Here is a 144,179-nt window from a genome sequence, read left to right as displayed (position 1 = left end):
CCTATAAAGTAACCAAACCTCACCACCATCATTGCCCAACGAGAAGTCCATCTGAGAAGTGGGCAAAGGATAAAAGATTCATCGAGTTAGAAATCCAAATGGCTAAAATGAACGTGAAGAGATACTCCGTATCACTGATAATCAGAGACATTCAAATTACAATATGAATCCGAGATGCCCCTTATCCCAATCAGATTTGGCAAATTCAGAAATGTGGACAAGGCAAAGTGTTGGTGAGGGGTGGAGGAAATGGACCTGCCATGTATCCACTGCTGGTGAGAATATATCCTGGTGCAGCCCTTCAGGGGTGCCACCTGGTGGGATTTCATGGAATTAAGGATGCATAGACTCCTTGACCAGTGACCCTGTTGTGACTCTGACGTGGGACTGGGAAGGGGCCATGATGCCGTTGTTAGTGGCAGCAGAGAGCTGCCGTGGCCCAGCTCCCCCTGACAGGGGATTAAATATGCAACACAGAAGCAGTAAACCAAAAAGCAGCATTGAGTGAAACATACCAAGAAACCGAATGGGCTACACAGCACCACACCATCTACATAAACCGAAGATTACTACACACACTGAACAGCACCCCCTACCCCGCCCCCCCCAACACACTCTTGTATCCAAGGATCTAATAAACCCATCAGAATGGGTGTTTCTGGTTGGCGGCTGGAGGCTGGGAGGGGCCAGGTGACGAGGGGCCCTGCGTGTGCATCAGGACAACTGAGGAGTATGAGGGGAATGCTAAGATTAGCTCAATTTTCTCACCCAATCTCCAAACGGGGGGGAAAAAACCTCAGAGGAAGTATTATCTGCAGAGCCTGACCCCTGTCACCTACCTGATCCTTCACCCAATGCTGCTAAGTAGAGAGTTCATTTCATCCTTCCGACTTAGGGATTCAGTAGAGATTTCGACAATCAAAGCGTAACTAACTGCTATTTAACTGAAGTCACCTCCACCGTCATGGTGTTTGCGTGCAGGACAGTTCTGCTTGGCCTCCAGCGCTACAAGGCCCAGCTTCCAACTCAGCCACTAACAGCCCCGAGTCAGGGTAGTCAGATGAGTCTTCATTCAGGCTGTAGGGGGTTTACCGCTAGAATCGGGGTCCTTGACCTCCAGAGGGACAGACTGCAGGGGAGGAAGGAGGCGTAGAGATTTCACAGAGAAGGGGATCCCACAGATTGGGCAGTATTTGGGGTCAGGGAACAGGACTCATGTGGAGGTGAAGGTGACAAGTGCAGTGACCAGCCAGCTGCCTTTCCTGAGATGTCTCTCGATGGAAAGTGTTTCTTTTCCTTACTCATGTTCCAAAGCTAAGACAGTCCACTTGGTAAAATCTGCCTCCAGACCAGTACTGATTTCAATCCCAGTTTGGGAATCAGCCCAGGGGGAAGGCAAGGAAGGAAATGTTTATAGCTCCAGCATGGCAGGTCGTCTGAAATGAATCTAACACAGGGAGGTACTTGGAGATGAATTTGTCAAATAGGCTGGGGCCAGATTAGGCAGCATCTTGGGCTTTTTCCTAGCAGTGGAGAGCCAAGCTACTGGACTCTCTTTAAGACAAGGTCAACATTAGCTAACAGATATTTTGGAGGACTTCCCTGGTGGTCCAGGGGTTAAGATTCCGTGCTTCCACTGCAGGGGGCACCGGTTTGATCCCTGGTTGGGAAAGTTCCGCATACTGTGCAGTGCGGCCAAAAAAAGGAGAGCATAGTAGATGTTTTCAGAGGACAACTGACCATCTAATCCTAGCCTCACTCTGCTGTCAGAGACTGCAAACAGGAACTCTAATTACGGGCCATGGCAGACAGCATTTTCCAAAAGTGGCGGCCACAATGTTTCCATCCCACATACTTTTCTTACAGTGTGACTTTGACATTCCTCCCATCAACAGTTGGGGTCTATGCATACAGATGGCCAACAGGTACATGAAAAGATGTTCAACATCGCTAATTATTAGAGAAATGCAAGTCAAAACTACAATGAGGGATCACCTCACATCAGCCGGAATAGCCATCATGAAGAAGTCTACAAATAACAAATGCTGGAGAGCGTGTGGAGAAAAAGGACACCTACACTGTTGTCAGGAATATAAGTTGGTGCAGCCACTATGGAAAACAGTATAAAAGTTCCTCAAAAAACTGAAAATAGAGTTGCCATACGATCCTGCAATCCCACTTCTGAGCATATAACCAAACAAAACTATAATTCAAAAGGATACATGCACCCCTATGTTCATAGCAGCATTACTCACAATAGCCAAGACATGGAAGCAACCTAAATGTCCATCGACAGATGAATGGATGGAAAAGATGTGGTACATGTATACAATGGACTATTGCTCTGCCATGAAAAAGAATGAAATCATGCCATGTGCAGTAACACGGATGGACCTAGAGATGATCATACTAAGTGAATTAAGTCAGACAGAGAAAGACAAGCACTATATGATCCCACTTACATGTGCAATCTAAAATATGACACAGGGGCTTCCCTGGTGGCGCAGTGGTTAAGAATCCGCCTGCCAATGCAGGGGACCACAGGTTTGAGCCCTGGTCTGGGAAGATCCCACATGCTGCAGAGCAACTAAGCCCATGTGCCACAACTACTGAGTCTGCGCTCTACAGCCTTCGAGCCACAACTCCTGAAGCCCACGTACCTAGAGCCCGTGCTCCTCAACAAGAGAAGCCACCGCAATGAGAAGCCAGCGCACCGCAACGAAGAGTAGCCCCTGCTCATTGCTACTAGAGAAAGCCCGCGTGCAGCAACGAAGACCCAATGCAGCCAAAACTAAATAAAATAAATTTTATAAAAACTAAAATATGACACAAATGAACTTATCTACACAGACATAGAGAACAGACTTGTGGTTGCTGAGACAGGTGGGGGAGGGATGGAGTGGGAGTTTGGGATTAGCAGATGCACACTATTATACATAGGATGGATAAACAACAAGGTCCTACTGGATAGCACAGGGAACTATATTCAATATCCTGTGATAAACCATAATGGAAAAGACTATGAAAAAGAATGTATATATATACGTATAACCGAATCACTTTGCTATACAGCTGAAACTAACACAACATTGTAAATCAACTATACTTGAATAAAATAAATTAAAAAAAAGAGTTGGGGTCTATGTTCCCTCCCCCTGAATCTGGGTACACTTACGACTGTGGCAGACGTGACCCTATGTGACTTTTGAGGTGAGGTTATTAAAGGTGGTAGAATTTCTGCCCAGCTCACTTGGGATGTTTGCTCCTAGCTCCCAGCTGCCATGCTCTGAGGAAACTCAAACACAAGGAGGAACCACATATAGTTGTTCTGCCTGATAGTCCAGCTGAGGTCCCAGCCAACCGCCGGCGTCCAATGCTAGCCCTGGGGGTGCACAAGCCCTCAGATGATCTAGTCTTCCACCACTGGGTCATGCCTAGTCTTTGAGTCTTCCTGCAGAAGACCCAGGTGTCATGGAGCAGAGACAAGCCAGTCCCACTGTTTCCTGTCAGAATTCCTGACCCATAGAGTCCGGAAGCCTAGCAAAATGGTTCTTGTTTAATGCCACTAAATTTGGAATTGATTGTTACACAGGATGAGATAACCGGAAAAGAAGGAGGCTATGGGAGCAGCACAAGAGAGACCTAAAGACAGATGCTCACACACTGTAGGGGTAGATCTGACTAATTGGAAGAGGGGCTTGAAGATGAATGAATGGCCGACAGGATGATGTGCCGTTGACTGAAATAAGAACCTCAGAATGGGGAACAGAAAAGATGGTCCTTTTGACTTTGTGCACGTGGATTGCGAGGTGGCGGCTAGATATGTCCATGGGCAGACCGGCAGGTTTGGGAGTCTTCAGCCTAGAGGGATATTTAGAGCCCTGGGAAGGAGGAGCTCACCCAGGAGAGGAACTTCGAAGTCTGGAAGAAGAGAAGAGAATTCGGAACCTGTCTTTGGGGAGAGTGCTCATACCAAGGGAGCATGGAGAAAAGAAGGTGGATGGAAACCAAGACAGAGGGGTCTCCAGTGTCTGTGGTACAGAGAGAGCTGGGAGGCCAGGAGCAACAGGGAGAAACTGGCCTTGGAGTTGACAACGTGGAACATCCTTTTGGTTTCGAGTTATTTACCATAATCTCAGAGCTGAATCACTAAAAATGGATTTCTTGTGATTACCATTGTCTAATACCAGCTGGATGCCAGAGACCAGACTAGGTGTGCTACGTGTGTTATTTTGCACTTTTAATTTTTCTAACATTTTGGCACATTTTATTTTATCCTCACAACAGTCCTATGAAGTTAGGTGCTCTTCCTGGTGAGGAATAAAAGGCCCCGAGGAGACACTACTGTCCGTGGCAGAGCCAGGATTTAACCCAGCTCTTCCTGGCACCAAAGCTCTCCCATTCCCCCTCTCTGCCTCATCTCTCCTCTCCTCTCCTCTCTTAAACTTGCAGTCTCTGGCACACACACATTACCCAGAACACTGGGTACAAACGGGAGTAAATGGATTCTGTCGTGAAATGCAAGGAAAGAGAAGATCCTGCTTCTTGAGGCTGGAGAGAGGAGCAATGGACGTTGGTTTTAGAAGGTGGATTTTGCAGCCCTGGCTTGTGGTCTTGCTTACACATGATGGCTGGAGGGGAGGGAGCATCACTGCAGTGGTTCCCCTCACGGCTGTGCTGGGAAAGAGATGTAGATGGTGTGTTCAGGCTGTAACATCACAAAACCCCCAAAGGGAGGGAGAAAACCCTGAGCACACCTCCCAGAGGGCAGCAGATGGGAAGCTGAGTAGCCAGCAGCTGCCTGAGAATCCCTTTTTTTTTTTTTTTTGAAGTATGCGGGCCTCACACTGTTGTGGCCTCTCCCGTTGCGGAGCACAGGCTCCGGACACGCAAGCTCAGCGGCCATGGCTCACGGGCCCAGCCGCTCTGCGGCATGAGGGATCCTCCCAGACCGGGGCACGAACCCGTGTCCCCTGCATCGGCAGGCGGACTCGCAACCACTGCACCACCAGGGAAGCCCTGCATGAACACTTTTAATCCTCACATCCATCTTATGACAGTGGTGTATCATCCCTACTGTACAGATGGGTAAACTGAGGGGCAGAATGGTTAAATAACTGGCCTGAGGTCAGTTAGTCATTGACAGAGACTGCATTAAGTCAGAGGGATTGGGTCCAATACCGGGGTATCTAGCTTCATAACACGCCTCTTTAAATGTGGACCTGTGGGTAAGAGTGCGAAGATCCTGTTACCCTAGGACCACGGAAGGGACGGCGGCAGCTCCACCCCATGAGGCTCGGCACGTTGGGACGGCCAGTCTCCCTGCAGCGACAGGGCTGAGAACTGGCTGCAGCCTGACCCCTGGGGCCTATGGCTGGGGACGTGGATCCACCAGAAAGGTCTGCTGCCAGCTCTGCCCAAGGACCACTCTGTGGCCCAAGGGATGAGAGGACGAAGTGGCCGAAGCCTGGCTTGGGGCTGCTGAGGAGGCCCAGAGCCCCGCAGAGCAACCCCCAAATGTGGGGACTTCAGCACGGAGATGCTCCCCTGTGACAAGGGGGACACACGGGGAACAAGGTCCATTTAGAGCCATGGGGGCATCAAATAAATACACCTGAGAGTCTGGAGACAAGACCTGGGCTGTGGCCTGGGCAGGGGGGGCCCGGCTCGGGCAGAGGCCGCCCTGGCTTTGCTGCCCCATCAGGCTGCTTCAGGGCTGTCGCCAGGATACAGGAGAAGGGCAAGTTGTCCAGGTCACCCTCACATGCACCAACAATGGTCATGTCGGGCTCCCTCCTTTCGTCATCAGTCACCATCTGAGAAGCCGCCACCTGCCCGTGGGCTGGATGCTACCAGGAAGCCCATCCCCCAGAAACCGGGCTCCTGGTGTGGCTTTGGGCCCCAGGGCAGCTGGAGGCCAGTTTGGGGGAGTCACGCTCACCTGGCAGGACAGTTGACCCTTCATCCTTGATGCTGCCCTAGATACCAGCCAGGGTCCTTCCAGCTGTAATCTACCAAGCACAAAGGCAGGGGATCCCGGGAGCCTCAACCCTCCTTGTGGAAAGCTCAGTGTGGTGGATTCCCTGGAATGCTCGGCCCTGGGCCCCTGCTCCACCACTTACTAGCTTTGTGACCATCTTTAGGCCTCCGTTTAGTTTCCTCATCTGCAAAACGGGGAGAATGATAGCATGTCCCAGATAGGGCTGCTGTTGGGATTAAGTTAGGAATGCATGGGATGCCCTGGACACAGTGGGGAAGGTGTTCAACACACGTTGACTATTATTACTCCTGTTATAACACTAGGCTTTCTGTCCCAGGTGTGAAGGGCTCTGAAGACCGCCAGCTCAGCATTCCCGCTGCTAACCTCAGGTCTCTCCACCCACCTGCGTCCCTGGAGCGCCCAGCAATCTACCCTCCTGCAGCAGTTGTGCTGTTTTCCAAATTCGTCCGTAAGGTTCTTTCACGGATGGGTTCCTGGATCCACTGGCTTCATTCATGAGGCACCACACTGTGGCTGCCCAGGAAATCCCACGGGCTTGGGGCCGGAGCAGGTTGGTGGCGGAAGTGGGTATCAGAGCCCAGCCCAGGGAGTGGGTCACTCCTGTGGTCCCGTGTCTGTGGCTTTGACAGACAGGAGTTTACATGAAGATGCACTGTCCAGTCCTCCAGACTGTGCACAAAGCAGCCTGTTGGTCCCTGGAGGTCTCCAAAATGCCCCTGTCCAGCCCACACCCAGCCCCACTGGAGGCCCCCGGGCAGGGCAGCCCTGGGGCCCGCCCACTTCTTTCCTTCCCAGAGGAGTTCCAATGAGAATCAGTGCTTTAAAATTTCCACCTGTTTGGGGTTGATTTTGCTAATCACACCTGCTTAGGGTGGACTTTTCTAGCTTTCTTGTATTGTCATAAGGACCCTGCATCACTGTTTGTAAAAATGGGTCAAGATTGTCACTGAGAAACCATCCCGTCATCTGGGTCATCCCCACAGTACTTCCCGATCACCACGGCTGCCCATCACCCTTCTCTCTATCCCTCAGTCCCTTCAGGAGCTCAGGTGGATTGAGGAGTGCGATAGGCATGAAGATGGCCCACCGGGAGGCAGGACTGAGCTTCCTTGTTGGAAAACCCTGGGTGCAAATCCTGGGTCGGCCTCCGCTGGCTGTGCAAGTCTGGGCAATTCTCCCCACTTCTCTGCACCTGTTTTCCTCCATCTGTATAACGATCATCGTCCTGGCCTTGAAGGCTCATGCAGGAGTGCCACACCATGGGGCTGGCACAGTGTCTGGCATATAGCTGCCAGGTAACGTGACACTGTCGTTCGTTTGTGAAAAAGAAATAATAATTAAAAACAACAGAGTGGAAAACCTGCAGTTCCTCAAAAAATTAAAGATAGAATTACCACCTGATCCAGCAACTGCTCTCCTGGGTGTATACCCCAAGGAAGTGAAAACACATGTTCACACAAAATCTCTTACACAAACATTTATAGTAGAACTATCTGCAAGAGTCAAAGAGTGGAAATAGCTCAAACGCCCATCACCTAATGACTGGATAAGCGAAATGTAGTGTATCCTTACACAGGAATGTTATTTGGCCATAAAAAGGGTAAAGTACTGACACACTACAACATGGATGAACCTAGGAAACATGATGCTAGTAAAAGAAGCTGAGGGAGTTCCCTGGGGGTCCTGAGGTTAGGACTCTGTGCTCTTACTGCCGAGGGCCTGGCTTTGATCCCTGGTCAGGGAACTAAGATCACGCATGCCATGAGATGTGGCCAAAAAAAAAGTAAAAGAAGCTGACATAGGGACTTCCCCGGTGGCGCAGTGGTTAAGAACCCTCCTGTCAATGCAGGGGACACGGGTTCGAGCCCTGGGCTGGGAAGATCCCACATGCTGCGGAGCAATTAAGCCCACACGCCACAACTACTGAGCCCACGCACCTTGAGCCCGTGCTCCGCAACAAGAGAAGCCCGCGCACCACAACAGAGAGTAGCCCCCGCTCGCCACGACTAGAGAAAGCCCGCATGCAGCAACGATGACCCAACGCAGCCCAAAATAAATTAATTAATTAAAAAAAAAAAGCTGACAGTAAAGGCCACATGTTGTGTGATGCTATTTGTAGGAAACATCCAGATTAGTTTCATCTGCAAAGCAGATTAGTGGGGCCAGGGCTGGGGGGAGGCGGAACTGGAGGAGGTAATGGGTATGGGGCTTCCTTTTGGAGGGATGGGCAGTGCTCTGGAGCCAGATGGCTGTGTGATGGCCACACAACATCGGGAATGTACCGAATGTCACTAATGACAGATTTTACCTTACGTGTATTTTACCACAATTAAAAAGAAAAAGAAACAAGGAAGAGACTTTGCCAATCAATGCCATCTATTCCTCATGGCTGTCTTCTCTCTGCTACCTTTGGGCCACCCTCGGGGCTGGGGGAAGGGCAGGGGCTGAACCTTGAGGAAAAGCAGAGATGGCGGCTCAGAACAGGTCTTTTCAAAGCACGGTCCTCCCAGGGAGCTGCCCCTCTGTTCTGTCCCCGTTGCCCCCCAGCCTCCTCCTCTGGGTGGGGGCAGTGACACCTCCTCTGCCAGTCCCTGCAACACCCCATCCCTGGTTCTCGCACATCAGAGCACTTTCTTGAGAAAATATTTGCCAATGGTATGACCAGTAAGGGGTTAATACTCATAAAGTATATAAACAGCTCATACAACTCAACATCAAAAAACAACCCGATTAAAAAATGGTCAGAAAACCTGAATAGACATTTTTCTAAAGACATACAGATGGTCAACAGGCACATGAAAAGATGCTTAACCTTGCTAATCATCAGAGAAATGCAGCTCAAAACCACAATGAGATAACACCTCACACCTGTCAGAATGGCTGTTATCAAAAAGACCACAAGTAACAAATGTTGGCAAGGACGGGGAGAAAAGGGAACCCTCCTATGCTGTTGGTAGGAATGTAAAGTGGTGCGGCCACTATGGAAAACTGTATGGAGGTTCCTTAACAAACTAAAAACAGAGCTACCATTTGACCCAGCAGTTCCACTCGTGGGTATATATCCTAAAGAAACAAAAACACTAATTCAAAAAAATACATGCACCCCAATGTTCCTAGCAGCATTATTTACAATAGCCAAGCTATGGAAACAACCTAAGCGTCTATCAACAGATGAACAGATAAAGATGTGGTATATATACACATCAGAATATTACTCAACCGTAAGAAAGAATGAAATTTTGCCCTTTGCAGCAACATGGATGGATCTGGAGGACATTATGCTTAGTGAAATAAGTCAGACAGAGAAAAACAAATACTGTATGATATCACTCATATGTGTAATCTAAAAAATATGACAAACTAGTGAATAAAACAAAAAAGAAACAGACTCACAGATATAGAGAACAAACTAGTGGTTACTAGCGGGGAGAGGGGCAAGATGGGGTAGGAGATTGAGATGTAAAAACCACTATGCATGAAATCAGTAAGCTACAAGGATATCTCGTACACCACAGGGAATACAGCCACTATTTTATCATAAATGTAACAAGAGTATAACCTTTAAAAATTGCGAATCACTACGTTGTACACTGGTAACTAATTTTATATTGTTAATCAACTACACCTCAATGGAAAAAAAGAGCACTTTCTTTTCATTTGGCGGGGCCTCACCTCTGAAACTCCACGAGTTCTGGCGGAGAGCGGGCAGGAAGCTGCAACTTCACACGAAGCTGTGGAGGCCAGTCCTCAGGCGGCTGGAGAGACAGAAATGCAACAGGGTGGCAGCTGGCGGGGCCACTAGAGGGTTGGCTGATTCCTGGATGCTGTTCAAATCCGCTTTTTTACCCAACAGGAGGATACACGTGGTTCTGGGCTCTTGATCCAAGTCTTTCTTAACATCTCAGATTTGGGGAAGTAGCTCAGTCCTTCTGACTGCGGCCACCTCCCTGCCCACGTGGAGCCTTTTGCGGGGGCAGGGCGGGGAGCAGAAAGGACTGAAAGGGGACAATCTCTGGAGAAGCGTCCTGGTCCACGGGAGCACCCCGACTCGGGAGGCACACTGTCCCTTCCCCGAAGCTCCTGCTGCCCCTGAGCAATGTCATCTCTGAGGTTGCTGCCAGCAGGTCCTTGTTTCTCTTTGTTTCAGCCACACCAGGACCCGAAGGGCCATGCCAGCAACACCACTGACTTCACAAGTGTTCTTTGAACTTTCTATCCAGTAACACAGGCTAGAGTGACGGGTACTACACGAGCCAAGAGCTGGCGCGGGCGCTCGTTTCCCGGCCTGCACGCCTGCATGTCCCTCCAGCCCACGCAGACTGCCGAGGCCCAGACCCCGCCCTGCCGCTGGAACCCTGGGTAATCATTAGTCAAATCCATTCCACCTGCCCTCACTCATCAAGGGCATCTTAATTGTTGATACAAAACACTTGCATGTCTTCCAAGTAGCACGGAGCCTAAGCGGTAAGATGTTTGCCCTAGCCGTTGTCTAGGAACTTGGAGTCCACCGCATCTAGTTCCAGATGAACTGGTTAAGACTGGCCAGGACCACTGATCCTCCAACTGGGCGTGTGCGAATGTCCAGAATGCGCGGAACACTTCATGTAAATTAATTTAACCCTCTAACAACCCTCTGACATCGGAACTATTTTTAACGCCCATTTTATAGATGATAAAAGAGGCCCAGGGCATTGCAGTGACTTTACTGGGTTCACACAGGTCGTAAGTGGTACACCCGTAGTCAGCTCTGTGATCTCAACCATTGTGTTAGACCATCTCCCCAAAGAACATTTCTAGCCCTTTCCAGGGGACCAAATGGGACTCAGGTATCAGCCTCACAGCCCTCATTTCCTCAGACAATACTTGGGGACATCTACCAACATTCTTTCAGGAATGCCCTTGGTGTTCACTTACTAGTTCCCAAGAGTCTTTCTATCTCCGTGGGGTGAAGACACACAACGGGGTTTCTGAGAAGAAACCAAATTACTACGTCATCTCACACCTTGCAGCTACCTCAGCTTGGTTTTCACGTCATTGTGAAATCTTGGAAGATGTGTATTGATTTGAGAAAGCTGGCGAAGGACTCTAACAATTTGGTGAGCCCAAATGACCACGTGCGTCCACTTGTTGGGGAAGCCACCGTACCTTCTACATTATGATAGCCTCCTTGGGGTCTACGTTTGGATCCTGGGATGGGGATAGTGACCCACATTCTTGGGAATTCAGCAAGTATCTGATGACCGCTCTGGGTGTCTCTGTTTGACACAGCCAGCTTGGTGTCCTTTATACCATCCCTCCAACAATCTGAAACACTCAGAAACTTAGCTGCGAAAACGCACCTGCTAATTGCTGCCACTTCTGACTCCCAGGAGTTTTACACGTCGAAGTGCTTTGAAAACTAGATTGTTCGAGGCTGAGAGAGCTTGTGAAAGTCATTAGTGACATCACACAACTGCATTTGCTCTCCATTAATCACAGTTTTCACCTTTCAAAGCCCCAAACTAGACTCAAGATGTGCGAACACTGGTTAGGAAGTGAGGAGATACAAACTAGAAATAGCAAGTCATCTTGGGTAGAGTTGGAATGGTTTTGGACAACATTCCTTGCTGGGTCAACCTGACGCATTCAGAATGCCCAGGGGAAAATTTTTTCTAACTCTAAAATGGGAGATTAAATGATATCTAAAATTATTGTATTTTTTCAGGGAAAAAGTTCCCAGGGTTCTTTTATGATAAGACAACTTTGGGAGATCCTGGACATCTTTCTGAAGTTTATACTGGGGGGAGGCAGGGCATACAATCTCATGCCCCAGGCCACCCCTGAAGGGTAGTGGAAGAATCCCATGACAGTCATTAGTAGAAGCTGCCTTGGGGAGCTTTCTCCTGAAGTTGCACAAGGTTAGCGCTTCTCAAAATTTAAGGTGCATATGAATCTCCTGAGGAGGCTGTTAAAATACAGATTCTGACTGTATAGCTCTGGGGTGGGGCCTGGGATTCTGCATTTCTAACAAATTCCCAGGTGATGCTGCTGCAACAATATAAATTGCTTGTGCTAGAAAATGAAAAGTATTGTTCACTACTGTGGAAACTGTACCGTGCGTGTGCTGAGGTTGGGATCGGCCAAAATGTTAAAGAAAGCAATTCCTCCAATTGAGTTAGATTCAAGAGATACATTCAAGGAAGAGCCACAGTAAGATCAGGAAGTCCAGTGGAAAACGAAGACGACTTACCAGCTGACATCTGTTCAGGTATGTGCACAGCTGAAATGCAATCCCGCCTAGGAACTGGGCATACAGGTGGACACACCAGGACTGCATGGTGGGCAGGGGCAGGGCTGGCTTCATTAGGAAGGGCAGACAACCTGTGTGTGGGGTGGCATGTCCCCAGTACCATACTCAGACCCTCCCCTCTCCACCGTATCACCCTTTGAGCCTTTGTATAATTCTGCCACTCCCACCCCCGGCCCCGAACTGAGACTGTCCTTTGATGTTCTGCCTTCAACGTCAAATGATGGAATCAACGATCCTGTACTTGCTGTCCTCTTCCTCAAACCATCCATCACTTAGGCATTTGTCAGGGACAGAAGATGGGGCTGGCTGGATGCTGGATCCACTGAAGTTATTGGAAAACTATGCTTCTTGATTTAAATATTTATTTGGTTGCACCGGGTCTTAGTTGCAGCAGGCAGGCTCCTTAGTTGCGGTTCGCCAGCTCCTTAATTGTGGCACGTGGGCTCCTTAGTTGTGGCATGCAAACTCTTAGTTGCAGCATGCACGTGGGATCTAGTTCCCTGACCAGGATTGATCCCAGACCCCTGCATTGGGAACATGGAGTCTTATCCACTGCACCACCAGGGAAGTCCGTATGCTTGTTGATTTAAAAAATTCTTGTAAACGAGCAGGACCCCATGGGGTCTTCCTAGGACAGGTCTTCCCCCATATCCTCTGCTTTAGCTCCTCTCTGAAGTACCTAGATGATAGTATTTGATGCACATTTCCTGAGTTGTTTTGCAGATGTAACCCCCCACCCCCCTCCCGGCAAATGGAAGATGTTAACTACTTGAAGACCAAAAGCACATAGCCCCAGGCCTAAGGACTGATAACATTAACCCCAGAGACAGGGCCCTGCTACCTCACCATCAGCCAATCAGAGAACTACGCACAAGCTGATCACATACCCTGCGACTCCCCTCCCTCACTTGGCTTTTAAAAGTGCTTTTGCCCTTTTACCCTTTGGGGAGTTTGGGGCTTTTAGGGCATGAGCCACCCATCTCCTTGCATGGACCTTGCAATAAACCTTTCTCTGCTCCAGACCCCGGCGTTTGTTTGTTTGGCCTAACTTGGGTTATTCTGTTTCTGTTTTTGGTTCTATCTAACCCAAATGTTGCTGAGATAGACTCTCTGGCTTCTTTGAACAGGTATGTAAGCACTGATTAGTTAATTCCAAAAAGTATTTCTTGAGCACCTACTATGTGCTAGGCACTTTGCCAGGTGCTAGAAACACAGGGAACAGAGCAGACATGCCCCCCCCAGTTTGTCGTCTAATGTGAGAGGCAGACAATAAATGAACGCTTGCAACATAAATACCTGATTATAATTATGTTAAGTGCTGTGAAGGAAAAGGACAGGGGTCTTGCAGAGTGGGGGAGGAAAGCCTCCTTATGGAAGGCCCCAGGATAAAGACACATTAACCTGGGCCTTTGGGGCAGGGTGCGGATTACCTAGGTCAGTTTGGGCCCCGCCTTTATTGCTTCACCCACAGTTATGGACTGAATTATGTCCCCCCCCCAAATTCAAAGACCGAAGCCCTAACCCTCCAGTGTGACTGCATTTAGAGACAGGGTCTTTAAAGAGGTAATTAAATGAGGTCGTACAGGTGGGACCCGGGTCCAATGGGACTGGTGTTGTAAGAAAGGGAAGAGACTTGGGGGTGTGTGTGTGCGGGGGTGGCGGTGGGCTGGGCATTGCCTGTGCATGCACAGAGCAAAGGCCGTGTGAGGACACAGGGAGAAGGCAGCTGACTGCAAGCCAAGGGGAAAGGCCTTGGGAGAAACCAACCCTGCAGACACCTTGATCTTGGACTTCCAGCCTCCAGACTGTGAGATAATAAATTCCTGTTGTTTAAACCACCCAGCGTGTGGTGCTTTGTCGTGGCAGCCTAACAGAGCCCCTAACAGCCCCAGGTTAACGTCGGACAATGTTAAGTTTCTCAGTGCAAAACGTGTTTTGGCAGAAGTGACTCCTCTGCTGGCAGCTTCCCTGCAAATCCATAAGTTTGGGCATCCGCTGTCTTCACGTGGATGGTCCACACGTTAGGAAATGGTTTAGAAACGGGTGTGTTTCATTCTGTTTTCCCTAAGAAAATGACTCCATGATGTGGTGGACGGGGGCTCCAGAAATCCCAGGTTCTTCAGAGAAGCAAATCTCTGGTCAGGGGACCCTAATCACATCACCTGAACTCTGGGCACTCTTTAATTCACTGTTACGGTTCACATGATTAATTTACTTATCAAACCAAGGTTCTTTTTTTTTTCTTTTTTGTCTTTTTGAAACTAGCATAGCAGACATCTAACATCTGAGCCCATCCAGCATCTTTTTCTTTCTTCTGTAAGAGCCCCCTGCTTGTCTTTAGGACCCGCCTTCAGACGCTATGGTTTGGGCGGTCCTGGTCCCATCCCTCAGAGCCAGCTGGAGGTGGGGCGCTTGCAGCGCATTGGTGAGACCCACTAATACATTGGATATTGTGAAATAATAAGAAATATATATTTTGGTCTTCATCCCCAGCTCCTGGCCAGAGCTCCTCAAACCCTTGTAATTTCCTAAGTGATAAGAGCAAAAGGAGCGTCTTCTGTTAGATCTGGCCTTTGTCCCTGCTCTCGAAAGGTCTGGAATGATAAAGGTGAAAGGAGCGTCTTCGGTTATGCATAACAAGCCCCTTTCAACCACACCTGGGTTTGTCTTAATGTGGTGACTTTTGGAAAGCCCCTAAGGGTGGGGGACTGATTGTCAGGGGAACCAACCATGTGATTAGAGGGTTGGAACTTTCAGTGCCCCCCACCCCACCCCTCTGAGGAAGGGAGAAGGGCTGAAGATGGACTTAATCTCCAGTGGTCAGTGGTTTAATCAATCATGCTGCCACCAAAACCCTAGCCAAAAGGGTTTGGAGAGCTTTTGGGTTGGTGAAAACGAACTCATCCATGTGCCAGGAGGGTGGTGCACCCCTAACCCATGGGGACTGAAGCTCCCGTGCTTGGGACCCTTCCAGAAATCACCCTATATATATATCATCATCTAGCTGTTCATCTGTATCCTTTAAAATGTCCTTTGTAATAAACTGGTAATAGTAAGTAAACTTGTTTTCCTGAGTTCCTGAGCCACTCTAGCGAATTATCAAACGGGGGGCGGGGTGTGTGTGTCTTCAAGAACCCCCAGTTTATAGCCAGTTGGTCCAAAGGGGCTGGGATCTGTGATTGGCCTCTAGAGTGGGGGGCAGTCTCGTGGGGCTGCTCCACGCAGCTGCTGGAGCCTGTGCTGGGGATGAGGGGGAGTGGAGAGCACATCTTTAAGGCTTTTGAATAGAATATGAAACTTCAGTCTTAAAATGAACAAGACCAAATCTTAAAAACCAAAATGAAGCTCTTCCAATAACTCAAACGCCTTATAGAATTGAACTGTCAATTAAGGGAATGAAGGGAATCCAGCGGATAAGGAGAATCTTCAGGGCACAGTTTTTGGGAAAATGAAACCTTTCCATATTCATGCCCTAGAGTTGAGACTTCTGTAAAACTGCTCACACTTGTATTGGCCGTATTACCTGGGGTCTGGTTTCTGTTGTACGATCCAAGGAGGATTCTCAGCTGGCTCCTTGCTGAAGCAGATGTGTGGTCCAGGTGAGAAGAGTCCCTTGTCCTGCAGGCTGCACTGTTAAGCCTTTAATATTCTTCCTGGCCTGGAGTCTGAGTTGGCGTATTTGGTTGTCTTGACCATGTCATTGCTTCCTTCTAGAATCCTGTCCACTTTTTTTTTTTTTTTTTTTTTTGCGGTACGCAGGCCTCTCACTGTTGTGGCCTCTCCCGCTGCGGAGCGCAGGCTCCGGACGCGCAGGCTCAGTGGCCATGGCTCACGGGCCCAGCCGCTCCGCGGCATGTGGGATCTTCCCAGACCGGGGCACGAACCCGTGTCCCCTGCATTGGCAGGCTGACTCTCAACACTGCGCCACCACGGAAGCCCAATCCTGTCCACTTTTTGCCCCAAACTCCTTAGCTTTAAAATCAATTATGCAGTAAATATTGTGTTAAAATGCAAGCACTTCAGTTTTCCTAAGAAAATGAAATTTACAGTATCCATGGGAATGATTATCATCAAATACTTAATGGCTTTAAAGAAAAGAAAATGTAACCAAATGCCTGTATTAGAAGGCACAGTATCAATTTAGGTAACGAGAGGCGAGAGGGCTGGAGCTTTGAGCATGTCCAGCAAGACTTTCATTAAACAACAGCACTAACTAGATATTTCTGCTCATCAGAAGTTATATTTCAACTTCATGGAGAAAGGGAAAATCATATGAAGGCGAGCTCTAATAAAATTTATTCCAGAAAGCCATTTCCAGGAGCTCTCTTAAAGTGCAACTCAATCTCTTTCTTGTTTTACTTCTGCAAATAAAAATTAGCAAGGGACGTTATTGTGGTGTGGTGGGAAGGACATTCCATTCGGAGACTTGAGTTCTGGTCTTCACTGTGCCTTGACACACAATTGTGACCGAAGTATACCTAACGCACCCCTTCTGCTTCAGTGTCACCCCTTCTGCCTCAGTGTCCCCATCTATACAAACAAAGGGGTAGAGTACGTGGTCTTAAGGCATCTTTCACCATGATGTTCTGCAATTTCAAGATGCCAGGTACGAGGTTAAAAATGATAACCCCTTGGAGAATAGGCTGGTTCTATGGTGCGTGAAACATACACGAGGAGCCTGGAGCATCTTCAGAAAGCAAAGTGCTGAAAACCAACAAACAAATACGAAACCTATATAATAACGGGGTATGTCAAAGGGACTAACGAAAAGAGTTCCCCAAGGCCAAAGCTAAAACCATTAGAGCAAGCAAATAAAGTAATATTGGATTATAACCCAAGTACCAAATAAATATCTGTGGGTCCATACTGATATAAATAAATGATTGAATTTTTTAAATGGGGGTGAAGGGTCCAATCTCCCATGCAGAAGAATTCCAAATAATGTATGCTCCATACTCAGGGAGGTAGAGTATCACTCCACACCTTATGTGTGGGCTTGACAGTGACTTCCTTCCAAAGAGGAGAGTGGAAAGTGAGGGGCAGGGGGTGAGAGTAACTTTCCAGTAGAGAAACTTGACAAACATTTCCTCAGCTAGGTGATCAAGGTTCACGTCAGCAGTGGTAATTCATGTTGATAGTATATACTCTTGATATGATGTGATGAGAATCACACTTCATCTCTGGGGTCTTTCAAAAAACACATTACACTAGTCAAATCATGAGAAAGGATCAGACAAATCTCAACTGAGGAACATTTGGGAAAAAGCTGACCAGTATTCTGCAGAACTTTCAAGGTCATCAAAAACAAGGAAGGTCTGAGACAGTGTCAAGAAGAGGCTAAGGAGACGTGATGTTTAAATGTAACGTGGTGTCCTGGATGCGAACCTGGGACAGAAAAAGGACATTAGGTATAAACTAAGGAAATCTGAATAAAGTATGAACTTTAATAATAATATATATTGGTTCCTTAATTGTAACAAATGTACCATACTACAGTAAGAGTTAATAAGAAAGGAAACTGGTTGTGAGAGTGTTTGCGAAGTCTCCGTACTATCTTGGCAATTTTTGTTAAATCTAAACTCTTCTAAAATAGATTTTGTTTTTTTAAAAAATTATATCCCTGAGGGCTAGCAAGCCTTGCAAAAATGATTCAGTACGGCCAACTGACTGGTGTGTATAGGGAGACAGAACTGACAGAGGATTTCCAATAAACATGATAAAAATAGGGTTTAATTAATCAGAAATCTTTTCCCGTGAGCTTTCCAGCAGATGGAGCAGTTATGGCACGGGTGCAGAAAAGGTTAACCCAGGAGGCCTAGGTTGTCCAAACCCTATCTGTTCTAGGTCTTCAAGACTGACCCTTGACCAGCTCCTGGGAGATAAGCTCTGAGCCACTGGAATATCCAGCCTGATGAGAGTGTCTCTGCATGCCAAGGGCCTGGGGCCATCTTGGATTGTTGATACTAACAGTGCAATTTATGGTGAATGCTTGCTTTTGTTTACCTGGGGCCCTGGGCCATACTGACTGAGTTTGACTTCTTGTGGGGAAGGGGACTGGAGACTGAATAGCTGAGGTTAGTCATGTGGGTGCATCATGCCTACATGACCCTCAATAAAACTCCTCAACACCAGGTCTCAAGGGAACCTTGCTGGTTGGCAATACTTCATACGTGTTGTCACACGTTGTTGCTGGGACCATGAAGGGCTATTCCCTGTGATTCCCCTGGGAGAGGACACTGGAGGCTCATGCTTGGTTTCTCCTGGACTCTGCCCTATGTCCCATATTCCTTTGCTGATTTTAATTTGCATCCTTTCACTGTATGAACTGTAACCAAAGTACAACAGCTATTCTGAGTTCTATGAGTCCTTCTAGAGCATCGTCAGACGTGACGGTGGTCTTGGGGACCTGACACCACATGGCATACAGACTGGGGTCTCCAACCTTCGACATCCTGGCATATCTAACAAGGGACTAGGCCATATCCAGCTGGGGGCACCCTTAACGTGGCGATTGTTTGAGAATATAAACTACCTGATCAATTAGCCAGTTCTCCATTTCCCTCCATTAGTCCTCAATCAATACTTTGGAACTTAGAAAAGCACATATTCAATTTCCTCTTCCCTCCAGCTCCTGAAAGCCCTCATAATTTGGAGGTGTTTTCACCCATTTTTTTTTTTTTTTTCTTTCTCTGTGTGGTTTTTTTTTGCGGTACATGGGCCTCTTACCGCTGCGGCCTCTCCCGCTGCGGGGCACAGGCTCCGGACGCGCAGGCCCAGCGGCCATGGCTCACGGGCCCAGCCGCTCCGCGGCATGTGGGATCCTCCTGGACCGGGGCACGAACCCGCGTCCCCTACATCGGCAGGCAGACTCTCAACCGCTGCACCACCAGGGAAGCCCCTCGCCCAGTTTTAAAAGGCACACACAAAAGAATGCAATCACATTTCTGCCTGATAAATCTCTACTCTCCCTGAGGACAGGAATGCAGCTTGCCCTCATTGCAACACTCCCTGCTCACGGCTCACAGCTCCTCCCTGAAGCTGAGACAGCGCTTGGATCAGCAGGGTGCTCTGGGCTTGCCAAGGTCTGGCTCCGGTCTGGGGAGCAGGAGGGGTGGAGAGAGGATTGAAACGCTGAGGACAGAAAACAGCTGCAGAGACTGAGAGAAAAAGGCCAGGCTGGGAGGATCTGCGGCAGCTGAGACATTCATTGGTGGGCAGGGTCAGTAGTAGATGTTTTGGTCAGCGCCTCGCACGCTTCTGTGACGGGGAGGCTGCCGAGTCGGCCTCAGTTCCAGCTCATAGAGCCCCTAAGTGGCTGCGAAGTGTGGGGTCCTACAAGGAAGCAAAGTTTGGGTGTTGGAAGGAGTGTCTGGGCTGCATCCCCTTCCTCTGGCCAGGGCAACTTCTCCACCCCAGCCCTGGGCCCTTCTCCACCAGCTGGAGGACTTAGCAGATACACACGTTGGCCTGGTGTGGTTCCTGCCGCCAGCTTCAGGGCCAGGCAGCCCCCAGCTCCCAATAGCCAACTGGAGTCTTGTTGGGCTGCATCTCACAGGCCTACAAGGCCTGTACCCACCCACCTTTAAGACAGGAGAAAGAGTCCGGAGTCTGCGACAGAGACATCCACGGTTTAATGGATGGGGAAGTTTACACATCTAGAGCAAGGTCCTGGAGCAACGCTCCACCATGTGCGCCAGACGACGGGCAGGACATGGTGGCAGTCTTCGCTCCTGGAGGGAAGGAGAGATTGCTAGTTACAGGGGGAATTGAGGTCAGGTTGGTTCATGGGTTACCAGGGAAACCAGCAGAGGGACACGCCCCTCACCGCTCCTTTGATAAGAACAATCACTAGCTGGGGCCCCGGGGCAAGTATGTAGGAAGGTCAGTCATGTGAGTAGTTGCAGGTGAAGCAGGCACTGGTGAGCAGGGGGATGGACAGACAGCAAGAGGACAGCCACCGCGAGTGGCCTGACCGTACAGGTCTCTACTTGAAAGGACTTGAGCCTGAAGGCCTGGACATGTCTTGGAGATAAAAACCTGGTGCCAACAGCCATGGTGGCCACTGGTCCATGGGGAGTCAGAGAGGGTTTTTTTCTATACGCAGTACCTCTGAGGCCTTGTTCCCGTAAATTTGGGGGTCACAGTTGGCTTTCTCTTTGATTTGATCCAGTGGTCCAGAGGTGATTGATGGGTGGAAGTTGATTGGTGAGAAGGGCTCTAGGGCCCAGGACCTTCGGGAAGGAAGACCTTTAGGGCAAGCCCAGAAGGTGGTCTTGCTGGAACCTGACTGTCGCGGAAACCATGGAGATTTCTGGTTTTTTCTCAGGCCCAAGCCTATAGAAGCTGGGGCTAGTTGAGGATGTCCAATTCCCGTTTCTGCCTTGGGAATGAAGAGGCATGTTTCCAGCTGGGTTTAAACGCATTAATTTCCAAATTGAGTTGGGCTCTCTTGCTATTTAAAAACCCTGTTTGGTAAACACTTCACCGAGCAATGGCTCTGAGAGAGAAAGATTACTTTCCCATTAGCCCGGCTTAGTAGAATGCATTTGATTCAAACGACCGTCAAAGGGGATTTAAGTGGAATGTGGGTTTCAAAGTCCACCTGAGAACCAGTCTGCAGGGACTGCAGGCTCCCCCACAACTAGGGAAATGAGGGCGCGGTGGGCACCAGCAGACCTCCTTGGACCCTTCCCACCCTCGAGGCCTGTTGGGCCGCAGAGCAAGCAGGGAACTGACGATGCTAGGAAGCTACGCACAGGCTGCCCGCTCCTGCCTTGGGACCAGAACAAGCAGGAAAGACAAACAGAAGGGCAGCAGCCTTTACACCCTGACCGCGGCGGGTTGGGACCAGGAGAGGCCGATCCACCAGAGGGTCCTAGCTGTGCTCAGATCCCAGGCCTTGGAGTCCGCTGTGGGGTGTTGTGCCCCTAGCCCATAGGGCCAGCTTGTCCCCCTGCCTCACGTCTAGGACCATTTAAGAATTTTCTGGACACTTCCCTGGTGGTCCAGTGGCTAAGACCCCGCACTCCCAATTCAGGGGGCCTGGGTTCGATCCCTGGTCAGGGAACTAGATTCCACATGCTGCAACTAAGAGCCCGCATGCCACAACTAAAAGATCCCACGTGCCACAACGAAGATCCTGCCTGCTGCAACTAAGATCCGGCACAGCCAAATAAATAAATAAATATTAAAAAAAGAAAAATCTTCTGGATGACTCAGCTCTGCAACTGGCCCATTGCTGCAACTTCTGAAGAAGTACCCCCGACTGCGCCCTCCCAGGCTCTTGGCCAAATTTGCTGCAGTTAAACTTGGATGGGACCTGAGCTTTCATGTACAATGGGAGGGGGTTTTGTTTTGTTCGTGGTGGGGGGATGATGGAGGGTGACAAGAAAAGAGTAGCTGGACACTCTAGTGACAAGTTTTAATATTCCATCTTTTGAAAAATTGAGATTTTTTTTACACTGACATAGAGCAAAGAGAACCGTGATGTGTTTCAGAATTTATGTGGATGATACATCATGGGCTTTTGACCGTTCTAGCATATTTACAGTGATTACAGGCTTTTCTGTCTGGGAGAAGCCTCCTTTCTCGCCAGCACCCGAGTGTTGCTGGCTTCTGACCATGAGACGCACCCACGTCTAGCACGTCCCCGGGCTTCCGGGTTGTCCATTTACCCCGTCTTCTTCTTGCCCCGCCCTGCTTTGCTCCCAGTACTCTGCTCACCTCTTTTTGGGAACTGTGACCCTGACTGGCAGAAGGACCCTTCTCTCCCTTCCTTCCCCTTTGATCTTTATTGAGCTTTGGCTTCTGTGCAAATAGGATTTCTGTCCTCAAGACTCAGAGCCTAGCAGAGCTGACGTGATACAAACCCAACATATGGAAACACAAGGAAAAGGAACCAAACCCAAACGGGGGGGAGAACGGGTCAGGGAAGCCTTTCTTGAGGACATGGCCTCTAACCTGTGTCCTGAATTGAGCTGGGTGAGTGACTGTGTAAGGGTCGGGTGGCAAGGGGAAAGAGAGAGAAAAGGAGGGTATGGTGGACATTGGCCATTGTTCAAGGCCACCCAGCATCTGAACCCCTCTTTCTGCATCTGGGAAGCTCCCCATCTTGTGATTCCTGGTCAGCGGCAAGACCACCACTGTGGAAGCCAAAAATTCAGATCATCTCATTCTTAGCCTCCCTTTCAGCTCATATGGGCATGAGACCCAGGCACCACCTGTCCGCGCACTTGTACCATCTTTGACCTGGGAGCTAGTGATGCAAAGTAGCAGGTCTGTGCAAGGTCCATTCTGCAAGGCGGATGGATGCTTTGTTGTCCAGACGCAGTAGTGTCACCATTTAATCAGCATTGTCCAGGGTTTGGTCACAGTGTTGTCAGGAACTCTGGGCCCAGCAGGGGTAGCGGTGATGATTTCACAGTGGTTGTTCTGTACCTTAACTTTAGACCTCCTCCTGGCCTTGGAAGCTCTGGGTCTGGTTCTCTAATACTGGACAGCATGTGAGTTCTCCATCATCTTTTATTTTTAATTAGACTTTTTCTTTTGGAATAATTATAGATTCACATGCAGTTGTAAAAAAATAATACAAAGAAGCGCAGAGGATTTTTAGGGCAGTGAAAATACTCTGCGCGATACCATGATGTTGGATGCACGTCATTATACCTTTGTCCAAATCCATAAAATGTACAAGACCAAAAGCGAACTATGGTGTAAGCTGTGGACTTCGGATGGGGATGTATTCATGTAGGCTCATCAGTTGTATCAAATGTACTACTCTGGTGGAGGAAGCTGAAAATGGGGGAGGTTATGTATGTGTGAGGCCAAGGGGTATATGGGAAATCTCTCTACTCGCCTATCAATTTTGCTGGGAACCTAAAACTGCTCTAAAAAATAAAGTCTTAACAAATATTGTCTCTCCCTCACAAAAAAACAATTAACAATCAGTCTGAACTGCAGATCCCACTTAAGCGCGCACACACACACACACACACACACACACACACACACACACATCCCTTGAACCCTCATCTACCTGATGAGCATGGTCCAATGTAGTGTGCTATAGACCTTTGCCACTCCAAGTGTGAGCCATCACCTAGAAGCTTGTTAGAAATGCAGAACCTCAGGCCCTCTTCTAGATTTACAGCATCAGAATCTGCATTTTAACCACATTTCAGGTTTCCTCACATTGAGGACTGCGAAACACTGGTAGAGCTGACAAAAGGCCCAGTTACCAACTTTAGGAGCTCCTGAGTTGACCAGGCAGTGCATGGGGAACGGTCCTAACTGGGCCCTGGGCTTGTGACCCACCCACCATTTAAATGTTTCACAAGTGCTCAGTTTGCATTTTTCTTCAATCCAAATCCTCAATTAATTAGGAAAGCCTCCCCGGAGCTGCCAGATTAAATGGTTCTCTTTTGAGAAAGATTCAATATTTGCCCAAATTAACCCAGCTCTCGCCTTCCATCGAAACATCTGTCCAAACGTAATGCCTTCGTTACTTTTCTCACTCTAGTTTCAAAATTGACTCTAAACAGATCCCTTTTCCCTGGACATCTGAACAGGAGAATTTATCCTTCCTTACCTGAGAAAGTTTTAATTATTTGCATCTGGGATTCCAAGTCTGTCTCAGTAATGCAATTAATTTTAATCAGGAGTCTAAGTTTGTCATTCAATCCAATTATTCTCAATTAAGTGATTGTGTCTTTCACTTCATTATCAATTGACTGTGATTACTTATTATCAAGTAAACTCAATATATTTATGATGACTTTATTAATCAGACAATGCCTGCTGTTCAAAAAATCCATGGTTTTATTCAGGGGCCCATAATCCGGGCACCTTGAAGTTCTGTGAAATCAGTGTGAACCAATGATATTTATCAAACTCCTGCAAAGCTAGGCTAGCACTGTACTGGGAATGTTGGAAGGTGCAGGAAGGTGCAAAAGACAAACGCTGCTCTCAAGGCCCTTATGAGGGATGGATGATGTGTGTGTGTGACTGGGGATGATGGTGCAGACACAAAATTCTGGATGGTGGAGGACTGACTGGACCAGAAGGTTTTGTGATAGAAGCAGGGCTGGAGTCTTTGGAAGGTATAGAGCACAGAGCGCATCAGGTAAGGCCTCATAACGACCGACATTAGGAACACTTGGGGATGCCTGCTAGACAAATGCATCCCAGGGCCCTGCCCCAGACCTGCTGAGTCAGGATCTCTTGGGCATGCATCCAATAATCTGATTCTTAATAAGATGATTAATTTAATAAGGTGACTCACATGCACAGGAAGTATGAGATCCGCTGGCACAGCAGTTAAGAGAAAGGTGTCTGACTCCAACGCCTGATACTACTTCCCAGTTTCCACTCTAGCTTTATGACCTTAGAGAAATTACCTGTCTTTCTGAGTCTCAGTTTTCTCATCTTTAAAATGGGGATAAAAATGCCTGTTTCATAAGGTGGTTGTAGGAACTGAATCAGATAGTTTAGCAGGGTTCCTGAGCACAGCAGGCCTTCAAGAAAGGTAGCTGAAAGAATACAAAGGAAGGAATAATGCAGAGAAGAACATTCCACATGGGACATGGCGTGAACTCAGATTAGGAAGCAGAGGAAGTCTCAGAGGGCCAGGACCTGGCCAGGGTGATGGAAGTAGGGTGATCAACTGTCCAGTTTGCCCAGGCCTGGAGGGTTTCCTGGAGTGTGGGACTTTCCTGGGCAAACTGGGACAATTAGTATGGGAGCAGAACTTCCACCAGGAAGGAAAGTGTGAAGGTGGAGGGTGGCTGGAGCCAGGTTGTATAGGGCTGCTCTGCCAGCCCAGTGATCCCACACTTGTTATGTGTGAGACTTGACTTCACGTTTTATCTGCAAACGCAACCCTGTTCTACTGCAAGCTGATGAGAAGACACTGTTATTTACTTGGAGTGTCTAGCTGTTTCTCAGCCCTGTTCCAGGTGGGGCTTAACTCAAGCTGAAATCACATCATCTACTCAACCCAGAGCACTGGGGAAAGGGCAGAAAATGACCATTTTTAATTGTAGTGGTCACTGTTGGTGCCTATCCAACCACCATTCCCAACTCCTCGTCTTACCTGCTTCCCACCATCAAATCTCCTTTGTAGCTAAGGCGGCCACATGCTCCAGCTCTGGTCCATGTAACACAACATGAGATCTATCAGCAGGCTTCCAGGTAGGAGCTCTTCTCTCTGATAACAGGAAAGAGACATGTGAGCAAAGCTCTTTCTCTTACCTCCTTAGCTTCTCCCTTTGGATACAGTTATGCGACGATGTGATGCCTGGAGCAGTGGCAGCTATCTTGCAACCAGAGGACACGGTCTAAAGAATGACAGAGATGATGACCCAATACTCTGACATTGTGAAACTATTCAACCAAGACTTCTTATGAGGTAAACAACTGCACTATATAGCTTAAGTCTCTGTTAGTCTTGTATTCTGTTACTTGTGGCCCAAGGCATTCCTAACTGATTCATTAACTCATGCATATGGGGCCTGCCCTGCCACAGACTGTTCTAGTCTGCTGTGGTCTGCCTGACCATTCTAAAATGTGGTCACTGCTCCCATCCCAGCTCAAGCCACTATTATCTTATAGTGGGATATAATGTTGCTATAGATACTCCCGCCCCCAGTTTTTCCTCTAATCCTGTAACCCTTTCCTAGTAACACAGCTAGGCCTCCCTTGCCTCAAGGGAAGATTGTCACAGGAAACAGAATTTGGTACAAAACTCTGTGATAGGAGAAGAAAGTGCAGACAACAGTACAACTCTCACCTCCTTCATTCTGGTGTCTATGCTTCTGTTAATGTAGCCTCAGCTAGGTCAATTTTTGCCTTCTTTTATCCTTTTATGGAGCCTTATTCCATATGAAGGAATACATGGGGAACAAGAAGGAGATGGAGGAGGAAGAGGAAGAGAAGGCCGTGCCTTAAAAAGAGGAGATACCAAGGGGGAAGGCATGTCACAAATGCATCCTTTAAAGTGGGCATGAAGCAGGGTTTCTGCAGTGTTTCTAGGATCCTGACACATAGCCCTCCACAGATGATACTGTGAATGTTTTCTTCATCTGAGCCCAGATTTCCTAACACATACGGACAGGCTTCCTAATGCCAGCTCATGGTCATGAACTGGGTAACAGGAATTTAACAGCAAGCAGAAAGCCCAGACTGAGACTTGATTTCTAGTGGCAGACTGAGCATCACCGGAGAGAACCTTTAGAGAGGAAAACAAATTCAGAAAAAAGCCATCCATCTGTCTTCCAATGGGGTTCCCAGGGATTGGCCAAGCCATCTCATTGCAGGCGGCCTCCCGAGGTCCCTCTCTGCTACTTTCATGCATCTGTACCCTTTTCCCCCTTCCTCAAGCCAACCCACCATCATCCTGCAGTGAGACCTTGGTTTGCTGAAGGTATTCCCTGTTATCCTGTGACCATCTCAGGATGCTAGACAAGAGGTCCCAGAATGAAATAATGCCATGTGCAGGAACATGGATGGACCTAGAGACTATCATACTAAGTGAAGTAAGTCAGAAAGAGAAAGACAAATACCATACGATATCACTTATATGGCAATCTAAAATAGGATGCAAATGAACTTATCCATGAAACAGAAACGACTCACAGACATAGAGGAGAGAATTGTGGTTGCCAAGGGGGAGAGGGGGTGGGGGAGGGATGGATGGGAGCTCGGGATTAACAGATGCAAACTATTATGTATAGAATGGATAAACTACAAGGTCCTACTGTATAGCACAGGGAACTATACTCAATATCCTGTGATAAAGCATAATGGAAAAGAATATGAAAAAGAATGTATATATGTATAACTGAGTCACTTTACTGTACAGCAGAAATTAACACAACATTGTAAATCAACAGTACTCCAACAAAGTAAATTAAAAGAAAAAAGCTCCCCACTGCCCCAGCAGAAGAGAACAAATGAGTTAAGATCTTGGCTTAGACATACAGGTTTAGAAGAATTACATGAACACGTTTTCCTCTAGGACAGAAGGAAGCAAAAGAATGAGGGAAGAGAGGGGACTTCCCTGGTGGTGCAGTGGATAAGACTCCATGCTCCCAATGCAGAGGGCCTGGGTTCGATCCCTGGTCAGGGAACTAAATCCCACATGCATGCTGCAACTAAGAGTTCGCATGCCACAACTAAGGAGCCCACGTGCTGCAACTAAGGAGCCCGCCTACTGCAACTAAGACCCGGTGCAACCAAATAAATATTTTTTAAAAAAGAAAGAATGAGGGGAAGAGAGGGGGGCATGACAAAGGGGAAGGTGGGTCCAGAATGAGGAGACAGCATTCAGACGCAGCACCTCACCTGTGGGCAGTTGGCATAACTCTTCTTCCAGCTGGTAAACCATCTCCCTCTGTCCGGCGAGCCTGGAGGCAGAGGCTGAGCCCACAGACATTTAGAAGGATGGTAGGGGATGCATGGATAGGAAAGCAGTTCATCTCAACACAAGATCTTCTCCCTGTATGGCACAAGTAAAGCACATCACTCTCTCTTGCCTACTAGTTGTCTGATTCTAGCTACCTACACACATCTGCTGGTTTCATCTCTTATTTTTCTTTTTTAAAATTTGTATTTATTTATTTTACATAACATACAAATACAACTATCATTAGCTAAGGTCTCAGAGAAAAAGCCACTTAATGCAAGATTATTAATAACAATGAATACAAATTCAGGTTTTAAAAATCCTTCTTGATGAGAATTTCTTTTTCTGGAGAAGGAAAATGTTAGATCTGATAATATCACCATTAATTTTTTTTAACATCTTTATTGGAGTATAATTGCTTTACAGTGGTGTGTTAGTTTCTGCTTTATAACAAAGTGAATCAGTTATACATATACATATGTTCCCATATCTCCTCCCTCTTGCGTCTCCCTCCCTCCCTCCCTATCCCACCCCTCTAGGTGGTCACAAAGCACCGAGTTGATCTCCCTGTGCTATGCGGCTGCTTCCCACTAGCTATCTGTTTTACGTTTGGTAGTGTATGTATGTCCACGCCACTCTCTCACTTCGTCCCAGCTTACCCTTCCCCATCCCTGTGTCCTCATGGTTTCATCTCTTCTTCATCCGTTCACCAGGCTACCACGCGAGTGACCTTTGAAAAGCATGATTCTGATTGTATCAAGACCGTGCTAAATCTCTTCAGTTGTCTTCACTTCCTGGAGGCCACAGTCCCAACTCTTGGACAGGGCAGAGCTGCTGCATACCTCTGTAGCCCATGCTCTCACCACTCTCCTGCTTTTCAGCCAGACTCAATGAGAGTGACTTTGACCCTGGACTCTGGATATTTGCACATGCTTCTCTTGATGCCTGGAGCCAATTATCTATCACTACATAGCAAACAGCCCAGAGCAAAGTGGCTTACAACAGCAGTCCTTCACTTCGCTTAAGAACCTGGGATTTGGGCAGAGCTCACCTCTGCTCTGTGTGGTGTCCGCTGGGGCAGCTCAACTGTGGCTGGGGAATAATTTTCAAGGTGGTGCGCTCACATGGCTGGCTGTCGGTGGGCGCTCAGCCTGGGCCAATGACTGAGGCCTCAGCTCTCCACCAGCTGCTCAGCTTTCCTCACCGCGTGGTGGCTGGGTTCTGAAAAGTGATAGTCCCAAGAGCACCAGAACGAAGCTGAACTGTGTTTCGTGACCTAGCCTCAGAAGTCACATAGTATCACTTTAACTATAGTTACAAGCCTACCAGATTCAAGAGGACGGGACAGAGACCCCCATCCCCAGAAGGGGGGAGTGCCAAAGCTGCATTGCAAGAAATGCGTGGACCAGTGGGGAGAGGGAAGAGGGGAGGGGCAAGATAGGGTAGGGGATTAACAGGTACAGACCACTACGTATAAAATAAATACGCTACAAGGATATTCTGTACAACACAGGGAGTACAGCCAATATTTTACAATAACTGTAAATGAAGTATAACCTTTAAAAATTGTGACTCGTGACGTTGTACACCTAAAAGTTACATAATATTGTCCATCAACTATATCTCAGTTTAAAAAAATAACCTAAAAAAAAAAAAGAAATGCTTGGGATGGGAGATAATGTCACCGTCTTCGGAAAATAAACTCTCCTATCCACTCACTCTATTCTGTTACTTACACTTGCCCTTAGACTTCAGTTTAAACATCTGTTTCTCAAGAAGCCCTTTGATCACCTAAGCTGGGTTGGGTCACCTTTTTATCTGCTATCTCAACACCCTGTACTTCCCCTATTGAGATACTCATCACACACTTGGAATGATTATTTCCCACTAGACTGTCGGTTCGTGCTGGCTCCATTCTCTCTCCATCCCCTCGTTGTTTGAAGAAGGAAACCCATTAGTTAGACATCTGTACATGCCAAGCCTTGTGCATTATTGAATGCGCTATTTCTAATTCCTGGAACAACGCTGCAAGGTATTAATTATTTCCTTTATTTTATACATGAGCAGAGATTCAGAAAGCTTAAGAATAACTGTCAAAGGATAAACAGCTAGTAAACTGGCAGAGCGAGAGTTCAAATCCAGGTTATCTCGTTGTGAAGGCCTGTGACGGTTCCACCATATCTCCTTGCCTCTCTTGAGGTTTATTGTACATCTTTGGAGGGATTACTAACTGAGGTTGAATATTTTCCCATATATATATTTTTAAACGGTTAAGTTTTTTAAAAAATGTATTTATTTTTGGCTGTATTGGGTCTTCGTTGCTGCGTGTGAGCTTTCTCTAGTTGCGGCGAGCAGGGGCTGCTCTTCAGTGCGGTGCACGGACTTCTCACTGCGGTGGCTTCTCTAGTTGCGGAGCACGGGCTCCAGGTGCGCGGGCTGCAGTAGTTGTGGCGCGCAGGCTGCAGTAGTTGTGGCGCGCAGGCTCAGCAGCTGTGGCTCGCGGGCTTAATTGCTCTGTGGCATGTAGGATCTTCCCAGACCAGTGCTTGAACCCGTGTCCCCTGCAATGGCAGACGGATTCTTAACCACTGTGCCACCAGGGAAGTCCATCCCATATGGTTTTAGACAATTATATTTCCTTTTATATGAATTCTTGGCTTATGTTTTTTTTTTAATCCACATAGCTTTTTCTGATTGATCGGTAAGAGTTCCATATAGAATAAATTATTTTCACTGATGTATTTACCTTTTGATTTTATTCCGTTTTAGACATGTGAAAGTTCTATATTTTCATGTGGTCAAACCCAGATCTCTTCTTTTATGCTTTCTTTCATAACTTCTCAAAGTTTTTTTTTCTTTTCGCACGATAAAAGTGATACATGCTTATCGTAGAAGATTCAAACAATGCAGAAAAGTATAATGATGAAAATACAATCACCCATACGCTTTTCACTCACCCAGAGACCCCTCTCAAAATGCTGTATCTCCTTCCTTCCTTTCATGAAAAACAATATATGAGTATGTATGAAAGGTATGATACAGTTTAAAGAATCTTCACAAAACCCGCACCCATGCGTTATAAACAATGCTGCTAGCTTTCTTATAGACATTGCCTGATGCAAGCATATAAAAGTATCCCTTAGGTGTATCTATGCTTCACCCAGGTTAAGCACTAGAACATTAACAACACCTTAGAAGCCCCAGCTATGAATATCTGCTCTTCCAGAGAAATAAAGTTAATTTCTGTTCTATGTTGACATTTTTTTATTATTATTGCCTTCTCTGATAATACCTCTCGTCCCTACCCCTTTTTTCTAGAGGCAACCATGACTCTACATTTGTGTTAATCATTCCCTTGGTTTTCTTTATAGTTTAGCCATTTAGCTATTAAACAATATATTGCTTAAGCTTTAGCTATATTTGAATTTTATTTCTGACATTTGTTTCTTTGACATTTTATTTTTGAGATTGGCTTGTGTACTCTAAGAAAGAGACGGCAGTTCACTCGTTTTGGTGTCGTAGAGCATTGCAGTGCATGACTACTCCATTGTTTATCCTTCATGGCATGTGGGATCTTAGTTCCTCGACCAGGGATCGAACCCACGCCCCCTGCAGTGGAAGCGTGGAGTCTTAACCCCTGGACCACCAGGGAAGCCCCATGGTTTATCCATTTTATGGCTGATGGACGTTTGGGTTGCTTCAAAATCTTGGCTGTTATGAATAGTGCTGCTACGAACTCTCTTACACACGTCCCCTGATGCACGTGTATGGAAGCGCCTTTAAGGTGTGTCTATCTAGGAGCGGCACTGCTGGGTCACCCAGAGTACGTGCACACTCAGCCTCCTAACTGATGCCCAGCTCTTTTCCAAAGTGGTTGCAGCGATTTACACTCCCGCCTACAGTAAATAGTTCACCACCACTGTTCACCGTTACCAGAACTTGGTATTGTTCTAGTTAAACTTTTTTTGGCAGTCTGGTTGGTAAGAAATGTGTTAATCTTGTCAATACGTTAAAATTGTTCACATTTTCTGTGTATTACTGGTGTTTTATCAGTGACTGACAGAATTGTGTTAAAATATTCCCCTAGGGTACATATGTCAATTTCTCCTTTTAGAGCTTTTTATTTCCTGAAGTATTCTGAGGTTATTAGGAACATACAAGTTTAAAATTAAAGTTACCGTTCTCTCTTTGGTGAACTGATCCATTTGTCATGATGTAATAACACTTTCATTTCTATTAATGTATTTTGCTTTAAATCTTGTTTTAAATATTAGTATGGCTACTTTAGCTTTCCTTTGGTTAGCATTTGTCTGATATTATCTTTTCATTTAAACTTTTGGGATCTTCTTCTGTGTCTTTAAGTGGTGTGCTTCTTGTAATCAGAATCGTCATAGCCCACCTCCACTCTCCAGTTCACACCCTGGCTATTCCCCTCCCCCATCATCAATGACAGAAGACACCTTTATTTCTGCATCCCTCACACCTGACATGCAGTCAGGGCTCGAAGGTGTTTGACGAATGAGTGAGTGAATGTGCAATGCCTATTACACACTATAGAAAACCTGCAAGACGGAAGTGTTCCCTTTCTGACAAAGGTGTTCTGTTGTAACCAAAGTCATTTTTTTACCAAAGCAAATTGATGTGCAGGATTTTCTTCAAAATATATTGCTATTTATCATACCTCCAGCTTCAAAGAGATGAAACAGGGCATCTGCTTTTCTGTGATGGCAGCTCATGACAGATGGGCGCTGGCCCTTACGGGGGCGACGGTACCCAGCCGCACCTCTCCTCCTCTGGCAGCCCGTGTCTGTTCTTACAAGGGCTCCAACTCTTTGGTCTGCTTGCATTTGAGCTTAGGGAATTTGGTGCATTTGAGGCGGAGAGAGAGCACCAGGGCTACTGCAGAGTGGCCGCTTGGCGTTCACTTACACCAGCCTCACCAGTCACCCCGGAGAGCCAGGGAGACCTGGGGACGGCTCAGGCCCCCAGACCCTGACATCCACTCTAGCACCAGCCTTTACCTTTCGCTGTGCCCCAGGGAAAATCGCTGACCTTCTCTGGGCCTCTGGCTCATGAGAAGGTGGGACTCGGAACTTCGCACCTTCTGGTTCTGAACGGCCACGCTTTCTAGGTACTTGTATTTTCAGAGTGAGGCTGGGTTGACAAGGGTAGAGAAAGCATTGCTAGTGCCAGCCTGGCCTCCGCTGACAGTTTCCTACAGCAGAAGTGACAAAGCCTTCTGCAGAGAGGCCTGGCCACCAGCCCACTAGGGCTTCCTCCGTAATCCTGAGTCATCGGCGGCACTGGCCCTGGCTCATCATTTCTCCTCTGCCCCCGCGGGAAGGTCGAGGACTCCCGCGACAGCTGGAGTTTTCACAAGAGTTATGTCTTCCAAAGGCCACGGGCTCTGCATCCTCCCGAGGTCCAGTTCAGCTACTGAATGTCACAGACAGAAAGGAAATAGGCTCCCTCTTCTCGGTTTCTCGAATGCTAAAGCACTTTTTATCTTCAATTTTAAGATTAAGCTACCAGAAAAACTCTGAGGGCCGGCCAAGACAAAATGCTATTACTTGGCCCTAATTTCCTGTTAAATGCCCTAAGCAGTTTGGCTGCTGAGATCACAGTATTCCTTGAGCCAAAGACCATCTGGACTTTCTCTTCTTAGGGCGGCAGAGCCGGCCAGGGCCCGGGTGTCATGCGCGTGCTCAGTGCAGTCAGGAGGCCCCGCTGTGCTGGAGGACGGGAGCGGAGTGGGAGGAGCTCAAGGAGGGGAGTGGGGGGAGCTCGAGGAGGGGAGTGGGGGGAGCTGAAGGAGGAGAGTGGGGGGAGCTCGAGGAGGGGAGTGGGGGGAGCTCAAGGAGGGGAGTGGGGGGAGCTCAAGGAGGGGAGTGGGGGGAGCTCAAGGAGGGGAGTGGGGGAGCTCAAGGAGGGGAGTGGGGGGAGCTCAAGGAGGGGAGTGGGGGGAGCTCAAGGAGGAGAGTGGAGGGAGCTCAAGGAGGGGAGGTAATTGCAAAGCCAGCTTAACAGTCGAGCCTCAAACTCCTCTTTCTTTGCTCAGTTGCTAAAAAATTATAACGAATCCTTGGAGCGAAGTGGATAGGGTAGGTATAGGCTGGGAAGGTTGGAGGCTCTTTCTTCAGTGGCCTTCTGAGGTTTTACTCCTTCCCCACTGAGACGCTGGGTGGATGGGAAGAGGCCAGCAGTAGGTGCAAGTGAGGTGTCTGTTCTCCAGAGGGGCTGATGTGGGTTGCCAATGGCTGCATAGGAGTTTTGCATGCAGAAGCACAGTATCAAACCCCCGAGGACCCCTGAAATCCCAGCAGAATTGGTGGAAATGAAGCTGCCCTCCTCCTGGCTTCCAGCACCCCACACTCTCGTTTCCCTTCTCCCTCCGGGGCAGCTTCTCCTGCAGGAACGGAGCCCTCAGTGCTCACCCTGGGTGCTCTTGTCCTCCTGTTCTCGTCTCTCTCCCCAGTGATTACATCCTTTCCCTGGGCTAAGTACTGTTGACTCCCAAATAGACATTTCTGGGCTGGACCTGGAGCTCTGGGCTTTCCACTTGACATCACCTGGGACAGGCCTCTTAATCTAATATGTGTGGAGATCTCAGCATTCACCCAAACGCACTGCCTCTGTCCCCTGCTTACAGTTCTCCGTGGACGGCAATATTTACCTCCGCAGGTGCTCACACCAGAACTCAGTTCCCTTTCCCGTGCTCACCCTGACCATCCATCAGAAATGGAAGCCATTCCTTCTCTGCAAACTCACTACCATCTTCCTCTCTTCCCCGCTCCCTCTGTCCATCTCCCAGCTGGTCTCCCTGGACCTCCTCGTGACTATCCATTCCTGCACAGCAGTCAGGGTGATTTCAAAGTCTACATTAGACCCTATGCAGTCCCCTGTTGAACCCCCCGATGGCTTTCCCATTGCAGGCCCATCTGGTGCCAATGGGTTGCCTCCATCTGGAGCAGGGATAAGATGTGGGGACAAAGCCCAGCCCTTTGGGTCCAGGTTCTTCCATGGGCTAATGAGGATACAGTCAAGTGGTCCTAGAGTCGCAGCCATGACCACCGTCTTAAGAAGGCAATGTTATGGCAGCTCTGGCTTTTCTTTGCAGCATGTCCTCCTCCATGCTTTCCTAAAGGCAGACCCCACTCCCTGGGGTCTTGTGGTCCATCCCTGATTATAGCGGTAGGCTGTGAGTGAGGCTTGACCGATAAACCCTCTCTGCTACTGGCCACGCTGAATTTTCTAAGAGGTGAGTACCGGACCAAGTTTCAGCCACTGGATTCTCTCTCCCGGGAGTCTGAACCTCGAACTGAGACGCAAAGTGACGGAAAGAGGTAGCAGGAGTCATTTTAAGGCAGCATCCTAGAGAGAAGGTCTGTGGACTCGCGCTGCCGAGGTTCCCGAAGCTCTGCTTCCTGTGTCTGCTGGGAACTTGTGCACATCCTTTCATGGTATGTGCTGCCCTGGTATTGTTCCAAACAAGCTCTATTTTTGCTCAGCTTAGGCAGGGCTGAGTTCTATTGCAACAGGGGTTGCAAAGATGCAAACCTACAGACTGCTCAGGATTGCACTCACACAGCACAGAAAGGCTGGGAGTGAACAGTACCACCCCCCCGGAGTACCCAGCGCTCAATCCTGGAGCACCCAGCAGAGGAGATGAGAGTCTTCCCAGGCACCCTGAATTCTCATCTGGTGCAGCTTATGAGGGGCCGAAGAAAGGAGTAACCCTGTTTCTGTATCAGTTGGGACACCTTCACCCCAAAGTAACAGAGGACTGGACTAATAGTGATTAAAGAACAAAGGCATTTGAAATGACCTCTCACAACATAAGTCTGGAAGCAGGCAGTTGTGGTGCTAGGTCATCATCTCAAACAGGTCAGGGTGTTGAATCTGAATCTCTGTGACTCTCATATAGATTCTCATGATTGCATGATGGTGGCTGCAGTTCTGAGCATCACTTACCAAAGGCAGGGAATAATGGGTAGTAGCCAAGGTGCTAAAAGAAAGAATATTCTCATGAACTTCCACCTTTCTATCAGAGAGGAGGAATCTTCTCCAGAACCCCTCTGGCTTCGTATTGCATTGGCTAGGATTGTGTTTACCTGGCTACCATGAGCTACCAGGGCAGGTGCGGATATTGTATTCCAGTCTGTAGCTTGTCATTGAATTCTCTTAACCGTGTCTTTTTTTTTTTTTTTTTTTTTCGGTACGCGGGCCTCTCACTGTTGTGGCCTCTCCCATTGTGGAGCACAGGCTCCGGACGCGCAGGCTCAGCGGCCATGGCTCACGGGCCCAGCCGCTCCGCGGCATGTGGGATCTTCCCGGACCGGGGCACGAACCCGCGTCCCCTGCATCGGCAGGCGGACTCTCAACCACTGCGCCACCAGGGAAGCCCCTTAACTGTGTCTTTTGCAGAGCAAAAATTGTAAATTTTGATGTGTTTCCAATTTATCACTTTGTTTCTTATGTGGATCAGACTTTTGGTTATCATGTCTAAGAACTCATTCTCCAACCCCAGATCATGCAAATTCTCTCTTGTGTCTAAAAGTTTTCCATTTTATATTTAGATCTGTGAGCCATTCTGAGTTCATTTCTACATAAGGTGGGAGGTCTCCCTGGTCCCGCCTCTGTGTTACAAAGCAGAAGGGCAGATGGAGGGCAGAGACCTCTGTCAGCTGCAGACACTGGCCACACCTCTCAGAAGACGCACATGTTTTGGGAGGTGGAGGAAGCCCTCTGTCCCCAGGCTCCCCAGGGAAGGCGGCACACGCCGGGAGGCTGCCCTGGTCATCGCCGGCCCCTCCTGGCCACCAAAGCCATTTCGTTGCCCCTTCTAAGAGGGCCGAGACAGCAGCCTTACAAATCACCACGATCCGCCTTGCCCTGCCCAGGGTGGGCTCTGTGCTCAGGACCATAAATATTTCAGGCCGTGCCGCTTAGTTATTAATGGAGTGAAATGAAAAGGAATTCTTTAGCCTTTCCCCTTCTCCACAAATTGAAAATGAGAGCCAGTATTTGAGAGGCTGGAGGGACTGGCGTCTGGGGACTTTGGATGTTGGTGGGGGGCTGCGGGTGGACTTTCCCTGTCCTGTCCTTGTTATGAAAAGGGAGACACTGACATCCTCGTTCCTAAAAGCCCCAGAGCTTCCTTCTTTCCTCTGCTCCTTTCAGACTCTGCACCCCTGGTGTGGGGGTGCACGTGCTGTCCCGCGACGTCTGTCTTCACTCCTCTACGGAGCAGATGTTCAGCACGCACGTGGAGAACGGGGTCGCGTCCACGGCGACGCCTGCCTTCTGCGGAGTGAGCCTGGGGAGACCCTGGAGAGCCTCCCTTGGGTTGGGGCAGGGGACCCATCAGACACTCTCAGACCGCATCACTGACCCTGATAGGCCAGCTGCCCTGCAGGCGTTTGGCTTCCCACCCTGTCCCCGCTTCCTATCTCAGACCTAAAGAAGAGGCCTTTTGCAGAGTGTTCCAGGGCCGTGGCTTCTGCATCACTGCCACCTCCAGCGGGTTGGCAGAAGCCAGGAAGAGCTGGCTTTCTCTGAGAGAGGAAGCGGGGGGCAACGGTTTATCTTGCTGCTCCTTTTCATTTGGAACATAATACACCCTAGAAAGCTCAGACCCCAAGCTGGAGAAACCAATTACACTGCACGGCGTTTTTAGTGCTCCGAGTCTCCGAGCAAAGGAAATAGGTGAGACATTGTCGTCATGGTAGCCAGTTGCAAATTGTCTCTTAAAATAGTATCCACGCTTCCTAAGAAGGGGCTTAATGCTTCCAGACTGGTAGTAAAGTCTGCAATCACCAGGCGCGCTCTCACGGGACCGCTGCTCCCACCGGCTCTGGGAGGACATCCTTTGGGTACTGAGAGGCCCAGGAGCCCCCCCACCCTCGCCCCAGCCCCCGACTCCAGGCCACCACGACTAAATGGATTTAGGCTCAGGGATTCCTGCTCTTGTCTCTTCAATTCATTAAAAAATCACTGTTGAGCACCTACTATGTGCCAGGTCCTATCCTAAGCACTGAGGTTGCGGGGGTGAGCGGGACAACAGGCCACAGACCCCACAGGGCTATGTTCTTGTGGTGATGACTGGTCATCCATGGGATGCAAAGGAATAACTAAAGCGAGAAAAGACGGAGCAGAGGCTGAGTGCGTGTTGGGCGTGAGGGTGGGGAGCGTCTCTTTTTTTTTGTTTTTTTGTTTTTTGCGATACGCGGGCCTCTCACTGCTGTGGCCTCTCCCGTTGCGGCGCACAGGCTCCGGACGCGCAGGCTCAGCGGCCATGGCTCACGGGCCCAGCCGCTCCGCAGCATGTGGGATCTTCCCGGACCGGGGCACGAACCCGTGTCCCCTGCATCGGCAGGAGGACTCTCAACCACTGCGCCACCAGGGAAGCCCAGGGGAGAATCTCTTTATGGAGTGAAAAGCAAAGGCCTCTCTGAGACCTGAGAAACGAGGATGAGATGAGCTTTCGGAGACAGTGATTCCTGGGGGAGACACTTTCTCCACTCCTGGTGTGGCATCCCACTCCTGCTTTTTCTCTGCCTTTCCTCACCACACCCAGGGCCAGTAGAGGGGCTGATGGGATTAGTAGAGCTGGGAAGAATCAACCGGACATCCCTAGCCCTTCCTCAGCTCCCCACCCCTTATTATCTTCTCCTTCTCCATCTGGGGAGCAAGCTGCTGTGGGGTGCAGGGCTTCTCCCCTCTTCCTCCATGCTCCCAGTCTCACCTTGGCAAGACCTGTCTGTGCGGAGAGGTTGGGTCTGAGTGGAGAGATTGTGCTGGTCCTGGGGTCTGCAGGTCATCGTGTTTTCACCTGAAGCTATATCCTCCAACCTGGCCTTTATTAGTCATAAAAGGGACATTTTGATCTTCTTTTGTTATTTCTTTATCTTATTTCTCTGTTTGTTCACGTTCAAATTGGGAAGAGGAGAGCTTTTATTGGGTCCTTTTCCAAATCCCAAATTTGGGAAGGAGGCTCAGGACGAAGAAGAGAGAAAGTGCAGAAGTTCTGGGGCAGGAGGGAGCTTGGCACGTCTGGAGACCAGGAAGAGGGTGAGTGGGGCCAGACGGAGTGGTCAACTAGGAGACTGTCAAAGAAGAGTCAGAGAGACGGGGCCAGATACACAGCGTCAGAGGCCCTGGGTTTTATTTCAAGCACAATGGGAAGCCAAGGGGAGAATTTTAAGCACAGGGGTGACATGACCTGATCTCTATTAAGCAAAACAATACAAAACAAAACAAGAAAAAGAGACCAGTTTTCTGGGTAAAATATGATGGTGGCCTGCGAAAACGTATCTGCCGAGAAGAGTAGCCGTTATATTCTGGAGGTAGAGCTGAGGGGACTTGTTGAAGGGTTAGAAGCATTTGGGAAAGAAAGACGACAGAGAAAAATTAAGCAGCCGAAGTGGGCTGCCTACTCTGGCTCCGTGAGGCTGAGTGCCAAAGCTAGGACATCTAATTGAGTGGCCCTGGAGACGCACAGGACCTCGGTGGGGTGGCCACACTCCAGCGGACAAGGGGTGAATAGCCAAGAGGAAACAAGGCCAATAGCTCTAGGAAGAGGCCAACGTGTGAGCCTTGCTTTACATGAAGCCATACCATTTGTTAAATGAACACCCCCCCCAACCTTATCCCATCAATGAATTACCATCCTTCTGGTCTACCAAGCTAGCCCCTCAGGATCACTATCAACACCATCCTTCTTCCAACGTTCCCTTTCTTTCCACATTCCCAGTCATTCACCACTCTACTGACCTCCCAACCCCCAATGTCTTGGGCATTTTCCTTCCCTGTGCTTAGCGTGAAGTTTCATCTCTTCCCTAGATTCTTACAACAGCTTCACTGCCCTCACTGGTTGCTCTTTTCCATTCTCCCCTCTCATCTTTCCATTCCATCTTTCAAGCTGTCAAAATGGTCTTTCTAAGATATATAGGCTGAATCACATAACTCTCCACTCAGAAAACAGTAGCAGCGCTCAGGTTTGTAAAGACTAAAACAAACTCCTTAGCAGGACGTGCACTGTGCTCGCTAATTCTTCCAGGTGCTTCCAGTTATTATAATTCTTCCAGGTGCTTCTGCAAAGCCACCTGCTCCAACACTTAGTGGCTTAAAACAATGGCACTGATCATGTTCATGGATTATGTGAGTCACGAATTCAGACACAGCCTGGGGTCTCTCATCTTGGAGACAGATGCAAGACAGCTTGGGGTCTCTCATGCTGCAGTCAGAGGTCAGCTGCAGTCAGATGATGTTGGAATCTTCTGAAAGCTTGACCGAGCCTGGACGATCTCTTTGCAAGGTGTCTTACTCACAAGGCTGGTGAGTTGGTGCTGGCTGTTGCCCAGGGGGCTCGGTTTCTACCCCCAGGGCTGCCTGAGTGTCTTCGTGGCATGGCCATGGGCTTCCCCTAGAACGAATGATCCAAGAGACCCTACAGAAGCTTCAACGCCTTTTATGATTTAGCTTTGGAAGCTGCAGAGTACTACTTCTGCCAAAATCTACTGGTCAAGGCAGTTCCAAAGTCCACCCAGGTTTAAAAGAGGGAGCAAAGATTCTTGTCTCTTCATAGAGGAGAGTCAATGTTGTACTGTGAGAAGAGCAAGTACAGGATAGGATACACGTTGGTGCAGCCACCTTTGGAGGATGCAATCTGCCACTCTTCCTGGGCTCCATTCACTCGCTCGCCCCTGGGTTACATGTTTTCACAACCTTGTTTCTCTTCTGCTGTTCCATGGATCAGACCCTTATCCACGTCACCATCCTTCAAGGTCAGCTCCAATAACACTTCCTGGTTGAACTTTCCAGGCAGAATGAGTCGTCCTCCTTGTATGCTCCCACTGCATCCTGCTTATACATCCACTTAGCATGTTTTCCTGTATACTGTATGTGAAATCACTTATTGAAGAGTCTGGCTCTCCCATGAGACTGTTAAGTTCATCTTTCCATCTCCACTTCCTTGCAACGGTCAAGCCCAGAGGAAGTTCTGAACGATAACAACTGTCAGATTCCGTGTACGCCTGAGAGATGGCCCAGGTGAGATGGCTGTGGTGCTGAGGAGGGCAGTCAGGCCGTGGTTCTGGAAGGGGTGTCAGTTTCTGGATCCATCAGCCTTGCTCCAAGTCAAGGATCTTCCATGGAGGAGATCCCATTCTGCATATTGATGCCAAAGCTGGGGCTGGTGACCCCTGTCCCAGGATTGAAATGGGGGTGCAGAGCCTTGTCTCTGAAGCAGGATTGCCCTTGGCTGGCTCTGGAGGGCAGCAGCCAAAGGGGAAAGCGTTTGTGGTTACAGCTACACTCACCCAGCCTCTATGACAGCCCGGCACTACATATCCACCATCTCAAATGTAACACGTCCAGAAGAACTCTTGATTCCTTGTTTCCCCCACCCAGACCCTGTCTCATTCCCTCCCTCCCCTAGTCTCCCCAGCCCTGGAAAGGTCCCCCTTTGCTCAGGCTGAAAAGCCCTAGGACTGTTCCTCAGATCCCTTCTTTTGTTCACTCCCCATGCCGTCCATCCGCCGGTCCCAGCACCACTACCTTGGGAGTAAACCCTGAATCTGCCCACTTCTCATCCTCTGCCACCGGCGCTGTGGGCCAAGCCGCCAACATCTCATCTAGACAACTGCAGAGGCTCCTGACTGTGCTGTCTGCTTCCACATTTGCCTCCTCCAGGTGTCCCAGGGCCCATTCTGATGTGGTATCAAAGCGTGGCACATCCGAGCCAGGAGTCGTCTTAACAGTGGGGCTCTGAGGCTTTAAACAGATCCTAGAACTTTAAGCATTGCTCAAAAGGCGTCTTTGGGGACCTAGGGAAAAACCAGGAGTGATGGGGTTGTCCACCAGCTGACTTACATGGAGTCTTTGTACAAATTATTAAAAGCAGCCCTCTTTGGGAGGGCGCATCCCTCTGGGAACATGCCTGGCACCAGACAGGGTCTTTTTGCAAAGCAAAGGGCACAGGACTTGGCAAATGAACCAAATGATTCCAAACCAACCAAACGAACCAAAAAAGCACAAATGATTTAGCAGGCTGGATTTCTGGTGCCTTTGTGCAGTCAACAGCCTGCTCCTGCACGGCCTGTGGTAGGCGGAATGATGGCCCTCCAGAAAACAGCCACCTCTTAATCCCCGGAACCTGTAAACGTTACCTTCCTGGAAAAGGGGACTTGCATATGGGGCTAAGTTAAGGACCTTGAGATAGAGAGATGCTCCTGGATTATCTGGGGCGGGGAGGGACGTGGATGGAATCCCAGGGGTCCTTGTAAGGGGAGGCAGGGAGGTCCAAGGAGGATAGGAAGCAAGAGCTTCGACTGCTTCAAGAAAGAGGCCACGAGCCAAGGGATGCAGGCGGTCACCGGAAGTAGAAGAGGCAAGGAAAGGGGTTCTCCCTCGGGCCTCCGAAGGGGTCAGCCCTGTGACACCTCGACTTTAACCCTAGGAGACTGAGTGTGGACTCCTCACCACCAGAACTATAAAATAATAAATCTGTGTTGTTGTAAGTCACCAAGTCTGTAATTTGTTACAGAGGCAGCAGGAGATGAACACACAGCCCCTGCGCCACCTCTTCCAAGTGAGCCTTCTGGTTCCGTCTGCGATGTGCATTGGGTTCCAGGTAAGACTGCACTTGAAGAAGGAATACTGCTGCTGAATATGTTTCAGACATCTAGCACTGGATGGGAAAGTCTTGTTTTCAGTGTTAAATTCACTGAAGTTGATAAGTGCACTGTGACTGTAAGAGAATACCTTTATTCTCAGGAAATACATACAGACGCGTTTAGTATAATGTATGGAACTTATTCTGAAATGATTCAGAGAAAAATGTGTGCGTGTGTGTGTGTGTGTGTGTGTATATATATATATATATATATACACACACACACACACACGTATATATGAAAAGAGAGTACATGATAAAGCAAATGGGGAAATATTCGTAACAGGCAAATCTCAGTAAAAGTATAAAGACATGTTCTTTGTGCTCTTCTTGCAATATGGCTACAAATTTTGAAATTATTTCCAAAGAATAAGGTTAAAAAAAACAACAACCCCACTGTGAACCAACTCCTTTCAGGGTATGACTGAGAACATGGAGGTGGTCGGGAGCTCACACAAGACCTCAAGAACAGTTTGTAGCTGAGCTGGGTCTAGACTCCCTGGCTCCTGATCTAAATGGTGTTTTTTTGAGGCAAACGCCCACGGGGAGTCACAGTACATTAAACTAGTTCACGCTGTTATAAATAACTCCCTGGGCCTAGTCTCCTGACCCTGGAATCCTGGTTACTTGAAAGCATTTCGATTCCGTAGGTGGATGCAGAGAAGGATCTGGAAACTTACCAGTTTTTCTGTGAGGAGTCTTGTCCTGCAGGCGTCCCGTTATGACGTTATTTGCCACTATCCTGAGAGTGGAAAGACATACAATTAGCTGATGTCCTTCTACTAAGTCCTGGGGAAGGCTCTGTTTATCCATTCATTCAATCAGTCAGCAAATATTATTGAAATCACACTACGTGCTCAACTTATCATAAGAGCTGGTCACACAGATAACACAGCGTGAACAAGAGATGGATCTGGGATGGAGTTTCCCTTCTAGGGGAAAGAGAGAGAGAAACAACAAACAAAAGAAACATTTGTTTAGTGTTAAGTGACAAGAAGACAATAAAATAGGGAGGTAGAGTAGAATAGCAGTTCCCAACTCTTTTTTTTTTTTTTAAAGTTTTTATTTTATCTTTTTGGCCACACCACGCCACATGTGGGATCTTAGTTCACTGACCAGGGATTAAACCTGTGCCCCCTGTAGTGGAAACATGGAGTCTTAACCACTGGACTGCCAGGGAAGTCCCCCAACTCTTTTTTTTTTTTTTGCGGTACGCGGACCTCTCACTGCTGTGGCCTCTCCCGTTGCGGAGCACAGGCTCCGGACGCACAGGCTCAGCGGCCATGGCTCACGGGCCCAGCCGCTCCGCGGCACGTGGGATCTTCCCAGACCGGGGCACGAACCCGCGTCCCCTGCATCGGCAGGCGGACTCTCAATCACTGAGCCACCAGGGAAGACCCCCACCCCAACTCTTTTGATTGTACGTATCTATCAAAATTTTTTGGACATTTGCCATAAACACACATTTAGACACATATGTAGTGGTTTATAAATAACACTCATGTGCCACTGTACTAATGCATTATAAAATATACACAAAATAAAAATGTTATAAAAATAGAGTAGGGCTTCCCTGGTGGCGCAGTGGTTAAGAATCCGCCTACCAATGCAGGGGACACAGGTTCAAGCCCTGGTCCGGGAAGATCCCACATGCCACGGAGCAACTAATCCCATGTGCCGCAACTACTGAGCCCGCGTTCCACAACTACTGAAGCCTGCGTGCCTAGAGCCCGTGCTCTGCAACAAGAGAAGCCATTGCAATGAGAAGCCCACGCACTGCAACGAAGGGTAGCCCCCGCTCACTGCAACTAGAGAAAGCCCGCACACAGCAACGAAGACCCAAAGCAGCCAAAAATAAATAAAATAGATACAACGTTAAAGACATAAAAAATGTTTAAATATAAAAATGGAGTAAAAAGTAATAGAAATGGAAGTCTATCACTTTCTTCTTGTACCTCTTTGTATCATCTTTGGCACCCCAGCATGTGTGTCCTGTTCTAGGGATCACTGAGAGAGAAGAAAGGGGAAGGGGCTTGCTCTAGACAGAATGGTTGAGGAAGCTTTGAGAAGGTACTACCTGCCCTAAGACCTGACCAATGAGAAGAAGCTGCCATTCTACAGTTTTTAAACAGTTCTAGACCAGGGGATGGCAAACTACAGGCTGCAGGTCAAATCTGGTCCTTGGCCGGTTTTGTAAATAAAATTTTATTGGGAAAAAAAAAAAAAAAGAAGCTGCCAATAGACCTGTGGGAGAATCTTCTATGTAGAAGGAGCCATCAGTTACCAGGCCCAGAGGAGGGAGCAGGCTTGGTGTTTCTGAGGAAGAGACAGAGGGTCAGGGTGTCTGGAGCAGAGGGAATGGAGAGCAGAATGGCCAGAGGGTGGTCTGTGAGGACAGAGGCCAGATCCTGGAGGCCTGCAGGCCATGCTGAGAGTGTGGATTTTATTCTAACACCACAGAAAACAACTAGAGGGTTTCCAGCAAGATGGTGGTGGGATCACGTGGACATTTTAAACAATTTCACCAGCTGCTCTGTTAGAAGGGATTGTAGGTGCAGGACCAGAAGTGAGACCAGGTAGGAACTTCCTGCAATAGTCCAGGGAAGAGATGCTGATGACCTGAAGTTGGGAGGTGACTGAGGAGTGAGCAGGAAGTGGATGAATTGGGATGAATGAATGAATGTTTCGGAGGAAGAGTTGACAGGATTGGGTTGGAAATGGGGAGCGGTCTGGTGATGGTAGGAGACGCATCAAGACTGACTCCTAGGTTTCTGGCCTGAGTCGCCAGGTGAAGAGTGGGGAAGTCGGGGTGAAGAAGTACTGCTCACCTCTGCTCCAGACGGGGGAGGCAATAAGTAGGCGCTTGTGTATACACGTCTGTATATGCACGTGGGGGAGGTCAGGACTGCGGGTGTCAACTTGGCTGTCACAGGGGACAGAGGTGAGGCGTCTGAGGGCAGCCTGTGGGCAGCAGGCGGCAGCTGGAGAGCCCAAGATAGGGAAGCGCTGCAGACAGGAAGCAGGAAATCATCCAAGAGAAACTGCACCCTTGTCAAGTTCTGCCCAGATTCAGCCCAAATTGTTTCATATTGTGAAGCGATGCAGTCTGGCTGCAGCCTGGAGCTGCCGCCGCGGCCATGCCTGGAGGATCGACAGGTGGGAGGCTCGGAGCCCCTTTGCTGGGGAAGAATGTCAAGTTCAGACCCCTAGCAGCAGGCGGCCAGTTTGAAAGCCTCTCTACCCTGGCCCCTGAGGAAGGTCTGAGAAGACTCACAGCCCCCCCCCCCGACCACCTCCTTCCACTGCATTGCAGCTGCTTCCAGGGCCTGGAGCTCTTGACATCTTGACAAACGATGCAACTGGCAAAGCAAATCAATGTTCCAGCCAGAGAGCTGCAGGTTTCCCCTGGGGGCGGGGTGGGAACAGGGGGAGGTGAATGCATTTTCCCAAGTGTGCCCACAAAGTGGGTATGAATCCCAGCCACGAATCCCTCCTGTAAGAAACTGCGTTTTATTTTCTCATAACTGAATGTAATTTCTATGTCAAGTTCCCATGCCACCCAATGGCAGAAGACATCACCTCCGTCAAGTCTGAGTTTCCCGTTTCCTTGAGGTTGTGTCCAGATGCCAGGGCTCTCAGAGGCCAGGGGTGTCAGCCGGGAGGGGGGCGTCAGGCAGGAGGCCTGTGGCTCTTGGTGTCGTCATCGGCGTGGGCTGGGACATCCTTGTGTCCCTCTGGTTCTTGGTCATCCGTCCATCCCCCTCAGGTCCACCAGCTCTCACTCCCACTCTTCAGCCATCCTTGGGTCCGTGGGGGACATTCTACTGTGCCCCAGTTTCTGGGCCCTCGGACCATCTGCTTCAGGCCCCTCTTGATATGTGTGTTCATGACACTTTTGTGCTGCAACCCGGAATATGGGACCTGCTGTGATCCCATCATGGCCAGTCTGCCCAGTTACACACCTCTGGTCAATTCGGCTTCTGCCCCAACACAGAATGGGCCTGGCAGTCCCAAGTTTGGGCCACTTGCTTGGGTTCTGCCCAGGGAACAGGTTAGAGGCTGCTTCTCCTCTTGGAGGCCCGAGCTTATCTAGAAATTTTATTATCCCCTTGGGTGCAGCCCAGGGAACAGGCCGGAGGGGCCCCTTTGCTCTCTGCTTCCCCGATGCTGATGTTCTAAGAGGCTCAGGACTGCCAGCCTGCCCTGCTCTCACTCGGCACCTGCACCCCTGCCTTTTCTACACAGCTGGCTCTTGACAGAGGCAAATAAGGTAGATGGGGCAGAGATTCACTGATCAAGGCAATTGGTAGAGAAGTTGACCCCCCCACCAATGCGTTACGTCTGCCTTTTCAGTTCCACTTGGCTTTGGTTAAGACAAAATTCCCCTTCGTTTAACTGGCTGCTTGGGGTTCGATGAAGTAGCCACGTTGGTGTGGTTCACTTTGCAAGGGGTTGGAATGGAGCAATTTAAGTGTGTCTGTAGGCTGGGTCCAATGATGCCTATAGACCCGGTTTCTAGGTAAAAACTGGTCTAACAAGAGGAATTTCTCTTACAACTGTTTGTTTTTATGGCAAATGTATTTTATGCCCACAAAACCAGCAGAGCAGTGACTTTAATCCAACATAATAATTCATCACTGTACAAAGCCTTATACGTTGCAATGTATATTTCTATCTGCATCCTCACTCGGGAGCCACGAACGCCCCGAGAGACAGGCAGGATGTGTATTAGTTATCCCTGCCTTACCAACAGCGGAAAGTAACGACTGGCCTGGGATCTTGATCTCCCACCTCTGCTCCGGCGCCCTTTCAGTCTCCTGTGTTTCAAACTTCCCACTGAATTGCCTGGTTTTGCAATATGCACCCTTGTGGAAGTAGCCATCCTGACCCACTCTGACCGGCTGTAGACACTGCCCGGGATGCATGCTGACCCTCCTATGTTCTGCAGCCATAGGACAAGTCCTTGTACTCCTGCCTCCAGTTTGGAGAGATGACAGAGTGATTCTAGAACTCAAGAATGAGGGTCCACCTCACTGTGCATCAAGATCATCCGGGAACTTTAAAAAACAACGTGTCTGCTGTGGAAAACAGCATGGAGGTTCCTCACAAAACTAAAAATAGAACTACCATATGATCCAGCAATCCCACTCCTGGGCATATATCCAGACAAAACTGTAATTCAAAAAGATACATGCACCCCTATGTTCATAGCAGCATTACTCACAATAGCCAAGACATGGAAACAACCTAAATGTCCATCAACAGATGAATGGATAAAGAAGACGTGGTACATATATACAATGGAATATTAGTCATAAAAAAGGATGAAATAATGTCATTTGCAGCAACATGGATGGACCTAGAGATTACCACACTAAGTGAAGTAAGTCAGACAGAGAAAGACAAATACCATATGATATCTCTTATATGTGGAATCTAAAATATGACAGAAAAAAACCTATCTACGAAACAGAAACAGACTCTCAGACATAGAGAACAGACTTGTGGGTGCCAAGGGGGAGGGAGTTGGGGGAGGGATGGAGTGGGAGGTTGGGGTTAGCAGATGTAAGCTTTTATATATAAAAAGGATAAACAACAAGGTCCTACTGTATAGCACAGGGAACTATATTCAATATCCTATGATAAACCATAATAGAAAAGAATATTTAAAAAAACAACGTATATATATGTATAACTGAATCACTGTGCTGTACAGCGGAAATTAACACAACATTGTAAATCAACTATACTTCAATAAAACAAACAAAAAAACAGTGTGTCTGGGTCCCACCCCAGAGGTTTGTTTTGATTGGTTGTTTTTGTTGCCATATTTAAGCTCTTCCAGGTGATTGTCATGTGCAGATAGGGTTGAATACCACTGGGCTACAATATGACCCATTTTACCTTGGCCCCCTTTCTAGGCATTAGACATTAGGTGCATCATTTCTCCTCAGCAGTGGCATTGGCTGCTTCTTGTACTTAAACATCTCTTTTGTGGGCCTCCTGCAGTGCTTCTGGTCCCCCGTGTATGATACAGGAGAGGGTGCCATCTGCTGTCACCTGAGGAGAACTGAGCATCAGTCTATAGCCAGGATTGGGCCTTAGTTGGGGGAAAGTTTGAGAGGACAAGTTCTACCTGTGTCAAAGCAACAAAGAGAGACTTGGTCGATGGTTGCCACGGAAATGCCGGTAAAGCCCCACTTCCGTGTCCCACCTGCAGTCTCAGGAGTTGGCCTTGTGTGTGGGAGGCTGAAGAGGCAAGCCCAGCACTCTGCCTGGGAGGGATGACCCGCTTCCTGGGCCCATGATGGATTGCTGGCATGGTGGCCTTTCCTGGACCTGGCTCTTGGCCAATCCCTGAGGTGTGGGCCTGGCGTGACGGAGCACAGGGAAGAAGTGGTGCCTGAGGAAGGCTCAGGGAGTCTTCTTTGAGAAAGCAGCATTGGAGGTGGGCCTTGGAGGACGAGCAGGAGATCCCGGAGGTTGAGATGGGAGGAGATGAGAGCCTTCTTGGCCAAGGGCAAACCAGTATCACTTCCCACACTTAGGTATCATCAGCTCAGCGTAGGGGAAGTGGAGAATGGGTTGATTCGGGTCAATGGAAAGGTTGGGCAAGACTCTACCTTCTCAGATGCCCTGCGCAGCCGTGACTCAGGTTGCCAGGCATGTTGAGCGGCTGCAGACACCACACTTAGGACCGGGGCACCCAAAGGCAGTGGAGGCTGCACCCCGCGCCCTATGGGTTCCTTTGTCCCTCTTCATCATCCTCATTATCACATAATAAGAACATGATGCTGTTCAGCTTACAGTCAATCTTGTGAGGCAAGCAGGACCGGGAGCATTGTCCCCATCTGATAGATGCAGAAACAGAGGCTCGAAGGGGTTGAATGACACGGGTAATGCATCCCAGAACGGCACACCCGATTCCAGGCTCTGGATACGAAGGGCTCACGGCTTCCTTTTTAGGCCTCAGGCACACCTGTAATGGAGACTGAAGCAGCTTTAGGTGACATCCCCACCAAGACATCCACATCCACACCCGGCCCCATGCTCCACTGACAGTAGCACCGTAATCGAACGCTTACTGTGAACTGCTCCAAGCATCCTCTCTGTTGATCCATGTAGTCCTCACAAGATCTACATTTTACAGATGAGGAAACTGAGGCACAGGTATTAGCTGACCAGTTCAAGGAACAGCCCCAGCTCTCAACCACGAGGCCCCACCACCTTGAAAGGAGGCCGACTGGAGAAGGCAGGGACGTCCAAATCAGACAAGTGCAAGTGTGGATCTGGGGCTGTGATAACTTCTCCATCTGAGCCTCCTGCCCGTGACCAGGGGAGCGCTTACCCTGCCGGCTTGTCGTAAAGGTGAGATGAAGTTCCCTCTGCAGAGCACCCGGCACTGTGCCAGGCACCCGGTCATTTTCACTCTGCACTAGGGATTCTGACTCTGAAACCAATGTTGAGCGTATTGATCAGGTCAGCGGGGACAGGAGGGGAGGCCGGGGGAGGGACTGGCAGGCCCAGTGTGGTGACCTTGCTCTCTGGCGGGACTTGCAATGCCCCAGGCTGCGCTCCACAAAAGCTGCTCCTTGGGCCGAAGCAGAATGTCAAACTGGAACTGGAAATGTGGCATTAAAATATTGCCACGGCGGAACCACCAGCCACTGGGAATCCGGACAGCAATAAATTAAGTGATGTTCCTAGCGCATGTGGTTTCCCTGTGGCCTCCCAGGAACACATTTCTGTATCAGTAATTTACCAGATAAAGAGATACTGAACCGGCCACATGGAGCTGCAAGAATAACGATAAATTCTGGTTTTGTGAATCAGAGAGAGGCATCAGCTTGTAAAGCAAGGGCCCTGGATCTGGAGTCTGAAGTTCTGGGTCCCTGTCCTGGGTTGGCCCCCAGGATAGCAAACCCACCGGGTGGCTTCGGGCAGAGCCCCGCACATCCCTGGGCCTCTGTCCAGAAAAGCAGGTGCCTGCTCAGGCCAGAAAATCGTTCAGGTAAATACCTGTATGATTTTTCCTCAACCTTCTCTTGCTTACTCCTAGCTGCTCTCCAGACAGTGAGCCCTTTGGCTAGTCAGGCCGACTGCAGTTGTTTGAGAGGCATTTCACACACATGCACACACCCCCACACGACACTGCAGAAAGAAGAAGTCCTCTCAAGTGTTACTGTGAACAGATGAAAAATAATGCAAGTGATTTTTCATTGCAACGGAAGTTAGAAGGCAAGTGGACAGGAGGGCAAAGTGGAAATGATAACGGCCAGAGCCCGTGGCTGGAAACGTTAACTGTCTCCTTGGGATAGCACAGGAAGGGGAAGTAGCTATTACCCCAGGAAAGGAGCCAGGATGCGTCCTTTGTGGTGCCTCTCCAAAACTCCCTTCTTTTGTTTCAGTCCAGGTTGCCTCCTTGGGCCCGGAAGTCAGTTTCTCCTCTTTCATCAGGACAGCAGCACCGGCTCTGAGCAGGGATGCTCCTGCTGTACCACGTTGCCAGACCCAGCGACCTCTTTCCCGGCCTCACCCTGCCTCTGCCTCCAGCACCGGCTCACGTGTGGGTTGTCTTCTGCTCTGTAGTAGCTATTTTTACTGTCGCCACTTCCCAGAGCTGAGCCTTGGTCAGGAGCTGAGTGTTGGAGCCAACAGAGGCAGCCTGTCTGGTCCATCTCAGCCAGAAAATGAACAAGCAGACACGAGAAGCTATTCAGTTCCACATTAGAACCAAAAAGTCTTTACATTCTAATCGTACCTTGATGCCGAAAGAGAATATATTCCACAACACACTCTGTGATCAGAAACAGGTACTGGGTGCACAGAAAGTCACCTCAGGACACAAGAGTTCTCCCTCTCCTTCTCTCCCTTCTTTCGTCCCTCCTTCCTTATGGAAATATTTCTCAAGCACATATTGTGAGGAAGAAACTCAGAGAGAGACAAAGGGGGAGGGAGAGAAGACAGAGCCTCTGCTCTCCCATAGGAGATACAGAAACAATTTCAAAGCAGTGCATTAAGTGTTATAATAAAAGGAACACAGGATGCCAGGGGTGCAAAGAAGAGGCATCTTATTTGATTGTGAAATAAACGAGATTTAGCATCAGTAAAGCTTCCTAGAAGAGGAGATACTGAAACTGAGCTGCAATAACAAGGTGGGGCTCAGAGCCAGTCACCGTGGGACAGAGTAGCATTCCAGACAGCACGCACAAAGCAACCAGCCAGGGGGAGCAATGCCTGCAGCTGACTGCAGCAAGACAGTGAGGCCAGAGTTTTGCAGGTGGCCTGGACTGCATCCCAAATGAGACAGAGGCCTGGGCTCGGGCCAGGTCATCGTGGGCCCAGAGTGCCACACTAAGAGGTCGGAGCTTTGTCCCAGAGGTTCTCTGGAGCTGCACCAGTCAGGGTCTGGTCAGGAAGGCGTGAGAATCCCACTAGGTATTTCAAAGGCAGGGATTTAATACAGGGACTTAATTGCACAGGTGATGGAGGGCTCAAAGAGCAGAAAGGACTCAAGGGAACCCAAAGATAATTGAAGAAAATGGCTACCAACTGCAGGACTTGGGGACAAAGGGAGGAGGGGATTCATGAGAACCTAGAGATGCAGAGGAGGGGGTGCTGTGGAGCTGGTGCTGGGGTCTCCGAAGGGGTGTGTCAGGCAGGTCCTGGGAGTATCAAGAGAAACCAGTCTTCACCCACCTGTTGCCCAGGGCACAGGGCACTGCTTGTGGAACTGGGGGCTTCCCCACCGCCAAGCAATTCTCCAATACCAGCTGGGTGTCCCACAACCCAACTCAGTTCTGACACTGTGCCTGGAAATGCCACCCGATCCCACAGCTTAAGGGCTCAGGCCCACGAGATGCCCTCACACCCCCACCCCCTTCAGATGCTGGTCTGAAGTCACCAAACTCTGGATTCGCGACAACCCCTCCCTGGGTTCATTTAGTTGGCTCGGGTGGCTCACCGAACTCAGAGGGAAGCATTTTACTTACTGGATTACTGGTTTATTATGAAAGGATATAACTCGGGAACAGCCAGATGGAAGAGACGCATAGGGCAAGGGATGGGGAAAGGATGGGGCGACGCCATGCTTTCTCTGGGTATCGTTCTCCCGGCATCTCCACGCATTCAGCAACCCTGTCTCTGAACTCTGTCTTTTGGGGTTTCTATGGCGGCTCCATTACATAGGCATGACTGATTAAATCATTGGCCATTAGTGATGGATGAAGCCTCCAGCCCCCCTCCTCTCCCTGGAGGTCAGGTGGGAGGGACTGTAAGTTCCAACCCTCGAATCACATGGTTGGTTCTCCAGGCAACCTGCTGGCGTCCTCAGGTGCCCCCAAAAGCCACCTCATTAACATGACAAAAGACGCTTTATTCTCCCAACTCTCACCATCACAGGAAATTCCGAGGGTTTGAGGAGCTCTGTACCAGAAACAGGGACTGAGACCAAATATATATTTCCTACTATAAGTCACAGTATCACAAAATCACAATGCCACGGCTTGGGTGGGGCTGACCCATGGGAAGGAGCAAGGCCCTTCTCCTCATGCAGAACCTGACGGGGACCAGCTGGCCACATGGTTCACAGAACCTCAGCCCAAGCATCACAGAGCAGGGTGTTGAAGGGGGGTGTGGAGCTGGGAGATACGAGCCGAAGAATCCACGTAAAAAGGGACTGATGTGGGTTTGGGTTTTGGAAAGAGCAATCTGGGTACAGTGTGGAGAAGGAATAGGATAGGCTGGGCGGCCCGTGAGGAGGAAGAAGCGTCTCTCCAGGGGGGACATGGTGGGTGGCAGGAGTCAGGCCGGGAAGAAGATTCAGAGATGAGGGGAAGGGACCTGGAGATCAAGCACCCAGTGGGTTTGGGGTAGAAGGAGAGATGGAATTCAAGGCTGAACCACAGACCCCTACTTGAGCAAGGGCGTGGGTGGTACTGCTCACAGCGTAAAGCACATGGATGAAGATAAGAGGGGGTCGGGGAGTGGAGAACTGGCCGTTCTACCTCTGCTTTTCAGCTTCTAAGAACAGGAATGTCCGTCCTTGGCAGGACAGCATCCCACTGGTCCCTGTAATTGCTAACATCACCGCCTTTTCACAGAGGAAACGACTGTCTCCTACAGTCTCCATGCACAGGACCTAACATCGCCCTCCAGAGTTACACAGAACATTCCTCTTCTCCCAGACAAATATTTGAAGACAACTGTGATCAAAAAGAATGAGTAAGAGGCGTGTAAGGGGTTGTAATTCAAATTAAGACTCTCAGAGTGTTTGTTTTTTGGCCCAAAGCAGCACCAGCCAAGCATGTGTCAAGGGCAGGCTGGAGCTCGAGGCTGAGAGGAGGTGACGGATGCCTTAGCCTCCCAACAGGGGCTTTTCAGTGAGGGCGATGGGCCCCCAGACAGAATAGAAGAAATGCTGCAGGAAGGAAAGTGGGGGATGCGGAGGACGAAGAGCAGGGGATGGCGTTGGCTTGTGCAGCAGAGTCAGATGTCAGCGCCCTGGAGGCCATGCTCCAATCCCCTTGGAGGTCAGGTGATTCCCAAGCGGTCAGCCTATCAGTGTTGAGAGAGTGAGGATGTGATGGGCACAGGTGTGGTCTTGGCCTTGGAGACTGTCTGGTCAAAAATAGTGGCCTGGGGCTTCTCTGGTGGTGCAGTGATTAAGAATCTGCCTGCCAATGCAGGGGACATGGGTTCAAGCCCTGGTCCAGGATGATCCCACATGCCGCGGAGCAGCTAAGTTCATGCACCACAACTACTGAGCCCGCATGCCTAGAGCCCGTGCGCCACAACAAGAGAAGTCACTGCAATGAGAAGCCTGCACACCTCAACAAAGAGTAGCCCCTGCTCACCACAACTAGAGAAAGACTGCATGCAGCAACGAAGAGCCAAGGCAGCCAAAAATAAATAAATAAAATAAATTTAAAATATAATAATAAAGTTTAAAAACAAAACAAAATTAAAAAAACCAGAGGCCTAATAAGGCTGTAGGGACACACAGCTCCTCACTGTGGAAGTGACAGAGACCAGAGGAGAAATCCCACCTGCTGCCACCATGCAGGGACAGGTGAGGGAGCCAAAGGAGACTAGGGAGGAATCCATGGACCTGTGGCCAAAGATGATGCAATAACTGAGATTGTGGAAGGCAAGAAGACTGTGAGGGTGATAGTGATAAAAGAGAGATGATTTCTGCTCAATGCCCTACACCACTTTGCTAGGGTTGCCATAAAAAATACCACAGATGGGGTGGCTAAGAGAACAGACATTTATTTTCTTACAGTTCTAGAGGCTAGAAGTCTGAGATCAAGGGGGCAGCAGGGTTGGTTCCCTCTGAGGCCTCACTCTTTGGCTTTCAGATGGCTGTCCTCTCCCTGTGTCCTCACATGGTCTTCTCTCCATGTGTCTGTGTCTTAATGTCCTCCTTTCATAAGGACACCAGTCATACTGGATTACAGCCCATCCTAATGACTTCATGTTAATTACCTATTTAAAGACTCTATCTCCCACTGACAGAGGAATGGATAAAGAAGATGTGGTACACATATACAATGGAATATTACTCAGCCATAAAAAAGGATGAAATAATGCCATTTGCAGCAACATGGATGGACCTAGAGATTATCACACTAAGTGAAGTCACACAGCAAAAGACAAATATCATATGATATCACTTATATGTGGAATCTAAAAAGATGATACAAATAAACTTATTTACAAAACAGAAAAAAAAATAAAGACCCTATCTCAAAATACAACCATATTCTGAGGTACTAGGGGTTAGAACTTCAACGTATGAATTCGGTGGTGGGGGGACACAATTTAGCCCATAACTCCCTCTGAAACCAGGGACCATGTCTTATATTTTTAATGCTCTTTTTCTACAGCTCATTCTCATGCCACAAACATAATTGGCCCATGTTAACTGACTTGAAAACACAGTCTGTGCCCAGCCCTAAAATATCCCTCATTTGCTCTGTTGAATTCTGATCACTTTTTCAGGGCCTCGGTGGAACCCCCCCAGGTTCTGCCTAAATACATGGCCTGAGTTAACAACTTTTAGTAAACCACGAAGTATCTGTGAATGAAATCCATTAAAACCCTGAAAATGTTTATTCATGCAGTTTCCATGTAGAGAATGAGAACTTGTTGGATTTTTTCCTGGAAGCCTAGTGAGGTTTGTTTGTTTGTTTTCCAGTGGGAGGTAGATATTAATGAGCTTTAGGAGAGAAAGTTAATAATTCAATATGATGCATCATGGGCACATCTGTACAAACATATATCTGTCAATGTTTCAAGAGATTTAGAGAAGGGAGTGATATGACATGTTCTTCCACCTCTAGGCCCTCTGAAAAAGACAGAGGAAGCCTTATCCATTAAGAAAACTGCTGGAGCTCTTTCTAAACTTTTTTGAAGCATGAATACTCAAAATGGGTATCTTTCTATTTTCCTTGTTGGACGTCTCATTGGAAATAGGCATGAAGACTTGTTTCTCATTTCATTGGACGTATGAAATATGCATTGAAGCTTGCTGTTATACTCAAACATAAGATACATTTTTTATCATGTATGCCTTGAAGAACCAAATTCATCAGAAACTTATTAATTCAAACACGCCTTAGAGCTCCTGATTGCCAAGCATTTTAAAAAGATTATAGCTTTGCTCTACATGCCTACAGAAGAGCCTGTGTATTATTAATAATAATGGCTAACTTCTATAAATTTCTTACTCTGAGCCAGGTGCTCTGCTGTATATTTTACACTGCATCATTTCATTTAATTCTCCCCATAAGTCTATGCGGTAAGGGTGATAATATCTCCATTTCCCCAAAGCATAGAGAGCTCATACAACTTGCCCAAGGTCATATAGCTAGAAAGTGTTGGAGCTGAGAGTCAAACCCAAGTCTGGCTGCCAAAGCCTGACTCAATAAACCCATGCCCATGACCTGTCATGGTCCAGGAAGAGTGAGATCCAAGATGGCATTCACCTACTGTATAGCACAGGGAACTCTATTCAATATTCTGTAATAACCTATATGGGGAAAGAATCTGAAAAAGAATGGATATATGTATATATATAACTGATTCATTTTGCTGTATACGTGAAACTAACATAACATTGTAAATCAACTCTACTTCAATAAAAATTTTAAAAAATATATTCACACACACAAAAAATGGCAGTCAGGAATCCCTATTCTGTCAGCAGATATCTACTGCATGTACCAGGGCTAGACTCTGTACTAGATACTATTTTTTATTTTTATTATTAAATTTTTCGGTACGCGGGCCTCTCACTGTTGTGGCCTCTCCCGTTGCGGAGCACAGGCTCTGTATGCTCAGGCTCAGTGGCCATGGCTCACGGGCCCAGCAGCTCCGCGGCATGTGGGATCCTCCCAGACTGGGGCACAAACCCGTGTCCCCTGCATCAGCAGGCGGACTCTCAACCACTGCGCCACCAGGGAAGCCCTACATAGTATTTTTTAAAAAATGGAAGACTCCCTCTTGTGAGAGCACCAGAATCACAACTAACTGCTGAACAAGCATCAACAGGAAGACACCAGAACTCACCAAAAATGATACCCACGTCCAAAGACAAAGGAGAAGCCACAATGAGATGGCAGGAGGGGCGCAATCACAATAAAATCATATCCCATAACTGCTGGGTGGGTGACTCACGAACTAAAGAACATTTATACCACAGAAGTCTACCCACTGGAGTGAAGGTGCTGAGCCCCACGTCAGGCTTCCCAACCTGCGGGTCCGGCAACGGGAGGAGGAATTCTCAGAGAATCAGACTTTGAAGTCTAGTGGGATTTGATTGCAGGACTTCAACAGGACTGGGGGAAATAGAGACTCCACTCTTGGAGGGCACACACAAAGTAGTGTGCGCATCCCAGCATAAGGCACACGGATGAAGATAAGGGGGGTTGTGGAGTGGGGAAACAGCCAGGGGAAGGAGCAGTGACCCCACAGGAGACTGAACCAGAACTACCTGCTAGTGTTGGAGGGTCTCCTGCAGAGGTGGGGGGTGGCTGTGGCACACTGTGAGGACAAGGACACTGGCAGCAGAAGTTCTGGGAAATACTCCTTGGTGTGAGCCCTCTGAGAGTCCACCATTAGCCCCACCAAAGAGCCTGGGTAGGCTCCAGTGTTGAATCACCCCAGGCCAAACAACCAACAGGGAGGGAACCCAGCCCCAACCATCAGCAGGCAAGCAGATTAAAGTTTTACTGAGCTCTGCCCACCAGAGCAACACCCAGCTCTACCCACCACCAGTCCCTCCCATCAGGAAGCTTGGACAAGCCTCTAAGATAGCCTCACCCACCAGAGGGCAGACAGCAGAAGCAAGAAGAACTACAATCCTGCAGCCTGTGGAACAAAACCCACATTCACAGAAAGATAGACAAGAGGAAAAGGCAGAGGGCTATGTAACAGATGAAGGACAAGATAAAACCCCAGACAAACAACTAAATGAAGGGGAGATAGGCAACCTTCCAGAAAAAGAATTCAGAATAATGATAGTGAAGATGATCCAGGACCTCAAAAAAAGAATGGAGGCAAAGATGGAGAAGATGCAAGAAATGTTTAAAAAAGACCTGGAAGAAGGAAAGAACAAACACCTAGAAGAATTAAAGAACAAACAAACAGAAATGAACAATACAATAACTGAAATGAAAGATACACTAGAAGGGATCAATAGCAGAATAACTGAGGCAGAAAAACGGATAAGTGACCTGGAAGACAGAATGTTGGAATTCACTGTTGTGGGACACCATAAAGAAAAAAGAATGAAGAGAAATGAAGACAGCCTAAGAGAGCTCTGGGACAACATTAAACGTAACAACATTAGCATTATGGGGATCCCAGAAGGAGAAGAGAGAAAGGACCTGAGAAAATACCTGAAGAGATTATAGTTGAAAACTTCTCTAACATGGGAAAGGAAATAGCCACCCAAGTGCAGGAAGTGCAGAGAATCCCAGGCAGGATAAAGCCAAGGAGAAACACACCGAGACACATAGTAATCAAATTGGCAAAATTTAGAGACAAAGAAAAATTATTGAAAGCAACAAGGGAAAAACAACAAATAACATACAAGGGAACTCCCATAAGGTTAACAGCTGATTTCTCAGCAGAAACTCTACAAGTCAGAAGGGAGTGGCATGACATATTTAAAGTGATGAAAGAGAAGAACTACAACCAAGATTACTCTACCCAGCAAGGATCTCATTCAGATTCAATGGAGAAATCAAAAGCTTTCCAGACAAGCAAAAGCTAAGAGAATTTAGCACCACCAAACCAGCTCTACAACAAATGCTAAAGGAACTTCTCTAAGTGGGAAACACAAGAGAAGAAAAGGACCTACAAAAACAAACCCGTAACAATTAAGAAAATGGTAATAGGAACATATATATCGATAAATACATTAAACGTGAATGGATTAAACGCTCCAACCAAAAGACACAGGCTCACTGAATGGATACAAAAACAAGACCCATATATATGCTGTCTACAAGAGACCTACTTCAGACCTAGGGACACATACAGACTGAAAGTGAGGAGATGGAAAAAGATATTCCATGCAGATGGAAGTCAAAAGAAAGCTGGAGTAGCAATACTCATATCAGATAAAATAGACTTTAAAATAAAGAATGTTACAAGAGACAAGGAAGGACACTACATAATGATCAAGGAATCAATGCAAGAAGAAGATATAACAATTATAATTATATATGCGCCCAACATAGGAGCACCTCAATACATAAGGCAAACGCTAACAGCTATAAAAGAGGACAGTAACACAATAATAGTGGGGGACTTTAACACCTCACTTACACCAATGGACAGATCATCCAGACAGAAAATGAATAAGGAAACACAAGCTTTAAATGACACAATAGACCAGATAGATTTAATTGATATTTACAGGACATTCCATCCAAAAACAGCAGATTACACTTTCTTTTCAAGTGTGCATGGAACATTCTCCAGGATAGATCACATCCTGGGTCACAAATCATGCCATAGTAAATTTAAGAGAATTGAAATCATATCAAGCATCTTTTCTGACCACAACACTATGAGATTAGAAATCAATTATAGGGAAAAAGAACCATAAAAAACACAAACACATGGAGACTAACCTATAAGTTACTAAATAACAAAGGGATCACTGAAGAAATCAAAGAGGAAATCAAAAAATACCTAGAGACAAATGACAATGAAAACGTGACGATCCAAAACCTATGGTTTACAGCAAAAAGCAGTTCTAAGAGGGAAGTTTATAACAACACATGCCTACCTCAAGAAACAAGAAAAATCTCATTCTATAAGGCCACCATCACCCTGATACCAAACCAGACAAAGATACTACAAAAAAAGAAAATTACAGACCAATATCAATGATGAATATAGATGTAAAATTCCCCAGCAAAATACTAGCAAACAGATTCCAACAACATATTAAAAGGATCATACACCAAGATCAAGTGGGATTTATCCCAGGGATGCAAGGATTCTTCAATATACACAATTCAATCAATGTGATACACCTTATTAACAAATTGAAGAATAAAAACCACATGATCATCTTAAATTGTGTCAAAAACTAAATTCTACACCCATTTATGATAAAAAAAAAACCCTCCAGAATGTGGGCATAGAGGGAACCTACCTCAACATAATAAAGGCCATATATGACAAACCCACAGCAAAAATCATTCTCGGGCTTCCCTGGTGGCGCAGTGGTTGAGAGTCCGCCTGCCGATGCAGGGGACACGGGTTTGTGCCCCGGTCCGGGAAGATCCCACATGCCGTGGAGTGGCTGGGCCCGTGAGCCATGGCCGCTGAGCCTGCGCGTCCGGAGCCTGTGCTCCGCAATGGGAGAAGCCACAGCACTGAGAGGCCCGCATGCCGCAGAAAAAAAAAAAAGCATTCTCAATGGTGAAAAACTGAAAGCATTTCCCCTAAGATCAGGAACAAGACAAGGATGTCCATTCTCACTACTATTATTCAACATAGTTTTGGAAGCCCTAGCCATGGCAATCAGAGAAGAAAAAGAAATAAAAGGAATGCAAATCGGAAAAGAAGAAGTAAAACTGTCACTGTTTGCAGATGACATGATACTATACACAGAGAATCCTAAAGATGCCACCAGAAAGCTACTAGAGTTAATCAATGAATTTGGTAAAGTTGCAGTATACAAAATTAATGCACAGAAATCTCTTGCATTCCTATACACTAATGATGAAAAATCTGAAAGAGAAATTAAGGAAACACTCCCATTTACCACTGCAACAAAATGAATAAAATACCTAGGATAAACCTACCTAGGGAGACAAAAGACCTGTATGCTGAAAACTATAAGACACTGATGAAAGAAATTAAAGATAATACAAACAGATGGAGAGATATACCATATTCTTGGATTGGAAGAATCAATATTGTGAAAATGACTATACTACCCAAAGCAATCTACAGATTCAATGCAATCCCTAACAAATTACCAGTGGCATTTTTTACAGAACTAGAACAAAAAATCTTAAAATCTGTATGGAGACATAAAAGACCCCGAATAGCTGGGGTCTTTTGTATGAAGACATAAAAGACCCCAAAGCAGTCTTGAGGGAAAAAAATGGAGATGGAGGAATCAGACTCCCTGACTTCAGACTATACTACAAAGCTACAGTAATCAAGACAATATGGTACTGGCACAAAAGCAGAAACATAGATCAATGGAACAGGATAGAAAGCCCAGAGATAAACCCACGCACCTATGGTCAACTAGGCAAGGATATACAATGGAGAAAAGACAGTCTCTTCAATAAGTGGTGCTGGGAAAACTGGACAGCTACATGTAAAAGAATGAAATTAGAACACTCCCTAACACCACACACAAAAAAGAAACTCAAAATGGATTAGAGACCTAAATGTAAGACCGGACACTATAAAACTCTTAGAGGAAAACATAAGAAGAACACTCTTTGACATAAATCACAGCAAGATCTTTTTTGATCTACCTCCTAGAATAATGGAAATAAAAACAAAAATAAACAAATGAGACCTAATGAAACTTAAAAGCTTTTGCAAAGCAAAGGAAAGTACAAACAAGACGAAAAGACAACCCTCTGAATGGGAGAAAATATTTGCAAATGAATCAACGGACAAAGGGTTAATCTCCAAAATATATAAACAGCTCATGCAGCTCAATATTAAAAAAACAAACAACCCAATCCAAAAATGGGCACAAGACCTAAATAGACATTTCTTCAAAGAAGACATACTGATGGCCGAGAAGCACATGAAAAGCTGCTCAACATCACTAATCCTTAGAGAAATGCAAATCAAAACTACAATGAGGTATCACCTCACACCATTTAGAATGGCCATCATCAGAAAATCTACAAACAACAAATGCTGGAGAGGGTGTGGAGAAAAGGGAACCTTCTTGCACTGTTGGTAGGAATGTAAATTGATGCAGCCACTATGGAGAACAGTAGGGAAGTTCCTTAAAAAACTAAAAATAGAATTACCATATGACCCAGCAATCCCACTACTGGGCATATACCCAGAGAAAACCATCATTCAAAAAGACACATGCACCCCAATGTTCATTGCAGCACTATTTACAATAGCCAGGACATGGAAGCAACCTAAATGCCCATCAACAGACGAATGGATAAAGAAGATGTGGTACATATATACAATGGAATATTACTCAGGCATAAAAAGGAACAAAATTAGGTCATTTGTAGAGACGTGGATGGATCTAGAGACTGTCAGACAGAGTGAAGTAAGTCAGAAAGAAAAATATCGTATATTAACGCATATATGTGGAACCTAGAGAAATGGTATAGATGAACTGGTTTGCAAGGCAGAAATTGAGACACAGATGTAGAGAACAAATGTATGGACACCAAGGGGGGAAAGTGGCGGGGGGGGGGGTGGTCGGGGAGGGGGATGAATTGGGAGATTGTGAATGACATGTATACACTAAGATGTATAAAATGGATAACTAGTAAGAACCTGCTGTATAAAAATATAAATAAAATAAAATTCAAAAAATAAAACATAAAAATGGAAGAGAGGGACTTCCCTGGTGGTCCAGTGGCTAAGACTGCATCCTGCCAATGCAGTGGGCCCGGGTCCGATCCCTGGTCAGGGAACAAGATCCCACATGCTGCACTTAAAGATCCCACATGCCACAACTAAAGATCCCACACGCCGCAACTAAGACCCAGCGTAGCCTAATTAATTAATTAATTAAAAAAAAAAAAAAAAGGAAGAGAAACTACCTTCCAGCGACTGACGAGCTGGGGAGTCCAGGCGCAGAGGATCCATTTCCTGAGCCCAGAGGGGAAGGCAGCCATGTACAGGGTAAATTGGCCCATGACAGGCCATGGCCGGAAAGGCACAAAATGTTACATGAGCACAAAGGAACACGCAAGTAACCCCAGGGAAGAGGGCAGAGGCGTGCAAGAGGAGGTCGCTGACCTTTGCCCTGATTTTACAGGTAGAAGCAGGAATTTACCAGGCAGACAAGAGGCATGAAAGACAGAATGATTACAGTCGTGAAATGGCCTGGCTGGTTCCAGGAGCAGCGAGACATTCAGCAGGAGTGCTGAAGAATGACGATGGTCCCAGTTTGGGAGGCTCGGTGGCTGGCGATGTTCATTGAAATCGGTGAGGGAAGAAGACGAGTCTGGTGATGGGGTGTGGAATTCGGGGGGCCTGCAGTACTTTCCAGGGAGAAATCAAGAATAAGAGTGGATGGAGGCTTGGATTTGGGCATCATCGATAGACAAGGGATTGTTGGAGCTGAAGTCGCTGATAAGTTCACCCAGGGAGGCATGTGGAACAGAGGATGAACGCAGCAAAGGCGGAGGCCTGCGGAAGAGCAAAATCCAGGGGAAGGTAGGGATGTTGCAACTGGAAGCCTGGGAGGACCACTGTCAGAGAGGAAAGGGGGAAACCGGGAAAAACTTTGAGACTTAGGGATGGTCAACGGCATTAGATGCCTCATAGAGCATTGAGCGAGAGGGTGGTAATAGTCCACTGACTGAGTATTGGTGTCCTAAGTTTCAGCAAATGGTCCAAGTTGAAGAAGGAAGAGAGTGAGTCTGGGGAGACTTGAATACGCTGGTGAGCTGAGGGGATGCCGGTGGTGAGCACGGAGACGATGTTGTTGACGCTGAGACGGGTTAACAAGCAGAACCAGGTGAGGAAGGAAGGTGCCCGCGGAGACCTCGAGCACACACAGGGGAGAAGGTGTCTCTCCAAGGCAGGGGAGGAGGGTGGGTGAAGTGAAGTCCAGGGAATTCCTGGGTTGTGACTTCCGTTTACCCTGGGAAGCTGGGGGAAGTTCACTCGTGAAGGGTCGGATGAGGGTGGATCAGGTAGGTTGAAAGGGAAGGCTGATGGCGATAGTGAAGGTGAGTGAAAGCCAATGAGGGTGGCAGGTCAGGGCCTGATAAGCGACCAACAGGTGTGTTTGGGAGCCAGCTACATCTTTGGGGTCTCACGACCTGAATATTTATGTAATCTTCCTTAGTAGCACGCGGCCCTTTTGGAGGAAGATAAAAGAAAATAGACAGATAGACCCTGACCTGGGGTATTTGCAGGTGGGAATGGGGGATTATGGGGAGACAAGACACATGCAAGTACTGGCAGCAAAGTCTTCATATTGACCCAGAGGGTCAGGCTGGCTGGGAAAGCCAACGGAGCAAGGAGAGCTGAAGGTTGGCAAGAGTAAAGGCTAGAATCCTCCATGAGATTAAAAAAAAAAAAAAAGGCAGGCCGGAGAACAAAAGGGCTGGAGCTGGCACGCCACATTCTAAAACTTCTGAGAAAGCGCGTTCTGGGTAACGCTGGGGTCCGGGATGGGACCGAGGAGTGGGGGAGTCCGGGCATAGCGCAGCCATTTCCTGAGCTACATCCTTTCCCCGTTCACACACATTTCCCCCAAGTTTGCCTCTGGCCCAGCTTCCAGGCTTCTTTCCCCGTGGAAGACAGAGGGGGTGACTGAGAAGGACAAGAAAAGGCTGTGTGGCCTCCTGTCTCCGAAGCATGTGGCCCTGGCCCCCACCCCTACCTGACATGGGCCTCCATGCCTCGGCCCTGAGCTCAGGCCACAGAACCAGCCTGATGGACGGCAGCAGCTGCAAAACCCATCCTCTGCCATCCCCGGATTCTTGGGGGTTTCCCTAGGTAAGTGTGAGATGGGTACACTGTGTATTTACTTATTTTTTATTATTAACTAGAACAAATGAGCCAGAGCTGCAGTCTGCTGAGAGCACAGTGATGTGAATCAGCAGGACCTACTGGCCACAGGTGGGAAACCAGGTAGAAAGCCTGCCCCTCCCGCCCGCGCTGGGCCATGCCTGATCACTGAGGAGACGGGCACCCGTGACTCTCGGGGCCGCACACCTTGGGGCCTGATGGCAAGGGAGCAACCCCAGGAGCACCAGCCTCTGACAGGTGGTCAAAGGCACCTCACCTCCGCCAGGGGCAGCATGGATTAGACCCTCTCAGCCGCGCGCCTGCCAAGAGCCCGAGACACTCTCCGCAGCTGCAAATGCCCACCGCGTTCGTCTGGGGTTCCTGGAGTGTCTACGACATCATCCTGCAGTCCCAGGACTGAATTGCTGAGTATCACCTACAGAATACTGAGGACAGAGGGTCAGAGGAGACGAAGGAATTGCTTGTGTCTGAGCCAAAGCCCCGGCTGGGAGAATTAAGGGGACTTTTCTTCCCTCTCTCTCTGTGAAAGATACAGAAAACAGACTCTGGAGAAGCATTCAGTGTCTCTGCTCCATGGGGCGGTTGTCTTTGCTCCATCAGAACGGTCTGTGTGGCCAGGACTGATTAAGGGTGGAAACAAATCCCCTCCTCTCCCAGTCCTAAGTCTGTTTTTTGTTTGTTTTTTAATTTTTTTGGCCGCAGCTCGCGGAATGTGGGATCTTAGTTCCCCAACCAGGGATCGAACCCACGCCCCCTGCTTTGGAAGCGGAGTCTTAACCACTGGACCACCAGGGAAGTCCCTTCCGTCCTTAAGTCTGGATCATGGGAAGCCAGGCTGGTTTACACCCGCACTGAGGCGTCCAAGCAACCAGACCAGAACTTTCTGGTTTCTTCCTGCTCTGTGATTCTGTGTCTAAAAGGTAACATCTCAGACTCAACTGAACATGCAGTCCCGGATTTTTTTCCTTCTCTGAGCGAGTGAAAGTGTAACGGAGGTAAAAAGTGCCGTTAGCTTTCTCAACTAGAGATATAGCTCCAGAAAATGACTTTGCTTCTTGGCAAGAGGTTCCAAAAATAAAGGTGTTAAAAGTGATGCCTTCAGGGACTTTTAGGATGGCAGAGTTGTCTCCAGACTGTGACTATTCTAAACACCATTGCTCTTAAAAAAAAAAAAAAAAAATCACTTACCAAAAAAAGCAAAGGTTCTCATTTTTCTGACTTTTTTTTTAGTCTCACAAAAAATGCAAGCTTGCCAATGGAAGGGAGTAATAATGTGGCAGGTTGCCAAGGAGGTTTTCTTTCAAGAACAAACAGGCAGTCACTCCCAGTGGCTCTGGCCTCCACCCTGGCCAGTTTGACTCAGCTCAGCTGGGGCTGAGCTACTAGAGGTTTCTCCAGCTTCTGTGTTCCCCATTGCAGATAGAGTGACTGTCTCTTTTGCAAGTGAAGCTCTGTTACTTATGAAGCCTCATCGCAAGCTAACCAACTAACCAACCACGCCATTCATATCCATATAACCAACACTGGCACTTTTCTCATGCCTCTGAAGATGAACCTTTCCCCAAGTCTAAAACTACAATGAAACATTCAGGCATTTTGTTGTGTCCAAGAAGCAGCAGTTATTGGTTCAAAGCAATCTGAAGATCTCTCTAGGTGTTATTATGTCTTCACGTAAAAGTGGTCCTTTTACCAGTGTGTGTTTATTGGTAAAACAACACGATAACAACATTAAGGCCACGAAAAAGAGAAATAGTCAAATTATACCTTCATCTGTACACGATCGTTATAAATAATACTGAAAGTACATTTCAGTAATCCATCTTTGTCGACTTTTCTCGTTATTGCCTAAGAATTTATCCCGAGAGGAAGCATTATTGGCTCTAAGAGCATGGGTATTTTTCGAGATTATTGATACATTTTGCCAGACAGCTTTCCAGAAATAGCGTCTTACCACCTCACTATTATTTAATTTACATTTCTTTGGTTCTTAATGAGCTTAAGCAATACTTTATTTGCCATTTATATTTCTTCCTATGAATTATTTGTTTACTTCCTTTGTCTCTATAACTTTTTGTCAATTTGTATGAACTCTGTTTATTAAGGCTCTCATATTTATTGCCAACATTTTCCCATTTGCCCTTTAACTTTATTAATATTTTGATATATAGAATTTTAACAATTTTATGTGTTCAAATCTGTTCAACTATCCTTTACTATTTCCTGAATAATATATACCATTAATGTAACTCCTACTATGTGCTAGGCAATCTGTAAGAGGCTTTATGCTTATGTTCTGTTTGATCCTTCTGTCAAGCACAGGACACGGGTGATATTATACCCATTATACAGATGAGAATGTGATCATAATGAAATAAAACAATAACGACAATAATGATGGCTAACTTTGAGCAAGAACCATGCTCCAGGTATTGTTATTAGTACTTTAGATGTATTATTAACTCATTTAATACTCAAAACAACCCTACAAGGTCAGTATGATTATCATTCTCATTTAGTAGAGGAGAAAACTGAGGACAAAGAAGTTAAGCACATTGTTTAAGGATGCACAGCTGGAAAGTGGCAGAGGTCAGACTAGGGGAGATTTCAGAATTTGTCCCAAGTCACAGAATTATTCAATGACAGCTGCGTGAGTCAACCCTGGGTCTGATCCTGACAGCCAGGGGTCTTTCTTTTACTGTTGGGTCCTTCCTTATTCAACCATAACACTTGACCTAGTGTCTGTTGTCCTATATTAAAAACCTACATTTATACAACTCTTGTTTTCTTCCTCATGTCTTGTGTTCCATGAATCATGCTTAATTTTTCATTTGTTACATAGATGTGGAAGATAAACATCTTATATTTTCACCTGTGGCGTGAAACCTCGTAGTATCTGGCTTTTTGCTGCTTAATGCCACACAATATCCCAAACAAAGTGCAATAAAAATAACATATAAAACCATCAAGACTATTCATTAAAAGGGTATATTAGGGCTTCCCTGGTGGCGCAGTGGTTGGGAGTCCGCCTGCCGATGCAGGGGATGCGGGTTCGTGCCCCGGTCCGGGAAGATCCCACATGCGCGGAGTGGCTGGGCCCGTGAGCCATGGCCACTGAGCCCGCGCGTCCAGAGCCTGTGCTCCGCAACGGGAGAGGCCACAACAGAGAGAGGCCCGCGTACCGCAAAAAAAAAAAAAAAAAAAAAAAGGGTATATTAATGTCTCTAATGTCTGATGTCTAATGTCTGACATATACATGTCTGTTTTATTCTTTTTGTGATGAAGGCCATGGCCATTTCCAAAAGTCATGCTTCTCTGGAATTAATGTAAAATGTTGGGACATTTAAATGTCGGTGATCTTTCTTTAGCAAAAGCCCATGAGACCAGGAAGAAGGAGGAGGGCAGGAGAGCTGCCTATGTGTAAGGGAAGAAGCCGTGTATAAATCATGTTCAAAGCAAAGGGCTGCAGAACTTCCCTGGCGGTACAGTGGTTAAGATTCTGCGCTTCCACTGCAGGGGGCACAGGTTTGATCCCTGGTTGGGGAACTTGCATGCCGTGCAGTGCAGCCAAAAAAAAAAAAAAAAAGTCCCAAAGAACAGAGCAAAGGGCTGACCTTGAGTTAGGGTCTTACGCAAGGAGCAGGGCAGGGTCACATGTAGCTCACACACATTCAACTACACGCATTTCAGAGTGATGGCAGGAGTATGTTTCCCTGCTTCTTGGAATGTCTAGTCATTTTAGATTTTGTTTTCTTCCCTCAAATATTGTGCTGAGCTCTCGGCAGGCAGATAAGCTACTGGTTGATCCCTTTGATCCCTCTGAGCTTTGCTAGGGTGGATCTAGAGAAGGCTCCACTCCAGTGATAGTTGAGCCCTACCACTGAAGTGGGGGTCTCTGGGGTCTCCACTGGGTCATCAGTGAGCACTCACCATTCTGCTGACTGGAGCTCAAATGTCGCCCTGTTCTGTGTAAGCTCTGGGAATTGGTCAGCTTAAACACTCAAGGCATCCTTTGTTGGCCTAGTGGAGTTTACTCTACGCATACGTAGCCAGTGCTCAGCAAACAGTCGAGGGGACCCCTGTGCAGATTTATGAAGCACTTTTCATGCAAAGCTCCCTCCTTTCCAGAACTCTGCCCTGAATTTCCAGCTGCCTCAGCCTCCCCAAGCTTCCAGCTCTATCTCCTCAACTCAGAGAGGCCCGGCTGTATTCCCTTCCCTACTCCTGTGCTCTGCAAAGAAAGCTGGGCAATCAGAGGGTCACCTCAGTTGTTTCTCTTCCCCCCAGGGTTCACAGCCCTGTGCCACCTGTGCCCCAAAGTCTGAAAACTGTTGATTCACAGTCCAGTGCCTGGAAACAGAGTGTCCCGTTCTCTAGTTGTTTATGGTGGGAGGTTAAGTTCAATCCTTATTACTCCCAAATAGTCCAACGAGAGTGAGAACAATGTAAGTACCACGGGCTAATCTGCCTGGTGAGTGAATGCCCCAGTGAGCTGTGCGAAAGGAGGCCTGACTCTCCTGCTCTCTTGGTTTGTCTTGGGGTCCTTGGGCTACTCTGGGCTGAGGTTCATCCTGTGTTTAAAGAGATGTATTTTTCATACAATATGGCCCCACAGTGCAAGTCAATGGATTCATGTGGTACTCATTCGAAGAACAAAGATCTGTCCTCGCAGGAGGAAGAAGTGCCCGGTTGGACCTCCTGAGATATAGTATGTTATTCTCCAGTGGAGCAGACTTTCCAAGGGCCATTTTTACTCTAGGCAATTTTTACATTATGGGCTGATGTTAGGACCCAACCTCCTCCTAAGACACACTCCACGGTACTTGGATCCCCTTTTAGAGGTTGGGCGAACCTGCCTTTTTGCTTAGGAGTCTTGGGGTGAGGAGTTTTGCTCTATTCCTCAACTGGAGTTCCCAGAATGTTCTGCAACCAACACTGTACTATTCATGACCAGTAGTTCCTACTTTAACCCAGGCCCTGCTTCTACCGAATGACATTTTATACCTATTAGCTTTCTTCCATGCAAGAATCCAAGTATTGTAAATCTGGGCAGGCTTGGTATTAAATTTTCACTCTTCCTCCTACAGTATAAAAACCAAAGCACAGTCTTTACAGCTCTGAGCCTTGATCTCATTTGTGAATGACAGTAATGATTCTCACCTTGCAGGGTAGCTGGGGTGATGAAATGAGTTCATGCCTTTCTTTTTCAACTCTCTGGTGTGGCTTCCAAACTCACCTCTTCATGGAAACTGCTCCTACTAAAGTCACCAACACCTACCAGGTGTCAAATCCAAAGACCCTTCTCTGGTCCTCATTTTACCACATTGCTCAGCAATATTTGATATTGTAATCACTAGCTTTTTCCTAAAACACTTAAAAAATTTCCATGACATCCTATTCTTCTAGTTTTCCCTCTGCCTCTCTGGCCACTCCTTGGCTGGCTCATAATCTTCTATCCCAACGTCCAAATCAGTGGTCTTTCAATTTACATTAATTTTCTTTTGAATCAATCTTAATTAAAAAAATCTCATCCTCCGAAACTGTGTATGTTTTATAATGTACAGAATATGAGTACAGTGGCTCATGTACATAATTTTAAGTAAATGTGCACATTGGGAGTAGAGCTTAAACATCTTTACTGATGGAGGTGAAGTTGGAAATGATTTGGAGGGTACCACTGCTCTAAATGTTGGGAATGCTCTGTCTCCATCCTCACAGGGCCATCTTCCCTCCCTGTGCCTCTGTCTTCATAGCATTCTCCTCTCTGTGTCTCTCTCCTTTTCTTATAAGGACATCAGTCATATAGGATTAAGAGTCTATCCTGGGGCTTCCCTGGTGGCGCAGTGGTTAAGAATCTGCCTGCCAATGCAGGGCACATGGGTTCGATCCCTGGTCCAGGAAGGTTCCACATGCCACGGAGCAACTAAGCCTGTGTGCCACAACTACTGAGCCTGTGCTCTAGAGCCCGTGAGCCACAGTGACGGAGCCCGCATGCCACAATTACTGAAGCCCGCATGCCTAGAGCCCATCCTCTGCCACAAGAGAAGCCACTTCAGTAAGAAGCCCACACACCACAACAAAGAGTAGCCCCTGCTCGCCACAACTAGAGAAAGCCCGCGAGCAGCAATGAAGACACAACACAGCCAAAAATAAGTAAAGTAAAATAAATAAAACATTAAAAAAAAAGAATAAAGAGATTTCACTTGCATTAAAAAAGAAAAAAAGAGTCTACCCTGCTCCAGTATGACCCATCTGAACTCAGCCACTTACATTTACAACTACCTTTTTCCAAAGAAGTTTCTTTCTGAAGTACTGGGGGTTAGGATTTCGACACACCTTTTTTTGCAGAGGGACACATTTCAACCCATAGCAGCACCTATTTTTCTCTGGTAGCAATTTTACTGTTTACAGTTAAATATTTTTGTGTGAGGTTGCTAGTTTAAAGCTTGTCTCCTCTATTAGTCCATGAGGGTAAAAACTGCGTCCGGTTTATCACCACCGTCTACCCAGAGCCCAGCAGAGACCCTGGCATAACTATAGTGTCAATATAGAGTACCTACCTAATAACCGGCACACCCAAGAACCCAGCAAATGACAACTCCTTTTGATTCTTTAGGGAATTGTTGGAATATTTTCCATTGTAAGTATCTCACCAGAATCTATTGTATTCTGTACACGTCCAAGGACAGGGAACGAGGGTGGAGCTAAAATACCCAAGGGACATGTGTGTTCATCTTTAAATATTAAGAGTCATGCATGACTGAGGAATGGAACGGCCCCGCTTGGCCCCAGGTGTCTCTGAGGGGACCATGAGCTGCCATGTAAGAATGAGGCCCCTGCTGTGATGCCGAGGTGCACAGGCAGCCTCCGACCGTCTGGAATAGCGTCTGCGTCCCTGCCAGTGTTCATCCTTTACCTCTGTCATCCATTTGCCACTGGCAGGGCTTTCTCTGTCTGGTTCGGGGGGGACTAGGAATCAGGCTGTCCCTGGTATCCAGGATTAATTTCTCATTCGAATTGATTGTGTGCTCCCAGAGCACCGAGTTGAGCCAGAAGTTCTGGAATCTGTTTTCTAAAAAGATTTTCCAACTTGGCAAGAATGTTTCTGCTGGTGGAGGGGGAAAAGGTGAGTTAGGGAGGAGATCGTTAAAGCTTTGTAATAAGGGCAATGATCGTGGAGAGCTGTGATGAGATCTGACTGCCAGCCAATAGGAGGATGGTCAGGCAGTAGTGGGAGGGGTGGGGGAGACCAGCCGGGATCAGGAATTCGCGGTGGCATCTTTCTGGGGGGGCGGGGGTGGTTTAACTTTCTCTAGCGCCTCAGTCAGCTGAGAAGCAGAATGAGGACTTCTTTGGTAGGGGGTGCAAGAGATGGGGGCAGGGGCAAGGGATTTTAGTCTGGAATAGAAAGAATTGAAGAAAGTAAGAGCATCAGAAGGAGAAATGAAGGGGTCGAGGAGAAATATAGCAAAGGAAAGGGTATAGTGGTGAGACAGGCTGGGACCTGGGACCCTGTGCTGAGTGCCTGCACCTGGACAAACATCTCCTCAAGGAACAGAACACAAGAAACTTTTATGAGAATAGAAATAGCTGTGTGCATGCACAGTTGGGGCAAATTATGGACAAGATACAAAAAAACCAAACAGCCAACTGCCACTTCTGAAGAGCCAGGAGCAAAAGCAGGGTACTACCCATGCGCCCTGCACACAGCAGCACCAAGGGGGCGGGCAGACCACCTAAGCCACCCTCTAGCCTGACCCCTGGACACACCCCTCCCCTCCCCCCATGTAAAGAACCAGCCTGCCCCCACTTGAGAAGCGAGCAACAGAACCTGTTACAGTAGGTCCCCTACATACAAATGAGCTCCATTCCCATCATAAGTCCAACCTGTTTGTGAGTCCAACAAAGTAAGTTTGTAAGTCAAAGCTGCAATTTCACTCATGCCTGATGTTGATGCAATGCACATTCACATCTTTTTTTTTTTTTTAAGAAGACGTTGCGGGTAGGAGTTTATTAATTAATTTATTTTTGGCCGTGTTGGGTCTTCGTTTCTGTGCGAGGGCCTTCTCCAGTTGTGGCGAGTGGGGGCCACTCTTCATCGCGGTGCGCGGGCCCCTCACTATCGCGCCCTCTCTTGTCGTGGAGCACAGGCTCCAGACGTGCAGGCTCAGTAGTTGTGGCCCACGGGCCCAGCTGCTCCGTGGCATGTGGGATCCTCCCAGACCAGGGATCGAACCTGTGTCCCCTGCACTAGCAGGCAGACTCTCAACCACTGCGCCACCAGGGAAGCCCCAACACATTCACATCTTTGAAAGTTCTCAACTTGAAGGTTCGTATGTAGGGGACTTACTGTACTTGTTTTCGCTCCCTTCTGCTGCAGCAGGAACCCCTATAGAGTATTGCCTAAATTTTTTTGTCTGGCCCCTTATCAACTTCTATCGATGAAGGGAGGCCAAGAACCCAGGTCAGTAACCGTGAGATAAAGAGGGGGAGTGCTGAAAGGACTGGGGTTATAACACTTGAGTTTAAGATTTGAGAAGGGCAGGTATTCAGAGTGATGGGGAGAGAAGATCCATTAGTGCGTGGCTGAAATGGAGTGGCAGTGGACGTGACTGGAATTGAAGAGGGAAGGACAGCAGTGGTACAGCTAAGTCTCCCAGCCAATCCAGGCAGGCTTTGAGCCCACCACTCAGTGGCAACTGCTCTCATCAAGGTCCACCATGACCTCTTGTTGCCATGTGTCTCATCTCATCACACTCCACCTGTTGGCAGCCTTTGACAAGCTGACCACTCCCTCTTCCTTGAAATGCTTTCTTAACTGGGGCTTGGCCCCCCCAAGCTCTTGTGTCCTCTCCTGGCCACCCCTTATTTCCTTTACTGGCTCCTCTTTCTGACCTCCTAATGTGGACGTGCTCAGACTCTGCCCTCAGACTTCTCCTCTGCACTCTTGGCTCTAGACGTTCCCTTCCATACTTCCATTTAAGTACCAGGGCTTAAATGCTATCCACACCCTCGTGCCTTCCAATTTGCATGCCTAGTCTCTACTTTGCTTCTGAACTCCAGATATCTGGAACCAAAGGCTTCCTTGACATTTCCACTTAGGTGCCTCACTGGCACCTCAGCTTTAACCTGTCAAAAACAGAAGTCGTTGGGGCTTCCCTGGTGGCGCAGTGGTTGAGAGTCCGCCTGCCGATGCCCCGGTCTGGGAAGATCCCACATGCCCGGAGCGGCTGGGCCCGTGAGCCATGGCCGCTAAGCCTGCGCGTCCGGAGCCTGTGCTCCGCAACGGGAGAGGCCACAGCAGTGAGAGGCCCGCGTACCGCAAAAAAAAAAAAAAAAAGTCATGATTTCCCTTTGCCTAAACGTCCATCCCTCCTGGTCCTCATCTCAGGAACTGGTGACTCCATCCTTCCGGCTCCTCAGATATAGTTCAAGATGCTAAGCTTCTTTGTGTTTCCATTTTCTCATCTATAAAACAGAGTGAATGTTGGTGCTTACTATATAGGGACCCTATAAGGATTAAATCATTGCATTTAAAGCACTTAACATTGTGTCCCAACTCATAGAAAATACTCCTAGTGTTGCCTATTATTCCTATTAATATATATGTGCAAAATCCTGACTCTGCATTGCCTGCAGCTAACTGCTAATGAGCTCCTGATAATGTAACTGGTTTACAATGGAGCTGTGCTTGCTTAAGAACCATGAAGTCTGGCTTGATACGAAAGGGCTCAAGGTCAGTGTAGGTATCCAGAATCGGGGGAGGTAAGAAATTCCTTATGCTGTTCTAAATTTTGTTTTGGTAGCCAAAACATCTGGATACAAACGAGCATTTCATCTGGACCGAAAATGAGCATTTCTACTTTCAGACATTCTGAGCCTGGGAGGCCAAATGTCTGTTTTTTGGCAACCTTGGGGAAACCCATTCCCCAGGCAGCCCGTGCTGGGGCCCCAGCAAGGTCTCGTGGCCAAAGGCCCAGGCTACAGGGTAAGAGTGGGCAGTAGTTGAGCTTGATTCCAAGGTCTGGAATTTAAACAAATCCTGTTTTCAATTATCTAAATATTTCCTAGCCAACAGATGTTTAACATCACATAGCTCTTATATGAGAATAATCAGCTAAAATTCCCAGGCAGCCAGGAGAGAAGTGGAAAAGAACCGTCCCTCTGCTGGAGGTATTCTGCACCTTCTTTTTCCCCTTCTATAAACCCTTAGGCATGTTCTTCAGCTGTGAGAGGAGGTGCTATTTCAGAGCTCCTAACAGTTTCTCTTTCACTGTTGCCATCTTGGTCATCACACTCCTCTAGTACATGGATCTGAAGTTGCGGGAAGTAGTCTTCTTACCGCCATGCCTGGAGAATGCCCTTCTTGGGTGGGAAGGCCATCCTCTTCCACCAAGATGCAGCACTGCATGGGATGCCTTTAAAGGATTAAGGAGAGCTGTGAACTGTCCTCTGGACAATCCAGTCAGCCTCATCCCTAAGGGTAGATGGGATGATGGAGGTTCCAGCCAGGTCCCCTCACATCCAGGACGATATTTATAGGAACTCTAAGGAGTAGGCTTTACATTTTAAAAAGGAAATCAATAAACCAAGATTTGCTAAATTTAAACTGCTCAGAGGAAATCATACATAGAATCTTGAGAGAGAATAAAAACAAATGAAGAGATGAAGACTCTGAGGTTGGAGACTCTGTAGTTGATTTCTCTGTGTCTTCAGTGACAGGTTTTGTAGTCCTGAGTATTCTTGCCCCCAAAACCCTTTGTCATCAAAGTGGAAGGGGCATACACAGGGCTGGAGAAAAAGAAGGGGAAGGAGGCTGTGGCGATGCATGTGCCTACGAACCCCCGCCGTGAAATGAACCACGCTGTAAGCATGTGGGTATTTTGTGTACATCGCCTCTGAGGACAGACCTATTTCACCTTCAACTTACCACTACATCTATGATTAAGTACTTGGTGTTTATGCCCACACCCTGAAAGAGGACTGGGGCTTCAGTGCCTTTATTTTCCATGAATCCAGCCAAGACTCAGTGAAGTAGATGGGGGAGGTCGTCTACTGTAGAATCTGCCACAAGTCCTATCACTGGATCCTGCTGGCCAGCAGAAGACACAGGGAGATTCTGTTAAGAAAACTTAGAATAAAAAAAGAAAGAACAAAGAGATGAAGAAGAAAGGAGAAAGATGAGAAGGAATACCACGTCCCCCAAAGAATAAAAATAATACATGGTAGGCAAGGGGCTTCTGTGCCTGATGTCAGTGAAAGGCTTGAGAAATAGGAGTGAACGTGCACATTCAATAAAGAACTACCCCCCTTTCAAAGTAGTCCCCTTGAACGTGAAGTTGTTGCAGCCTTTTTTTTTTTTTAATTGGGGTACAGTTGTTTTACAATGTGTTGCACCCTTTTCTTGGAAATATTCTGGCAGTCTTTATCGTGAACCCCGAAGTGTTCCTACAATTTGAACAGTCATCCTTTTATTAGGAAGCAAGTTTAATAATCTGAAATAAGAAATTGTTTTGTATGCAAAGATGTGCATCTCAAACAGTGTTTCTCAACACTTTCCATCCTCTAGAATTACCTGGTGAGTTTTAAAATAGGACTGGTGTCTGGGCCTCAACCCAAACCCTAGGGTGGAGCCAAAGTACAGCTAGTGAAGTTTGCTGTTGTGGTTGTTTGCTTATAAGCTCCCTGGGTGACTTCACCACTGACGGAGATTTTTGCTTGACTGAAGCCCTCACCCTGGTCAGGACTAATGCAAATTCCATTCCCTTTGAAAGGTTGCCTTGACCCTCTGTCCGATCCCACACTCCATCCCAGATACTCTATTTTCCTGTTTCACTTTCTTCACTTTCTTCTCCCTGCCTTGCTTTTCCCTAAGATCTTATATCATTATTTTTATTTGGTCCCGAATTCTGCGGACCTGTACTTACGGTAGATGTATGGTAGATTGGGGGCAGGTGATGTGGTGATGGGTAGCTGGTTGCTGGTTATTTAAACTCGAGCCTGGAGAGGCCATGAGGAAAGTTCTGTTCACTTCTCCGGCCTCCCCGATTTCCTGCAGCAGCAGTCAGAGACTCCTCCTCTCCAGGCCAATGGTGTTTCCGTGACTCCTCCTAGGGTGGCCTCTTCAGCCCCTCCCGCCATCCATTTCGGGGATGCTGTGAGAATCCCCCAGGCTTTGCTGATTCACAACTCGCCACATCAGAATTCTGCTCACCAGAATCTTCCACCAGCTACCAATTTTCCAAGGGTGAGCCAGGAAGCTGTGCCCTACTGTGTTTCTGGAGAATTTGAGGACTGTTTTTCCCATTTCAGTGTTTTTCTATTTTCCTTGGCTCATTTTGTGAGCTTGGGGAAGAGGAAGAATTATAAAGCCCATTTGACTCATCATTGTTACCAGGAAGTCAGCAAAAAGGTTTTGGTAATGTAATAAAATGCTGATATTATAGTGTTCAACCCCCAAACCGGGCTGGATAGATAGTGACTATTTTTAATATAAAAAGTATGGGCAGAAATACAACAAAATGATAACAGCAATGGAATTTTTATGAAGGAATTTTGAAAGAGGTTAGTTTAAAACTTTGCAGTACTTCTCAAGTTTTCCACAACATTCTTATTTTGCTTTTATAGTGATAAAAGATACTGTAGGGCTTCCCTGGTGGTGTAGTGGTTGAGAGTCCGCCTGCCGATGCAGGGGACACGGGTTCGTGCCCCGGTCCGGGAAGATCCCACATGCTGCGGAGCAGCTGGGCCCGTGAGCCATGGCCACTGAGCCTGCGCGTCCGGAGCCTGTGCCCCGCAAGGGGAGAGGCCACAGCAGTGAGAGGCCCGCATACCACACACACACACACACACACACACACACACACACACACACACAAAAGATACTGTAAAAAAAAAGCAAAGCACAAAGCAGTCCTCTTTGGAGGCTAAACCCTTTATCTCATAATTCTGTCCTTGCTCAGATAACCCTCCTCTTTCAGAATTGTCTAGATTCTGTGGTCTCTTCTTACGACTGTTGTAACTGAGGGTCCTCTTCACCCAAAGCCTTGGGCCAGGTTTCGTGAATCAGTGAGTGATCTGGCTGGGAAATCCCATTCAACCCCACTGGTGGTTAGGGAGCGTGGCTAAGTGGTTGGCTTTGAGGTGCCCTCCCAGGGAAGAGCCCCAAGCTGCTTTGCAAACTGACAACAGCTAAAGTTTCCCAAGCGCATACCCTGTTCCAGGCAACATCCCGAGGACTTTACGTGTTCGAGTGTACTTAATACACAAGACAACCCCATGCATTTGGAATTATTTCAATCCCAATTTTGTAGATGAGAAAACCGAGGGTAAGTTACTTGTTCAAGATCCTGGAGCAAGTGGCAGAGCTTGAATCTAAACTCCTGAGCCCACACTCTCAACCACTGTTCTGTACTAACCCTTGGAGCAAGACGGTGGCATCCTTGGAAAGATCCAATGTTCCAAAGAGAGACATTAAAGAGGGCGGGCAGGACAGACCTGCTATTATTGTTTCAAGCTGGTTGGTTAACTGCAGAGCGATGGAGTATGAGTGAGTAGGGGATGGAGTGGTGGAGTGTTATCCATATTGGGTACCGATCTGTCCCCAAGCACATGGACCGCCAACTAGTGCCAGCGCCCAGCAAGGCCAATCCCTACAGCTGAAGGCGCTTCAGGACTAATTCAGTGTCTTCATAAAGACCCTCATCTGCTATTCTGCCTTGAGAGGGGAAGTTGGTTAAACAGGGCAGCATGTGGGCCATGGTGTCATTTGGTCCCCAGGACTTGTTAGCTCACGAGCATCCACCTGCACACACCCCCTTGCCCCTGAGCACTGAGCACTTGGCGTATTTTAGAAACAAGCATAGGGCTCCGTGCTTCACCTAAGGACTGCTGTGTGTGGAATGGTTCTTCTTACTTTCACTTCCCTCCCTTCTCTGTCTCTGTCCTCTTCCCTCTTCCCTTATCCTCTCTGACACTCCTGCTTTCCCCCTCTTTCTTCACTCACCTGCCTCTAAACTGTGCTTCCTAATCTTTTACGAGGTCACAGATGCCTTTGAGAGTCTATGAAAGCCACTGAACTTCTCTCCCGCTAAATGCACAGATACACACACACACACACAACTTCACATACATATGTGCATGTGCGTGTGAAGCTTTTCCATGGACCAATCATGTGCCTCTCTGTGCCTTCAGAAACCCCTGATCTCTGGGTGGAATCCTCCCTTCATCCTTTCCAGTCCCCTGCTGACGAGAGCACGCACTTGGCTCCTAACATCCTCTTCATGGACCAGAGTGTGTGCGTGGTCGCCCCGCCCCCTTCTCTCAGGCCCTTCCCATGGCGAAGTGATTGAAGGCATGGACCCTGAGGATGGGTCATCTGGGTAATAATTCTGGTTCTTTCCTTCAGTTATGTGCCCTTGAGCAAGTTTCTTCACCAACAAATTGAGAATAACTCTACCTTCCCTATAGGGATTTAGTCTAATTCCTTGCATCAGTAAATATAAAAGCCCTTAGAACAATGGCTGGCAGGGAGTAAATATCAGTATTTGCCATTTTTATCATTTGAGGGCTCAGTGAAAGAGGGGGCAGAATGTGCCTTTGTTTTGAGAGCTCATGGTAGCTTCTTCCCCTCCATCCTTGTTTCAGGAGGTAGCAGAACCGAGTAAGAACAGCCCGAATAATTTAAATATCTAGGAAACACTGAAGGCCTCTGGGGATGACTAAGATACACTTACGATCATTCGGGAGCTTAACATTTAGCCCCAGAAATAAAATAACCAAAACTACTTTAATGCAAGGCAGAACCTGACAAATGTTTCAAGAGAGGAATAAATCCAGGGCTGAGAAAGAGATTCTGTCCAGCTTTAGCGGGGTGGAGGGTGGGGTTTGGGAGGGTGGCCATGAAGAATGTGCAGGACTGGCTGGGGTGAAGAGAAGAGAATTTTGCAGCAGGAGCAGCGTGGAGAGGTTCTGAGGCTGTCAGCGTCGGAGGGGTCAGGGAAGCAGGAGAGCCTGCAGAAGACTGTCCTGGGAAGCGTCAGAAGAAATGTTCAAGAAAACTTTAACCGCACGTGTCTTAGAGATAGTTTGGTTGCAAGAGCAGAAACCCACTCAAGCGAACTTACGTAAGTAGCGATTTATTTTTAAGATACTGTAGTTTCTCACAAAGCTCATGGAGACGAAGTAGAGCCGAGTCCTTCAAGAGACTTGAACACCAGGAGAAGTACCCTCCTGGGTATCCTTCACACTCCTTCCTCATCCATCCACTGCCCCATCTCTCTGCCCTGCTGTGTCTTCATTGCTTTGGAGTCTGTCTCCCACATGTCTCTTCTATTCTCTCTGCTTCCTCTCTAGCATTCGGGATCTCGAAATGGCAGCCCTAAACCCACATCCAAGTGATTTCTGGGGTCTACGTACCCACAGACTGACTCCATCTTCTCAGCAGGGTTGCTGTGGACGGTTGGGCAGGTTGTGCCCTGCACAAAGTTTCTCTGCCAAGGGGGTGAGTGACAGCTGAAACCCAGAGAAATTCCCTCACTGATGTATATTGGCCAAAGCAAAGCTCACGAACAAATTTCAAAGGGGATGGGGATGTCTATTTCTATCACGGGTCCAGATGGACTTCGTGGGTCCAGACATATTTGGAAGGAGCTCTAAAGTGGATCACATGGTAAAAATGTTTAAACTGTAGAAAATAAGATTCAATGAAAAGAATTTTCCACATCAGCACATTCCTTTTAACTGCTGAACATCTCATTCCTATTACGATATGGTGCCTAATATTCCATTCTGTGGCTGTATCCTGCTTTGTTTATGCTTCCTTCTTAAGGGGCATTTGTGTTGTTTTCAGGCTTTCTTTATACTACAGATAATGAGGCAACACATTTCCTTGTGTGTGTGTGTATATATATATATATATATATATATATACAGATTTTTTTTTTTGAGAACATATATCTCTAGGATATGAAGAGAACACACACAGAATAAAAGATCATCCCCCACTGTTACAAAAAGATAAAAGGTGGGGGCTTCCCTGGTGGCGCAGTGGTTGAGAGTCCGCCTGGCGATGCGGGGGATGCGGGTTTGTGCCCCGGTCCAGGAGGATCCCACATGCCACGGAGCGGCTGGGCCCGTGGGCCATGGTCGCTGAGCCTGCGCTCCACAACGGGAGAGGCCACAACAGTGAGAGGCCCGCGTACCGCAAAAAAAAAAAAAAGATAAAAGGTGACCCGGCATCACATTAATGACTTTTTGTGAACCTATCAGAGAACTGAAGTCACAGGACAAACAGCCATCTTGAAGAGAGACAGGTGCCTGTAGGGAGACACAGGACCTGAGAATTTGCTTATCTGGGCACAGAAGACACTGCATACCATATAAACTGGTAGAAGCATTTTTTTAAATTAAATTATTTTATTTTATTTATTCTTGGCTGCGTTGGGTCTTCGTTGCTGTGCGCAGGTTTTTCTCTAGTTGCGGCAAGTGGAGGCCACTCCTGGCCGCAGTGCGCAGGCCCCCCACTGTGGTGGCTTCCCCTATTGCGGAGCAACTTGGGGGCCTCAGCAGTCATGGCTCGTGGGCTTCAGAGCGCAGGCTCAGCAGCTGTGGCTCATGGGCTCAGCTGCTCTGCAGCATGTGGGATCCTCCCAGACCAGGTCCAGAATCCGTGTCCCCTGCATTGGCAGGCGGATTCCCAACTACTGCGCCACCAGGGAAGCCCCTGGTAGAAGCATTAAACTAGAAGTTTTAGTGATTTGCTGGAGGCCAGATATGGACTAATATGAGAGTATGGGGCTGTAGTCATGGGGGGCAGAGATTCCCAGCCTTTTCTCCAGGAAACCTACCAGGCTCTCACAGGAAGGATGTGGAAAATTTAGAGACATTGGCTGCACAAAGGGAATGGCAGGCACAGTTGAAACTCCACAGAGGCCTTTCTTCCTCACAGAACAAAGGGTTTAAACTGCAAGGGAGTGTATATTGCCAGAGGCCACTCTACTCAGCTCCAGCCTCCAGGTCTCACTTAGGGGAAAAAAACTCAAACTTAATCTGCAGGAATGTTCTCTTCAGTGATTGAAGATGCTGGAGGCTATTCGCTGCTGCAAGGGAAAGGAATAGGGGTAGAGGGATAAAATAGGGGAGGAGGGACAGAAGCCATTGCTAAGGCTACATCCCAAGATACAGTATGCTCTGCATACTCCAAAGACTGAGACTTCAGTAGAAAATTAGAGAAGGCTCTCTGTCCTCCACACCCTACCACCATGCTAACAAGCATCTGGTAATAATGATAGTAAGTAAATAATCATCAGCATACAGATGGGGGAGCTCCAGAGGCAAAAAACCAAAGACAAAGGCCTGAAAACAGCTGCAGAGGGAGAGAAAACAAACAAACAAACAAACAAAAACCTTAGCTACAGAGGAACAAGGATACGGCCGTTTTCTCTTCAGAAACAAGCAAGAAGACAAGGGAGGAACACCTTTAAAGTACTGAAAGAAAAAAAATCCTGTCAACCTAGAATTCTATATCCAGTGAAAATATGCTAGAAAAGTGAAGGAGAAATGGAGACTTTCTCAAACAAAAACAGGGATTTCACTGCCAGCAGGCCACTATACAAAATAGGGCAAAAGAAGTTCTTCAGGCAGAAGGAATATTGTTAAGGTGAGAAATGTAGATCTACCCAAGGAAATGAAAAGTATTAGAAATGGGATAAAGGTAAACTACAATATTTTTCTTATTTGTAGTTTCTTGAAAAAAATAACTGTGTAAAGCAATAACAGCAATGATATATTGGTGTTTATGTCATATGTAAATGGGAACATATGTCCACAGTGACACAAAGGAGGAAGGAATGAGGAGCATTCTGTTATAAGTATCACTTTCACTACACGTGAAGTGATACTAGAGTATTAAGATAAAATATTGTATAGTGATAAAATATGGACTCAAATTATCTAAAAACGTATATTGTAAGCCCTAAGGAAACCACTAGAAAAGTTAGAAGTGCAAATAATAAATGGAGAAGATAAAATGGAATCATAAAAGTGTTTAATTAAAACCAAAGAAGGCAAAAAATGGAGGAAATAAGAAACAAAGAATATAAAAAAAACAGCCAGAAAAATGATAGATTTTAATCCAAATATATCAATAATCACTTTAAATCCAAATAGTATAAACATACCAGTTAAAAGACTTTATCAGACTGGATTTTAAAAAAATCAAGCTTCAACATATGCTGTCTAAAATAAACACACTCGAAATATAAAAACATGAATAGGTTAAAAAAAAAAGGGATGGAGAAAAATATACCAGGAAAATATTAATTCAAAGAAAACATGAGTATTTATATTAATTTTGGATAAAGTGGACTTTAAAGAAGATTATCAGGGATAGAGAGGGATATTACATAATAATAAAGAGGTCAGTTCTCTAAAAAGATATAACATTCCTAAACCTGTATGAACCTAACAATATAGATTCAAAATACATAAAGGAAAAACTGATAGATCTGAAAGGAGAAGCAATTATAGCTGGAGACCTTAACACTCCTCTCTCAGTGATTGCTAGGAACAGATGACATGAAGAACATTATCAATCAGCTTGACCTAACTGACATTTTCAGAACACTTTATTGAAAACACACATTCATCTCAAGTGCACGTGGACCATTCATCAAGAGAGACCATATTCCGGGCATGAACTATACCTTCACAAATTTAAAAGAACAGAAACCATACAGTATGTATTCTTGTATCGCATCAAAATTAAACTAGAAATCAATAACAGAAAGATACTGGGAAAAGCCCAAATAATTGGGGAATTAAACAATACACTTCTAAACAGCCCATGGGTCAAAAAGGAAGTCTCAAGGGAAATTAAAAAATACTTTGAAGTAAATGAAAATACAACTCAGCAAAATTTGTAGGATGCAGCAAAATTTGTAGGATCTGTAAAAAAAATGGACTGTAAAAAAAACTGTACATCCTGTTTTATCATCTGCATTTTCCAACTCACAATATATTATTTTTCTACGTGCATGTTTTCAGTTGAGTTCTGGGTTGAAAACATGCTTGTGAGGGTTGAGGAGTGAGAGGAAGGTGAAGGGTTGGAGGTGTTTGGACTAAACCTCTACCAAGCTCAGTGGTAACAGGAAGGAGAAACATGGGGCAGAAGCCTGAGGATCGGCTGGGTTGAGGAATCATATTTTAAGGATGGGTGAAACCATCCTCTTGTAGACCAAGAAACAATTGGGAAAGCGAGAGGGGACTCACGGGAGGAGGTAGGATGGAGGCAGAGGGGGAAGGGTGCTTTTCCAGGAGATGAGAGAAAAGGAAGGGAGTATGGGTGAGGACACAGAAAAACTGATGCAGAGGGGATGGAATTCAGAGAAGTTTACTTTGTGTGATTCCAGTCTCCCTGAAGCAGATGAGGTCATCAGCTGAGCGCAGTTCAGACTGATGTGTGTTTGGGGCCTCCAGGAAGTGGAAAACATTTGGACCAGAGGCTCTGGGAAATGCAGCAGGGAGTCAGCAAGAGCAGCAGCGAGAAGCCAAGCAGGTGAAGAGTCAGAGCATCCACACGGCTCTCTCCAGGACCACTCAGGACTCCGCGAGTGGGAAAGATGGCCAGGAGGCTTGGGCATGGCCAGCGTGCAGACAGCAGGGAGACATAGGTACAGCAGAGCCCTCTGGCCAGGAGGAAGCACACCTGGGTGTCCAGAACCAGAGGACAAAAGCAGGGGGGAGTTGGCTTTCATGAGCACCGAGCTCTGCCCTCTGCTCAGATAACCTGCCTGGCTACCAGCCTCATCATCCCCTACTCCTCACACCTGGGGCCTCCTGGGTCTCCAGGGGCAGACCCTCCTCATCCCCAGGTGCCAGGGAGCAGGGGCAATCAAGCAGTGATCCCCCTGCAGCCTTCAGCTCCTCAGCAAGGCACATGGCTTCCCCACTGACCCTGCCCAAGAATGTTCAGACGGCTTCCCGTCACCCCATGCCCCACCTGCATGACTGTTCGCGTCGACAATGTCTCGAGCATCCTGGTGTCAGGCCCTTTGCTGGGCACGAGGGGTGCAGAAATGGATCCGCTCAAGCTGCTGCCTGAGGAAGTTCAGAGCAGAGACAATAGGGGTAACCTCTACCTCATCCAAGCAAATGATGGCCACACAGCAGGTTCCAACATGACAGAGGTCTGCAAAGGGCAGCGCTAGAGGTGAGCCCCACAGCACAGTAGGACGGAATAGGATGAACCCCAGGAGCAAAGGCTCAGAGTCCAGACGAGCCTGCAATGTGGCGTCACCAAGATCAGAGCAACCAGAGCCCTTGGCACTGCGGGCCCCGACCCCCGACAGCGCAGGCCTGCGTGTGCTTTGCGGTGGGCTGGGCCCTTGTCCTGCCATGGCTAAGGTGTAACCCAGTGAGGTTTCCACGTGGTCTTGGACGCTGGCTGGGCTCTCGGGGCTGCTCAGCCACGCAGGCCCCAAGCCTTCAGAGTGGGCGGTTTGCTCTATGTCCCCTCGCTTGGATTCCTGCCCGTGGAAACGTCTCTCCTCCTTTTCCCAATGCTGTCATTCCTGCCAAGGCCTACTGAACGTAGTGGGACACTAGAGCCCCTTGATCTGTGATTAATGGAGTGCATTTCCCAGCTGAGTCGCTCCCTCTCCCTGGGTGTCAGTTTCTTCACCCTCGCAGATGGGGGTGCCCAGAAGACATCGAAGACCTCCTCCAGCGCCCCAGTCCAGGTGCCTGCACCCCCAGTTTGCCCTGCCTCGCCTCTCTCCACTTCCTTCTGCTGAAGCTGCGCTGTACCCTCATCCTCGCCAGCAGGACACATTGTGTACTGTGGTTCATCCTATGCTAATAACGTAATTATGTGCTTACAGGATCAGGTCAGCGGAATACCAGCCAGGACAGGAAATAAATCAAAGCTGGGCGTTGCAGGGAGAAGGTCCAAAATGTCTCTTCAGCAAAAGCCCCCACTGGGCTCCCAGCCCAGGGCATGAGGCCTCCTAGCCAGACCAGGGAAGGAATGTGATGCAGCTGCCCGGCTGTTAATTCAAGGGCAAGTGCGGACAGGCCCAGCCCTCCCAGACCAGCTGCCCCTGGGCCTGGTCACCAACCAGTGGGGAAAAATGGGGTCCGCCACTAAGGGGCACTTCCCAGGTTTCTGGGGCTTCCTCCTGTCCAAAGGGAGCCCGGATCTTAGTCTGGTGTGATTCTCATACCCATGTTGAAGAGCAGAGAAGCACCAAAGAGTTCATGACCTTGCTAGTCAGGCATGCTAACTAGCTCCTTAGTGCTTGACTAAGAGACGAGAACTGGTCTTCTGACCCCAGAGAGAAGTGATTTTCACTCCACTCACTGTCTCCTCCAGTAATTGCCCATCACTCTGGTTCCTTCGGAGCTGAGGGATCGGGGCGGTGGGTGGAGGCATGGACGCTGTCGCTGGGGTGAGCACAGGTCACTCCTTCAGATGGTGCTTTTGATATGGCGAGTAATTGAATTCCCATGACAACACTTTTCAGTAGATATCATTCTTCCGATCTCTTACTCTTGAGCAAACTGAAGCCTGTGTAAGTAATATGGTTGAATAAGAAATAGTTGGCCCCCTACACGGGGCCCTGATCTTGCGTCCTACCTGCTGGAGCCCACTTCCCATCCATCCTGGTGTCTCTCGAATTGCAGTGGCCTGAACAGGTCCATCTCCACACTGCCAGCAAGGGAAGGCTTTGGTAGAAGTGGGTGGGTTATTGCAGGAGGATGGTACTCACTTCTGCCCTTTGTTTTCTGCCTCTGGCTTTCACAGATGCACGGGCAACTCCTCTCCCCCAGCTGTGGGAAACATTTGCTTATGGAAAAAAATACCTTTCCCAAAGTGAGGGGCTGGCTTTGAAGGGAAGTGTTCATTGGGGGATGGCTTAGGACTGCGAAAGCTGGCTCTGAGAAAAAAGGAGAAAGAATTCTAAGTGTTAAGGAGAAACAAGGATGTGGTTTGGGGAGGACCCCCAACCTCACCCTCATGGGGGCAGCTGGTAGCTTGGCCACTAAGAGCCACTTTTCTCAGGCCCCAGTGACTCTGAGGGCTCTACTCTGGGGGCATCTCTGGAGGGGTGTCAAGTCATCGATTTTTAACCACTAACTCCTGGGTTGAAAGGGGAAGAAATAGGATGAAAAGAAGGGAGAAAGAAGATGGGGGAAGGCAAGAGGGAGGAAGCAGACCCACTTGAAACAGACCAGGGCTGCGGAGAGCTAAGTGACCGTCATACCCCACTGACCGGGGCCCATCACTTTCCTGTCTCTACTGGCAGGATGGGCTTTCCAAGGGGGAGACCATGAGCAAAGAATTTGTTCATGGAAATCCCAAGGAAGAGTTAATGAGGCTGCCCAGAGGCCCTCTCTCATCTCTTTCTGGAAGCTCTCACTGCCAGGGGCCCTTTCCCCTCCAAGAACCTCCCAGGACCTGGATTCCATTAAATACCAGGAGGTAAAATACTTTTTTTTTTTTTTTTTTTTGCGGTACACGGGCCTCTCACTGTTGTGGCCTCTCCCGTTGCGGAGCACAGGCTCCGGACGCGCAGGCCCAGCGGCCATGGCTCACGGGCCCAGCCGCTCCGCGGCATGTGGGATCCTCCCGGACCGGGGCACGAACCCGCGTCCCCTGCATCGGCAGGCGGACTCTCAACCACTGCGCCACCACGGAAGCCCTAAAATACTTTTTAACCACCTGCAAGGTTTGAACTGTTAAAGGCCCACGTCAGTGGTTCTCAAAATGCAGCCTCTGGTTTAGCACCATTGGCAGCACCTGGGAGCGTGTTAGAGACCCGCAGAGGCAGCTAAATTCAGTAACAGGGGGTTGGAAAGCATCTCTCCTTCAGCAGTTATCCTCTGTCTGCTGATGCCCAGCTACAGTGCCCTTGTCCTGGAGAAGCAAGGACAGACCAACAGTCACCAAGCACATGGCAAGGGCCCGGTACGGTGGCAAACACCTCACAAGACACCTCTGTTTTGCAGGGGCAGAAACTGAAGATCAGAGAACTTCAACGACTTACTTGCCCAAGACTGCACCACTACAAGGTAACGGGGCTGGCATATTTGAACCCAGGTCTGACTGCTTCTCTTCTGACTCAGAGTTTCTCTGGAGAAGCCGTCTTCCTTGGGAGATCTGCCCCGCTGGGAAACTGAGTCCAGGAGGCCGGTCAGCAGAGGCAGTGTTCTAAAGCCCTTAAGTTCCTTTGAGTAGAGCAGCAGTTTTCACGTCTTTTGATCTAGGAGTGTCTTTGCATTCTGAAAAATCATCGTGAACCTCAAAAAGCTTTTGTTTCTCTGTGGGTGTCGTATCCAGTGATATTTGCCATGTTACAGGGTAGAGCTGAGAAATTTTTAAAATACTAATTAATTCATTTTAAACAACAATAAACCCATTACACATTAACATAAAATAATGTGCTTGGGGGAAAAGAAAGCAACCCAGATTGTTTTTTAAATAGTGAGAAAAAGGCACTGTTTTACATTTTTGCAAAGCTCTGTAATATCTGGCTTCACAGAAGACAGCTGGACTCTCATAGCTGCGTTTAATCTGCTGCGATACCCCATGTCATGTAGTTTCTGGAAAACTCCACTGTAGGCTTGTGAGAGAATGAGAGTGCAAACATGTTCGTATTATTTTCAAGTACTTTTGATCTTGCAGACGCCTTGAAATGTCCTCGGGGACCCCAGAGGTCCCTGGACCTCACTTTGAGAAGGGCTGGGTGCTTGTAGGTGCTCTGTTTTAGAATCCATCTTCCATAAGTAAATACTGGATCATCACATTTAATTCTTACAACAACCCCATTTTGCAGCTTTGGAAACTGAGGCATTAAGTGGCTACAAGACTCACCTCAGATTCCATGTCAGCTCAAGAGGTGCAGCTGGAGTTTGATTCCATGTCTGGTCCTAAAGCCTTTTTTTAAATTGAAGTAGAGTTGATTGACAGTTCTGTGTTAGTTTCAGGTGTGCAGCAAAATGATTCAGTTATATATATAGTGTTTTCCAGATTCTTTTCCATTATAAGTTGTTATAAGATAGTGAATACTGTTCCCTGTACTACGTAGTAAACCCTTGTGACTTCCCTATTTCATATGTAATAGTGTATATCTGTTAATTCCATACTCCTAATTTATCCCTCCCCCTCTCCTTTTCCCTTTAGGTAACCATAAGTTTGTTTTCTATGTCGGTGAGTCTGTTTCTGTTTTGTAAATAAATTCATGTGTATTATAAGTGATATCTACAGCCCTGCTTTGAATGGCTGTGACAGACACCCCTCCTTCAGAGCCCAAAGAGCAAGGTCAACTCCTGGGGTGCCACGTGCCATGGGGACCTTGGGACTGTTTAAGACTTTCACTCCACAGTAGCCTCATCGTTCGGGGTCCTCCAGAAAGCAGACACCAAGACAGGAATTAGGCAGATTATGCGAAAAGCCCACGAGGGAGGATAGGAGGGAAGCAGGCACAGGCTGGGGAAGGCATGAGACAGTAATGCAAGTCTGACCCCATGAAGGAGAGAGAAAAGGAAGGAAGGTCTGGGGCTGTGTACGGTGCTCTGATGAGGCCCAGCCAGGGCGCCAAGTTTCCCAGGAGCGGGCCTGCCTGAGTGTCCCCGGAGCGCTCAGATGGCTGGGAAGCACAGCCTCGGTGTAAAGGTAGCAAACATCTATGTTGGGGTGCACCAGCTGGGGCCCAGAAGGAGCTCTGCAGGTGCATTTCCATGGCTGCCACACAGCAATGCCTTCACTGGTTAGAACCAAAGGCCTCCAGGGTCTGACTCCCGAGGATGTCAAAACAATTACGCCGACACACATGCGCAGACGCAGACGCAGTGATCCACCCAGGAAATGCCGCTGGGCTCCTTGGCTTTCAAGCTTCAGTTGGACTCTCTCCACGGGCTGCACAGAAACATGCCCTCTGGAGCTGCTCACAAGAGGAGTGCAATCCTTCTGGGAGGACGCTGGGAGCTGTCACACCGCCAGCTGGCAGGCGAGAAGGAGAGAGATGCATGCAGGGCCAGCCACAGACACGGAGAGAAAACACAAGTCATCAGAGAAAAGAAGGGAGCACCCCACCCAGAAGACTGGGCCGCGAGGAGGTAGGAAGAAGGCCCAGGGATACGGATAAGCTGAGCCAGGCTCCAGGAGGAGGAGTCAGTGGCCTGCAACTGGTTGGACCATAACAGGGCTGAGATGCCAGGACAAACCAGGAGCGAACGGCAAAGTTGGGCTCAGCAGACAGACACACCAGGACGCCCAAGACCGGCCACTGAATGCTGTCCAAGCACATACACTAGAGAGAAACTGTGGTATGAGGCCCAATAGTCTGTGCTTCCTCAACAACTGGGAAAAGCAGAAGGGCCTCCAATGGTCTAATTGCAAGTTCCCCTCCACACTGCTCCTGTGGATAAGATATGCCAGCCAAACCACGCTCCTTATCACACTGACCAGGCACAGTTCCTGCTTTTCCTGAGTAGTGGGTCTCCGTTCCCTCCAGCTCATGGAATTATTCAAACAAGCCAATCACATCTTCCTGTGGGAACCAGGGTTCACCCCACCCTCTTGAAACTACAAAGCCTGCCTTGCACAGCCCCTCCTTGTTCATTCAGCTGCCCAGTGCAGCCCCATGTGGTCTTGTATGGTGTGCAACGTCCTCTTCCACCCAGGCTATGAGTACACGTGATTGAGAAACAGCTGTTGATCTCATCTGCCCAGTGTTGTGTGTTTGGCCATCTCCCTAGCCCTAGGGCAGGAATCCCTCCCTCACCAATGGGATGAATAAGAGGTTGATTGAAACAAGAACAGACTTCATCCATGCCCTCAAGGAGTCCAGCTGGGAAGACAAGATGTGAAAGATAACAAAATGTTAAGTGAGCTGCACAGACCAGACATCAGTCATTCAACAAATAGGGAGTGAGCCCCCACTACATGCCAAGTACTGCTCTAGGCCCTGGAAACACAAGTCCAAAGAGAACAGACAAACTCCCTGCCTCCATAGAGCTTATATTCTGGGAGCTCTAAGTGGTAGGGAGACAGACAATATGGGTTAGGAAGAAACAGAAGCAGAGTACAGGAGACCGAAGGACCAGGGTAGAGGTGGGGCTGCTATCTGGTTTACATAGGATGCTCATGGAAGATTTCTCTAGTGAGGAGATATGCAAACAGGAACTTAAAGATCGTGAGGCAGGAAACCACATGAGAAACGGAGGGAAAAACATTCCTAGCAGAGGGAACAGCCAGGGCAAACGCTGTGAGTTGGAGGAGAGGATGAGGGCTTGCTGTGCACTAGGAATTTCCGGAAGAGGAAGACTTGAGTAAACTTGGAGAATGGGCAAGTTTTGACCAAAGGAACTTGTGAGATCCTATGTGGACCTCTTCCATCAGCCTCTTACGGTGTGCCCAGGAGCTCAAGAGATGTGTAAAGGGGGCCTGGCAATACCTAGACTTAGACTGCAGACTAGAGTCTGAGAAGTCTCTGCAGATCCCCATTCCTACCCCTACTTTACAGGACTTGGACCTTAACAACTTATACCAGCTCTAGACCGGATTCCAGATTTCTCCAACAATAGGACAGATTAGGGCTCATGTTAGGGGCACAGATGTTTGCCTCTATGTCCCCACCCACTTCTGTTGATAACCAACAGCCTCCTTCCCACCGGCAGCGTGGGGTTGCCCCCCTTCCACAAAGGAGCTCACCACATCCCTCCTCTCTCCAAGAGCAAGGCAGTGTGCTTAACACCATGAGAAATTCTCTGAGCCTCCTCCAAACTGCAGGGTTCTTCAGAGCCATCCTCTTCCACAGTCATCTATTCATTTAACAATTATTGAGGTCTTACTCTGGGCAACTCTGCTGGGCGCTGGGCAGACAGAAATGAAAAGACGGACTTGGAGCTCATGCGTGATTTATCCAGCCCACCAAGATCCCTTGCGATCCCAAGGCTTACAGCTCTTCAGGGTTCCCAGAGGTCACTGTGCTCATTTAAATGCCCAGCTCTTGACTTCCCTGGTGGTCCAGTGGTTAAGACTCCTTAACCAATGCAGCTTCCAATGCAGGGGGTATGGGTTCAATCCCTGTTTAGGGAAGTTCCGCATGCCACATGGTGCGGTCAAAACAAACAAACAAAAATAGTAATAAATGCCCAGGTCCATCACTGGGAGCCATGACTATGACCCCCCGGCTAAGCCAATGGAATAGGTACTCGTCCACCCCGAAGCAGACAGCCTGCTGTGGACACGTGGCCTCCACACACATGTGCATGCACACACACACGGCCCTTTCCCCGCATAGGATTTCTGCCTTCCAAGCTGGCTCCATTACCTCCTTTGTACTTTTCCTGTGATCAAATTTATTTAATATATTACATATATGTATGTTGGCATAATACATATATTATACATGTATAAAACATGCATAAGATGTATCTGTACACACTGAGGCATTTGTGGGTCAAGCGATGTAACGCCTGGAATTGGCTCTAAAGTGCCCAATGCTCCCCCAAATTGGGAGGCATGCATACGTGACACAAAAAAGCAGACGATCGTTGAAGCTGGGGCTTATCATACTATCGTCTCTACTTTGGAGAATGTTTGAAAATTTCCAAAATTAAAAGTTAAACAGAAGTAAGTAAAGCAAATTGGCAAAGAATTATGAAGCAAATGCCCAGGTGACTACCATGTAGGTCAAGAAATAGAAAATTGCCGGCCCCCCAAATCCTCTGTCCCCCCACCACACAGAACCATTATTCTAGCTTCTGTGATAATCATTTCCTAAGTTGCTTTATAGTTTCGCTACCTAAACAATATAGTCTAGCGTTGCCTGTAACTGAGCCCTGTAAGTGGAATCACATAGCGTGTGTTCTTTTGTGACAAGAGGGAGAAAGTCGTGAAGATGTGGGGAAAGAGCATGGCTGAATTGGGAAGGGTTTGTATGAATTGGGAAACTGAAGCCCAGAGAGGGGGAATTCTCACCCCTGGTCCCACAAGATGAAGAGGCTGGACACCAGGTCTCCTGACATCAGGGCAGAGCGATTCTGCTTATCTAACAGTTTTGTTCAAGGTCATATATTCAGCAGTAGGACCGGGAAGAGGGCCATCATAACAGCTTGAATGAACTTCATGAGGACTTCTGGCCACCAGGTGGCTCTGCACACGAAGCAGGTTGCTCAAGGTGGATTTAGCTCAAGGAGGTACAGTTTGTAAAGGACCAAAGTACTTTCATACAGAAGTGACAGAGAACACAACTCCTAGGGAGTAACTTTAAGGACAGTATCATAGGAAGGGGAGCCAGTGCTTTACTTCACAGAAATTTATGCAGTATGTGACCTACGAGGTAGGTAGGCTGAATAATGGCCCCCAACAGGTCCATGTGCTAATACCTAGAATCTGTGGATTTTACCTTACGTAGCAAAGCCTTTTCAGATGTCATTAAATTAAGGATCTTGGGATGGGGAGATTACCCTAGATTACACGGTGGTCCCTAAATGCAAGCACAAGTGTCCTTATAAGAGGGAGGAAGAGGGAGATGACAGACAGAAGAGGAGAAGGGAATGTGATCACAGAGGTAAAGATTGGAGTGACGCAGCCACAAGCCAAGGAACACCAGCCCCCACCAACATAATAAGAAGGAAGGAACGAATTCTTCCTTAGAGACTTCAGGGAGAGTGCAGCCCTGCCAACATCTTGATTTTGGCTCAGTGAAATTGATTTCAGACTTCTGGCCTCCAGAACTGGTGAGAGAAATCTGTATCGTTCTAAGCTACCAAATTTGTGGTAATGTGTTACAGTGGCTGTAGGAAAATAATATAGATGTATGTATTGACTATCTACCTATTCTAGGTACTTGTGATGAAAGAATCAATCAGACATAGCCCCTGATGTCAAGTTTTCTAAATAGTCTGATGGAAGGAGAGATGTCTGAAGGAAGGCTTCCTTGGAGGAGGTGATGCTTGTGCCCAGTCTAAAAACAATGAACATTCTTTTTATTTCTTTTTCATCTCTGATTGCTGTGGCTAAACCTTCCAAAACTATGTTGAATAAGAGTGGTGAGAGTGGGCAACCTTGTCTTGTTCCTGATCTTAGTGGAAATGGTTTCAGATTTTCACCATTAAGAACAATGTTGGCTGTGGGTTTGTCATATATGGCCTTTATTATGTTGAGGAAAGTTCCCTCCATGCCTACTTTCTGGAGAGGTTTTACCATAAATAGGTGTTGAATTTTGCTGAAAGCTTTTTCTGCATTTATTGAGATGATCATATGATTTTTCTCCTTCAGTTTGTTAATATGGTGCATCACATTGATTGATTTGCGTATATTGAAGAATCCTTGCATTCCTGGAATAAACCCCACTTGATCATGGTGTATGATCCTTTTAATGTGATGCTGGATTCTCTTTGCTAGTATTTTGTTGAGGATTTTTGCATCTATATTCATCAGTGATACTGGCCTATAGTTTTCTTTTTTTGTAACATCTTTCTCTGGTTTGGTATCAGGGTGGCCACATAGAATGAGCTTGGGAGTGTTCCTCCCTCTGCTATATTTTGGAAGAGTCTGAGAAGGATAGGTGTTAGCTCTTCTCTAAATGTTTGATAGAATTCACCTGTGAAGCCATCTGGTCCTGGGCTTTTGTTTGTTGGAAGATTTTTAATCACAGTTTCAATTTCAGTGCTTGTGATTGGTCTGTTCATATTTTTTATTTCTTCCTGATTCAGTCTCAGAAGGTTGTGCTTTTCTAAGAATTTGTCCATTTCTTCCAGGTTGTCCATTTTATTGGCATGTAGTTGCTTGTAGTAATCTCTCATGATCCTTTGTATTTCTGCAGTGTCAGTTGTTACTTCTCCTTTTGCATTTCTAACTCTGTTAATTTGAGTCTTTTCCCTTTTTTTGGATGAGTCTGGCTAATTGTTAATCAATTTTGTTTATCTTCTCAAAGAACCAGCTTTTAGTTTTATTTATCTTTGCTACTGTTTCCTTCATTTCTTTATCATTTATTTCTTATCTGATGTTTATGATTTCTTTCCTTCTGCTAACTTTGGGGTTTTTTTGTTCTTCTTTCTCTAATTGCTATAGGTGTAAGGTTAGGTTGTTATTTGAAATTTTTCTTGTTTCTTGAGGTAGGATTGTATTGCTATAAACTTCCCTCTTTAGAACTGCTTTTGCTGCATCCCATAGGTTTTGGGCTGTTGTGTTTTCATTGTCATTTTTTTCTAGGTATTTTGTGATTTCCTCAGTGATCTCTTCGTCATTTAGTAGCATATTGTTTAGCCTCCATGTGTTTGTATTTTTTACAGTTTTTTTTCCTGTAATTGATATCTAGTCTCATAGTGTTGTTGTTGGGAAAGATACCTGATACAATTTCAATTTTCTTAAATTTACCAAGGCTTGATTTGTGCCCCAAGATATGATCTATCCTGGAGAATGTTCCATGAGCACTTCAGAAGAAAGTGTATTCTGTTGTTTTTGGATGGAATGTCCTATAAATATCAATTAAGTCCATCTTGTTTAATGTATCATTTAAAGCTTGTGTTTCCTTATTTATTTTCATTTTAGATGATCTGTCCATTGGTGAAAGTGGGGTGTTAAAGTCCCCTACTATTACTGTGTTACTGTTGATTTCCCCTTTTATAGCTGTTAGTCTTTGCCTTATGTATTGAGGTGCTCCTATGTTGGGTGCATAAATATTTACAATTCTTATATCTTCTTCTTGAATTGATCCCTTGATCATTATGTAGTGTCCTTCTTTGTCTCTTCTAATAGTCTTTATTTTAAAGTCTATTTTGTCTGATAAGAGAATTGCTACTCCAGGTTTCTTTTGATTTCCATTTGTATGGAATATCTTTTTCCATCCCCTCACTTCCAGTCTGCATGTGTCCCTAGGTGTGAAGTGGGTCTCTTGTAGACAGCATATATATGGGTCTTGTTTCTGTACCCATTCAGCCAGTCTATGTCTTTTGGTTGGAGCATTTAATCCATTTACATTTAAGGTAATTATAGATATGTATGTTCCTATTACCATTTACTTAACTGTTTTGGGTTTGTTATTGTAGGTCTTTTCCTTCTCTTGTGTTACCTACCTAGAGAAGTTCCTTTAGCACCTGTTGTAAAGCTGGTTTGCTGGTGCTGAATTCTCTTAGCTTTTGCTCATCTGTAAAGGTTTCAATTTCTCCGTCCAATCTGAATGAGATCCTTTCTGGGTAATCTTTTTTTTTTTTTTTAACATCTTTATTGGAGTATAATTGCTTTACAATGGTATGTTAGTTTCTGCTTTAAAAAGAAATTTGGAACGCTTCACAATTTGCATGTCATCGTTGCGCAGGGATCATGCTAATCTTCTCTGTATTGTTCCAATTTTAGTATATGTGCTGCCGAAGCAAGCATGCTGGGTAATCTTGATTGTAGGTTTCTCCCTTTCATCACTTTAAATATGTCCTGCCACTCCCTTCTGTCTTGCAGAGTTTCTGCTGAAAGACCATCTGTTAACCTTATGAGGATTCCCTTGTACATTATTTGTTCCTTTTCCCTTGCTGCTTTTAATATTTTTTCTTTGTATTTAATTTTTGATAGTGTGGTTAATATGTGTCTTGGCATGTTTCTCCTTGGATTTATCCTGTATGGGACTCTCTGCGCTTCCTGGACTTGATTCCAAATCAGAAAAGCAGAAGTAAAATTGTCACTGTTTGCAGATGACATGATACTATACATAGAGAATCCTAAAGATGCTACCAGAAAACTACTAGAGCTAATCAATGAATTTGGTAAAGTAGCAGGATACAAAATTAAGGCACAGAAATCTCTTGCATTCCTATACACTAATGATGAAAACTGTGAAAGATAAATTAAGAAAACCTCCCCATTTACCACTGCAACAAAAAGAATAAAATACCTAGGAATAAACCTACCTAAGTAGACAAAAGACCTGTATGCAGAAAAGTATAAGACACTGATGAAAGTAATTCAAGATGATACCAACAGATGGAGAGATATACCATGTTCTTGGAATGAAAGAATCAACACTGTGAAAATGACTATACTACCCAAAGCAATCTACAAATTCAATGCAATTCCTATCAAACTATCAATGGTGTTTTTCACAGAACTAGAACAAAAATTTTCACAATTTGTATGGAAACACAAAAGACCCTGAATAGGCAAAGCAATCTTGAGAAAGAAAAATGGAGCTAGAGGAATCAGGCTCCCTGGATTCAGACTATACCACAAAGCTACAGTAATCAAGACAGTATGGTACTGGCACAAAAACAGAAATATAGATCAGTGGAACAGGGTAGAAAGGCCAGAGATAAACCCACACACATATGGTCACCTTATCTTTGATAAAGGAGGCAAGAATATACAATAGAGAAAAGACAGCCTCTTCAATAAGTGGTGCTGGGAAAACTGGACAGCTACATGTAAAAGAATGGAATTAGAACACTCCCTAACACCATACACAAAAATAAACTCAAAATGGATTAAAGACCTAAATGTAAGGCCAGACACCATAAAACTCTTAGAGGAAAACACAGGCAGAACACTCTGTGACATAAATCACAGCACGGTCCTTTTTGACCCACCTCCTAGAGAAATGGAAATAAAAACAAAAATAAACAAATGGGACCTAATGAAACTTCAAAGCTTTTGCACAGCAAAGGAAACCATAAACAAGACCAAAAGACAACCTTCAGAATGGGAGAAAATATTTGCAAATGAAGCAACTGACAAAGGATTAATCTCCAAAATATACAAGCAGCTCATGCAGCTCAATATCAAAAAAACAAACAGCCCAATCCAAAAATGGGCAGAAGACCTAAATAGACATTTCTCCAAAGAAGACATACAGACTGCCAACAAACACATGAAAGGATGCTCAACATCACTAATCATTAGAGGAATGCAAATCAAAACTACAATGAGGTATCACCTCACAGTGGTCAGAATGGCCATCATCAAAAATTCTACAAACAGTAATTGCTGGAGAGGGTGTGGAGAAAAGGGAACCCTTTTGCACTATTGGTCGGAATGTAAATTAATACAGCCACTATGGTGAACAGCATGGAGGTTCCTTAAAAAAGTAAAAATAGAACTACCATATGACCCAGCAATCCCACTACTGGGCATATACCCTGAGAAAACCATAATTCAAAAAGAGTCGTGTACCACAATGTTCATTGCAGCTCTATTTACAATAGCCAGGACATGGAAGCAACCTACGTGTCCTTCGACAGATGAATGGAGAAAGATGATGTGGCACATATATACATTGGAATATTACTCAGCCATATAAAGAAATGAAATTGTTATTGGCAGTGAGGTGGATGGACCTAGAGTCTGTCATACAGAGTGAAGTAAGTCAGAAAGAGATAAACAAATACCGTATGCTAACACATATATATATGGAATCTAAAAAAAAAACAGGTTCTGAAGAACCTAGGGGCAGGACAGGAATAAAGACGCAGACTTAGAGAATGGACTTGAGGACACGGGGAGGGAGAAGGGTAAGCTGGGACAAAGAGAGAGAGTGGCATGGACATACACACACTACCAAATGTAAAATAGCTAGCTAGTGGGAAGCAGCCGCATAGCACAGGGAGACCAGCTCGGTATTTTGTGACCACCTAGAGGGGTGGGATAGGGAGGGTGGGAGGGAGGTGCAAGCGGGAGGGGATATGGGGATATATGTATACATATAGCTGATTCACTTTGTTATACAGCAGCAACTAACACACCATTGTAAAGCAATTGTACTCCAATAAAGATGTTAAAAAAAAAAACATAAAAAGAGTGAGCAGGAGTTAGCCAGGTGAAGAAAAAGAAGTATATGCCAACAAGAAGAGGAGCATCAATGATACAGTGAGGACTCCCAGAAGCCCAATAAGGCCTGAGAACCACACCCAGAGGGCATGTAAACAGGAATGATGTTCAAGGTTGCACTGCAGCGTGGCTCCATGGAGACAGGGCTGCCACTGTGAGATTCTTTTCCTACCCCTCCACTGGGGACTGCATGAGAATTGACCCTATGACTCAGGAATCAGGATTCAAAATGCAGCTGCCACACCAGCTGCAAAATGACCCCAGGTATCCCCTGCTTCTTGACATTTCTAACTTCCGACTTGGAGTCCAGGCAGGGGCATGTGGTCTGCTGAACCAGGTGGGGGGTCCATGCCAAGCTTCAAGGGAGGCTGGGAAAGTGAGTGTCTTGGACTTTCAGCTTCCCAGTTGAAGGTGGGCTATATCAAGAGGGCTCAGAAGCTAGGCAGCCAGAAAGAAGGACAATCATCACTAGGAATGGAAATGAGGGGGTGGATTTAAATGGCTTTGCAGATTTCCTCAGAGAGAAAGTGTCTCAACTACTGAAGGAAATTAAGGAACTCTTGGCCATTAGGACTTTATTAACTCCTAAAGCGAGCCCTCCACTGTCTCAGTGGACACTCTGGCCTTGCAAATTGAACGCCGCTCTCTGCGGTTGCATGATGTTTTATGACCGGTGTATGCGGATGCTATCCTTTACAAACCACCGGCCATTAAGGAAACAGCATGTGTTTCCATCACTGCTTCTCTGATCAGCCCAGTCTGACATTTCAAGTATTTTCTATTTCAACCCAGAAGGCCACTCACTGTTCATGTCTTTATCCCAAGCATCTCAGAAGGCTGAGGAGACGATTCCAGGGGCTACGTCTTGCCTAACAGGGACATGGGAGCCCCTGGGGGCATCTTGGGTTACTCAGTCTTTGTTAGGAGGTCCTGCTTCTCCTTAGAGAGATGCTCTCCCTGGAGTTGAATCTTTTCTTGCTTCTCCTTCTGCAGGGATATCCTCAAATTCAGACATTTTGGAAAGACTTCCATTTTTCCAGAAAACTTGAAGTCATGCATCATTGTCATTGTTGTTATAATAACCAACTTTCATGGCTCACCAAGGACCATAGAGTTCCTTCACTTAATGCCGCAACAATCTTTTGAAGACATATAGATTGTAATTCACATTTTTTTTGGCCATGCTGCGTGCCTTGTGGGATCTTAACTTCAGAGATCGAACCCGGGCCCCAGCAGTGAAAGCGCCGAGTTCTAACCACTGGACCGCCAGGGAACTCCCTGTAATTCACATTTCATAGGTGGGGAAGCTGAGACAATGAGACATTAAGTGATTTAGGTAGCGAGGGTGCCAGGATGTGGGTCAAGGCCAGAGGGGATGTGTTCCTCTCTCTCTACATATTTCATCTTAGCTCTGGTCACTCACAAGGATGTCATAGGGCTTCACACTCAGGTCCTGCTACAGTGACATAAAGAAAAAGCCTCTGGGAAGGTGCGAAGAAATGCAAGGGTTTGCAGCAACTGAAGATTCCGCTTAGACCCCAAATACCCAGCTGAGAAATACGGACATTTGCTGTGTGGTGGGAAAATCAAGCAAAAGCCAGTACCGTGCTCAAGACTTGGGACAGAGTGACGATGCTCCCCAGGTCCTGAGTGGCAGGAGTGGCCGTGGCCCTGACAAACTAGCTCCTGGGCAGTGGTCAGCAGAGGTAGGAAGGGGCACGGTCAAGGGCAGCGGCAGCAGCGCCAACAGCGCCAGGAGCATGTGGCGGCTACTACCAGCCGTGAGGACTCCGCTTACAGCCAAGCTGGGAGGGGCGGGTTCAGTGCCGTGGCCCGCAGGAGGAGGGCATCGGTGACCCCTCTTGTACCCACAAGCTGGTGGAGGCTGGGGTGTATGGCGGTCACATCTGAGCTCCTCTCCCCACTCGGTCTGTGCTGACTCGGCTGCCTTTCTGCCGTGTCGCTCGCATTTATCTTGGCCACTCTCCCTCCGTGGTGCTTACCGCTCGACCCCTCTCGGACACAAACATTAATGTTGTGGGGAGTAGTTATTAATAGCTCAGAGTTGTCACATGGCTAATTTAGGGGAGATAAACGGCTTTGCAGCTTTCATCTTCCCCAAATGACAGAGGAAGGGGAAAAAATTGCGGGGACCAAAAGAGAGATTTTTGGATAGCAGCTTCTAACATGAGAATGATGCTGAGATTTCCCATTTATTTTATGTGCTATGAAGTCAAATCATTTATAGGCAAAAACAAACACATTACTGAATTTTAAAAAAATACAGATTATTTAAAAATTCTAACTCTTTATATGTATCTGGTAAAACTAGTTGAACGGAAAGAGTGTGGAGGGGAAAACATGATAACTTCTGCATTTCAGAGGAGACTGGGCCTGAGGTAGATGGGCTCCCTGGGGTCTGGAATGTGCCCATCCCACCTACATCTTTCCCATACTTAGTCTTTTCCCTGGCCAGTCAACTCATCACTGCCGCAAGCTGGGTACCAAAGAACACAGCAGGATACAAACCCTGGCATGTAAAAGGGATCCTGACCTATTGCATGCTGGTGCTCTAGGCTTGGCCTTTGAGCCTCGTGTGCCTTAGTTGGCAGTGGAGAGAATATTTCCCTCATGGAAATAAATCAACACACAGTTGCTACATAAACCCCGAAGTGACCCACGTGAGTTCCTTATGTCTCTTTAGAGTGGTGGCCTTCCTGTTCTTCCTGTTCACAGCTTGCTGGGGTAGCCACTGCAGACCACCTAACACACCTGCTCCCACTTGCTTCCCTAGGAAAAGAAAATTACTCATCAAAATGAGAGAAAGTGTTGCTACGGCTGGTGAGACACCAATAGGAAGCAAAGAGTGTTGAATTGTTGATTCATTTCTGAAAGTAAATATGCACAGAACAAAATGCAAAACACAAGCCCCGTTGCTGGGTGAGGAAACAGAAATGATAGCTATCCCATTATTCTGAGCTTCTGTACGAGCATGATGTGTTTCAGGGGACTCAATTTAGAGATCAGCCAGAGGAGCCTGTGCAAGACTTCTGTGCACATCCGGGTTCCGTGCACGTCCTGCGATCTGTGCAGTGTGCCAAGGCCATTAGCAGTCTACACGGCTGTGGGCTTAGTAATCACTTCTCTAGGGTCTTAGCTGAAAGTCTTGAGATGTGAGCCCCTGTTTCAGACATGCCCACTACGGGAGCCAATTCCACCAGAGCGGATTAAAGGCGTGCGGGGCAGGACAAATCTCCTCCTCCACTAAAGCCACCTTATCCTTGCCTTTCGAAGACGACACTCCTTCTTTTGAAGAAGCCACAGTCACCAGCATGTAAATGAGGAGCTCTTTTCCCAGGACTGGAGATTTATCCAGTTCTATCCACATGTTCTGGCCTGCTGCTTCTGCAAGAATTGTCAGGTACTGGCCAAGGTCAGGAGACCTGTCGGTGCCCCAGAGACTGGGACTCAGCAAACTGGCAGAGGAAGTAAGGGACGCTGTGATCCCTTGAGCCAGCCCGGCTCATCAGACCCCAGAGGTGGAGGCAAAGATGGGGAGGGGGAAGGACGCTTAGAGGTAAAACAGTTGACATTTGAACAATGCAGGGGTTGGGGAGCCGACCCCCTGTGCAGTCAAAAATCTGCATATTATTTTTGACTCCCCCAAACTTAACTACTAGTAGCCTCTTGCTGCCTGGAAGTCTTACTGACAAATGGTCAATTAACACACATTTTGTATGTTATATACGTGTCCATATATATTTTACGCATTCATGACATACCTTTTTCTTTTTCTTTTTTTAATATTTCTAGGCTACATAGTTCATCATGAGCTTTTCCAAATGTTTGCAAGTTTCCAATGTATTTATAGAAAAAAATCCATGTATAAGTGGACCTGTGCAGTTCCAACCCGTGCTGTTCAAGGGCCAACTGTACCCAGATTTGTTTCATTGTGAAGCTCTCAAAATCATTCATTTTAATCACAGCCTCCCCCATGCAGCTTTTAATCAGTGGCTCCACCTTCCATTTAATAACGTCCTTAGCACTTTTTTTTGGTGAGAATGCTAAAGGGATTGAGGAATAAAGAGACACCATGACGCTGTTGATTGCACAAAACAGTCAACATCTGAGAAATTTTAATAGCTAAATAAACAAATTTACATGTAACTCTTACACTCCCACACCGTGTTTCATTCTACAGAGGCTCTGAGGTAGCTTACAAGAATATAAGTAATATGATAAATAAGAGTTGAAATTTTAAATTATAGCGTAGGAAAATATAGACATAATAAAGAGACATGTCTGGTAGAAACCCAAGAGTTATATATGGTTCAATAAGGCAAAAGGGTAACTATTAAAATTGGGGAGAGTTTCCTGTCCACCAAAATAAATCAGAAATATAATTTATTACAAATATCACTGTTTTGATTCCTTTCCCTTGAATTATATTAATTCTTCAGGCTAAACAAAAATTTTCTGGTCAGTGGGTCTAAAATTTTTCTTTCACATGGAGCATCATAGAAGAGACAAAGCAACAGCCTCAGCATCATGTCTGCTGCAACGCAGAAGCAGATTTGTGCAGTAGTTTCTTACAGAATTCCTCAGTGTGAGCAGAGGGGCCATTTAAGAAAGACTCTTTTACAAATCAGTGAGCTGGAAACCAGAGTGGCAGAAATCACTGCCACGGAACAGAATAAAGAAAAAAGAATGAAAAGAAATGAGGGTAGCTTGAGAGACCTCTAGGACAACGTCAAACACACCAACATTCTCATTATAGGGGTCCCAGAAGGAGAAGAGGGAGAGAAAAGGCCTGAGAAAATAGTTGAAGAGATAATAGCTGAAAAATTCTCCAACATGGGAATGGAAACAGTCACCCAAGTCCAGGAAGTGCAGAGAGTCCCATAGAGAATTAACCCAAGGAGGAACACGCTGAGACACATAGTAATCAAACTGACAAAAATTAAAGACAAAGAGAAAATATTAAAAGCAACCAGGGGAAGCAACAAATAACATACAAGGGAATCCCCATAAGACTATCAGTTGATTTTTCAGTAGAAACCCTACGGGCCAGAAGGGAGTGGCACGATATATTTAAAGTGATGAAAGGGAAAAACCTACAACCAAGATTACTCTACTCAGCAAGATTTGACAGGGAACTCAAAAGCTTTACAGACAAAAGCTAAAAGAATTCAGGAAAGGCTCTTTTGCTGCAGGAACTAAGTAATATGTAGTTCTCCAATGGTTGGGTCTAATGTCTTCAAGTACATTTGGTGTACTCGGTGTACATCAGAATTATTTGCTAACGTGTTTAAAAATACATAGATACTTAGATTCGCTATCTTGCCATAGATTCAGACTCAGTGAATTGAAGTGGGCATCTGTATTTTTAATAATCTCCCCAGGTGCCCCTTATATCTACCAAAGACTGAAAACAATCAGTCTGTTCTGGTCCCAGAACTTCTCTGGTTCTACCACCTAGGGTCCTTCTCTGGGGCTTCTTTTTAGATTTGCTTAACATATTGAGACACTTTAGGTAATCGCTTCAAAAGATACCTCACTGGACCTCCCCAAGTAAACAAGTCAGTAAACTCAAGACATATAAAGCTTTACTTTTATATACCAGATCAGCAAGTGCAAGGAAACTTCCCCCGTGTGATGGATTCTAGCAGATTTAAGTTGTAGAGCATGAATTAAAGTTGTATTCATTAAACACCAGGACGGTAATTATGTTTGGGAATATATAAGTGCTTTCCCTCATGGGTAGGAAGAAAGGCATATTAGAATCTCTACTGGATTCATTTCCCTTTCTCCTGATAACTTTTCCCTTTCCAGGATGTTTTCTTTGTGTCTACATGGGGCTCCCAGTTCAGCAATTTGGCTGAAATAGTCAGCTGAATACGAGTCAGTTTGGTTAACAAAAAGTTAATTAAACTGGTTGCTTATTAATTAAATAAGTAGCACATATGTTTAACAAAAACTGGCCTCAAAAACCTACAAAATCATTACATGTGCACAAAAATTTTTCAATGAATCATTAAATATATTAGCAAAATATACACATTTAACCATCCATGAAGGAAGGTGGTTAATTAAATTATGTTGCATTCACAGGATGAACTAATACGCAGTCATTAAAAAGTAATCCATTCAGCATAAAAACGAACAAAGTACTAATATTTTGTGAATGAACCTCAAAAATATGATGCGAAGAGAGGGGAGTGATATCAACAAAATGGCACGGGAGGATGTCCGCAGCTCATAACCACACACACAAATAACAATCTGGCAGCCATTCATGGACAAAAGTGCCTTTGTGGGAGCTTTGAGAACCAGATGGAAGGTTGCAAAAACCTAGTGAAGCCCAAGATCAAAGAGACCTACTTTGAGAAGGCATGTCCACGTCCTGGTGGAAGGATTGTTGAATGTGGTCACAGCTGCAGACTGAAAGGGGTCCCATTCCCTTGTGGACTCAGCTCTAGCTTCACTCGGCCATTGTCCTGCAACCAGTCCCAACTGCCACCCACCCATGCCCCTGGTAAGAGGCTTGTTGGCCTTGGTTCCAACTGAAGACTCTGAATCAGGCTCCAACTCCAGCATGGTCCAGAGTCAGCCCTGCCTGCCCTGGGACCCAACAATGCCAGTCTGTACCCCTGGTATCAGGCCCACTGACCTCAGTCCTGACTCTGGACTCTGAAGCATCCCCGTGGCCAGCTCTAGCACTGCTGTACTGAAGTCTCAGACTCAGTTCTGCCTGCCCAGGAGTGGACCTAGGGACTTGGGGGGAGGGCACATTCAGGGACCTGACAGGAGCCACACTCATCTGTGCCACTGGGAACAGGCTTGCCAGCCATGTATCCACCCATGGACCCAGCATCAGCTACAGGATGAAGCTCCAGTCCCACTCAACTATGATCTCAGAAGCAGTCTCAGTAGGAGAAAGCCTTACCTGCTAAAACCAGTCTGTAAAGAGGTGTTTTCTTCTTCAAATGCACAGACATCAATGTAAGGTTACATGGATCATGAAAAAATCAGGCAAACATGACACCACCAAAGCAAACTAATAAAGCTCTGGTAACTGACCCCAAAGAAATATAGATCTATGAACTGCCTAACAAGGAATTCAAGATAATTGTCTTAAGGAAGTTCCGTGAACAGCAAGAAAACAGAGATGAGTCAACAAAATCAGGAAAACAATACATAAACAAAATGAGAACTTCCTCAAAGTGATAAAAATTATAAAATTAACCAAAGTATGGAACTGAAGAATACAATGAATGAAATGGAAAAAAAATGCAATTGAGCTTCAAGAGCACAGAAGAAAGAATGTGTGAAGAAAGTAGAAGAAAATATAAGTGAACTTGAAGACAGCTCATTTGAAGTTATCTAGTCAGAGAAGAAAAAAAGAATTTAAAAATTGAAGAAAGCCTGCAGGATTTATGAGAATCATAAAGTAAATCAGTTTAAGCATTATGGGATTCTGAGAAGGAGAAGAGAACGATAAAGGGGCAGAAAATTGATTTAAAGAAATAATGGCTGAAAACCCTAAATCTTGGGAGGAATATGGACATCCAGGTTCATGAAGGTCAAAACCCCCGAAACAGGATCAATGCAAAGAAGATTACACCAAGCCATATTATGATTAAAAAGTACCAAAAGTCAAGGACAAAGAGAATTTTGAAAGCAGCAGGAGAAAAGTGACTTGTCACATACAAGGGAACCCTGTAAGTCTACCAACAAATTTATCAGCAGAAACCTTGCTGCCAGGAGAGAGTGGGATCATAGATTCAAGTCCTAAAAGACAAAATTGCCAACCAGGAATATTACTTCCAGAAAAGCTATCCTTCAGAAATGAAGGAGAGATAAAGACTTTCTCAGATGATCAAAAGCTGAGGGAGTTCATTATCACCAGACCTGCCTTACAAAAATGTTAAAGGGATTTCTTCCAGTTGAAACAAAGGGGTATTAATTAATAACATGAAAGTGTATGAAAATATAAAACTCACTGGTAAAGGTAAGCATATAGCCAAGTTCAAAATACTCTAACACGGTGTTGGTGGTGTGTAAATCACTTATAACTCTAGTATAAGAGTTAAAATTTGAAAATATTAAAGATATATATTGAATAATTTGTTCATGGATATACAATATAAAAAGACCTAAGTTGTGACATCAATAATACAAATTGGGGGGGGGGAGAAAAGTGTAGAGTTTTGTACCTGATTCAAGTTATCAGATTAAAATAGACTATTATAGCCTATTACGTTATTTTATGTATGCCTCATGGTAACCACAAAGAAAAATATCTCTAGCAGATACACAAAGAGAAAGAAATCAAAACACACCGCTACAAAGAAATAATCAAATCACGAAGATGGCTAGAGAGGAAGAAAGGAACAAAAGAACTACAAAACATTCAGAAAACAACTAACAAAATGGCAATAGTAAGTCCTTACCTACCATTAATTGCTTTAAGGATATGTGGATTAAATTCTCCAATCGAAAGACATACAGTGAGGCTTCCCTGGTGGCACAGTGGTTGAGAGTCCGCCTGCCGATGCAGGGGATGCGGGTTCGTGCCCCGGTCTGGGAAGATCCCACATGCCGCGGAGCGGCTGGGCCCGTGAGCCATGGCCGCTGAGCCTGCGCGTCCGGAGCCTGTGCTCCACAATGGGAGAGGCCGCAACAGTGAGAGGCCCACATACCGTAAAAAAAAAAAAAAAAAAAAAGACATGAAGACAAATTCGCCTTCCTCTGCCTTTTTGTTCCTTTCAGGCCCTTGATAGATTGGATGATGCCCGTCTTCACTGGTGAGGGTCATCTGCTTTACTCAGTCTACTGATCCAAATGCTAATCTTTTCCAGAAACATCTTCACAGACACACCCAGAAATAATGTTTTACCAGCTATCTGGGCATCCCTTAGCCCAATGAAGTTGACATAAAATTAACCATCACAGTCTCCTTTCTTGTAAAATGATAAAGTTGAAATTAAATGATCTATAAAATTTGCTCTTTCTGGAGCCAACATTCGTTCTGTGATTCTACTTCTAACTCCTGCTGGCCCGATCCTGACTCCTCCCCCCTTGTACCTTTCCTATGTCCACTGTAGTTGAGAGCCTTGCACATTTGTGACAGCAGTTGCCATGCTGTTGCCTGAGCCTGCATCATCTGCTCACTCCTCTGGGCATGCTGACTTTTTTTTTTTTTAATTTGTTTTTATTTTTGGCTGCGTTGGGTCTTCCTTGCTGTGCACAGGCTTTCTCTAGTTGTGGTGAGTGGGGGCTACTCTTTGTTGCAGTGCGTGGACTTCTCATTGTCGTGGCTTCTCCTGTTGCAAAGCACGGGCTCTAGGCACGCGGGCTTCCATAGTTGTGGCACACGGGCTCAGTAGTTGTGCCTTGCGGGCTCCAGAGCGCAGGCTCAGTAGTTGTGACACATGGGCTTAGTTGCTCCGCGGCATGCGGGATCTTCCCGGACCAGGGCTCGAACCCATGTCCCCCGCATTGCCAGGCGGATTCTTAACCACTGCGCCACCAGGGAAGCCCCGTGCTGACTTTTTGTTCTTTACAGGTGTCTGTGAGGGGAGACAGGCCCATGGATTGATCAGGCAGCCCTTGCTCTGCCGACTCAAAGCCTGCAGCTTGGAAAAATCACAGGTAAAGCCTCTGACAGCATCATTAGTGTGAGTCAGCGTGCTGTTGTTCAGGCCCAGTATAATGGGGGGAGTGAAGGGTGTAATTTGCTTGAACACATACATTCTCCTGCAGAGTAATTACTTTGCAGCCCACATAGTTTTAGGGGGCCCGAATTCTTCTTGAACCAAGCACAGTCTTCCTTGTCATATTCTGTCTGAAGAAAGACAGCTTCTCCATGGTCTGAGATGGAAGGTTGAGAAACAAATGGAAAAGCAAGTAATGCAGAGAGGCAGGATGTTTTTTATTTTTCATCATGTGCTGCTCGAAGTCTTTCTTTGCCATTGAGCGGAGTAGACACCCACATACTTCATTGTTTTGGACTTTGGTACAAGCCCAAACAGGAGACCTGTCTAGCTTCCAAGCAAGTCAGTTTACCCAAAGCAGAGAGCTCCTGATGGCATATGAGACTCTCACCTGTACGTGTGTCTCCCAACCTTTGGAACCATGCCCAAGGTTCCTCCCCAACCCTGGTCTGTTATCACCTCTGCTCTGTGTTATGAATCTTGACTTGGAAAAACATATAAGGAGCTGAACTCACCATAGAGGAACAAGCACTACATTACATGGGGAGTCAGGGTGCCTAGGTCTTGGGTCTGTGAGTTGAACTTGGAAAAGCAGTTAGCCACTCCAGGCCCTGGTCTCCTCTCTTGCAAAATGATAAGGTTGGAATAAACAATCTGTAAAATCTGCTCTTTCTAGAGCCAACATCCTGTGGTTCTACTGCTACCTCCATTGACCCGGGTGTCCTGCTGACCTTGACTCTCCCCAGTTGTCCCTTTCCTATGTCCACTTATTTGAGAGGGCTGGATAATTGAAGACACTGAAGACATACCACCATGGTTTCAGTGATTTAACATAATTCAACATGCAAGTACAAAAAATACCAGCCCAGGGCTTCCCTGGTGGCGCAGTGGTTAACAGTCTGTCTGCCAATGCAGGGGACACAGGTTTGAGCCCTGGTCCAGGAAGATCCTACCTGCCGTGGAGCAACTAAGCCCGTGCACCACAACGACTGAGCCTGCACTCTGGAGCCTGCATGCCACAACTACTGAGCCCACCTGACACAACTACTGAAGCCCTCGTGCCTAGAGCCCGTGCTCCGCAACAAGAGAAGCCACCCAATGAGAAGCCCGCGCACCGCAACGAAGAGTAGCCCCCGCTCGCCGCAACTAGAGAAAGCTCGCGCGCAGCAACGAAGACCCAACGCAGCCAAAAATAAATAAATAATTCAAACAAACAAACAAAAACAAAAAATACCAGCCCAGTGAAATTATTACCATTACGCTTTCTTTACTATTCATGTAGTAATGAATATTGGGTTTCTGCTTTGGGCCTAGCTTGGCACCGGGCTCTCTGAGGTATATCTAAGGAGAATGCGATGTGGTCCCTGTTATACAGACTCTAAGGTTCCCTTGAAGATATTCAGCCCTCATGATCTGAGCATTAATATGTGGGCTGACACATGAGAATAAAAGAAGCTCAAAGATGCACTGGACAGAGGCGGAGAGAAGTATTTGGGAAGCAAGTATTTGGGGTTGAAGTTGGAGCTTCAAGGATGGGTGGGATCTGGGTGGGCAGAAAGAACCACAGAAAGAAGGGGGAGGAACCGAAGTCACGGGTGTCGAGGGGCGGTGAAGACCCTGTGCTGTTTGGAGCAGAAATTACATGTTGGAAATGAGGTAAAGTAAGAGAGAGGTGGTTATAATCAGGCACGTAAAGCAGCTGACTCATTAAAGAATTCTTTGTCTGGGTTATCTCGTTTAATGCCTATAACATCCCTCCGAGGATGGCCTCTGAGGGATCTTGTTATCTCTTTCGTATAGGTGAAGAAACTGTGGCTCAGAGAAGCTACATAACTTGTCAACAGTCACAGAGCTAATGCAAGCGGCGAGGCAGAAGCCCGTGGCTTCAGAATTTAAGTCCAAGTTCCTTTTCTTCTGCAATGCTTTGAGAGCCAGATTACAGTGGGCCTTAACTGACAGGCCAGATGTCAGGAGGAAAGGCCTGAGATTCTAGACTCACAGAGGTTATCATCGTTAACTTGCATTTTCTCATGTTGTCCCAACAATTTTTACCTGTTTGCCTGACTCAGCATAGAGCCATGGCTTTCTGAGAGGAACAGTTGGAGAGCAGACAGGGCAGAGCACCTGTCCAAAGTGAGGCACTGGTCTGGCTAGGAATTTTGAGGTAGACTGGAGCAACAGTGGAGGAGAAAAACTCAGCTGGAGGAAGTTAATTCATGGAGAACTTACCACTTCAAGATTCTTTTCACATATTAAATATTTTATTGAGTACCTACTATGTGCTAGGCACTATGCCAGGTACTACTTTTTCTTCTTCAGTGTTGCCATTCCAACAATGCCTCACCATCTTACAACAGTTTCCCTCTGTGTCCTTCCACTGTTCTGATCTTCAGTTATGAATTCATTTGCTGATCACCTATACCATAACAATTCCTGTGTTAGGCTTAGAGGAAACATACACACTAAAGATAGGCTTCCCACTTCTGGTACAGGAATGAAAAAATTAAATAATGGGATAGAGTTAAAAACAGAAGGCTCTGAAATAGACACGAAATGAACACTGAAATTTGATACATAATTGGAATGGCATTTAAAATCATTGGCTAGTGCTGAGATAACACACAATATGGAAGGCCTTGAACTTGGATCCCTACCTGTACAATAAATAGATAGATTCTGGATGGACTAAAGAGTTAAATATAAAGAAGAAAAACCATAAGAAGAAATTGGAAGACCATGTTTCTCTCCTCTTTGGATGGGAGAGATTTTTCTAAGCATAAAAGCAAGGGAAGAAATAATATAAAAATATCAATAGATCTAAGTTCACATTTTATAAAAAAAGGTACACACAAAGAAAAATACTATAAACAATACTGATGGAGGTCTTCCAGGGCAATTTGATGCTGTGAGTTCACGGGTGAAAGATGTTCTTTGCTAGAAACTCAGCAATGATGGATAAAAACAAAAGGGAAAACTAAAAGATAGACTGGGGCTCAAGTACAAGATAAATGTCTTTGTAGATTGGACACAGCAGAAAAACAAGCTGAAGCCATGGGCTTGCTGGACCCTGGGTCCAGAATCGGGCTGAGAGTGGGATATCTAAGCTAAAGTCACTGCTCTGTTTGAAAACAGTCACTGAAGAGAGGTTTATGAACATCATAAAAGGAGGCTGAAAGCAAAATACTACAAAAATACTGCTGAAGGAAAACATCTCAGCTCATACATCTGATAAGGGGCTTGTATCTACATTACATAAAGAACTCTTACAACTCAACAGTAAAAAGACAAATAACACAATTACACACGGACAAAGGATTTGAATAGGCATTTCTCCAAACAAGATACTCAAGTGGCCAATAAACACAGCCTCAACCCTCATAAGAGACACCAGGAGAGCTTGCCCCCCAGCCCCCTCCCCAGCCCCACTCTCTCTCTGTGCCATGTGAGGACACAGCAGGAGGGTGGCCATCTGCAAGCCAGGAGGGCAGTTTTCTCCAGAACCCAACATGCACGCACCCTGATCTCAGAATTCCAGCCTTCAGAACCATGAAACAGAAATTTCTTGCTTCAGCCACTTAGTCCAGAGTATTCTGTTATGGCAGCCTGAGCTAAGACAGATTTTAATAACAGACAGATCTGTCTTCTGAGCTAAGACAGATTTTACTACAAAGAAGTGGGAGTGCTACTGTAACAAACAGCTAAACACATGGAAGCCACTTTGGATCTGGGTAATGGGTAGAGGCTAGAAGAGTTCTGAGGTCCATGCTAGAAATGTGGATGTTCTGACACTCATTCCCATGAGTGGGGTTTTTTTTACCCACACCAAGCAATTCTCTGACACAGCAGGGTGTCCCACGATTTGACTCAATGCTGATACTATGTACCTGGAAATAGAATCAGATCTCCCAGGTTAAGGGCTCAGTTCCACAAGACTGCTCACAATTCAGATACCAATCACAGGTCGAGATTGTTACCTGCGCTTCTAACCAACTGGCTGTAATCAGAGGTTCCCATGACCCCCTCCTTGGGTCTGATTCATTTTCTGGAGTCAACCACAGAATTCAGGAAACCAGTTCATGCACTAGATTACCAGTTTATTACAAATGATATTAAAGGAGACTAATCACCAGCCAGATGAAGAGGTACGTAGGGTGAGGTCCTGAACAAAGGAGCTTCTGTCCTCACGGAGATTGGGGCCTGGCATGGTGGCACACAGATGCATTCTGGGTTATCAACCTGGAAGCTCTCTGAACTCCATCCTTGTGGGTTTTTATGGAGGTTTCATTACATGGGCATAATTGATTAAATCATTGGCCATTGGCAATTGAGCTAGATCTCCAGTCCCTCTTCTCTCCCTGATGTCCAGGGATGGGAATGAAGTTCTAATCCTCTAATGACGTGGTTGGTTCTCTGTTGGCTGGCCTCCATCCTTTGGTTACCTAAGAGCTTTCCAAAAGTCACCTAGTTAACATCAAAAAGACGCCTTTATAGTTCTCATCACTCAGGATATTCCAAGGGTTTTAGGAACTCTGTTCCAGGAACAGGGATGAGGACAAAATATGTATTTCTTATTACAAATCACAGTATCGCAGATGTTAATGGTGATTCCTGTGAGGACTGATAGAAATGCAGAACACGACATTGAAACTGGAAGAAAGGCAATGCTTGCTTTAAAGGGGTAAAGAACTCGGCTGAACTATGTTCTAGAGTTCTGTGGAAGGTAGAACTTGTGAGTGATGAAATTGGAGATTTAGCTGAGGAGATCACTCTAACCAAAGAGTGGAAGCAGCAGCTTTGTTCTTCCTGATTCCTTACAGGAAAATACAAAAGGAGACAGGTACATTGAAGAAGGAATTGTTAAGTCAAAAGGAACCAGAACTTGAAGATTTGGGAAAGTCTCAACCTATACGTATTGCAAAACATGAGAAAACTTTGTTCTGTAGAGAACACGAATGGTGTGATGGAACAAGCATTTGATAAAGAGATCTTGGGTGCACTCATGAATATGATCAACTATCTCAGGAGAGGCAAAATAAATAAATAAATAAACAGAGATGGTACTATCCCAGCAAAGACACTGCCAGTCTGAACTAACGGGCACAGAGAAAGTGGGATGGAATGAAGGAAGGCTGTCATACTTCTTGGATTCTGCAGAACTAGACCATTGACATATTCAACGATGAACATGCACTGTTCTTCATAAAAAAGAAAGAATGACCTTAAACGCAATTCAGAGATCATCATGACCACCTCCTTGGTTTCAGAGTCAGGTCTCTGCCTCAATTTCAACTGGCTGGACAGCCTCCACTAGGTGGAGGGTGGGACTGCCCAGAACCTTGGAGCCAGGACCTCTGCCTGCAGAGCTGAGGAGGCACGACTGCCACCTGAATGTATCATAAAGGCAGGAAGATGGGCTACCGGGCCAAAGAGGATCATTCATTAGCCTAAAGATGAAATTCGCCTTGCTAGGTTCTGGACTTGCTTGGGACCTGTCACCCCTTCAGTCTTTCCGGTTTCACCCTTTTAGAGTGTGGATGCCTCTCTGGTCCCACAATGATATGGCGCATAATTTGTTCGGTTTCACAGGTGGAAAGGAAGTTTCCTTGAATGTGATGATATTTAGATAAGTCTTCAGACTTTAGACTTAATGCTGGAATGAATTAAAGATTGGGGGCCCGTTTAAGGTGAAATTAATGTATTTTGCATGTGAGAACATGGTTGAGCGGCAGCATTAAGACGTAATTTGCAAGAAGAGGAATACTAACGACTCATGAACTTACGAAAGCAAGTTCAACATCACTGCAAAAATGAAGACTGAAGCAGCAATGAAGTACTCTTTTTTTACTACCAAATTCTACGAATTTACCCTTACGGAGAGGCCAGGAATTCTATAAAGCTTTATTTTCAGAACTATTATTCATGGTTCATTACAGTGGTGAGAAATATACAGCAATAAAGTGCACGCATCTGTCCAAGCCAGCTATCACTATCTAGGAGAAATATTTGATTCGTTTTATCCCTTTACTCCCCATCACCAAATACTGATAGTTCTGCTTACTAAATGCAGCGTCACACATTTCTGCTTCACATTTTAGCATCTGTGAAATTGGGATGTGTCTTACAGTCACTGCCGGCCAGGGGGCAGTCATGATGCAACTGTCATTGTCTAAACTTGTTCATCAACACTTGTGAAATAAGTGTCACACTCTTCTCATAAACGTTGTAAATGCTATATAAACTTTATATGAGCAAACAAGCTCAGAAATGCACATTCATCTCAAAAGTACCATCTTAGTACAAGTTAGAGCAAGTTAAGATGAATCTAAGCAGGTTAAGTGAAACCAATGACAAAATCACACATTTATATCTAAGGTAACTTCCTAGGTTCTAAGGTGATATAGAACAAATCTAAGTGAAACTAAGCAGACTGTCTGAAACAAGCATGAAATGATACATTTAATTCAAATGTAATTGGAGTTAGGGTGCGTTTAGACAAAACTAAGCAGTTTGTGTCAAACAAGCTCAGAATCTCACTCTTCTTTTTCTTTTTAATTTTTAAAAAAAATGATTTTATTTATTTATTTTTGGCTGCATAGGGTCTTCATTGCTTTGTGTGGGCTTTCTCTAGTTGCGGCGAGCAGGGGCTACACTTGGTTGCAATGTACAGGCTTCTCATTGCGGTGGCTTCTCTTATTGCAGGGCACAGTCTCTAGGTGCACAGGCTTCAGTAGTTGTGGCACATAGGCTCTAGAGCACAGGCTCAGTAGTTGTGGCACACAGGCTTAGCTGCTCTGCGGCAGGTGGGATCTTCCCGGACTAGGGCTCGACCCCGTGTTCCCTGCGTTGGTAGGCAGGTTCTTAACCACTGCGTCACCAAGGAAGCCCTATCATTCTGCTTAAAACCAGTTCCTCATGCGGCTTTAGAGCAAATTCTAGTTGATACTAAACAGTTTATATGAAACCAAGCTCAAAATCACTTGTTCACATCCAACAAAAGTTCTTCCTGCTCATTAGAACTAATTAACATGCAACTAAAGAGTTTATATTAAATCAAGTGCAGACTCAAACATGCTTCTCAAAAGTAACATCTTAGGATGAGTTAGAGTGTATGTAAGTTGAAAATAAGCTATATATGTGAAACAAAGCTTAAAGTTCCTAATTCAGTTCAAACAAAACTCCTAAGCTTCATAAACTTTTTTTTTAATGTCTTTATTGCAGTATAATTGCTTTACAATGGTGTGTTAGTTTCTGCTTTATAACACAGTGAATCAGTTATACATATACATATGTTCCCGTATCTCTTCCCTCTTGCGTCTCCCTCCCCCCCACCCTCCCTATCCCACCCCTCTAGGTGGTCACAAACCACCGAGCTGATCTCCCTGTGCTATGCGGCTGCTTCCCACTAGCTATCTATTTTACGTTTGGTAGTGTATATATGTCCATGCCACTCTCTCACGTTGTCACAGCTTACCCTTCCCCCTCCCCATATACTCGAGTCCATTCTCTAGTAGGTCTGTGTCTTTATTCCCGTCTAACCCCTACGTTCTTAATGACCTTTTTTTTTCTTAAATTCCATATATATGTGTTAGCATACGGTATTTGTTTTTCTCTTTCTGACTGACTTCACTCTGTATGACAGACTCTAGGACCATCCACCTCACTACAAATAACACAATTTTGTTTCTTTTTATGGCTGAGTAATATTCCATTGTATATAGGTGCCACATCATCTTTCTCCATTCATCTGTTCATGGACACTTAGGTTGCTTCCATGTCCTGGCTATTGTAAATAGAGCTGCAAAGAACATTCTGGTACATGACTCTTTTTGAATTATGGTTTTCTCAGGGTATGTGCCCAGTAGTGGAATTGCTGGGTCGTATGGTAATTCTATTTTTAGTTTTTTAAGGAACCTCCATACTGTTCTCCATAGTGGCTGTATCAATGTACATTCCCACCAACAGTGCAAGAGTGTTCCCTTTTCTCCACACCCTCTCCAACATTTATTGTTTCTAGATTTTTTGATGATGGCCATTCTGACCAGTGTGAGATGATATCTCATTGTAGTTTTGATTTGCATTTCTCTAATGATTAGTGATGTTGAGCATTCTTTCATGTGTTTGTTGGCAGTCTGTATATCTTCTTTGGAAAAATGTCTATTTAGATCTCCTGCCCATTTTTGGATTGGGTTGTTTGTTTTTTGTTATTGAGCTGCATGAGCTGCTTGTAAATTTTGGAGATTAATCCTTTGTCAGTTGCTTCATTTGCAAATATTTTCTCCCATTCTGAGGGTTATCTTTTGGTATTGTTTATGGTTTCCTTTGCTGTGCAAAAGCTTTGAAGTTTCATTAGGTCCCATTTGTTTATTTTTGTTTTTATTTCCATTTCTCTAGGAGGTGGGTCAAAAAGGACCTTGCTGTGATTTATATCATAGAGTGTTCTGCCTATGTTTTCCTCTAAGAGTTTTATAGTGTCTGGCCTTCCATTTAGGTCTTTAGCCCATTTTGAGTTTATTTTTGTGTATGGTGTTAGGGAGTGTTCTAATTTCATACTTTTACATGTACCCATCCAGTTTTCCCAGCACCACTTATGAAAGAGGCTGTCTTTTCTCCATTGTATAGTCTTGCCTCCTTTATCAAAGATAAGGTGACCATATGTGTGTCGGTTTATCTCTGGGCTTCTATTCTGTTCCATTGATCTATATTTCTGTTTTTGTGCCAGTACCATACTGTCTTGATTACAGTAGCTTTGTAGTATAGTCTGAAGTCAGGGAGCCTGATTCCTCCAGCTCCATTTTTCGTTCTCAAGATTGCTTTGGCTATTCGGGGTCTTTTGTGTTTCCATACAAATTGTGAAAGTTTTTGTTCTAGTTCTGTGAAAAATGCCATTGGTAGTTTGATAGGAATTGCATTGCTTTGGGTAGTAGAGTCATTTTCACAATGTTGATTCTTCCAATCCAAGAACACGGTATATCTCTCCATCTATTTGTATCATCTTTAATTTCTTTCATCAGTGTCTTATAATTTTCTGCATACAGGACTGTTGTCTCCTTAGGTAGGTTTATTCCTAGATATTTTATTCTTTTTCTTGCAATGGTTAATGGGAGTGTTTTCTTAATTTCACTTTCAGATTTTTCATCATTAGTGTATAGGAATGCAAGATATTTCTGTGTATTAATGTTGTATCCTGCTACTTTACCAAATTCATTGATTAGCTCTAGTAGTTTTCTGGTAGCATCTTTAGGATATTCTATGTATAGTATCATGTCATCTGCAAATGGTGACAGCTTTACTTCTTCTCTTCGATTTGGATTCCTTTTATTTCCTTTTCTTCTCTGATTGCTGTGGCTAAAACTTCCAAAACTATGTTGAATAATATTGGTGAGAGTGGGCAACCTTGTCTTATTCCTGATCTTAGTGGAAATGCTTTCAGTTTTTCACCATTGAGGACGATGTTGGCTGTGGGTTTGTCATATATGGCCTTTATTATGTTGAGGAAAGTTTCCTCTATGCCTACTTTCTGCAGGGTTTTTATCATAAACGGGTGCTGAATTTTGCTTTCTCTGCATCTATTGAGATGATCATATGGTTTTTCTCCTTCAATTTGTTAATATGGTGTATCACGTTGATTGATTTGCGTATATTGAAGAATCCTTGCATTCCTGGGATAAACTCCACTTGATCATGGGGTATGATCCTTTTAATGCGCCGTTGGATTCTGTTTGCTAGTATTTTGTTGAGGATTTTTGCATCTATGTTCGTCCGTGATATTGGCCTGTAGTTTTCTTTCGTTGTGACATCCTTGTCTGGTTTTGGTATAAGGGTGATGGCGACCTCATAGAATGAGTTTGGGAGTGTTCCTCCCTCTGCTATATTTTGGAAGAGTTTGAAAAGGATAGGTGTTAGCTCTTCTCTAAATGTTTGATAGAATTCGCCTGTGAAGCCATCTGGTCCTGGGCTTTTCTTTGTTGGAAGATTTTTAATCACAGTTTCAATTTCAGTGCTTGTGACTGGTCTGTTCATATTTTCTATTTCTACCTAATTCAGTCTTGGCAGGTTGTGCATTTCTAAGAATTTGTCCATTTCTTCCAGGTTGTCCATTTTATTGGCATAGAGTTGCTTGTAGTAATCTGTCATGATCTTTTGTATTTCTTAAGTGTCAATTGTTACTTCTCCTTTTTCATTTCTAATTCTGTTGATTTGAGTCTTCCCCTTTTTTCTTGATTAGTCTGGCTAATGGTTTATCAATTTTGTTTATCTTCTCAAAGAAGTAGGTTTTGGTTTTATTGAGCTTTGCTATCGTTTCCTTCATTTCTTTTTCATTTATTTCTGATCTGATCTTTATGATTTCTTTCCTTCTGCTAACTTTGGGGTTTTTTTGTTCTTCTTTCTCTAACTGCTTTAGGTGCAAGGTTAGGTTGCTTATTTGAGATGTTTCCTGTTTCTTAAGGTAGGATTGTATTGCTATAAACTTCCCTCTTAGACCTGCTTTTGCTGCAACCCATAGGTTTTGGGTCATTGTGTCTCCATTGTCATTTGTTTCTAGGTATTTTTTGGTTTCTTCAGTGATCACTTCGTTATTAAGTTGTGTATTGTTTAGCCTCCATGTGTTTGTATTTTTTACAGATCTTTTTCTGTAATTGATATCTAGTCTCATAACACTGTGGTCAGAAAAGATACTTGATACAATTTCAATTTTCTTAAATTTACCAAAGCTTGATTTGTGACCCAAGATATGATCTATCCTGGAGAATGTTCCAAGAGCACTTGAGAAAAATGTGTATTCTGTTGTTTTTGGGTGGAATGTCCTATAAATATCAATTAAGTCCATCTTGTTTAATGTATCATTTAAAGCTTGTGTCTCCTTATTTATTTTCATTTTGGATGATCTGTCCATTGGTGAAAGTGGGGTGTTAAAGTTCCCTACTATGAATGTGTTACTGTCCATTTCCCCTCTTATGGCTTTTAGTATTTGCCTTATGTATTGAGGTGCTCCTATGTTGGGTGCATAAATATTTACAATTGTTATATCTTCTTCTTGGATTGATCCCTTGATCATTATGTAGTGTGCTTCTTTGTCTCTTCTAATAGTCTTTATTTTAAAGTCTATTTTGTCTGATACGAGAATTGCTACTCCAGCTTTCTTTTGGTTTCCATTTGCATGGAATATCTTTTTCCATCCCCTCACTTTCAGTCTGTATGTGTCCCTAGGTCTGAAGTGCGTCTCTTGTAGACAGCATATATATGGGTCTTGTTTTTGTATCCATTCAGCCAGCCTGAGTCTTTTGGTTGGAGCATTTAATCCATTTACATTTAAGTAAATCCATTTTCTTAATTGTTTTGGGTTTGTTATTGTAGGTGTTTTCCTTCTCTTGTGTTTCTTGCCTAGAGATGTTCCTTTAGCATTTGTTGTAAAGCTGGTTTGGTGGTGCTGAACTCTCTCAGCTTTTGCTTGTCTGTAAAGGTTTTAATTTCTCCATCAAATCTGAATGAGATCCTTGCTGGGTAGGGTAATCTTGGTTGTAGGTTTTTCTCCTTCATCACTTTAAATATGTCCTGCCAGTCCCTTCTGGTTTGCAGAGTTTCTGCTGAAAGATCAGCTGTTAACCTTATGGGGATTCCCTTGTGTGTTATTTTTCCCTTGCTGCTTTTAATATGTTTTCTTTGTATTTAATTTTTGACAGTTTGATTAATATGTGTTTTGGCGTGTTTCTCTTTGGATTTATCCTGTATGGGACTCTCTGTGCTTCCTGGACTTAACTATTTCCTTTCCCATAATAAAGAAGTTTTCAACTATAATCTCTTCAAATATTTTCTCAGTCCCTTTCTTTTCTCTTCTTCTTCTGGGACCCCTATAATTCCAATGTTGGTGTGTTTAATGTTGTCCCAGAGGTCTCTGAGACTGTCCTCAATTCTTTTCATTCTTTTTTCTTTATTCTGTTCTGCAGTAGTTATTTTCACTATTTTATCTTCCAGGTCACTTATCCGTTCTTCTGCCTCAGTTATTCTGCTATTGATCCCTTCTAGAGTATTTCATTTATTTAATTTTTTTTGCATTACACAGGCCTCTCACTGTTGTGGCCTCTCCCGTTGCAGAGCGCAGGTTCCGGATGCGCAGGCTCAGCGGCCATGGCTCACAGGCCCAGCTGCTGTGGCATGTGGGATCTTCCCAGACCAGGGCATGAACCCGTGTCCCCTGCATCAGCAGGCGGACTCTCAACCACTGCGCCACCAGGGAAGCCCTCTTCTAGGGTATTTTTAACTTCATTTATTGTGTTGTTCATCATTGCTTGTTTCCTCTTTAGTTCTTCTAGGTCCTTGTTAAGTGTTTCTTGCATTTTCTCTATTTTATTTCCAAGATTTTGGATCATCTTTACTATCATTATTCTGAATTCTTTTTCAGGTAGACTGCCTATTTCCTCTTCATTTGTTAGGTCTGGTGGGTTTTTACCTCGCTCCTTCAACTGCTGTGTGTTTTTCCGTCTTCTCATTTTGCTTATCTTACTGTGTTTGGGGTCTCCTGTTCTCAGGCTGCAGGTTCGTAGTTCCCGTTGTTTTTGGTGTCTGTACCCAGTGGCTAAGGTTGGTTCAGTGGGTTGTGTAGGCTTCCTGGTGGAGGGGACTAGTGCCTGTGTTCTGGTGGATGAGGCTGGCTCTTGTCTTTCTGGTGGGCAGGTCCACATCTAGTGGTGTGTTTTGGGGTGTCTGTGGCCTTATTATGATTTTAGGCAGCCTCTCTGCTAAAGGATGTGGCTGTGTTCCTGTCTTGCTAGTTGTTTGTCATAGGGTGTCCAGTACTGTAGCTTGCCGGTCGTTGAGTGAAGCTGGGTCTTGGTGTTGAGATGGAGATCTCTGGGAGATTTTCGCCGTTTGACATTATGTGAAGCTGGGAGGTCTCTTGTGGACCAGTGTCCTGAACTTGGCTCTCCCACCTCAGTGGCACAGCCCTGACGCCTGGCTGGAGCACCAAGAAGCTTTCATCCACACAGCTCAGAATAAAAGTTAGAAAAAATAGAAAGAAAGAGGATAAAAGAAAAGAAAATCAAATAAAGATAAAATAAAATAAAGTTATTAAAATAAAATATAATTATTATGAAAAATTTTTTAAAAGTAAAAAGAAAAACGGACAGACAGAATCCTAGGACAAATGGTGGAAGCAAAGCTATACAGACAAAATCTCACACAGAAGCATACACACACACACACAAAGAGGAAAAGGGGAAAAAATCATAAATCTTGCTCTCAAAGTCCACCTCCTTAACTTGGGATGATTCGTTGTCTATTCATGTATTCCACAGATGCAGGGTACATCAAGTTGATTGTGAAGCTTTAATCCTCTGCTCCTGAGGCTGCTGGGAGAGATTTCCCTTTCTCTTCTTTGTTCGCACAGCTCCGGGGCTCAGCTTTGGATTTGGCCCCGCCTCTGCGTGTAGGTCACTGGAGGGCGTCTGTCTGTTCTTCGCTCAGACAGGACGAGGTTAAAGGAGCCGCTGATTCGGGGGTCTGGCTCACTCAGGCCGGGGGGGGGGGGGAGGGAGGGGCACGGAGTGCGGGGCGAGCCTGCAGCGGCAGAGGCCGGTGTGACGTTGCACCAGCCTGAGGCGCACCGTGCGTTCTCCCAGGGGAGTTGTCACTGGATCCCGGGACCATGGCAGTGGCACAGGCTCCCCAGAAGGGAGGTGTGGATAGTGACCTGTGCTCGCACACAGGCTTCTTGGTGGCGGCAGCAGCAGCCTTAGCGTCTCATGCCCGTCTCTGGGGTTCGCACTGTTAGCCGCCCGTCTCTGGAGCTCCTTTAAGCAGCGCTCTTAACCCCCTCTTCTCGCGCACCAGGAAACAAAGAGGGAAGAAAAGGTCTCTTGCCGCTTGGGCAGCTCCCGACCTTTTCCCAGACTCCCTCCCGGCTACCCGTGGCGCACTAACCCCCTGCAGGCTCTGTTCACGCCGCCAACCCCAGTCGTCTCCCTGTGCTCCAACCGAAGCCCGAGCCTCAGTCCCCAGCCCTGCCCGCCCCGGCGGGTGAGCAGACAAGCCTCTCGGGCTGGTGAGTGCCGGTCGGCACCAATCCTCTGTGCGGGAATCTCTTCGCTTTGCCCTCCGCACCCCTGTTGTTTTGCTCTCCTCCGCGGCTCCGAAGCTTCCCCCCTCCGCCACCCGCAGTCTCTGCCGGCGAAGGGGCTTCCTAGTGTGTGGAAACCTTTCCTCCTTCACGGCTCCCTCCCACTGGTGCAAGTCCCGTCCCTATTCTTTTGTCTCTGTTTTTTCTTTTGCCCTACCCAGGTACGTGGGGGGTTTCTTGCCTTTTGGGAGGTCTGAGGTCTTCTGCCAGCGTTCAGTAGGTGTTCTGTAGGAGTTGTTCCACGTGCAGATGTATTTCTGATGTATCTGTGGTGAGGAAGGTGATCTCCACGTCTTACTCTTCCTCCATCTTCTCCTCTCTCTCCATAAACTTTTTATGTGCAAATAAGACAGAAGAAATGTTCCTTGCCCTGGTTATCAAGGGGTCATTGGATTCAGTGACTATTTGCTGCCCACGCCTTGAAAGTCAGATCTGGGTTGTTTTGGATGAAAAGGATAATCTTAGAAGCTCCTTGGGGAAAGCATTTTAGGGACACATTAAGGAGGGTTTGAAGGTGCTCTAAAGGAATGTACAAACAGAGATGGGACAAAAAGTTAATACCCTCATTTTGTGAAGGGCTAATGAAAATCTGTAAGAAAAAACTGTAAGTCTCCAGTAGAGGAATGGGCCAAGAACAGAGAGCTCACAAAGGGGGTAATACAGTCAGCCAAGAAATATTTAAAACATCTATAACCTCGAAGGAAATCAGAAAATGCAACTAGGACAAGAAATTAATTTTGCCTCTCTGGATTTCCAAGATTGAAATGATAAACTCTCCATTGTTGCTTAGGTTACAGTAAAACAGGAACTGTTATGTCCTCCTCCTGGGAGGGTTCATGGAAGCAGCCTTCCTGGAAAGCCATTTGCCAGCATGTGAAAGGAGCCTCAGACACATCCACATCTTATTTATGCAAAAATAAAAAATATGGGAAGGATAAACCAAAAAGTAAACAAATCGGTTATCTATGGAGGAGGGAGAAGTATAAAGAAGGGGAAAGAGGAAGGAAATCTTAGGGACGGGGATCAAATGACCCTTCTAGTATACATACCTTTTATATAGCTCTGAATTTGAGAAACATTGTAATGCTTTACATACCCCCAAATTAATGAATAATTAAAAATCAGCCAGGAAGTAGAGAGACCCCAAACAGAATACAGATAGCAACAAATGAACCTAATTACATTACAAATGATTAACCACACTGAGCATAGTGGGGAAGAGAGGAATTAACCTTAGTAACTTTGGAAAATAGGATTTTGACTAGATATTGCAAGATTAAAGATCCAAAGAGCAGTAAACATACTATGCTCAAATTGGTAAGTGTGTTCCTCTCAGGGGTGTAATTCTGAAACCACTTTATGTGTATACTAGGATAGAATCAGTAAATGAATACGTTGTAGATAGTATCTGCAGGGCTTCTCACTGTCAGAGAAAGAAGTTGCAAATAAGGAAAGGGGGAAGGTAGAATTAACCCTGTGGTTTGGGATTGCAGTCAAAGGTATCAGTATGAACTCACAGTTCTCAGACAGAAAAATGCAGAAATAAGCATAAAGGTATTTGTACGTGTGGATTGGTATAGCTTCACAGACTGTCTAGCTATGTCCACTGAGAAGGCCTAGAGGCAATGACAACCTAGCAGCAATGAGGATACTTAGCAACCAGATCTTCATTTCTAAATACCCAATGGAAGGAACCAGGACTTGTTGGAGAACTGGATGATTCCAGAGCCGGGGCAGGGAAAAATGCAAGATGAACCTGGAGCATCTTGTGTTGCCAGAAATTAAGGAAGTAATCAAAAAGAAAGAAGACACTGAAGGAGCCCCTAATAGCCAAAGCTCGAACAAGTGAAGCAGCAAAATAAATAACTATATTGCTGGATTTTAACCCATAGATGAAAAACAAAGGAACAACTAAAAGAAAAACCTTGAGTCTATATTGAAACAAAAAAAAAATAACTGAATAAATAGATTAATAGGAGTAAAGGGATAACTCCTCTTTATAGAATTTCAATTCATAAATGTAAAAGAAATGAAGAGAATTTTTTAAAAATTATTAGGCAAACACCACAGTAATAATTGTAAGCAAGTTCTACCAACAGATGCTGAAATTAGTAGGAAAAAATTGATATTATTTGTGTTTCCATACACTAACAATGAACAATCTGAAAAGGAAATTTTTTTTAAATTCAATTTTAATAGCATCCAAAAAGAATAAAATGCTGGACGACCCTGGTGGTACAGTGGTTAAGAATCCGCCTGGGAAGATCCCACATGCTGCAGAGCAACTAAGCCTGTGCGCCACAACTATTGAGCCTATACTCTAGAGCCCACACGCTGCAACTACTGAGCCCATGTACTGCAACTTCTGAAGCCCATGCGCCTAGAGCCCGTGCTCTGCAACAAGAGAAGCCACTGCAATGAGAAGCCCGCACACTGCAACCAAGAGTAGCGCCCACTCGCCGCAACTAGAGCAAGCCCACGCGCAGCAACAAAGACCCAATGCAACCAAAAATAAATAATAAATAAAATTTAAAAACAAATAAATAAAATGCTTTGCAGTAAATCTAACCAAGGAGGTAAAAGACTTGTACACTGAAAGCTATTAAAACGCTGCTAAAAGAAATTAAAGAAGACACAAATAAATGGAAAGATATCCATGTTCTTGGATTGAAAGACTTAACATTGTTGAGATGTCCCTACAACCCAAAGCAATCTACAGATTGAATGCAATCCCTATCAAAACTCCAAAGGCATTTTTTTTTCAGAAATAGAAAAATTTATCCCAAAATTCATATGGAATCTCAAAGGACCCAGAATAGCCAAAATCATTTTGAAAAAGAAGAAATTTGGTGGACCCACACTTCCTGATTTCAAAACATTACAAAGCGACACTAATCAAAACAGTGTGGTTTTGGCATAAAGACAGACATATAGACCAATGGAATAGAGAGTCTAGTAATAAATGCTTGTGTATATGGTCAGATGATCTTTGATAAGAGTATCAGGACCAGTCAACAAGGAAAGAACAGTCTCTTCAACATATGATGTTGGGGAAACTGGATGCAAAAGAATGAAGTTGGACCCTTATACACTGTATAAAAGTTAACTAAAAATGAGTTAAAGACCTAAATGCAAGGTTTAAACCTATAAAACTCTAAAGGAAAACCTTCATGACATTGGACTTGGTAATGATTTCTTAGATATGACACCAAAATCACAGGCAACAAAAGCAACAATAGACAAATGGGACTATATCAAACTTAAAAACTTTTGTGCAAAGGACACAGTCAATAGAATGAAAAGGCAACCTACAGAATGGGAGAAAATATTTGTCAATCGTATATTTGATAATGGGTTAATACCGAGAATATACAAAGCACTACAACTCAACAAAAAACAACAACAAAAAATCAAACCAGTTAAAAAATGGGCAAAGGACTTGAATAGACAGTTCTCCAAAGATGACATATGAATCACAGCGCAGGTGGCTATTACTAAAAAACAAACCAAAAAACTGGAAAATAACAAGTGTTGACAAGAATGTGGAGAAATTGGAACCCTTGTGCACTGTCGGTGGGATTGCAAAATGGTGTGACTGCTCCGGAAAACAGTATTGGATGTTCCTCAAAAAATTAAAAATAGAACTACCACATGATCCTGCAATCCACCTCTGTGTATATGGATCCAAACAAATTGAACTCAGGGTCTTGGAGAGACATGCGCACACTCATGTTCACAGCAGCATTATTCACAGTAGCCAAGAGGTGGAAGCAATCCAAATGTCCATCAACAGATGAATGCATAAACAAAACGTGGTATATACAAATAATGGAATATTATTCAGTCTTAAAAAGGAAGGAAACCCCGTCACATGCTACAACATTGGTGAAACTTGAGGACCTTATGCTCAGTGAAGTCAGTCAGTCACAAGACAAGCACTGTATGGTTCCACTTACATGAAACATCTAAGATAGTCAGATTCACAGAAACAGCGAGTAGAATGTGGTTACCAGGAGCTGGGGGAAGCAGAAGAGGGGAGTTGTTACTTGATGGGTACAGAGTTTCCGATTTGCAAGGAAAAAAAGTTCTGGAGTTCTGTTTCACGACAACGTGAACATATTTTACTGAACTGCACACTTGAAAGTGTTTAAGATGGTAGCTTTCATGTTGTATGATTTTCATCACAATAAAAAGAAATAAAATTTTGAGAAGAAACAGGATATTTGCATAGACTTAAAGAATCTCCTCTCACCTGAATACTTATTAATTACAAAGGGAAAAATAGTAACTTTACAGTGGGGAAAACCAGCAGACACCAGACATCACCATAACCAAGTGATGATCAAAGTTAACATCATCAAAAATGACTTAGCACCCTCATGAACCTTCTCATTTAACGAACTGAGAAGGGCACAACATCGTTTCTGTAGTTTTCTTGCCACGGATGCACAACTTCAATCTAATCATGAGAAACCATCAGAGAAACTCACATTTAGGGACATTCTACAAAACACCTGACCAGTGCTGCTCAAGAGCCTGAAGTCCATGAAAGGCAAAGCAAGGCTGAGGAACTGTCACAGATTGGAGGAAACAGAAAATGATAACTAGGTACAGTGTATAACCCTAGACTGGATCCTGGACCAGAAGAAATGTTTTCACATTAGTGAAGAAACTGGTGAAATTGGAATAGAGTCTATAATTTAGTTAATGGGATTCTTCCAGTTTCTAAATTTTGATAACTGTCCTATGGTTACACAAGATATTAACATTAGGGCAAGCTGGATGCAAGGCTTATAGAAACGCTCTGTATTATTTCTGCAACTTCTCTGTAAGTCTAAAATTATCTCAAATTACAATTTTTAAAATATCCATACATTGGGGGGAAAACGAGGAGTTCCTTTCCCAACAATCTTTCCTGAATAAATAATCCGAAATATAAAAGTGTTTATTTAAAAAGATGTTTATCATAGCATTATTCATAATGATTTTAAACATCAGAAACAATCTGTCTGTTCATAAACATGGTGATGGTTGGTAAATTATCATCTCCTCTGGCATCTCAACTTTAAATACAACCGGTATGTTGACAATACCCAGATACACGTCTCTGCTCACAGAGTGGACTGCTGGCTTTGCATCTCCACTTTGCATCTCCACAGAAGAAGGTCTAAGAGGCATAACAAGTTAGTATGGCTGATAGCGTATTCTCAACTCCTTCCCAAGCCCAAGCCTTGTCTTCCTTGTGGCTTAGGGGGAAACATACAAGGCATCCTGGATTCCTTTCATTTCCTTGTCTTCCATACTTTCTGCATAAGCGAGTCCCTCTGCTCTCCCTCCAAAACACACCACTGGTCCATTTACTTCTCTCCAGCACCACAGCTCCTCCGGATGCAAACCATCGTTGATGTCCCCGTGCTCCAGGGAGCACAGGCTCCCAATGGATCTCCCTGTTTTCTCTCTTGCCCTCTCTCATCATTCTCCATGCAGCTGTCTGAATGATGCTAAAAGACATCCATCAACCTGTTCTTTCTCTGTCTAAAGCCCTCCAACGATTCCCCACTGCACTTAAAGCCCAATTTCCTTACCATCTTCTGCCAGGTCCTATAGGAGCCTGCCAGGCTTCCATCTCAGAGTAATAACCTCTCCACTCCTTTCTCCTGTGCTCTGGCCACAGTGGCCTCATTTAGTTTCTTGAACAGCAAGCTCCTTTCCTCCTCCAGGCCTCTACTCTTCCCTCCATCCAGAAGGCTCTGTGCCTAAAGCTTCTCATAGCTGTTTCCTTCTTGTCATTCAGGGCTTGAACCACAAGCCATCACCTCTCTGAGAGGCCTGCTCTGACCACCTGACACAGAGCAGTCCCCACCCCATCCCACCATCACTCCCTATGCTCACAATGTCTTTTAATGACTTCTGAAAACTAGTAATAATAATCTAAGGTGATTTTGTTCATGGATTTACACAGCATTCTGCCTCCCTTCTCTAAAATGTAATCATCATGAGAGTAGTTGAGTTGTATTTTGAAAAATTTCCGATCTACAGAGAAGTGGAAAGAATAGCACATACACCTAAGTTTCACCAAATGTTAACATCACGTCACATTATCTCGATCTCTTTCTCTTTACACACACATGCACACACGCACTTTTCTTCCTTAACCATTTGAGATAAGTTGCAGACATCACGGCTCTTCATCCCTGCATGATTCCTCATGCAGCCGAACAATAAAGACATTTCTCTGAACACTATTGATATCAGCATCACACTCAAGAAAATTAATAATTCTATAACATCATCTTATATACGGCCTCAATTTGTCCAACTGTCCTAAAGATGTCTTTTATGTCAATTTTATTTTTCCCCCTGGTTCAGGATCAAATCTAGTGCCAAGCATTGCATTTGGTTATGTCTGTTTAGTCTCTTCCACTCACTCTGCCTCTTATTTTTCATGACGTTGATTTTTTTAAAAAGTAAATTTATTTATTTTTATTTTTGGCTGCGTTGGATCTTTGTTACTGCGCGCAGGCTTTTTCTAGTTGCGGCGAGCGGGGGCTACTCTTCGTTGAGGTGAGCGGGCTTCTCATTGCGCTGACTTCTCTTGTTGCAGAGCGCAGGCTCTAGGCACACGGGCTTCAGTAGTTGTGGTACACAGGCTCAGTAGCTGTGCCTTGTGGGCTCTAGAGTGCAGGCTCAGTAGTTGTGGTGCACGGGCTTAGTTGCTCCACGGCATGTGGGATCTTCCTGGACCCGGACTCGAACCCATGTCCCCTGCACTGGCAGGTGGATTCTTAACCACTGCGCCACCAGGGAAGCCCCATGACATTGACTTTTTTGAAAAGCCTGTGCTCTTCAAAGAGCCCCCAGAGCCTGTCTGTCTGACAGTATACACTGTACTCTGAAACTGTCAGATTACTTCCTTATGGTGTCAACTAACTATATCTTCTGCTTTCTTTCAGCTAGAGGTTAACTCCAGAGCCCCACTGTACAATACAGTGGCTACTGGTCACATGTAGCTATTGGGTCCTTGAAATGTGGCTAGGGTGACCGAGGAACTGAATTTTAATTTTTATTCAGTTTTAATTAATTTATATTTAAATTTTAAAAAATGGATACTCCTTACATTCATTGGGAACTTTCAAAGTAACATCACACAGTCACAATCACATAACTCGCATACGTGGATCTATTTTTTTCACTGTATGCTACGAACTCTGATTTGAGATCTGCTTCAGGTGTAAAATACAAACTGAATTTTGAGGACTTGGAAATGAAAAGAAATCCAGCCAGCCAGCCAGCCACAATGGTTAAGAAATGTAGTAACACACACACACACAAACACAATTTTAAAAGTCAGAAAGGCACAGGAAGGCAAGAGCAGGCTGAAAAATGACTCGCCGGGTGGGAATCCCGCACCCCTTAATCACCAATGTATCTGTACCGTCTACACAACACCTGACATGGAGTGGGTGGGTAATGGATACGTGTGGAATGAATGAGAGTGAGGAAGGGAGGGGATGACCAAACGGTCAGACCTTCGAGGAAGGAAGAATGGCTTTCTTTGCTCAGAGAGCGAAGGGGGCCCTTCCCAGTGGACCAGCCAGCACAGAGAGGCCAACAATGATGCTCTAATATTAAAAAAAAAAGGGACTCAAGTGAACAGAGGCAGGGAGGGCTGAGAAGACCTGGCAAAAACCCAGGAGAGCATTCCGAGTTCCTGGCACTGGCTCTGCCGGCAGCACGGCTGCCAGGGGAGCAAAGAAAGTGACGGAATGAAACAGGATCTGGACATTCTTAGCGCGGGCTTGTTTGGGCTAAAACACCCCCTGAGGCGGGCAGCTCGCTGGGGTCTGCACTTGGGACATGGCTCCTGGCAAGCAGGAATGCAGGGTGACACCCGCACTGGCGAGTGACCTGGCCCAGGTGTGAGCCCTGGCAGCTGCATCTGGCCTCCCTGTGCCCTGAACAGGCACACACACAGCGACGGCAGCAGAGACCCTCCTGTCTCTCCCGGGCACGGCATCTGTCTTTCTTTTCTAGTAGAGGAATCGGCAAGTTGGGAACTAACATATGCATATTTTATCACGAGTTTATTGTGCAAAATACTTAAGTACGTTCCAGATATTATTCTAATCCTGATGCACACTTTACAAGGTAGGTATCGTTATCCTCAGTTTAGACAGGAAGACATCTGGTTTCAGAGGGGTTGAATAATTTACCTAAGGTCACAAAACTAGTGAGTGTCTGTGCCGGCTTCTGAGAGTAGCTGGTCCCCAAGTTGACACTCTTTTTTCGCTTCTCCACCTTTCTCCGAGGGAAAATAAGACTATGTGATTCCAATTCCTGTCTGGGTTGTCTTTGCACAGCTCTGGCATCTGAGCCCTACAATAACTCTCTCTCATTAAGCTGTGCTTCCCTAGAGGTATATATGCCATTGTCTGCATTTATATGTAAACATATTGTATATGTGTATATTACATATATATTGCATTTTTTCTAATTATATGATAGGAAGGAAGTCTTGCCATCCAAATTTCTGGACCATATTATTAAAAGCTTGAGGGAAAAACTATTAAATCATAGCTCAACTGGCACCAAAGCTACTCCTCATAAAAATGGTTTTCCACGTTTGAATCAAATCCGATCCCTACAACGGCATGGGAACTGTCTTCTTGTAAGACCAGCGCTTCCAATCAGTGTCAGCCCTTATTGTTTGCTAGAGAATTGTAGCCTCGGCTCAAGATGACAAATCCTGGGAATGCAACCCTACGCCTGTCTAAGTGCTTTTATCTAAACATTCTTCCACTGAAAGGTTGAGTGTTTCCATTTGAGAGGGCTTTAGCTTTATACTGATCAGAAAGCGGGGGTGGGGGGGGTGGGGGGGGTGGGCACTGATGCTCTGGCTCCCCCACTGAAGAGCATTATCTGTGGAGAGCATTTAAGAAATACTGAACAAGATCCACTTTAGAACCACAAATAAACTTCACTGTGATGCGGTCTGGGAAAACCAAGTTGTACAGAGCTCTTGAAGACTCCTACGTTAAAATGTGGATTGAATACGTACACGTATTTTCACCTCCTTCCTAAATCCCGCTGAGACTTTGGAAAGGAGATTTGAAAACAAATATGTAAACACAAATGTATGGGGAAAACAAGAGATGAAAAGACAGCAAAAAATTCTGGGGAGCTGGATGGAAGCATATATTTGGTAACTGACTTAGGAAATCCAATAAAGCTACATCCTAAGCCACTGGTGGGCAGAGCTGCAAACCATTCTGATACATCCTGCAAAATCCTGAAGAGCTGCGCGAATCGGTACCTCTGAATCTAGGGGAAAGGCAATGGCTAGAGGGAGACAACTGGATAAAAACCAAAAAGATCTAAAGCAAGGGAAGTGGAGGGGATGCAGCTCTGGGACCTACATCCTTCAGTGTGTAAGATCCAAAGCCATCTTGAGAGGCTAAGCGAGGCAAAGCCTTCTGTGTGCTTCTCTCCACATCGGCCTAACATGAAACACATCAAGAAAAATTTGTTAAAATAAATGTCAAAAAGCAACTTTTAAAAAAGGCAACTGCTTGAGGTTGTAAACAGAGTGAGAATTTGTAGATTAATGGTATGTATATAAGAATTAGTGTGTTTTTGCCCCATCGGACTAAATCCTCTCCCTTCCTCTGTGTACCTCTGATGGTAGGTGGTGGGAAGTTTCTAAAACATAGGGCTCTGGGGAATGACTCAAATTTCTTAGAGCTAAAAGAATCTCCACCTAAAGGCCCACACAGTTGCTGATAGAAAAACTGTCGGCTTCCTAGAATTTCTTTCTTGCCACCAACTGCTATAAACACCTTTGAGTTACACATTTCTGAAATTCATGAAGAATTACCTTCTAGAAATATACTGAGAGGTCTTTGTCTGGGCTTGGCGGTTTGATTTTCCAGCTATCTGAATTTAGCTCTCGGTCAGATGCAGTAACCTGCCATGGCATCAGCACCAATGGTATTATAAAACGGCCTAGAAATAATTTTTGTGACAGGTTTGAGTAGTAAGTAGAGAGACAGCTTAATGTAGCATAGCATTTTTCAATTTTAAGTAAAGAATCTCCTTGAAAGGGAGGTAAAAACAACAACAAAAAAACCTTTCACATACCTCAAGCATTGACTCAAATTATTTTCTGTTACTGAAACATATACAAACACTAAACAAGACATATATATTCTTTATGTTCATAGCTCTTCAGCTATATATATAGAGCCAAAACAGGGCTTCCCTGGTGGCGCAGTGGTTGAGAGTCTGCCTGCTAATGCAGGGGACACGGGTTCGAGCCCTGGTCTGGGAAGATCTCACATGCCGCGGAGCAACTAGGCCCGTGAGCCACAACTACTGAGCCTGCGTGTTTGGAGCCTGTGCTCCGCAACAAGAGAGGCCACAATAGTGAGAGGCCTGTGCGCTGCAATGAAGAGTGGCCCCCACTTGTCACAACTAGAGAAAGCCCTCGCACAGAAACAAAGACCCAACACAGCCAAAATAAATAAATAAATAAATAAGGAGACCCCAAGATCAAAAAAAATAAAAAGCCAAAACAGATACTCAAATTTAAACAAAATAGAGCAAAAAAAAAAAAACCAAAAAAAACCCAAAACAGTACTTTTAAATTGATTGAGTTCCCTATAGTTTGTATATAGAAGGTCACGGCAGATTATTGCTCCTGTCATAACCATGAGGAAATAACTGGATAAAGGGAAACTTCACATTTTAAAGATACCAGAGAGCTGTGGGTGCAAATAAATTTAAAGGAATACATTCCAGGGAGGAGAGAGCCCTTCTTAGGTGAGCAGAGATCAGCAAGCTTCCTTCCTAAAGGAATTTGCCAAATGTGGGCATAAGCAGAGGTTCAGGCTTAGCCTAGGCAGATAACTCGGTAAAGGTCATGTGATGGAAAACTGGCAGGTGGGAAAAACCATCTTCCCCTTCTTCATGACAATCCACAAGGTCATTAAAAATTACAGTGGCTTCTCTTTTCCTCATAGAGTTTACAAGGGTTGTGATGAAGCCTAGGGCTTGGCTAGAAAGGCAGAGAAAGGGTCCCTACAACCTTCTGGTTCTTGGGAAGGATAATCTCTGGAGGGGGGACCCTGAAATAAACATAAGACAGGTATCGCCCTCAATAGAGTTGAAAGCAAAGGATAACTAAAACTAACTTAACCTGAAACACAGCCCCAATGCAGCTCAGTTCCTTGACGGAGAAAACAGCACGTTCTGTCTGGGGAAAATAGCATTGGTCTCAGTCTCTATGGCTCTATTACACACAATATCTGTCAGACAATAAAGAATTATGTGATTTGCAAGGAAACAGTCAAATATGATTCATACTCAAGAGAAATAACATTCTACTGAAACAGACCTACCGAAGACCCATGTTTTAAAATTAGCAGAGGACCTTAAAATCATCATTATAGATATGTTTTTTTTAATAAAAGAAAATCTAGACAAAAATGGACGAAAAGATAGAGAATTTCAACAAATAAATAGAATCTATATCAAGAACAAAATGCCATCCTGGAACTTAAAAATACAACATTTAGAAGGAAGAATGGGGTGTGGCAGGCGGGGAACAGGACTTCCTAATTGGTGGAGTGAAAAGAATCAGCAAATCCTCTCCCCAGAAGCAGCTCTAAAACTGGGCACAACTGTTAAGAATAACTACTGTAGGCTCCTTGCTTTCTCAAAATTTCTTCTTTTGATTCTTAAGCCTAGATTTCCTGCCAAAACTAGTTCAAGTTGGATTTCTATATTTTGCAACCAAAGAGGTTCTGACTGATGTAGTAATTTTCACCATAAGGAAGAAATATGGAAAGGAATGGTTTAGATCTCATCATCATCACAACTGGAAAAATAATTTAAGTGCTCAAATACTAGTGGCATGTTAGTGATATCATCTTTGAGTATGGTGAACAATTTATATATATATATATACACGTGTGTGTGTGTATGTGTGTGTGTGTGTGTGTGTAGTGGTCCCTGCCAATAAACAATTATAATTCAAAAAAACCCAAAAACTATAGGACTCTGGAAATTGGCCAAAGGCATACAAAAAACTGAGCAGCATTTTATTTGAGAAAAACGCCTGGACTTCGGATGAGAACGGTGGGAATCTATGGTATTTTAGCCTGGAGCTGCTTCTATTCGCCATGCTTCCCTCCCCAGCTCTGCTGAGGCAAGTCAAGAAATCCTTCAGCTTTACTGTTGAAAGAGACTGACTTGATTTGGTGCTAAATGCAGAAAAATCCATATTCAGGGCGTTGTTGAAAACTATAGTGATCTTGGTAGCAAAACCATCAGAAAAAGCCAATGTCTTAACTAGCCTATTATTGCAGTGAGCAACAGATCAGGCACATTTGCCAGAAATTTAAGAGATCCAGGGAATGAGATAGACATAAAGGGCTTTGATGAACTTCCTGGTAATTTGTATCAAAATCTGTATGCATGCTTAAGGTTGCTCAGAAATTCAGGAGAGACTGGAGAGGACACTAATGATCTCCCCTACATGTATAGAAGGCCCAGTAGAAAGTATAAACTAGGGCCAGGACCTATAATTTGCAGAGTCTGTGGCAAAGTGAAAATGCAGGAGTCCTTGTTAAAAAAAATTATAATGGATTTCAAGACGGCAATAACACAGCATTAAACAAAAGATGAGACCCTTCTAAGCAAGGGACCCCATGTGACTACACAGGTCACACACTACGAAACTGGCCTTGGCTGGAGTTGACTTTTAAACAGTCTGAACCCTGAATGTGTTTCCCAAACTATACACAGATTGGTAAAGAGTAGAAGATTTAGTGGCTAAAGGTATTTAAGGCCAACTTTTGACCAACCATTGGCTGATCACTAAGCTATGCTGACTCAGGGTCAAACCTTAAGAAGGCAGGCTTAAACACAAATACAAATAAACAAATAAAAAACATTAAAAACTGAGCAAACACACTAGTAGCTACACACTGTGGGGGAGACAGTCTAAAGAATTAAGATAGGCAGGTCACTGAACAAACAAACAAAACCAGCAACAATAATGATCCCAGAAGGAGAGAACCAGCATTCAGACTTGCTGCAATATATTACCTCAAATATTTAGTTTTCAACAACAACATAAAAACTGTGAGACATGCAAAGAAACAAGAAAGTGGGACCAATACCCAGTAAACAAAGGAGTCAATAGAAACTGTCTCTGCTATGTTCAGTTGCCAGTATTAACAGCAGAGACTTGAAAGAATTTATAAATACGTTCAAAGAATGAAAGGAAACCACGTTTAGTAATTAAAGTGTAATGACAATTTCTCAAAGAAAATATCAACAAAAAGACATAAAATAAATAAAACATAAAATGTAAATAAATAAGAAGAAAATGAAAACTCTGGAATTGAATAGTCCTGAAATGAAAAAATTCGTTAGAGGAGTTGAAAAGCAGATATGATATAAGCCAGCAGAAGACAGACTCGGTGAACTTGAAGACAGGCAAACAAAAATGATCTAATCTGAAGAACAGAAAGAAAAAAACTATGAAGAAAAGTGAACAGTGGCTCAGAGACCTGTGGGAAACCATCGAATACACCAACATGGAGTTCCAGGAGCAGATAAAAGAGGGAAAGGGACAGAAAAAATACTCAAAGAAATAATGGATGAAACTTTCTCAAATTTCATGAAAAACATTAATCAACACATCCAAGAAGCTCAATGAACTCTATTATAAATACAAAGAGATTCCCATCTAGATACATCACAGTGAGAGAAATTAAAGATCTAAATAAAGAGACAGTCCATGTTCATGCATTGGATACTCAATGTTGTTAAGATTGCAGTTCTCCCAAGTTGTGCAATAAATTCCATGCAATCCCTATCAACGCAAGCAGGACTTTTTCTGAGGAGAAACTAATAAGCTAATACTAAAATTTACATGGAAATTTAAAAAAACTTAAAATAGCCGAAACAATTTTGAACAAGAAGAACAAAGTTTGGGGACTTCCAGTAGCTGATCTCAAAACTTTTTATAATCAAAGAAAGTGTGGTGTTAGCATAAGTATAGACACATATATTAATGGAACTGAACAGAATGTCCAGAAACAAATCCTTACATTTACGGTTAATTGATTTTTGGCAAAGGTTTCAAGGCAGTTCAATGGGGAAAAGACAGTATTTTCAATAAATGGTGCTGAAAAAATTGGATATCCATTTTTTAGAAAAGGAACTTAGACCTTTGTTTCAAACCACGTACAAAAATTAAATCAAAATGGATCACAGACCTAAATGTAAGAGCTAAAATTATAAAACTTCTTGATGAAAATCTAAGAGAAATCTTTTAAACCTTAAGTAAAGATTTCTTAGATATAATCCTCCAATCACAATTTTTAAGAAAAGAATTAATAAACTGAACTTCTTTAAAATTAAAGACTTTTGCTCATCATAAGATATCCTGAAGAAAATAAAAGATGAGCCACTGACTGACTGAGAGAAAATATTTGCGAGTCACATACCTGATAAAGGACCTGAATCCAGAATACATAAAGAACTCTCAAAACTTAAAAATAAGAAGATAATCCAATTTTAAAATAGCCAAAAGCTATGGAATAGACATTTTACCAAAGAAGATATATATACAAATGGCTATTAAGCACATGAAAAGATGCTCAATGTCTTTAGTCATTAGGGAAATGCAAATCAAAAACCACAATGTGATACCACTTCACATGCACTAGAATGGCTATACTCAAAAATATTGACATTACCAGGCTTCCCTGGTGGCGCAGTGGTTGAGAGTCCGCCTGCCGATGCAGGGGACAGAGGTTCGTGCCCCGGTCCGGGAGGATCCCAAATGCCTCAGAGCAGTTGGGCCCGTGAGCCATGGCCGCTGAGCCTGCGTGTCCGGAGCCTGTGCTCCGCAACGGGAGAGGCCACAACAGTGAGAGGCCCGTGTACCGCAAAAAAAAAAAAAAAAAAAAAAAAAAATTGACATTACCAAGTTCTGGTGAGCACGTAGAGAGACTGGAAACCTCATATATTGCTAGAGGGAATGTAAAATGGCACAGTTACTTTGGAAAACAACTTGCCCGTTTCTTAAATAGTTCAGCCTGTGCTTATGCTATGACTCAATAATCTCACTTCTGGTGATCTATGAAGAGAAGTGAAGACATGTATGTGCATGTTCATAGCAGCGTTATCTATAATATCATCAAACTGGAAACTCAGACATGCATCAACTGGTGAACAGATGAACGAAATGTAAAGTTCGCATGTACTTGAATGTTATTCAGCAGTAAAAAGGAACTATTAATACATGTTACAACGTGATTGGACCTCAAAAGTGTTATGCCAAGGAAAGAAGCCAGACACGAAAAAACTACATGCTTTGTAAACCTGTATTTACGTGAAATCATAGGAAAGTCTAGTCTCTAGACACAGGAAGTTGACCACCCTAGTGATTATCTGGGGCTGGGAGTCGGAGTAAATGCTAACTGCCAATGGACATAACGGAACTTTCTGGGGTAATAAAAGTGTTCTGAAACTGTATGGTGGTGATGGTGGAACAACTGTATAAGCTTACTAAAAATCACTGGACTGCATACCTAAAAAGGGTAAATTTTACGGTATGTAAGTTATATATCAATTCCCCTGCTAAATAAATCTGACAAGGAGCTGGGGTAAGGAACAATTACAGCCTCATTTTACTCATGATCACGGATGCAGAAATCCTACCCAGAATGTTAACAAACTCAACCCGTGAATATATACAAAAAAGGACGCAACAGCATCATGAGACTGTGTTATTCCAGGAATGTAAGGTTGGTTGAACATTCAAAATTGAACAATGAAAATACTCAGTGGGAATGATGAGACCAATGTCCCATCAGCTTTTGTTGGGTCAGTGGTGAGGGTCCTGCCACCCGGCCCAGCGCATGTGCGCTCAGCTTAATTAGTTGCCTGTCTCCCCTGGTGGTTTGGGGATCCAGCCCTCTGCCTCAAGGGAAGCTTTGCTGGGATTGGGCCCATGCATTGGGCTGCTGCCTGTGCCTGGACCACGAGGCACATTCGGTACTTTTGTCTCAGTCAGATGGAACGGGACTTTGGCTGTGGCTCCAGGCAGATGGGCTTCCCCACAGTTATCTTTCCAGGAAAGCCAGTATAATCTTCCAGCTCACGTATTTACTGGCCATTAATATGATTGGGCTGATGTAGGTAACCAAGTTGTTCATAAGATGGTAGTGAGCCTAGGAAGGAACGCACACGACAGTAGTACTAGAAAGTCCATGGAAACTCATTATACGTAATACATAAAGAGGGTTCTATGGAGGAATCCTCAGTGTGGCCACTTTTTTTGTGGTGTTAGAGAATATTTAATTCTACAGAGGAAATGAGATATATTAAGTATACATAATGAGCAATCCATTAGCTTGTGATATACAACCGGAATTCCTAAGGAATTTAAGTTTAGAGAGCAATTAAGCAGGTAACCTGAAAGACATTTCCTCTGAAAAAAAATGATGGAACACTCAAGAATGTTATTTATGGGTAGAAAGGGATGGGAGTAAGTACATATCATGCCGCCACTAGTATGACAGCTATGTTATCCCCAAATTGATTATTCATTGGTACCCCCCATTTCTGGCCCACATCTAATCTGCCCAAGAAACGCAGATAAAATTCACAGGTGTTCATCACCTTAACTGGCTCCTCAGGTAGGCATACCTGTCCCTGATCCTGTCTCATAGAGCAAATGTGCTTTAATGACCCCAGGTGACTCCATCCCTTTGCTTCCTTGTATGAACTGAACTGTGGTCATTGCAACCACATCATGTACCAGGAAGGCTGATGCAGGAGAGAGAGATGGAGACAGACAGAGAGAGAAGGGGAGAAAACATGAATGAAACCAGATTTCAGGTTGTAAACTTCTAGTCCATCTCCATCTCTTCTTCCTGGCTTCTTTCTATGTGTTTTAAGCATCTTATTCTGATCTCTGGGCCTTTCTGTTCTGTGACCTCCAGGAGATGCTGCCAGGTAGTGCACTTGAGTATCATTTCATCAAGGTCATTTCCCACATGACACCATTATTGGCTACCTCAAACCAGAAACGATTTGTGATTCTTCAAACTCACTTATTTTAGCAACTCAAGATAATGGGAAACTAAGATAGATTTACCAAACCATGAATGGATTTGCTGAATGTTTGAAACATAAAAAAAAGACAATTACTTCCTGGTTCTCAAATGCAAACGAATGAATCGCCACTACTGAAAAATCATCTTGTTTATTTGTTCACTGTTATCATGTGTTTCACTGCTCTCTCTACAGTCTAATTCTTGGTTATATTTTTAAAATGAAACAATTTCCTATGGTTGGAATTCACTTAAATTGTATAGTGTAGTTACCATTTTATATTTCAAATGTCATATTAAGCCCATATTGTAAGGGTACTAAGAAGATCAGTTTAAAATTCAAGATGCTTTGTTTTTCTTTCCCCTTCTCCTTTCCTTTCCTTCCCCTTCCCTTCTCTTCTTTTCCTTTCTCTTTCCTCCCCTTCCTAACTCTTTTTTCCTTTCCCTTTTCTGCTTTCCTAAACAATTCAGTCCTGAGGCTGTTAGATAGAACACAGCAATAGAGGTGTCCATGGTGGGAGACATGATGGTCCAGAGTGGGGTGAGGAGGGTGTCCGTACTGGGATGGCCAGAGTGGGATATCAGAGCCGTAACAGGGTCATACATAAAATTCATTTCCAGGTTGATCATACAATTAAATGTGAGAGGCAAAAAAAAAAAAAAAAAATGCTTCTAGAAAATAATACAATTGAATACTGTATAAGTCTGTAGTATGGAAATGTTTCTTAAGCAGTGCCACAAAAATCACTAACATAAAAGAGATTGAACATTAAAAGCAAAAACTTTGGGGCTTCCCTGGTGGCGCAGTGGTTGAGAGCCTGCCTGCTGATGCGGGGGACGTGGGTTCGTGCCCCGGTCCAGGAAGATCCCACATGCCGCGGAGCGGCTGGGCCCGTGAGCCATGGCCGCTGAGCCTGCGCTCCGCAACGGGAGAGGCCACAACAGTGAGAGGCCTTCGAACCGCAAGAAAAAAAACAAACAAAAAAGCTTTGTTCAAGAAAAAGCACCATTAAGAGAACAAAAAGACAATCAACAGAGCAGAAGAAATTTGCAATACATGTAACCAACAAAAGGGCTTGTGAAAGAATATCTAAATAACTTCTACAAATCAATAAGAAAAAGACAGGGAACAGAAAATAAAAATGGACGCGGGTCTTGAACAAGCACTTCAAAAAAGAGCATAAACATCCAATAATCATATGAAAAGGTGTTAAGTGTCATTAATCACCACGAAAATGCCAATCAAACCACAAAGTTTTACCACTACACACCCACCAGCCTGGCTAACATTTAAAAGTCTGACGATAACACATTTGTTGACAAAGATGTTAAGCAAGGGGAATTCTCATATACTACTTGTGTTAGTGTAAACTGTTAAAACCACTTTGGAAAATAGATTTTTTTTTAATATATTAAATTTAAAGATACACAGGGCCCATGACCAAAAAACTTCACTCCTAAAAATTCCAAACAATATGAATGCATCCTTATGTGTGCTACAAGACACGAATAAGAATGTTCTTGAAAGCATTACTCATACAATATGTTACTAATAAAGAATTTGTCATTAAACTATATATAAATTCTTACACATTAATAAGAAAATAATCAACAGGAAAATGCATACAGCGTATAAACAATCACTTTACAAAATAAGATATCCAAATGGCAAATAAGCATTTGATAGGATGTTAACCTCATTAACCATCAGAAGAGTGCAAATTAAAACCACTATTCAGTAACACTAGATGCCCACATCACTAGGGAAAAGCAAACACACAAATCTGAATGGTTTAACATTCAAACCATCTGAATGGTTAAAGCTGTCCTGTATTATTGGTGGGAGTTTAAGCTTTTGCAACACTGTCTGTTTGAACTGAAGTTAAACATAAGGCTGTGTATCTCCCATGACCCTATGACATAGTAATTCTTCCACTTTTAGGTACAGACTTAAACGAAATGGACACATGAGCCAAAAGACATTTATAGCAGCCTCATCTGTAATCATCCTAAGATGAGACAACCCAAGTCCATGGATCAGTCAGTTGTGATACATTGATTCAGTGGAACACTCGACAGCAACAGAAATGGATGAACCAGCTCTACACTCGATCACCCAACTGGACCTCATAATTGTAATGCTGAAAGATGTGGGCTCAAAGAACACATGAAGTCAAACAAATAGGAAAAAGGCCAGACGGCTTCACAGACGAAATCTATCAAACATTTAGAGAAGAGTTAACGCCTATCCTTCTCAAACTATTCCAAAAAACTGCAGAGGAAGGAACACTCCCAAGCTCATTCTACGAGGCCACCATCACCCTGACACCAAAACCAGACAAAGATATCACAAAAAAGAAAATTACAGGCCAATATCACTGGTGAACGTTGATGCAAAAATCCTCAACAAAATACTAGCAAACTGAGTCCAACAACACATTAAAAGGATCCTACACCATGATCAAGTGGGATTTATCCCAGGGATGCAAGGATTCTTCAATATATGTAAGTCAATCGATGTGATACACCACATTAACAAACTGAAGAATAAAAACCACATTATCATCTCAACAGACGCAGGAAAAAGGGAAATGACACAGGGATGTGTGGTTAGGCGGTAAAACTGTAAGAAAAAACAAGGACGTCCTTATCATCGACAAAGATGGCCGTTTTGCCCAAACTCTAGCCATGTTCCTCAGAGCGTCTTTTTGACGAGGTCTCAACCTTGGCTTATAACAAGTACAGACTCTCACCACGTCCCCTCACATTCAAAAGCTTAAATAATACTAACACAGTTTCTAGCAGCAAAGGGCCCATCCCTAGGGTGACCTAAGTCCCCTTAAAGTGCCTGCCTGAGAAACTGCAAGAGGATTTACTGTTTGTTCCAGCCAGCGCCTGAATATAGACCCCTGGCCACCTGTTCTTAGAGCAGGAGCTGAAAATCCTTCCTCTGTCCCTTGGAGATGTATACGTTATCTCCTACAGCTCAGGGCTGACTTTCTTAAACACCTGAAAGCCATTCCTTTAAAATGTAATCATCAGGAAGGGCAGCAGCCCTGTCTCCCAGGGTCCTGGGAGGAAAGAATCCTAAGGATAATTGCCAGTGAACAGAAAGCCCTAATCAGCATTGATACTAACCAATCCTTTGTAATGTTTCACTCAGCTGATTCTACTGAGCCCCTATGTTCCTCTCTTTCTACTCACTCATCCTTCCTTTAAGACACCCAGTCACCTCTGTACAAATCAAAGTTAAATTCAAGTTGGGCCCTCTTCCAATAGTATATATTACTAACTAAAAATCTGTCCTTAGCACTTTAACTAGTGTCTGGCTTTATCTCTGACATAAAAATGGGGGTGGGGGAGGAGGCTATAGACGGCAGGGATGCAATGAGGGCCCCTGGGTGCTGAAGTTCTAGCTCTTGATTAGGGTATTTGTTACACAGGGGCTGCCTGCCGTTGGTTCCTTGAGCTGCCCTTTTTGGATTTGTAACCATTTCTGTAGGTGTGTTATATTTCACCATTTTTTAAAAGGGTTAAAAAAAAGTACAACTTGCTCTGCTCCTCGTTGGAGGCTGGGACTCAACCACTTTCTAAGAATGTAAACACGAATGCCCCTCATTTGCGTTCAGGAGAAAAACTGCACGGACTTGGGTACTGCTGATATGATATATTGTAGGAAGGATATAGATTTTTATGTATTTGTAGCTTTTCGAGAAGCCATTTAGATTAGATTTTAAACTTTTGATATTGAATCCTCCCACATGCTTAATCGCTTCTTTACATTTCTTGAAGTGTGTATTACAGCGTAGGAAACTCCTAGGGACTAGAGCATCCTGGTAAATCTTGGACTGTGAAGGAAGTTGCATCTTGTTGTTATTCTTTGGTTTTTCTCGAATTAATCACCTCCTCTCACGAGCACACCCAAACCACAACTATCTGCAGAACAACCATCAATGAAAAACACCGAAATCTACCAGGAAAGATCTTCTAACTAAAGACATAAAGACACCGGTAGGAGGAGTGGAATCATGATATAATCAAGTCTCATACCCATGCCCACTCCCGTTGGGTGACCCACAAACTGGAGAATAATTATAGCTTAGAGCTTACCCCCAAGGAGCAAGTCCCACCTCGGGCTCTCCATCCTGGGGGTCCGGCACTGGGAAGACGAGCCCCCAGAGCACTTGGCTTCGTAGGCCACTGGGGTTTAATATTGGGAGCCCCATGGGACTGGGGGAAATAGACACTCACTCTTAAAGGGCTCATACAAAATCTCACTATGCGCCGGGACCAGGGACAGAAGTAGTAACTTGATAGGAGCCTGAGTCAGACCTACCTGCTGGTCTTGGAGAGGCTCCTGGAGGGGCGTGGGCACAGACAGTGGTGGCAGCCATATTCGAGAGCTCGCGCTGAGGATGATGGGGGCAGGTCTCAAGATGGGGGCAGGTCTCAAGATGGGGCCCGCCCTCTAGCTCATTAGCATCAAGACCTCCCCCGCCCAACAGCCTGCAGGTGTCAGTGCTGGGAGCCTTGGGCCAAGACACAGCCCCACCCATCAACAGATAGCTGCCTAAAGACTTCCTGAGCCCCCAGCTGCCTCTAGTTATGCATCTAGAGGCAGCCCTGCCCACCAGTGGGCCAAGACCCGGTTCCAGACACCAGTGGGCAACCACTGGCCTGCCCTCCGGGAAGCTGGGTCTAGCCTCTAGACCAGCCTCATCCACCAGTGGGCAGGCACCAGATGTAAGAAAATCATAATCCCACTGCCTGTGGACCAAAGCTGCCCACAGTAGGC

The 144,179-nt window shown here is 45.5% G+C and overlaps 1 long non-coding RNA gene across 1 annotated transcript; it reads right to left on the bottom strand.

Moving 5' to 3' along the window:
- Window positions 1-25,129: 25,129 nt before the first annotated feature.
- Window positions 25,130-143,793, bottom strand: LOC307197711. The gene is made up of 4 exons (XR_013831489.1): window positions 143,721-143,793; window positions 43,045-43,106; window positions 27,630-27,783; window positions 25,130-25,494 (listed from the first exon to the last, which is right to left on the bottom strand). It is a non-coding gene; the product is annotated as an uncharacterized lncRNA (long non-coding RNA).
- Window positions 143,794-144,179: the final 386 nt, after the last annotated feature.

Source organism: Stenella coeruleoalba (genome assembly GCF_951394435.1).
Source record: "Stenella coeruleoalba genome assembly, chromosome: 15".
Classification (NCBI taxonomy): Eukaryota; Metazoa; Chordata; class Mammalia; order Artiodactyla; family Delphinidae; genus Stenella; species Stenella coeruleoalba.
Note: the sequence above shows the minus strand (reverse complement) of the source record. Positions and strands in the feature narration are given on the sequence as shown.